The sequence below is a fragment of the Myodes glareolus genome, chromosome 8, assembly GCF_982192425.1.
Source record: "Myodes glareolus chromosome 8, mMyoGla1.1, whole genome shotgun sequence".
Lineage (NCBI taxonomy): Eukaryota > Metazoa > Chordata > Mammalia > Rodentia > Cricetidae > Myodes > Myodes glareolus.
The window spans coordinates 107,073,052-107,217,230 of record NC_142033.1 but is presented as its reverse complement, the minus strand read 5'-3'; the positions used below and the strand labels follow the sequence as shown (position 1 = coordinate 107,217,230).

At 40.7% G+C, this 144,179-nt stretch overlaps 5 protein-coding genes across 6 annotated transcripts; 3 read left to right on the top strand and 2 right to left on the bottom strand.

Annotated features, from left to right (window-relative positions):
• The first annotated feature begins 1,041 nt into the window (after window positions 1-1,041).
• On the top strand, window positions 1,042-3,502 carry LOC148121247 (MLV-related proviral Env polyprotein-like). Its single transcript, XM_087909501.1, has 3 exons — window positions 1,042-1,798; window positions 2,795-3,118; window positions 3,372-3,502. The coding sequence occupies exons 1-3, from the start codon at window positions 1,042-1,044 to the stop codon at window positions 3,500-3,502; spliced, it is 1,212 nt and encodes a 403-aa protein (XP_087765627.1).
• Window positions 3,503-6,487: 2,985 nt separating this feature from the next.
• LOC148121246 (ankyrin repeat domain-containing protein 33B-like) lies at window positions 6,488-17,605 on the bottom strand. Its single transcript, XM_087909500.1, has 5 exons — window positions 17,588-17,605; window positions 15,057-15,125; window positions 9,806-9,942; window positions 8,894-9,011; window positions 6,488-8,188 (listed from the first exon to the last, which is right to left on the bottom strand). Exons 1-5 carry the CDS (start codon window positions 17,603-17,605, stop codon window positions 7,925-7,927), a joined length of 606 nt encoding a protein of 201 aa, XP_087765626.1. The 3' UTR covers window positions 6,488-7,924.
• Window positions 17,606-41,188: 23,583 nt separating this feature from the next.
• Window positions 41,189-42,386, bottom strand: LOC125396637 (uncharacterized). Its single transcript, XM_085692413.2, has one exon. The coding sequence runs from the start codon at window positions 42,248-42,250 to the stop codon at window positions 41,312-41,314; it is 939 nt and encodes a 312-aa protein (XP_085548539.2). The 5' UTR covers window positions 42,251-42,386; the 3' UTR covers window positions 41,189-41,311.
• A 40,244-nt stretch (window positions 42,387-82,630) lies between these two features.
• On the top strand, window positions 82,631-109,586 carry LOC125396608 (zinc finger protein 431-like). The gene is made up of 5 exons (XM_087909302.1): window positions 82,631-82,767; window positions 103,993-104,119; window positions 104,302-104,362; window positions 106,870-106,931; window positions 109,335-109,586. The coding sequence occupies exons 1-5, from the start codon at window positions 82,765-82,767 to the stop codon at window positions 109,433-109,435; spliced, it is 354 nt and encodes a 117-aa protein (XP_087765428.1). The 5' UTR covers window positions 82,631-82,764; the 3' UTR covers window positions 109,436-109,586.
• An 11,041-nt stretch (window positions 109,587-120,627) lies between these two features.
• On the top strand, window positions 120,628-128,885 carry LOC148121245 (uncharacterized). 2 transcript variants are annotated; one of them, XM_087909301.1, is made up of 5 exons: window positions 120,628-121,078; window positions 121,832-121,958; window positions 122,141-122,201; window positions 124,709-124,770; window positions 127,174-127,312. In XM_087909301.1, exons 2-5 carry the CDS (start codon window positions 121,925-121,927, stop codon window positions 127,272-127,274), a joined length of 258 nt encoding a protein of 85 aa, XP_087765427.1. In that variant the 5' UTR covers window positions 120,628-121,078; window positions 121,832-121,924; the 3' UTR covers window positions 127,275-127,312. The 2 variants fall into 2 exon arrangements, with proteins under 2 accessions (XP_087765427.1, XP_087765426.1); XM_087909300.1 differs by lacking the exon at window positions 124,709-124,770 and having other exon boundaries at window positions 120,741-121,078; window positions 127,174-128,885.
• Window positions 128,886-144,179: the final 15,294 nt, after the last annotated feature.

Sequence of the window (144,179 nt, the reverse complement as noted above, 5' to 3'; positions counted from 1 at the left end):
CCACATCTCGGGGTAAACCCACGAGGTCTCGTACCTGGACAGCTCTGGCAGATGGACATGACCCATCTCCCTATTTTTGGAAAGCTCAAATATGTTCATGTCACTATAGACACCTTCAGTGGATTTATTGTCACCTCTGCACATACCGGGGAGGCCACCAGAGATGTTATTAGCCCTGGCTACATTGGGACAGCTGGCATCTGTTAAAACAGATAACGGCCCCGGATATACTAGTTCAAAATTTAAACAATTCTGTGCAGCATTGGGAATTAAGCACAGCACAGGGATTCCTTATAACCCTCAGGGACAGGGTATTGTTGAGAGAGCCCATCAAACCTTAAAAAATACCATTAACAAGTTAAGAGCACAGGAAACCTTGTTTTCCCAGAAGGACAATCAAAAGCTGGTACTTGCACAGGCTCTCTTTGTCCTAAACTTCTTGACGCTTGATGAGCAAGGGAAATTGGCGGCTGATAGACATTGGCATCCCAAGACTCATCAAGGATATGCCAGAGTCCTTTGGAAAGATCCTATAACTGGCCTATGGAATGGGCCTGACCCAGTTTTAATCTGGGGTAAAGGTTCCGCTGCCATATATGATTCTAAAGAAAAAGGAGCACGATGGCTCCCAGTCAGACTGGTTAAACCCTTCTCTGACGCCAACTTAGCCCAGGGACATACCCCCTGAGGAAGAATCTCTCTGTCTAAATTGCAGAGACACCTGCCCCCGGACCTGCTGCTGAACCCTCAGACAAATTGAATGCGGAGGGAGCTGTCAAAAACATCAGGATTACAGCAGATATAAAACCCCCGGTGTGGTTCTGATGTTTTTACCGGTTCTTTCTGCCGCTGAACCTTTGGACAAACTGAGTACTTGTACTTGAGATGCGTGAGATTTTCCTCGGAGGCATAAATCCCTCTATATGGAGCCCTCTTTGTGGGTCTGCTGTTTCTGATACTTCTTTTTTGTTGCTTTTGCCTTCGCTGCCATAAGCCAGGTCAGGAGTGCACTTGGCAAATTTGAGCTTGATAAGCTTTAGGATGCTGCTTATTGAGGCGATTTGGCTTGGTTGCCTTTTGCTTTCCCACCCCAGAGCCGGCAAGAGTCCCTCAAACCATGCTCCGGCTCCCCCAAAATGGGTTGTTATTAACCTTCATACTGGAGGCATCGCTGCCTCCAACACCTCCGCAGATTATCCATTTGGACAATGGTTCCCAGATTTGTTTGTGGATTTATGTGACATAGTGGACAGATGGACTAATCCGTCTGAATGGGGATGTAATTCCGCCCAAGGGAAAGCAGAAACCAGATACACCCCGTTTTATGTCTGCCCCGGACACATTCATTCCCGGTTCCTAGCGGACCAATGTGGTGGGCCTTGGGATGCCTACTGTGCAGCCTGGAGCTGCGTCAGTACCGGGTCCATCCCCTGGAAGCCCCCTATGTCCTCTGATTATATCACTGTCCTGCCTTATAATCGTACTGACCCGGGAATAGCAAAGTGCTCCTCACCAAGTGGCCGCAAGGGCGCCTACCAACCCTGTGGCGCCTGCTACAGCTCCCATTTCTATCCCTGGAGACCATATGCCACACCCAGGGGAACATGCAATATGCTAAAAATCTCCTTTACCGAAGAGGGCAAAAGGCAGGACTGGACGGGAGGAAAGACTTGGGGCATCCACCTTTATGTGGATGGCACAGATCCCGCTGCCACTTTTATGATTCAGTTATTAAGAGAGGCGCTTCCCTCTACACCCATGGGCCCTAATCCCGTCCTTCCAGACCAAGGGACAAATGGTGTGCGACGTCCTAAGCCTGTTCTAATTCTTCCAACCAATTCTAAATTGTCTAATTGTCCAACCAATTCTAAATCTATTCAGATTTCACGTTCAACCACCCCCTTACCTCAGTCCCTCTCCTTGCCCATCCCCTTAGTTACAAGACCTCCTTATTATAAAGGGGTGGCTATGATGGGCAGTTACTCTGTATACACCTCAATGCCCCTTGACTGCACCTCTCCCCCCCAACACAGAGTGACCTTGTCAGAGGTCTCTGGAAAGGGACTCTGTATAGGAAATGTTCCTATAACCCACCAAGCCTTATGCAGTATTACTAAAAAGCTACCTGGTGAACCTTATTATCTAGCTGCTCCCCCTGGAGCCTATTGGGCATGTGGTACCGGTTTAATCCCCTGTGTCTCGACTGCTGTGCTGAATTTTGATTACTGTGTCCTAATAAAATTATGGCCCCCCGCACAGGCAATTTCCCCGCCTGATTCAGCCCCCAAAACGATTGATAGATTGTTCAACCTTATTCAAGGAGCCTATTTAGCGTTTAATATATTTAACCCTAATCTTACAAAAAATTGTTGGTTGTGCCTGTCAGCAGAACCCCCCTATTATGAAGGGATTGCTATTACTGCCAATGTATCCAACCAGGTTTTGCTCCCGTCAAGATGTAGGGCAACCCCACTTCAGCTTACTTTGTCCAAAGGCACAGGATCAGGATATTGTTTAGGAAAGGCTCCCCAACATCTTTCCCCGTATTGCAGCAAGACCGTTTTTCCCTGTAAAGGACAATATTATCTTGTACTGCCTAACGGGACCTATTGGGCCTGCAACACTGGCCTGACACCATGTATATTTGCTAATAGCTTTAATACCTTGGGGGAATTTTGTATCCTGATACAACTTTGGCCCAATGTCAAATATTATTCAGAAGGCATTTTTCTGGCACAAATGTCACATAGAGTAAAAAGAGAACCCCTGACCATGACTATTGCCACTTTAATAGGAATCGGCGGCGTAGCTGCTAGAATAGGGATTGAAACAGCTGCCCTGTTGCAAACTAACCAGTTACAGGAACTTCAAAGAGCAATGACAACAGACCTTAGAGCCATTCAAAAATCTATTGCGGCTCTAGAAAAGTCCGTTACCTCACTCTCCGAGGTTGTCTTGCAAAACAGACGTGAACTAGATCTCCTATTCCTAAAGGAAGGAGGCCTCTGCGCAGCCCTGCGAGAGGAATGTTGCTTCTATGCTGACCACACTGGCATTGTCAGGGAGTCCATGGAAATATTAGAGAGATTGGATAAACGTGAAAAGGAATTTGAACGACGTGATAGCCAACAGTCATGGTTTTCCTCCTGGTTGCAAGGATCCCCTTGGTTGTTGACCTTGCTCCCCACTATTATAGCCCCCCTGATTGTTTTTTCTGTCCTTCTCTCTTTTGGGCCTTGGGCCTTCAATCGTTTAACCCATTTTGTTAAGTCTTTAATAGATTCTGCCTTAAAGTCTGCTGAGGTTCATTATCACCGATTGATGGTTAAAGAAGAGACCACCCTGTGCTGAGATGCCGCCTGCATCTGCAGATCACCCGACGGATAGTTTTCTGCCCCTCAAGCGGCGGTTTCTTCATTACTTGTCAAGCGATCCTTGTTGCTGCTTGGCGGATGATGAGGGAGTTGCTGCGACTGAATTGCTGCCCATGACTGCTGACTGACTGCCAGAGAATTCCCTTCCCTCTCCTCAATCCTTTTCCCATTCCCCTCTTAGATTTACAACACCCCCTAACCCAGGTCCAGGATGGAAATTTTGAAAAAAACTTTAAATTTGACCATGTCAGATCTATCCCCATGGTGCCTTAAAATTGCATACCCCGTGAGTAGAAGGCTGGAAAGTCAGTGACGGAAGAATCGTCTAAGCCTAGGCCCACCTAAGACAGGGGGTCCCAATGGGGAGGATGACCCAAAGACGGGTAAAGGTCTAGCATCACTCTTCTAACAGGCTCAGTCTCTCTCATGCTGGGACTTTGACGACAGCCACCAGGCTATAGAACCCCTAACGTCGAGGCCTTGCACGCTGAGGGCTTGTTCCTATTGCACCAGCTTAGGCTCGAATCAATTTTGGGTCTGCTCTGGCTCTAAAAATCGTCAGTCCCGGGTTATAAGTTCTAGCACCTAGATCCTAAATCCCGATTGGCTCATTTATATAAAAGAAAGGGGGAGATGTGAGGGACCAAGAGACCCTCAGGTCAAAAGAACTGGTTAATCTTTCACACCTTTTTCATAGAATAGTTTGCTGCAGAGAGCACAGCCAGCTGAGGTGCAAGTTTTTGGAACGGTTTAAACCACAAGATGTTCTATATAGATAATAAAAGCAAAAACAACTACTTCCTCTTTGACCTGGGACACCTGGGGCTCGGTAGTTTTCCATTCCCCTCTACCCTTACCCCACCCTGCAAAAACTGCCTTATAAAAATAAAACCTTGCCTACAATAAACGGAGCCTTGACGCATCTCAGGCTGACTTTGTCTTTTTTTACGCGCTTGGTTCCCTTTCCCTTTCGCCCCATTATTCCTAGGTGATGCCTCCTCGAGACCCATAAATTACCTGGCCTGCTGGACGGGTCAGAGAAACTCTGTTGAAAGATTTGTTACCTGTATACTAAGTCATTTTTGCATTTATGTAATTCAACATTGATCCCTGTCTTAAAGGTTTTTGTTGCTTTTGTAGTTTCAACTTATTATAATCTATGTAATATTCAGTGAAGACTCAGTCATAGTTCTATTTAAAAATAAAATTTAAAAAGACAGTGGTTTTGGAGATGGCTCCGTCAATAAGATGTTTGCTGCCCATACAAAACAACCTGAGTTTAAATCCTCAGCATCCACATAAAATACTGGGCATGGACACATGCACATGTAACCCCAGTACTGTGGGTGGAAGAGACAGGTTACCATTTGGGCTTACTGGCTGCCAGACCAGCTTCAGGGTCAGTCAGAAATTTTATTTCAAGGGGAAAAGTTAGAGAATGATACAAGACACCAACAAGACACCAATCCTCCACTTTTCTTCTTGTCTGCACAGAGAAATATGCAAAGCACAGAAAAACATGTAAAGTACAAACACACACACACACACACACACACACACACGCACACACATGCACACACATCCAAACACATAAGGGGGTGAATGGTGGTTTTTTCCACACACTTTGTTCTGATGGTTGCAGTAACTGATTGCTCTGTGCTCTAAGCACTTAATGCTCCTATTTCATTTTTTCCCCAACCCTAAAGCATGTTGGCCTGTTTTCTGTCAATAAATTTTTTAGGCATTTTATTTAGTCTCACACTCTCTCCCAAGGAGTTGCTTTGGTAAAACACAAAATAGACTCTATGTCTAAGCATTAAGCCGCCAAGAATCTCAGAAGTCACCATATTTCGGTGCCTTGAAGCGGCCTTTTGATAGTCTGTCTACAAGTATATGATGAAACTCTTTATGCTCAAGGGTATTTCTGAGCCATTTTAAAGGACACCTGGAGTAAGTGGCCAAATGACAAATAAAAATAGAAGACTTGCCTCAAATAAGATGGAAGGCAAAGACATCACACATGTTGTTCTGTATCTTGGGTGGGAATATCAGGGAATGTGTGTCCCCTGACACAAAAACAAGTACATGAAGATGAGGGATTCTAGACTATTTAGAATATATAGTATGTACAAAAGTGTATTTACAATAAAAATAAAGCACACACACACAGTCTTTACTTTTTAATTCATCTGACATTAAACTTACATGTGTGAACAAAAAAAGGAATCATTTGAGTTTTAAACCTGAACTCATCTTGAATACCTAGTGTCCTATTTAGAGCTGTTATTTCTGTGATAAAACACCATGAGCAATATGAGCTTGGGGACAAAAGGATTCATTTGCTTATATGTCCACATCATAGTCCATAATTAAAGAAAGTCAGGGCAGGAACTCAAACAGGGAAGGAAGCTGGAGGCAGTAGCTGATACACAGTCCATGGAGGGAAGCTGCTTACTGGCTTCCTCATCCTGCTTTCTTATAGAACTCAGGACCACGAGCCCTGGGACAGCACCACTTACGATGTGCTAGGTCCTCATCCATCAATCACTAATTAAAAATAATGCTTTACAACTAGATCTTATGGAGGTATTTTCTCAATGGAGTCTTAGTTCTTTGTACTCATTGTGGACAAGTGTCCCTAAGCAGATTAGCTAGTTCAGGAGTTTTGGTATACAGATTCATATCTGACCAACACAGTGTCAGGACATTTCAAACAGGACAGAAGAAAACAATAACAGCATCTGGCAATATCATTTAATTGATGGATAACCTAATGTATTTGCTTGTTCAAAATTCATTTAAAGTAGAGTGAGTGATCAAAGAGACAACATGATTTTAAAAAACTATGTTGAACGTAGTATATTGAAAAATATATAAGGAACAGAATAAAAATACTTAAATTATTAATTTCAGTGTTGAAAATAAAGTTGACACTTTTCAATGTGAACAACATTAATGTGAAGTTGCCTTAACTAGTAGAAAATTGCCAATCAAATCAGATTAGAAATGACAAACTTGTTTTTAAATGGGAAGCTGAGCCCTCGTACACACTGTTCCTTTGTTTATGTTGGAAGAGTCTCATTCACTCTTTGAATGAGCTAGGCTTTCTCAGTATGTGCTTTTGAGTTGAAGCCATATTCCTTCTACCACTTTAGTGTTCATTACTTAAGCAATGTCACCCTCAAGAACAGCGCTAAGATTGTAAAAGGAGAAACAGTACCTATTTGGCTTAAGCACCAAATGTGCCTCTGCACCTTGTTTTATTAAAAAATCCGCCATTTCTTGCTGTCTTTTATATAACGCAAAGTTGATATGGGGTCAACCCATACTGTAAAGAAAAAAATCATTTTATAAATTGACATGCTTCTCAACTGAAAAAGTATCACAGATTTTGTAAGCAAAAAGAGTCACAAAAGGATAGAGTTCCCTTCAGCCCTTGCTGCAGATTCATACACACAGAGGCTTCCTTCCCTTTGACACACCTTCCCCTGTCCAACACTGCCCGTGAACACCACTTATCTCCAGAACTTCCCACAAATGCCCGCTGGTTCCAAGCTTCTTATCTCCATGGAGATGTGCCTCCATTTCCCAACCCTAAAACATCGAGTTGGATTTGGTGTGCCTCTGTTGAATGAGTGGACTCAAGAGGCATCTCTGAAGCAGTTCTCAATCTGTTTTTCAGAACTATTTTTTTCCCTAAACTGAAAATTATCTCACCAACCAAACATCATTTCCTATTGTAGTGGTTCAAAAAATGCTGGAGGAGGACCTCAGACTCAAATGGTATGTAAACACAAAGAGTGCTTATTCTTCAGAAATAGCCAGCATGCAGTCCATCACCCATATAAAATGTTAATGAGGACCAGGGACAAAGACATGGATGCCCTTTTAAAGGGGACATGGGGAATTCTAAGTATCGTTTTTATAATTGGGCAGTCAGGAAGCAGTTACATGAGGTGCATGTTGATTGTACAGGACTAGTAACAGTTTCATCCATTGTTGGATTTTTCTGTCACATATTGACCATTTTTCTGTCACATATTGCAGCCAGATCCTGCAACTCTGGGTATCCCAGTCTTATAAGGCCAGGTTTGGAACTGTTTAGCCGATTGGCTAAACTTGACTGGGGAACTTCCTGGATTCAGGCCTAGGAAATTAATTAAAATGGAGTCACTACTTGTCTAGGATGGAGTCACATAGAAAATTTGAAAAGGTTAAATAAAGACGTCTTCTCAGTATGTTTTCTTCAATGATCAAATTTCCACATTTGCCTGTGTGCCTGTGACCTTTCCACTCTAGCCTCATCTCTGGAAGACAAAGCACGTCAGTAGCTTCTTAACTGTAAACAGATTTCTTGGGTTTTCTACAGACATTTACCTTAACATTATTTTTTATTGTTTGTGTGTATATGAAGTATGTGTGGGCCCAAGTACTTTATTTGTTCAATTTTAAAGTAAAGCCCAAGTCTGAAACAAAATATACTGTGCCGAGTTTCTTTAAGTTACCTGCAAAACTATGAAAAACAGATTGGGAAAAATGTTTGAACAGATTCAGAGAGACTGCTTGAGCTTCAGAATGTGGAAAGTGATCTGAGTGTCAATGCTGGAAGTACATTGCGAATGAAGTTGAATGAATTTTACCTTTGTTTTGGCGTTAATATTAGCCCGGTATTTAAGCAGTTTTCCAGCAATAATGATGTTCCCTCTGAGTACTGCATGGTGGAGGGCTGCATCCCCAACAAAATCTGTGATGTGGAGATCAGCACCCTGCATGAGTAGTATATTCACGCATTCCACGTTGTCCCACTGGGTTGCCTGTGGGTACTGTATAAAGAAAGAGATTCTGAATTCAAGAAAGTCAGGATAAGCATTCCAACAAGTGCATTGACTAGTTACCCTTGGATCAGACCAATTGTTTAGGTTATACATATTATCTCTTTTTGAGACTGGGCTCTCTTAAGCACCCCAGGCTTGCCTAAATTCATAACCTCCCCACCAAAGTTTTCCTAGTGGTAGAATTTCAGGGGTGTGCCACCACACCTCAATATTAAAGCATTACACCAGCACTGTTTGGCCATTGTTGTAGTGGGGGAGGTTGCTTGTTCATTTGCTTGCTTTGATAACTTGACACAGGCTGAAGACACCGGGAAAGAAGGAACCTCACTAGAAGAATCACCTCCACCAGACTGGACTCTGGGAAGTCTGTAGAGCATTTTCTTGATTGAGGTTGGTATGGGAGGACACAGCTTCCTAGGGGAGGTGGTATGACTGGGCAGGTGGTCCTGAGTAGTATAAGAAATCTGGGCATGGAAAAACAGCATACCCCCATGACCTCTACCTCTGGTCCTGATTGAGCTTCTGCTCTGGTTTCCCTTCATGACTGACTGTGATGTGGAACTGTAGGCTGAATAAATATTTCTTTTCTCAAGCTGGTTTTAGTCAGTGTTTCATCACAGCAACAAAACCAAACAAGGGTAATATCTAATCCATTTCATACCAAAACTCTTGCCCGATAGCTACCTTAATTAAGGGCGTGCGGCCTTCGTCATCTTGTACATTTATATTCGTACAGTCATTAGATAATAATAATTTTACCGTGTCTGGGTGGTTGTGTGCACAGGCATAGTGGAGCGCTGTCCTACAAATTGAGAGGACATTTTAGGAAATTAAAGATTACTATGTAAAGTCACATTCAAGTGTAAATACTATATGGAAAAGTGCATTTCCTTTTGATGGAAGAGAAAAAACTAAAATGTTCTTATTTACTTATTTCTCTACTTAGGTGTTCATTTGCTGTGCTAGGCATATAGAGCATGGCTGCCCCATTCAAGGAAAGTGCTCTATCACAAGCTTCATCCTTCCTCAGAGAAGCCTCTCTGGATTACAGGAGAACACCTATTAGAATGATCTCAGATTGGATTTGAATCCTACCCCAATCACTGTTAGTTATTAGTTACCACTTAGACTACCTAGGAGCTCCATGACTCAATCTCTCCAGGAGATCCAACACCCTCTTCCTATGTGTGTGTGGTACGTTGAAAATACATGCAGGCAAAACCCTCAAACCTATAAAATTTTAAGTGCACAGGTAAAAAAAATGTACTTGGTTTCCTTAGCTAAATCCCTTTAAAGCGCCCAATAAAGTGCTCTAAAAGAGACAATGTAAAAGGATTTGTAAACTAACTGAAGTTTTTTGTTTCGCTTTCTTAAAGAAGGCCTTGGAGCTGCCCTTCCAAGGTGCGCAGGTTTCAGGTGCCTAGGAGCCTAAAGCAGGCACAAAACCCAGTGGTTTCCATGAAAGAAGAGCCTTAAGCAGCATGACCTCTGCCCTCCCTCAGGCTGCAGGGAAAGTATGTTTCTCCCTGGTAGACCCTGACTGTCCCCAACAGTTTCCACCCCTCCTGCCCCTTGACCCTTCCCAGACCCCATTACCTGCCCCTTCTGTCGCATTCATTTATGTAGTATTCGCTGCCATTAATGAATCTTTCGACTAAAGTCACATCACCCACACCGGCCGCCCTGTGGAACTGCCCCTTAGGATCGTATCCGATTAGGGACAGGTGAAATCGCTGCCGATTCCGACCAAAGCACCCATGACCCAGGCATGTGGGTCACAGGCGGGTGTACTAGCGAGTCCGCTGAGGGGCTCTAAAAGTTAGGGCATCGTATTTGAAATCTTCCTGCTTGTTGAGCTTCAAGGCTCCGCAGGCCCTCCCGGCTCCCTGGCCCTCCCGGCCCCCTGGCCCTCCCGGCCCCCCGGCCCTCCCAGCCCTCCCTTCCTTCCCCTTTAGCCACCCACACCCTCCCAAACCCAACAATAAATGTTCAAAAGAGTGGTTAAGTCTCCCCACTGAACCAAATAAGCGTCCTGCTAGGGCAGATCCTTGGTTCAGTGTGAGTGGAACTCTGCTTCCTCCTTAGAAACAGAGTTCCATGGGCATAGTGATGTGCTGTGAGCACACAATGGTGCTCAGCAGCTGTGCACCATGTGTGTTCTGCGCATGCCCATGTCAGACTCCAGAGACGAAAGCCCACAGTGCTCAGCACATGTAGACAAATGTTGTATGTTTTCTCTTTTAAGGAAGTTCCCTTTTAAGGTTCTGATATGGCAACTACAATCACAATACACAGAGGTTTGGAACCTACAAAGGTACCAAGAGGGAGGAGAGTATCTCTCAGGAAAAGTAAATAGTCTATAGTGTTTGGAAGCTAAAAAGAAAACTAGAATTGGATGGATTAATAAAAGGGGGATGGGACAGAAAGATAAAGAAGGGAAAATAGAGAGGGACAACCAATACTAAAGGTTCTTTGTAAAACTATATGGAAACCGACTACCCTAGAAGCTTCCTATACATATGTGAAAGGAACCCACAGGGAGACAAAAAACAACAGGGGAGAGAAGGCTTCAACTAGACATCTTGTGCCACCAAATGAAACCTCCAGTGCCAGGAACAGGTTACAGCCTGTTGAGTCATTGAGCAAAGGGACCCATGGAAACCAGCAAATAGCACAGCTATTGTCAAGACTCTTGGTTGCTCACACAACCTGATGTTAAGGTCTTGTTTCTGAAGGTGACACTTCTATCACTGAATATGGAGAAGCTGAGCTGCTGTCTAACTAGGTTATTCACCTACTAACCAGAGTTCACAGTACTGGAAGGTACTCTGCGTGCTCCTGGAGGAGAAAGGGAGTCCTCAATACCTCTCAGTACAAACCCTTCAACCAACAACCACACCCACATAGAAGGAAGCTCACAGACATCTGTAAATTTATTTCTAGGGGATCCAGCACCCTCTTGTGTCTTTGAAGGCACCAGTCATGCACACAGTGAACATAGATACATGCAGACAAAACATACATAGACATGAAATAAGTGTGATCTATAAATAGTGAGAAGTGATCTATGTAGTAAGTTCACTCTTTTAAAGTATACAACCTAGTAGATTTTTATATGTTCTTTAAATTATGCAACCATCACCCTATTTATTTTTAAAATATTTTCGTCATTTGAGACAAAAACCCTTTGTTCATGAGTAGTTACTCTTCATTCGTCCAGACCCCACGCCCTATCAGTTACCAATATAACTTTTTGCTTCAAGTGTCTCATTCTGGGTATTTAATAGAAATCAAATCATCTAATAAAAAGTGTCCCATTCTTCAGTCTTTTGGCTACTTTCAACCGAGCTTAATGTTTGTGATATTTATTCATGTTATAGGATGTATCAGTTCTTTACCCTTTTCCATGGCTAGAAACTAGACCATTGTATTAACACACCACCCTTTGTTTACTCACTCATCAAGAAGTAGGTAATTAGGGTTTCACCCTTTTTCCTTTTATAAATGATCAGGTACTAGTGGCTGCACTATCTTCATCTACAATTTCAGCAGTAATGTAGCAGGTTCCTGTTCTCCGGTATCTTTACACTTTCAAATGTCTCCCAGCACCTGTGCATGCTAGACAAGTGCTCTACCTGTGACCTATATCCTCAGCATGCAACATGTACTTTTCAATTTTTATACCAGATTTTGTTGTCCAGCTTCAACCTCATATATGTCATATATGTGACACACACACACACACACACACACACACACACGCATGTATGCATGCACACATTCCTCTACCAAGTGCTGGGATTGCAGAGCTGTGCCACCATGACTGACTTATCTTTTGTGTTTTCACCATCTTAATGATATCAAGTATCATCTCATTGAGCTTTGATTTGCAGTACTTGAGGGCTGATGGTGTAGAACATCTTCCAGTGTGCCAGTGGGACATTTGGAAATCTTTCTAGGTCTTATAACACATGGCTGAGGTTCAAACTGCGGCTGGTAAGGGACAGACAAATATGCCATGCAGATGGAGATTGAGTGTGAAGTTTTATTAAAAGGAGGAGTGTAGAGGGAGGAAATGACAGGAGGAAGGAAGGGAGAGGAAGAGAGAGAGGGAGGGAGGGAGGAAAGGAGGGAGGAAAGGAGAGCACTAGAGAGACTGACAGGGGACAGAGCATCTCTTAAAGGGACAGGGTACCATTTGCTATACAGCCAGGCATAGGGCATGAGGTGCTGTGATGCGGCTGAATACTAATGAAACGTCTCTTGAGATCCATTGCCCTCTGTGTCACTGGGCTCTCATTCTAGTGCTGAGTCATAAGAAATTTATACGTTCTGAAGAAAAATTCCTATAGGCCTATATATGGTTATATACAATACATGGGAAGAAATCCAACAGCAGGGGATATATAATGATTTCTTCTGGGTCTAAAGGAATAAGGAAAGCAGGGACTTGATCATCAGGTCCTTGTGTGTTATACAATTACTGGTTGTACTGAAAAAATTTAGTTACCTTAAAATGTTGTTGCTATTTTTTAGTGTTAGAGAGGGGACCTGGAGCCTTCCATGTATAAGGCAAGCTCACACTATGCCCAAGCTGCATGCTCAGCCCGATGTTTTCCTTAATAGCTAGCATTTTACAGGCATTTACTTATTTAGGAAGGGAGAGGAATATAAGAAACACTTCTCTGTTTTATTTTTTAATGAAAAGAATGTTAACAGGAAGAAGCCCTGAGAATAGGGCCACTGAAATGTCTCAGCACCTAAGATCATTTTTCATACAAGCCTGATAACCTGAATTTCATCTCGGAATCCATGATAGGAGAATTAAACCAATTCCCAGATGGTGTCCTCTGACTTCTACACATATACCTTGTCTTTCAACACACACACACACACACACACACACACACACACACACACACACAGAGAGAGAGAGAGAGAGAGAGAGAGAGAGAGAGAGAGAGAGAGAGAGAGAAGCCAAGGAGGATCACTACTTATTGGCCTGTTCCCTATGGATTTCTCAGCCTGATTTCTTATGGGAATGAGGACCCTTTGTACAGACTGCCACTACACACACTAAGCTGGGCCTTTCTACATCAAAAAATTTCAAGAAAAGGTTCCTACCGCCTTGCCTACTCTACCAAAGTATTTGGTGATATGGATAATATTTAAAGAGGTAGCACTTGGGCAGAAGGGCTGGTCCTGAGGGAGGAGCTTCAAATGAACAAGGATGCACTTGAGCAGAAACTAGACAGAAAAGCTCAACCTCAGCATGATATCACAAAATGAGAAGAATGTAGTATACCTATGGTTGCACCTAGACTTTGTTATCATCTAGCTAAATGCCAGATAGCTTTTTAATTGTTATTTATTCAACAACCATGTACCAGGACAAGCAGTAGACTCATGACAAGATCCACTATTCAGCAACCATATGATATAAACTGAGCCCGTGGATTCAAGAAACTGCAACACCCACTGGCAGGCAATGGTTATTGCACCTATTCCAGCTGATTAAGCCACAGGAGAGATTTATTATTCTAACTCTAATCCATAAGTTACTGATTTAAAATGGGCAATATGTCAGACAATCTAATCGTCCAAGCTTTCAATAGCCTTTTCACTTACAACATGTGTGAGGTCTTACAAGACTCATATGATGTCCCTCCTACACTGTTATTCCTATTTCTAGGGTTTAGTTTTGCACTCAATTTTTTCTGAAAAATATGGTTTGACAATAGGAAAAAGGTGCAGTCTTTACAGACTGAATCCAGTCTTCTTATGAAAGAAGTTGGAAATCTGAAAAGAGACACGATCAACTTAACTAACAATTGTCAGTCAGCTGAGGTACTTTTAAACATTGTACAGACTGGTACCAAGCTTTTTAAAGAGGAGGTCATACTTCCACAAGAGAAAACAAACACTTTGAATACCAAAACCCAGTCGAATGAGGTGCTTTTAGAAGTGGTACAGACTAATAACAAACTTTTCAAAAAAGAGATTGCACACTGAAGGAAGATACTAGGACTTTGCTTAACAAGACTTGCTCAACTGAGATATATTTGGAAAAGGTACAGTCTGGTAGAAATTTATTTAAAGAGAGATTCAACACTCTGGAGAAAGAAAAAGCTGATTTGGCATATAATAGTAATTTATTTAAAGAGAGATTCAGCACTCTGTAGGAGGAAAACAGCTGACTTGACACATAAAAGTAGTTCATTTAAAGAGAGATTCAGCACTCTGGAGAAGGAAACAGCTGATATGGCAATAAAACCTAGCCCATGACAGTAGGTGCTGAAACATTATTTGAGAGAATTTTGCACTGTTGAATGTATTAATCGGAATCTGTCAAAGCGGTATGACAGGTTGACTGATAGACTGTCTCCCCAAGAAGGTAAAATGCATGCCATGGAGATTATATCCAAGGATGAGACATTATCTCTACTGGACAGACTTCATACCTTGGAATCCTCAATGAGGGCATTAGAGTAGACTACTGGACAGGAGGTCCAGACTTTACAAAAGGCAGCGGTAAACAGATTTGAAAAGATTGATGGAATTATTATCTTTGATGACCAGGAGCAAAAGGTATAAAGGCAAAATTTAACTTCATCAATATGTAAAACTCTCTGGGATAGCTTTCCCAGGGTTCTACTTGACTTTCCAGTAATAATGTCAGAAAAGGCATCCAGCTCTAAATGCCCTAAGGTTGTCAAGGAATATACATGGGAGCCTATATGTATGACTGATTTAAAAGAAATTAAACAAACAATTGTAGTTTACGGACTACATTCATCTTATGTTGGGGAAATGGTTAAAACGTGGGCTTTCAGTAGCAAGGCCATACCTCACGACTGGGCTCAGTTAATCTCAGCTGTCCTAGAATGTGGACCACAATTGCATTGGAGATGCTTTCCTAAAAAGGAAGCAAGAATTTTAGAGCAACAAGAAAAAGTGAAAGGAACTGAGATCTCCCTAGATCAAATTCTAGGTAAAGGACTTTACTCTGATCCTCAGGATCAAGCTCTCTATAATGACCACACCCTGTCCCTATGTACCGCAGCAGCTTTAGAGGCTTGGGATAGAATTTAGGAACTAGGAAAGGGAGTTGAATCATATCCTATGGTTAAAAAGGGTCAGAGAGACCCTTTTAGTGACTTTTTGCAAAGATTAACTAGGGATGTACAAGTAGGGATAACTGACACAGTCTCTGGCTTATAAGAATGCCAATATAGAGTGCAAAGAGATCATGGGACCTTCAAAGATCAGATCAGCACCCATGAATGAATGGGTTTTACAAATATTGAATGTTGAGACACTTGACTATGGTACTGAACCTTGGGTAGGAGAAGCAATTTCCAATGGTAAGAGAAGACATCAAAATACCATATGTTTTAATTGTGGTAGAATGGGACATATAAGAAGGGATTGTAGGCAATGGATTTCCAGGAATAATGCCTCTTCTGGAAATGACAGAATTAGGAGGACTCAGCCTTCAGGCATATGTAGGAGGTGTGACAAAGGCTGACTTTGGACCAATGAAGGTAATCAACAAAAGATAGACAAGGCAACCCAATACCATCGGGAAACTGTGTGTGTGTGTGGCTCTTGCAGGCCCCCATGACAAATACGGTCCAGTCATTCCCAGTTACTGTGGAGAATGTGTCTCATCAGGAAAGTTAAATAGTCCCATGCTTGCTGTCAAAAGCAATACTGGTCTGAATGATGAGATAAATGTGGAGAATGAGTCAAGAGCTCTAGTGAGACAGAGGAAAGGTATATTCTGACAGGTTTCTATAAATTAGCAAAGACCAATGCTAAAAGTGTGTATAAATGACATTTTTATTGAAGGCTTATTAGACACGGGTGTGAATGTAAGTATCATTAATCTATAACTTGGCATCTGAATTGGCCTCTTCAGGAGGTAGATGTTTAGTTCATGGGAATTGGAACTTTCTCTTGAGTAAGACAAAGTACAAGATGGGTTGAATGCATTGAACCAGAAGGGCAAATAGGAAAACTAAGGCCATATATAGCCAATATTGCAGTGAATTTGTGGGGTCATGACCATTTACAGCAATGGAATACCCAGAATAATATTCCTGAAGCCCCTAAAGCTTATGTTAGAAGATATTACAGATGACGACCACCGGCCATTTGGGCTGTACAAGAACACAAAGCAATTGATAGCCCTTCAGATGTACGAACAGCCCTGCAAGGTAATGAAGAAATTGATCAATTATTGATTAGAATCCTGTTGCAGGCCTCTGAAATTTATTAAAAAATCACGTCAATAGCAAAGGTTTAAAAAAAGAGTTTTCTATTACATGGCAACAAGCTAAGGAGATTATAAAGAAGTGTCCCACTTGCTCTTTCTATAATCTTCTGACAGAAGGAAAAATGACTATCCACTCAGGGGAATCTAGAAAACAAAATATGGTTTATGAATCCAGGTACTGTTTACACTTACAATTTATATACATGCACACACACATATGTGTGTATATCTGGTTTTGAAGGGGCTTTGTACTTCTCTAAATCCAAGCTTGTTGTTAAAATGAACATTCAGAGTTTCTATCTCATATCAGGAGCCATCTGGTATGAGACAGAAGGAAGACTTTAGAAAAAAATTTACTTTCTCCATTCCTATTTTGTCTATATCATATTCTTCATTGTATGTATGTTTATATGAATGATATTTAAGTTTTCCATGATGAACAAAAGATTTTCCTACAGATCCTTTTCCTGCTATAAACTTTGAAGTTTCCAGGAAGAAGATGAGGCCCCACAGCAACCACTATACCTAATTGAGATGACATTGTGATATAGACAGTGATAATATAAGACCACTTTTTTGGGTACCAGCTGCTGAAATGGTGCACCTTCTCATATTCTGGCCAGAACTCTAAATGAGTACTTTGAAAACAAAAACAAAAAGAAAGAAACAAAAACCCATTGACTGCTCAGAAATTGTTTGCAACTATGCTAGACAGTAATTTTGGAACTTAACCACCACTTAATTTTTGTAGGATTCCATTCAGAGAATATTGCCCCCAAGACAGCGGGAAACAATTCTAGAAGATGATGCCCCTTATCCCCAAAAAGTTTGTCCTTAGGGTTGGGAACACTGTTTAGGGGTTGTTATTATTACTTGTACTAGATAGAGGGTTGGGGTAAAATCTGTGTTTGTCCAAAGGAAAGGGGTGACAGAAATAGTGGGTAATAAAGTGAATGCTTGTGAGCTATTATTTATAGATAATTTACATTGGTATAGTTTTTGTATATTGATACAAGTTCAAATTATATTTGTTACTTTTGTTTACTTCATTTGTACAACTACATAAAGTCCTTTTGTCAGATTGTATGTATGTGTGTTACTGTCTCGGTGTAGGACATTTTGTATACTGATACAACTTTTAGGGTATATTTTCATATTGCATTATATATTACTGCTACCTCTGATCAAGATACTTATAGATTGTTTATATTTTGAGGTCATTATTCTCATTTGTTACACATTTGCTTACAGATGATTTAATATTCTGACATGAAGTTTTAGTCTTTAAGTTATACAGGTATTAATTATTATAGGTCAATAGTTGTTCATGTTTGTTGTACAGTCAGATAAATTAGGTTCTTTAGATGCATAGAGATTGTATTCTGTCTAGTTAGGTCATCTTCAACCACTTCAAGGATCTGTGGAACATGGCATTTAAATAATTTAGGGTTCTGTTGACATGAGACATGATTGCTTCTGACAGCACTGATCTATTCCCTAAAGGATGTTGAGCACCGAAGACACTCCACTTGGAGTTTGTGTTCTTCTTGGCAAAACTGGCCTTTGGGCAAAGAATTGACATTTCCTCCACCACCGACAAGTTACATAGTATCCGGAAATGGATAAGCAGGACTGTCAAATCTTACTAAGACAGGGTGAGACGGTTTTGAAAAATTTCCTGCCTCTGAAATAGTCTGTCAGTTAAGCTAGGCCTTAGCCAAATTTGGTTGTTTCAACGTTGCAAAATGAGACTTCGGGTGATTGCTCAGATGGCTAATTGTCTCCATCATATATCGCTTGCTTTGGAAGCTACTTGATTGTACTTCCTGCCTGCTCAAGTAATATTATCTCCCTTCTCAGGCCTTCGGTGAGGTTGAAGATTAGATAGTTGCAGTTACTGTATACTTATGATTTAGCCAAGCCACTTCCTTAGACTCCATAGGATAGAATGTTTATTAAAACATTTAGCATATGTTCCTTGCTTAATATTGATTATGCTGGGTGTAATTCTATTTATACTTGATATCTGATTTCAGCAGGGGGCTGAAATGGGGTGAGCAGATGAGGCAGAGGAGGTGACAAGGGGTTGAGAGGGAATACAGGGAGAGACAGCTAAAATTAATGGGTCTTTGAGGGATAGTGTGGAAAGCTAATACAGGAAAAATAAAATAAAATACTGTCAAACCGAATCCAAGAACACATCAAAAAAATTATACATTATGATCAAGTAGGCTTTATCCTGGAGAGGCAGGGCTGGTTCAACATACAAAAATCTATCAATGTAATCCATCATATAAATATAATAATATAAATAAACTGAAGGAAAAAAACCATATGATCATTTCATTAGATGCTGAAAAAGCATTTGACAAAATTCAGCACCCCTTTATGATTCTCTCCAAGATTAGGGATGCAAGGTTCATTCCTAAATATAATAAAAGCAATATATAACAAGCCAACAGCTAACATTAAATTAAATGGAGAGAAAGAAAAGGAACTCTAGACACAGAAAAACAAAGTTTAGTTTCATTTTTTTTTGGCTGGTGGTGTCCTGCATTTCTCTTAAGGGAGGTTTTTCTGATTCCCTGGTAGCATAAAAAATACTACACCTTTAAAAACAGACAGCTTCCTGGGCCATGCTGCCAGTGCAAACTCTGGCTATGGAGCTTTTTAATGGCATTTGTAGGCTCAGGTGTTTGTGTGCCCACTCAGGGTCTGGAGGAAAGAAACTGTGACCATGCCCATGGCTCAGTGCTCTCCTCCTGGGCAGTTGGTAGGATCAGGTCTACTAGGTATGCACAGGCAGGAGAACATGGCAGATTCTTGCCTCCATACACAGAGATATTTCCACGCCAAGCAGTGTGCTGCATGACTGATTTAACTATTACTCAGATAAAAAGGGTTCATTTGCTGCACACTCATTCTCAGAGTTAAAGTGCTGAGCGTAGCTCCTCCGAGACCTGGCAGTAATGGTATGTCTACCATTTTGAAAGTGGAGAGAGGCAGTGCCAGTATCCAGAGCAGCTGCAACCAATCTGCTTACCATTTTAAAAGCTCTTCCAGACAGTAAAGAATTACAGATAATGCAATAAGGACAGATTCAGACATAAAAGAATTCTAACTGGGTTACAGTGTTGGATAAGTGTACATAGGCTTGAAAGAGAGAAAAAAGAGCATAGAGAGTTGAAAAAGAAGTAAAAAAGTCTTTAAAGAGCCAGTATAGACTGTCATAAATTAAAAGGAGTAAAGAAAAATAAGCCACGTAAAGATGGAAAATTCACAGAGAGCTTAGATTATATATTATATTATATTATATTATATTATATTATATTATATATATTATTGTGTTTTCTTTGAGTTTTTTGACTGTGAAAGAGCTAAGTACAGAGAGACATTTCATTGTATTGACTGCTAAGTTAAACCAGCATAAAGGTATCCTGATTCCAAAATTTGAGTCTGAGGATATGTTGCTTTGGAAAGGAGATTCTTCTTTAGTTTTCACAGAAGATGAGAACCTGTGGATTGCTTCCAGACCAATATGGTTTGAAGGCTCAAGACCTCCTGAAAGGTTGCTGTAAACAGCCCCACAAAGAAAATTCTTTGCCCAATAAAAAGCAGAAAGGAGTTTGGACAGTACTGTACCCATATTCTCAAATATTGTTTGTAAATGTTTCTTTACATTTAGAGGTGGATAAGCTATAGAAGGGGTGTATTTTGCATTGGTATGGATCTTGCTAATTGATACAAATTTAAGGTAAATTTTGTTATATATATTGCTGATCTTGATTCAGGTATTGTGTTTGTATAGCTCATTTAAAAATTTAATATATAATTAAGAAATATATGTTAATAGATACTTATCTATAACAGTCAAGCTTGTAGTCATATTAGATTTTCTAAATGTACAGAGATGTATTTCTGTTAGATGGATATTCTTCAGATCTTTCAAAGACCTTTAAAATGTAAGCGAACTTAAGACTTTTCATGACAGTGAGACATATCTGCTCCTGGCAGCACCAGCTACTTCGAGAGGATGATGGGCATTGAAAAGGCTCCTTATGGAGTTTGTTAGTTGAACTGGACTTGCAGAACCCGCAGAGAAATGACTTTAGAACTTTCCTAAATGTAAGATGATCCGTTGGGTTTCCTGCTTCATAAAAGAATCTGCAAGACATTCTGCAGAATACAGAAGAAGGTGACTGGCAAACTACCAATATAGGCAGAATTGTCTTTGAAATTTCATGCTTCATGTAAAAGTCTGCTGGATACTATCAGCCTGTAGGCTGAAGATGAATGCCCCAATGGTACAGAAGAACTTTGGTAAGTGTCCAGACAGTGAGATGTCTGTCATTTCTAGAGTTTTAGAAGTTGCTTACAGTGTACCTCCTGTTTTCTTAGGTAATATTATATCTTTCTGGAGTCTTTGATAGAGTTGAAGAAAAAATAGATAGTTATAGTTTTCCTTAGTTATGATAAAAGTTAGAGTAAATAGAAATATTGGAACTGTAATTCTTCCTTGATACCTGTTTAATTATATGTAATTTTACTATTTTAAAGTTAAAAGCTACTTTTATATTTAAACAGATGTGGGAGTTTCCTCTGTGTGCTGTGACTACCATTAATGAATAAAAAAAAACTGTCTTGGCCTGTTGATGGGGAAGAACTTAGGTAGGCAGGGGGGTTGGGCTGAATGCTGGAGAAAGAAAGGTAGAGTCAGGGAGACACCATGGATCTGCTGCCAGAGAGAGATGTGCTGAAACTTTGTTGGTAGGTCATGGCCTAATGATGATACACAGATTAATGGAAATGGGTTAAGTTAATATGTAAAAGTTAGCCAATAAGAAAATAAGAAGTTACAGTTAATGGGCCAAGCAATGATTTAATTAATATAGTTTCTTTGTTATTGCTTTATAAATAATACCATTCAAAATTTCCACCTCCTCCCATTTCCCTCCTCCTCTCCCACTCATGCTCCCCCTCCCCCTCCAGTCCTCAGAGAGGGCAGAGAGGGCAGAGAGGGCAGGGATCCCTGCCCTGTGGGAAATCCAAGGCCCTCTCCACTACATCCAGGCCTAGAAAGGTGTGTATCCAAATAGACTAGGACCCCAAGAAGCCAGTATATACAGTAGAATCAAATCTCAGTGCTGTTATCATTGACTTCTCAATCAGCCCCCATTGTCATCCACATTCAGAGAGTCCAGTTTGACCACATGCTCCTTCAGCCCCAGTCCAGATGGCCTTGGTGAGGTCCCATTATGCTACGGACCGGCTCAGGGGAGCCACTCAGACCGTGGGGGAACAGGACGAAGGACAGGAGATTTCAGGATACGGCGGAGGAAATTGACAGACAGTCACTCTCAATGTGATTGAGGAATGCTGCTGCAATTTTATTTTTTCAGTGCGAGGCTTTTATATTTTTTACAAACAAAGAACTTGGCAAAGGCATACATCATCAGATCATAAAAAAAGCATAAAACAGTTTACAAAAAGAATCTTTGAAAATGCTTTGACTTGGGCACAAGGACTTTCACCCAGTCTGTACCAGGCGGCTGGCTGGGCTAAGTGACCCTGTGCTCAGAATATCTTGGAGTATGAGAGGAGAAGGCCACTATCTTCCTGGGAAAACTTTCTGCTAGGAAATTTTAAAGATATGATCTCAAACTTGTCTGAAACTGGTCTCATACCATAAATCTCAACTTTCTTCCCTCCCCGACTCTCAGGGTCAGATGCTGTAATTAGCCTAGGTTTATTCTGGCCATAATGAAGGCTGCATAGGCCTCCTACACGTAATTCTCAGGCAAACATCTAGTGTTGCTGCAGCTGTTTTCCTACAGAAGCTTCTAAGGTTTCTCCTGATAAGAACAACTCCTTTTGCTCCACATCATTAAAGAATTATTTTAACGATGACTTCCCTATTTCCAGAACTGGCTATTTCCTTAAAGGCTTTAATGAATAGTGGGGCAGAACTCAAAAATGTCCTCAGCAGTCTTGTTTGTATCTGCAACTGCCTGGAATAGTCTGATCTGTTAGCAATATGTAAGGATCACAAAGAACACAAAGACAAAGAAAAGGACACACATATGGCTTCCAAGGACAGCCAGGTCAAGTCAGTACAAATGGCGACTCAGGTGGCATTACACCACAACTGATTGCCAAGGGACAGCCTGGAACTCAGCTCCGAGAAGCACAGATTCCAATCCTCCGGCAACACCTGCCCGTTCAGTCAGCATTTCTGCTACACTGGTGAGACAGCTGTGAATGTAGCACTGTTAGATCAGGCACACTGTCTCAGTAGGTGGACCAAACTCTTGCGGTCCTGACTTCCTTGCTCATCTTCTCCCTCCTTCTGCTCTTCAACTGGATCTTGGAAGCTTAGTCCAGTGCTCTGATGAGGGTCTCTGTCTGTATCTCCATCCATTGCCGTACGAAGTTTCTATGGTGATATTCAAGATATTCTTCAGTTTGGCTATGGGAAAAGGCCAGATCAGACACCCTCTCCTCTACCGCCCAAGGACCTAGCCGGGAACATCCCCGTGGACACCTGGGAACCCCTCTAGAGCCAAGTCTCTTGACAACACAAAAATGGTTTTCTTAATTAAGATCTATTCTTCCCTGCTTCCATATCTGTCCTTCCTCAATTTCGACCATCCCAATCCCCCAAGCTCTCTCCAATCCTACCCTTCTCCCTTCTCTCTTCCCTTCTCCCCTTCCCCACACCCCACCCCATCCCCAAGCTCCCAACTTTTGCCCTGCAATCTTCAGGAGGATATATATATATATATGTTCACCTTATATATATATAAGGATATATATATATATGTTCACCTTATTATTTAGCTTCTCTAGAATCATGAATTATAGGCTCAATGTTCTTTGTTTATGGCTAGAATCCACTAATTAGTGAGTACATACCAAATTCACCTTTTTGGCTCTGGATTATCTGACTCAGGATAGTGTTTTCTATTTCCATCCATTTGCATGCAAAATTCAAGATGTCATTGTTTTTTACTGATGAGTAGTACTCTATTGTGTATATGTTCCACACTTTGTCTATTCTTCTATTGAGGGGCACCTAGGTTGTTTTCAGGTTCTGGCTATTACTAACAGTGCTGCTATGAACATAGTTGAACATTTTTTTTTTTACTATGATTAGGCATCTCTCGGGTATAACCCAAGAGTGGAATTGCTGGGTCCTGAGGTAGGCTGACTCCTAGTTTCCTGAGAAACCTCCAAACTGATTTAAAAAGTGGTTGCACCAATTTGCAATCCTACCAGCAATGAATGAGTGTTCCCCTTACTCCACATCTTCTCCAGCATAGGCTATCATTGGTGTTTTTGATTTTAGCCATACTGACAGGTGTAAGCAGGTATCTCAAAGTTGTGTTGATTTGCATTTCCCTGATTGCTACAGAAGTTGAACATGACCTTAAGTGTCTCTTTGCCATTTAAAATTCTTCTGTTGAGAATTTTTGTTCAGTTCAGTACCCCACTTTTAATTGGGTTATTTAGAATTTTAAAGTCTAGTTTCTTGAGTTCTTTATATATTTCGAAGATCAGACCTTTTTCTGATGCAAGGTTGGTGAAGATATTCTCCTAGTCAGTAGGTTGCCTTTTTGTCTTAATGACCATGTCCTTTGCTTTACAGAAGCTTCTCAGTTTTAGGAGGTCCCTTTTATTCATTGCTGCCCTTCTTGTCTGTGCTACTGGGGTTATATGTAGGAAGTGGTCTCCTGTACCCATGTGTTGCAGTCTACTTCCCACTTTCTCTTCTATCAGGTTCAGTGAGGTCAGATTTATATTGAGGTTTTTAATCCATTTGGACTTGAGTTTTGTGCATGGTGATAGATATGGATCTATTTTCATTCTTCTACAGGTTAACATCCAGTTATGCCAGCAGCATTTGTTGAAGATGCTTTCTTTCTTCCATTGTATAGTTTTAGCTCCTTTGTCAAAAATCAGGTGTTCATAGGTTTGTGGATTAATATCCGGGTCTTCTTTTAGATTCCATTGGTCAACATCTCTGTTTTTATGCCAATACCAAGCTGTTTTCATTACTGTAACTCTATAATAGAGTTTGAAGTCAGGGATGGCAATGCCTCCAGAAGTTCCTTTATTGCATTGGATTATGTTGGCTATCCTGGGTTTTTGTTTTTCCATATAAAGTTGGTTATTGTTCTCTCAAGGTCTGTGAAGAATTTTGTTGGGATTTTGATGGAGATTGCATCGAATGTATAGATTGCCTTTGGTAGAATTGTCATTTTTATTATTTTGATCCTATCCATTCAAGAGCATGGGAGATCCTTCCATTTTCTGGTGTCCTCTTGAATTTCTTTCTTCAAAGACTTAAAGTTCTTGTCTAAAAGATCTTTCACTTCCTTGGTTAGAGTTACCGCAACATACTTTATGCTATTTGTGGCTATCATAAAAGGTGAAGTTTCTCTGATTTTTGTCTCTGCTTCTTTATGCTTTGTGTATAGGAGAGCTACTGATTTTTTTTTTGAGTTGATCTTGTAACCTGCCACATCACTGAAGGTATTTATCAGCTGTAGGAGTTCTTTGGTAGAGTTTTTGGAATCACTAATGTACACTATCATATCAACTGCAAATAACAAAAGTTTGACTTCTTCCTTTCCAATTCAAATCCCCTTGATCTCCTTATGCTGTATTATTGCTATTGCTAGAACTTCAAGCACTATGTTGAAGACATGGTGAGAGTGGAAAGTCTTGTCTTGTTCCTGATTTTAGTGGAATGGCTTTGAGTTTCTCTCCATTTAATTTCATATTAGCTGTTGGCTTGCTGTATATTTCTTTTATTATATCCTTGTATCCCTATTCTCTCCAATACCTTTATCATTAAGGGGTGTTGAATTTTGTCAAATGCTTTTTCAGCATCTAATGAAATGATCATATGTTTTTTCTTTCAGTTTATTTATATGATGGATTACATTGATAGATTTTTGTATGTTGAACCAGCCCTGCCTCTCTGGGATGAAGCCTACTTGATCATAATGGATAATTTTTGATGTGTTATTGGATTCTGTTTGCCAGAATTTTATTGAGAATTTTTATATCGATGTTCATGAGTGAGATTGGTCTGTAATTCTCTTTCTTGGTTGGGTCTTTGTGTGGTTTTGGAATCAGGGTGACTGTAGCTTCATAAAATGAGTTTGGCTATGACTCTTCTGTTTCTATTATGTGAAACACATTAAGGAGTTTAGGTATCAGCTTGTCTTGGAAGCTCTGATAAAATTCTGTATTCAAACCATCTGGTCCTGGGTTTTTTTTTGATTGGGAAGTTTTTTTTTATGACAGCTTCTATTTCCTCACGACTTATAGGTCTATTTCAATTGTTCACCTGGTCTTGATTTCATTTGTGTAAATGGTATTTATCTAACAACAAGTCCATTTCTTTTACATTTTCCAAATTTATGGCATATAAACTTTTGTAGTAAGACCTAATGATTCTCTGAATTTCCTCAGTGTCTATTGTTATGTCTTTTTTTCTCATTTTTGATCTTGTTAATTTGTGTGTTGTCTCTCTGCCTTTTGATTAGTTTGGATAAAGGTTTGACAATCTTGTTGACTTTCTCAAAGAACCAGCTCTTTGTTTCATTGATTCTTTGGATTGTTTTCTGTGTTTCTATTTTGTTGATTTCTGCCCTCAGTTTGATTATTTCCAGTCTTCTACTCCTCCTGGGTGAGTCTGCTTCTTTTTTGTTCTAGAGCTTTCAGGTGTGCTGTTAAGTCTCTAATGTGAGCTTTCTCCGTTTTCTTTATGTGGGCACTTAGTCCTATGAACTTTCCTCTTAGCACTGCTTTCTTAGCGTCCCATAAGTTTCTGTATACTGTGTCTTTATTTTCATTGAATTCAAGGAAGACCTTAATTTCTTTCTTTATTTCTTCCTTGACCCAGGGGTGGTTCAGTAATTGACTGTTCAGTTTCCATGAGTTTGTAGGCTTTCTGGGGGTAGAACTGTTGTTGAATTCTAACTTTATTCCATGGTGATCTGATAGTACACAGGTGATTTACTACAATTTTTTTGTATCTGTGGATGTTTGTTTTGTTACCGAGTATATAATCAATTTTTGAGAAGGTTCCATGAGATGCTGAGAAGAAGGTATATTCTTTTCTATTTGGGTGAAATGTTCTATATAAGTCTGTTTGATTCATTACCTGTGTTAGTTCTCTTATTTCTCTGTTTCTGCTTTTTTTTTTGAAAGTAAATTTTATTAAATTATAAAAGTTTCCATTTCCGCCCCTCTTCCCAACACCCTCCCACTCCCCCCACTCCCTCTCCTCCTCCCTCTTCGTCCCTTAGGGCAGTCAGGGTTTCCTGCCCTGTGGGAAGTTCAAGTTCCTCCCCCTTCCCTCCAGGTCCAGGAAGGTGAGTATCCAAACAGACTGGATCCCCAAAATCCAGAATATGCAGAGGAAACAGGTCCCAGTATCATAGTCAATGGCTTTTCAGAAAGACTTCGGGCCAGCCACATTCAGAGAATCCAGCCAAATTCCGAGAATCTGGTTAGATCACATCCTCGTTCAGTCCCAGTCCAACTGGCCTTGGTAAACTCTCATTAGATCCGTTTCCTTGTATCAGTGGGTGATAGCATCCCTCGCAGTACTGATTTCGTTTTTCATGTTCTTCCTCCTTCTGCTCCTCATTTGGACCTCGGGGGGCTCAGTCCGGTGCTCCAATGTGGGTCTCCGACTTTATCGCCGTCCTTCGCCAGATGAAGGATCTATGGTGATAAGCAAAATATACATCAGTATGGTTATGGGCCACGGCCGATTCAGGCACCCTCTCCTCTGTCCAGAGAACAATCTGGGGGATCTCTCCTTGGACCTGGGATCCCATATATAATCAAGTCTCCTGTAAACCCTAAAATGACTCCCTTAGTTGAAATATATTCTTCCCTGATCCCATATTCATCCTTCCTCCCTCCCCCCATCCCAGGCCACCGAGCTTTCCCCATTCCTCCCCTACTCCCTTCTCTCTAACCCTCTCCTCTTCCATCAACCCTCCCACCCCCCCCCATGCACCCGAGGTTACCTGGGACACTTGTCTATTTCCTACCTCCTGGTGGATAGCTAAATAATCTTCATCAGGTTCATCTTCTTATTTAGCTTCTCTAGGATCACGAATAATAGGCTCAAAGACCTTTAATTATGGTTAGAATCCACTTATGAGTGAATACATACCGTGTTCCTCTTTTTGGGTCTGGCTTACCTCACTCAGTAAAGCGTTTTCTATTTCCATCCATTTGCATGCAAAATTCAAGATGTCATTGTTTTTTACCGCTGAGTAAAACTCTAATGTGTATATGTTCCACACCTTTTTTAACCATTCTTCTATTGAGGGGCACCTAGGCTGTTTCCAGGTTCTGGCTATTACAAATAGTGCTGCTATGAACATAGTAGAACAAATGCTTTTGTAGTATGTTAGGGAATCTTTAGGGTATATTCCCAAGAGTGGAATTGCTGGGTCCTGAGGGAGGTTGACTCCCAGTTTCCTGAGAAACCGCCACACTGATTTCCACAGTGGCTGCACGAGTTTGCATTCCCACCAACAATGGATGAGTGTTCCCCTCACCCCACATCCTCTCCAGCATAGGCTATCATTGGTGTTTTTGACTTTAGCTATTCTGACAGGTGTAAGATGGTATCTCAAAGTGGTTTTGATTTGCATTTCCCTGATCGCTAAGGAGGTTGAGCATGACCTTAAGTGTCTTCTGGCCATTCGAAGTTCATCTGTTGTGAATTCTCTGTTAAGTTCAGTACCCCATTTTTTAATTGGGTTAATTAGAGTTTTAGTGCCTAGTTTCTTGAGTTCTTTGTATATTTTGGAGATCAGACCTTTGTCTGATGAGGGGTTGGTGAAGATCTTCTCCCAGTCAGAAGGCAGCCTTTTTGTCCTACTGACAGTGTCCTTTGCTTTACAGAAGCTTCTCAGTTTCAGTAGATCCCATTTATTCATTGTTTCTCTTATTGTCTGTGCTGCTGGGGTCCTAATTAGGAAGAGGCCTCCTGTGCCTATATCTTGTAGACTACTTCCCACTTTCTCTTCTATCAGGTTCAAAGTGGACGGATTAATGTTGATGTCTTTAATCCATTTGGACTTGATTTTTGTGCATGGTGATAGATATGGATCTACTTTCATTTTTTTACAGGTTGACATCCAGTTATGCCAGCACCATTTGTTAAAGATGCTTTCCTTCTTCCATTGTATACCTTTAGCTCCCTTGTCGAAAATTAGGTGTTCATAAGTTTGTGGGTTAATATCTGGGTCTTCTATTCGATTCCATAGGTCGACTTCTCTGTTCTTATGCCAATACCAAGCTGTTTTCAATACTGTAGCTCTATAATAGAGTTTGAAGTCAGGGATGGTAATGCCTCCAGAAGTTCTTTTATTGTATAAGATTGTTTTGGCTATCCTGGGTTTTTTGTTTTGCCATATAAACTTGATTATTGTTCTCTCAAGGTCTGTGAAGAAGTTTGATGGGATTTTGATGGGGATTGCATTGAATCTATAGATTGCTTTTGGTAGAATTGCCATTTTTACTATGTTGATTCTCCCAATCCAAGAGCAGGGGAGGTCTTTCCATTTTCTGGTATCCTCCTCAATTTCTTTCTTCAAAGACTTAAAGTTTTTGTCAAATAGGTCTTTCACTTCCTTGGTTAGAGTAACCCCAAGATATTTTATGCTATTTGTGGCTATCATAAAAGGTGATGTTTCTCTGATTTCCCTCTCTGCTTCTTTATCCTTTGTGTATAGGAGGGCCACTGATTTTTTGGAGTTGATCTTGTATCCTGCCACATTACTAAAGGTGTTTATCAGCTGAAGGAGTTCTTTGGTAGAGTTTTTGGGGTCACTTATGTAAACTATCATATCGTCAGCAAATAACGAAAGTTTAACTTCATCCTTTCCAATACAAATCCCCTTGATCTCCTTATGTTGTCTTATTGCTATTGCTAGAACTTCAAGCACTATATTGAAGAGGTATGGAGAGAGTGGACAGCCTTGTCGCGTTCCTGATTTTAGTGGAAAGGTTTTGAGTTTCTCTCCATTCAGTTTGATGTTAGCTGTCGGCTTGCTGTATATTGCTTTTATTATATTTAGGTATGATCCTTGTATCCCCAGTCTCTCCAACACCTTTATCATAAATTGGTGTTGAATTTTGTCAAATGCTTTTTCAGCATCTAGTGAGATGATCATATGGTTTTTTTCTTTCAGTTTATTTATATGATGGATTACATTGATAGATTTGCGTATGTTGAACCAGCCCTGCATCTCTGGAATGAAGCCGACTTGATCATAATGGATAATTTTTCTAATGTGCTCTTGGATTCGGTTTGCCAGGATTTTATTGAGAATTTTCGCGTCGATGTTCATGAGTGAGATTGGCCTGTAATTCTCTTTCTTGGTTGTGTCTTTGTGTGGTTTTGGTATTAGGGTAACTGTAGCTTCATAAAAGGAGTTAGGCAATGACTCTTCTGTTTCTATATTGCGGAATACGTTAAGGAGTATAGGTATTAGCTCTTCCTGGAAGTTCTGGTAAAATTCTGCATTGAAACCATCTGGTCCTGGGCTTTTTTTGGTAGGGAGATTTTTGATAACAGCTTCTAATTCTTCGCGACTAACAGGTCTATTTAGATTGTTCACCTGTTCTTGGTTAAACTTTGGTATATGGTACTTATCTAAAAAAATGTCCATTTCTTTTACATTTTCCAACTTTGTGGCATATAAACTTTCATAGTAAGATCTAATGATTCTCTGAATTTCCTCTGTGTCTGTGGTTATGTCCCCCTTTTCATTTCTGATCTTATTAATTTGCATGTTCTCTCTCTGCCGTTTGATTAATTTGGATAAGGGTTTGTCAATCTTGTTGATTTTCTCCAAGAACCAGCTTTTTGATTCATTGATTCTTTGGATTGTTTTCTCTGTTTCTATTTTGTTGATTTCAGCCCTCAGTTTGATTATTTCCAGTCTTCTAGACCTCCTGGGTGAATCAGCTTCTTTTTTTTCTAGATCTTTAAGTGTGCTGTTAAGTCTCCAATGTGTGCTTTCTCCGCTTTCTTCAATTGGGCACTTAGTGCTATGAACTTTCCTCTTAGCACTGCTTTCATAGTGTCCCATAGGTTTGAGTATGTTGTGTCTTTGTTTTCATTAAATTCAAGGAAGAGATTAATTTCTTTCTTTATTTCTTCCTTGACCCAGGGGTGATTTAGTAGTTGACTGTTCAGTTTCCATGAGTTTTTTGGCTTCCTGGGGGAAGCATTGTTGTTGAATTCTAATTTTAGTCCATGGTGATCTGACAAGACACAGGTAGTTACTAATATTTTTTTGTATCTGTGGAAGTTTGCTTTGTTACCGAGTATGTGGTCAATTTTCGAGAAGGTTCCATGAGCTGCAGAGAAAAAGGTATATTCTTTCCTATTTGGGTGGAGTGTTCTATAGATGTCTGTTAAGTCCATTTGATTCAATACCTCCAATAAATCTCTCAATTCTCTGTTTGGTTTCTGTCTGATTGACCTGTCCATTGGTGAGAGAGGAGTGTTGAAGTCTCCTACTATTAGTGTGTGTGATTTGATGACTGCCTTGAGTTCTAGAAGAGTTTCTTTTACATATGTGGGTGCCTTTATATTAGGAGCATAGATATTCAGGATTGAGACTTCCTCCTGGTGAATTGTTCCAGTTATGAGTATGAAATGTCCATCTCCATTTCTTCTGATTGATTTTAGTTTGAAGTCGATTTTGTTAGATATTAGAATGGCCACGCCCGCTTGTTTCTTAGGTCCATTTTCTTGGAAAACCTTTTCCCAACCCTTTACTCTGAGTAGGTGTCTGTCTTTGTGGTTGAGGTGTGTTTCTTGTAAACAGCAGAATGTTGGATCCTGTTTTCGTATCCAATCTCTAAGTCTGTGCCTGTAAGGTGAATTGAGTCCATTGATATTAAGTGATATTAATGACCAGTGGTTGTTGACTCCGGTCATTTTTTTTTTTTTTTAGGTAGTAGAGTGTATGTGTTTTTCTTCTTTGATTTGTGCTTGTGAATGGTCGCTAGATGTTCGAGTTATTGTAGGCCGTGTTGGGAATGTTGGATTCCTTCGGTAGTGATTTTCCTTCTAATATTCTCTGTAAGGCTGGATTAGTAGCTACGTATTGTTTAAATTTGTTTTTATCCTGGAATATTTTGTTTTCTCCATTGATAGTGAACAATAGCTTGGCTGGGTATAGTAGTCTGGGTTTGCATCCATGGTCTCTTAGTTTCTGCAGTACCTCTATCCAGGATCTTCTGGCTTTCATGGTTTCCATAGAGAAATCCGGTGTAAGCCTGATAGGTTTACCTTTATAAGTTACTTGACCTTTTTCCTTTGCAGCTCTTAAAATTTTTTCTTTAATATTTATGTTTTGTGTTTTGATTATTATATGGCGAGGGGATGTTTTTTTCTGATCCAGTCTATTCGGTGTTCTGTATGCTTCTTGAACCTTCATAGGAATATCATTCTTTAGGATGGGAAAGTTTTCTTCTATAATTTTGTTGAGTATATTTTCTGGACCTTTGAAATGCAATTCTTCTCCTTCTTCTACTCCTATTATTCTTAGATTTGGTTTTTTTTATTGTGTCCCACAGTTCCTGAATGTTTTGTGATGAGAATTTGTTGGATTTGCTGTTTTCTTTGGTCAGAGTGTTTAATTTCTCTATGGTGTCCTCAGAGTCCGAGATTCTTTCTTCTATCTCTTGTATTCTATTGGTTAAGCTTGTTTCTGAAGTCTCTGTTCGTTTACCCAGATTTTCCATAGCCAGCCGGCCCTCAGTTTGTGATTTCTTCATTGACTCCATTTCAGTTTTCAAATCTTGAACAGTTTCTATTACCTGTTTGATTGTTTTTTCTTGGTTTCCCAGAATTTCATTTACGGATTTACTCATTTCTTCAAACTTTTTGGTATATTTCTCTTCCATTTCTTTACTCATTTCCTCAATTTTTTTGTTATATTTATCTTCCATTTCTTTACGGCAGATTTTCACCTCCTGTTTAAGTTCCTCTATTATTTTCATAAAGAAGCGCTTAGAGTCGATTTCTTCTATTTCTTCTGGAGTAGGGTGTTCAATTCTTCTAGTTTCGAGCTCACTGGATTCTGGCGATGTCATGTTGCCTTTCAGGTTGTTGGAGGAATTCTTGCATTGGCGCCTGCCCATCTCCCCCACTCTGGATGAAACTCCTCAGCACTTTCTGGATAGAACTCCTCAGCACTCTCTGGGTAGGACTTCACAGCACTCTCTGGATAGAGCTCCTCAGCCCTCTCTCGGAAGAACTCCTCAGCAGGGCAACAGGGCTAGCTGGTCTTCCCAGGACCCAGGAAACAAAGGGCCCGCAGCAGTGGGGGGAGGGGAGGGGTCCCTTGGAACAGCGAAGACCCTGCCGCAGAAGCTGAGGGGGGAAGGGCTGTGCTCCCTTCCTGGACAGGCAGGCAGGCTGCCCAGGCTAGCACCCACTCAGCTCTCTGGGAAGAACTCCTCAGCAGGGCAACAGGGCTAGCTCTGTTTCTGCTTTTTTATTAGGAGCATAGATAGTCAGGATGGACACTTCATCCTGATGACTTGTTCCTGTTATGAGTATAAAGTGTTCTTCTCCATTTCTTTTGATTGATTTTAGTTTGAAATCAATTCTGTTAGATATTAGAATAGCCACACTCACTTGTTTCTTAGGTCCATTTGATTGGAAAACATTTTCCCAACCCTTTACTCTGAGGTAGTGTCTGTCTTTGAGGTTGAGAAGAATTTCTTGTAAACAGCAGAATGTTGGATCCTGTTTTTGTATCCATTCTCTTATCCTGTGCCTTTTTAAAGGTGAATTGAATCCACTGATATTAAGTGATATTAATGACTCATGGTTGTTAACTCCAGTTATTTTTTTGGTGATAGTGTTTGTGTGTTTTCCTTCTTTGAATTGTACTGGTGTAGGGTTGTCAGATATCTGTGTTGTTATGGGTGTGTTGGCTTCCTTCAATTGTGGTTTTCTTCAAGTACTTTCTGTAAGGCTGGGTTTGTGGCTGCATATTGTTTAAATCTGTTTTTGTCCTGGAATATCCTGTTTTCTCCATTGATGGTGAAAGAAAGCTTAGCTGGGTATAGTACTCTGGGCTTGCATCCAGGGTCTCTTAATGTCTTCAGCACATATATCCAAGTCCTTCTGGCTTTCCTGGTTTCCATAGAGAAATCAGGTATAATTCTGATGGGATTACTATTCTATGTTACTTGACCCTTTTTTTGCAGCTCTTAATATACTTTCTTTATTCTGTATGTTTTTTGTTTTGATTATTATATGGTGAGGGGATGCTTTTTTTTTTGATCTAGTCTATCTGATGTTGTACATTTCTTGTACCTTCATAGGAATATCCTTCTTTATGTTGGGAAGGTTTTCTTCTATAGCAGTGTTGAGAATATTTTCTGGGCCTTTGAGGTGTAATTCTTCTCCTTCTTCTTTCTATCCCTATTATTCTTAGGTTTGGTCTTTTCATTGTGTTCAAGATTTCCTGGATGTTTTGTGTTAAGAATTTGTTGAATTTGCTGTTTTCTTTGATCAATGATTTTATTTCCTTTATACTATCTTCAGTGCCTGAGATTCTTTTATATATCTCTTAGATTCTGTTGGTTATACTTGTTTCTGTAGTTCCTGTTCATTTACCCAGATTTTCTATATCCAGCCATCCCTCAGTTTGTGTTTTCTTTATTGCCTCCATTTCGGTCTTCACATCTTGAACTCTTTCCTTTACCTTTTTGATGCTTTTTCTTGACTTTCTTGGGTATCTTCGATGGATTTATTAATTTCTTCTAACTTTTTGTTTGTCTTCTCTTCCACTTCTTTGAAGGAGTTTGTCACATCTTGTTTAAAGGCCTCTATTCTTTTCATAATGTTACATTTAAAGTCAATCTCTTCTACTTCTTCTGGATTGTGGTGTTCAAGTCTTCCTGTTGCATGTTCACTGGATTCTGGTGTTGTCATGTTGCTTTTCAGTTTGTTGGAGGAATTCTTGCATTGGCACCTGCCCATCTTTTCCTTCAAATGTGGCCAGGAGAGTCTTGTTGTCTTGGTCGAATTTTTGCTGTGACTGACTATGTACTTGGGGGATTTTCCTGGTCTGCCCTCTCTTAGGATCCCTCAGCACTGGAGTGGTCTCTCAGATCCCCTCTGCCCTGCAGCAGGCTGTGCTGGTGGATCTATGGACCCTGCAGATGGAAAGAAAAATTGCGGGCAAGATGGGTTGGGGTAACTAGAGAAAGCTAATAACTGGGGAGACACCCTGCTGAATGGCCAGAAACGTTAGGGAATCGAGGGGGCCTGTACTCCATTCTTTGAAATGGTCAGGAGGGCACACACTTACCCCTCTGGATAGATGTCCTCAGTACAGGACTCTATTCCTTCATTGGGCAGGTGCCAATGCAAGAATTCCTCCAACAAACTGAAAAGCAACATGACAACACCAGAATCCAGTGAACACACAACAGGAAGACTTGAACGCCACAATCCAGAAGAAGTAGAAGAGATTGACTTTAAATATAACATTATGAAAAGAATAGAGGCCTTTACTGAAGGGACTCTTGCTGGGCCAAGGACCTCACAGACAAAAGGGCAGGCTTGGGGGAGGCAGGGTTGTGTGGAACCTTAATATAGTTTCTATGTGTTTATTTTGGTTCTGGGCAGCTGAGATGAAAAACTGACTGCCCCCTACAACAAGAAGGGTGTTAGAAAACACAATTTCATGAGGGTCAAATGTAGGTGATCACAGTTGTTCTAATTCAAGATGGTAAATTTCACATCAACACCGAAGAGAATATACAAGAATAAATTCCACCATTCAAGTCCAAAAGAAAGAATCCCATGATAATGTCACTAATGTTTTTTCTTCAGCCCTAAACTGTGTTTTACACCCCTTCACCCTTCCTTTGTTTTATAAGAAGATACCCAACATCTTGGGCAAGACAAAGATATAGGCATCAGCCTGATGTTGTGAGCACCAAAGCCTGCCAAAGGGTAAATTGGTATTCACATATGGGAAGCCAGACTGTTGATGGTTGGGGTCCATCTTTACAGAAAATATGGCAATATTGGTGATGATAGATCTGTTATGAAAAATAGCTTGAACAATCAAATGATTATTATCAGAGCAGTAGGAGCCACATTTATGTCGAAAAATGGGCTATACAAAAGAGAGGACTAGCATGAGCTCTACAGTGCCTGGCCGGATTGATACATATTTACTTGAACTTATAGTTTTGAATACTATCAGTCATTTGTACATATGACTTAGTAAAAACTGTGCTGTCATGGAAAAAACACAAAAAACTTTTAAATAAAAGGAAAAATTGCTGTATGATACAAAGGACTGACAATTATTTATTACTCCTACAACCTGCAAAAGATCCAAGACACTAGGACACAATATTTTTATTAAGACACACATAATTCATCTTCATGTTCAAGAACTCACTTTTTTTGGTATTTTATAGGGTCTTTTGCAGTCCTGAGAGTTGAAGCCAGAGTTGCAAATATGCCAAGCAATGCTCAGCTACTGATGAGCCCAAGCCCTACTGCCCCTCTCTCCATTTGGGGATAGGTTTCCATATGTAATCCAAGCCTCAAACCCTCCATTTGGAGATAGGTTTCCATATGTAATCCAAGCCTCAAACCCTCTGTCTTACCTACTGTGATCGGGCAAGGCAGTGCTGACATTCCTCATTCTTGTATTCTTGCTGAGGCTGTTTTAGGATTAACTGGAATTTGATTCTCCTTTTCAAAACAAGAACTCTGAATCCACTTTCCTTTATTTAACTTTTTTCTTGTTCAGTATCTATTACAACTTGTAACCAACACTCAAAACAAAGACAAACAATAGCAACATATATTTGTAATCTCAACGTGTGAAAAGCTGAGGCAGGGAGAGCAAGAGTTTAAGGCCTGCCTGGTCTATATAGAAAGATCCTCTCTACCAGAAAATGTAACAATCACCCATGCTCTTGTATTGGGAGGATCAACATAGTAAAAATGGCAATTCTACCAAAAACAAGCTATAGATTCAATGCAATCCCCATCAAAATCCCAACAAAATTCTTCACAAACCTTGAGAGAACAATAGCCAACTTTATATGGCAAAACAAAAAACCCAGGATAGCCAACACAATCCTATACAATAAAAGTACTTCCAGAGGCATTACCATCCCTGACTTCAAACTCTATTACAGAGCTACAGTAATGAAAACTGCTTGATATTGGCACAAAAACAGAGATGTTGACCAATGGAATCAAATCAAAGAACCCAGATATTACTCCACAAACCCATGAACACCTGATTTTCAACAAAGGAGCTAAAACTATACAATGGAAGAAAGAAAGCATCTTTAACAAATGCTGCTGGCATAACTGGATGTCAACCTGTAGAAGAATGAAAATAGATCCATATCTATCACCATGCACAAAACTCAAGTCCAAATGGATTAAAGACCTCAATATAAATCTGACCACATTGAACCTGATAGAAGAGAAAGTGGGAAGTAGACTGCAACACATGGGTACAGGAGACCACTTCCTATGTATAACCCCAGTAGCACAGACAATAAGAGCAACAATGAATAAATGGAACCTTCTGAAACTGAGAAGTTTCTGTAAAGCAAAGGACATGGTCATTAAGACAAAAAGGCAACCTAGTGAATGGAAGAATATCTTCACCAACCCGGCATCAGACAAAGGCCTGATCTCCAAAATATATAAAGAACTCAAGAAACTAGACATTAAAATTCTGAATAACCCAATTAAAAATGGGGTACTGAACTGAACAGAGAATTCTCAACAGATGTTCAAATGGCCAAAAGATACTTAAGGTCATGTTCAACTTCCTTAGTGATCAGGGAAATGCGAATCAAAACAACTTTGAGATATCATCTTATACCTGTCAGAATAGCTAAAATCAAAATCACCAATGATAACATATGCTGGAGAGGATGTGGAGTAATGGGAACACTCATCCATTGCTGGTGGGAATGCCAACTTGTGCAACCACTTTGGAAATCAGTGTGGTGGTTTCTCAGGAAACTGGGAGTCATCCTCCCTCAGGACCCAGCAATTCCACTCTTGGGAATATACCCAAGAGATGCCCAATCATATTATAAAAGCATTTGTTCAACTATGTTCATACAGCACTCTTTTTAATAGCCAGAACCTGGAAACAACCTAGGTGCCCCTCAATAGAAGAATGGTTAAAGAAGGTGTGGAACATATACACAATAGAGTTCTACTCAGCGGTAAAAAAACAATGACATCTTGAATTTTGAATGCGAATGGATGGAAGTGAAAACACTTTACTGAGTGAGATAACCCAGACCCAAAAAGATGAATATGGTACGTACTCACTCATAAGTGGTCTCTAGCCATAAACAAAGGTCATTGAGCCTGTAGCTCGTGATCCTAGAGAAGCTAAATATTAAGGTGAACCCAAAGAAAAACATATATTTATCCTCTTGGATATTGGAAGCAGACAAGATCACTGGGAAAAAATTGAGTGCACAGGAGTAGGGGTGAGATGGGGGAAGGGGTGAGGGGGAAAGAAAAGGGAGATGGGGAGGATTTGGGAGAGTTTTGGGGAATGGGATGGTTGAGGTGCAGAAAGGGTGGATATGGGATCAGGGAAGAAGCTATCTCAATTAAGGGAGCCATTTTAGGGTTGGCAAGAGACTAGGCTCTAGAGAGCTTCCCAGGTGTCCAAGGGGAATATTGGAAGCTAGGTCCTTGTGCAATAGAGGAGAGGTGCCTGAACTGACTTTATCCCATAGCCACACTGATGAATATCTTGAATATCATCATAGAACCTTCATCTATGATGGATGAAGATAGAGACCCACATTGGAGCACTGGACGGAGCTCCCAAGGTCCAGATGAAGAGCAGAAGGAGGGAGAAGATGAGCAAGGAAGTCAGGACCGTGACGGGTGCGTCCACCCACTGAGACGGTGGGACTGATCTAATGGGAACTCACCAAGGCCAGCTGGACTGGGACTGAACGAGCCTGTGATCAAACCGGACTCTCTGAACGTGGCTGACAATGGGCGCTGACTGAGAAGCCAATGATAATGGCACTGGGTTTTGATTCTACTGCATGTACTGGCTTTTTAGGAGCCTAATCTGTTTGGTTGCATACCTTCCTAAACCTGAACAGAGAGGGAGGCCTTGGACTTCCCACAGGGCAGGGTACCCTGTCTTCTCTTAGAACTGGAGAGGGAGGGGGAGACAGAGTGGGTGTTGGGAGGAAAATGGGAGGAGGTGGAAATTTTTAATTAAAAAAAAGAACCACATTAAGATTTGGTAAACAAAAATATGGAGTCATACACACACACACAGACACACACACACAAGCATGTGTGTGTTGGAACTCCTTTAGTCAATAGCCTTTAAGATACCGGCCCACTTTTGGCATGGTCTCATGTACTATAAATGCAGATGAAAAGCAGGTGCTGGCCTCTTGGCTGCTGGATTTGGTTCCAGTTCCAAGCGCATGTCGAGAACTGCAGATCACTACTGTTTCTGTGATTTTATCCCCAGATAAATAAGGCTTTGTTATACCCCATTCTGGGTTATTGTGGAACTCTTTTGTATGCCAACACATGGGAGGAATACAAATGCATATTCCAAGAATAATTCTATGGTTTGACAAAACTGAGGTCACGAGACTCTTGTCTTGTTTGCTTGGAGTGTGAACTTAAGCATTTACAATTCTCAAATGACTCATTTCCAGGACTGTATTCTCACCATATATCTAAATTAAACTCACTTTAATTTTAGGAAAAAAAATATACATTTAGAGAGCTCTTTTAAAAATATGGAGTCATACACACATGTGCATGCACATGCATACACACACATATATATCTGTCTTCACTCCACTTGTATACCTGGTGCCCAAGGAAGCCTGAGTAGTGTTTTAGATCTCCAGAACAAGGCTTTATAAGAAGTTCCAAGTCATTTGATATAGGTATTAGGAACCAAACCTAGGTACACAACAGCAGTCAACTCCCAAATATGTCATTACAGTGTAGAAGATGAAGATGCGACACTAATATTTCTGTTTTCTGTCATTTGGAGGTAGGGAAATTACCTGCTATTTGGTCATTGAAGGATTGAATGGGTTTCTATCCCTCTGTGAATGGATTCTGCACACTGCTTCTTACTGTAACTGCCAATACAGTTCTCTCCATTTAAATGAAGACAACAAAAGATTTAGTTAAATAGAGATAAGTCCAGATTATGTTAGGGAAATTTCCATAATGTGATAATTTGATTTTTAATAAATCAATAATAATTTAATAATAATTATTTAATAATAATTTAATAATAATGTGATAATGTGATTTTTAAATAATATATTTTTACTTTACATGCACAAGTGTTTTCTTTGTATGTATGTTTATGTGATGGTATTGGATACCCTGGAACAGGACTTACAGATAGTTGTAAATTTTCATTTAGGTGCTAGGAACTGAAACTGTGACCTCTGGAAAAACAGCCAGTGTGCATAGCTGTTGAGCCATTTGTCTGTATCCCTCTTTGTTTGGAATTTTTTGAGATCATATGTATTAGTTAGAATTTCAGCAACGAAACATCATGATTAAAAAGCAAGCTAGGGAGGTAAGGGATTATTTGCCTTACACATCCATATTGCTATTCATCATTTAAGGAAGTCAGGACAGAAAACCAAAATGGGGCAAGAACCTCGAGGAAAGAGCGAATGCAGAGGCCAAACTTAGGCTTGCTTGGAGGGTGCTGCTTACTGACCTGCTACCAATGGCTTGCTCTACCTGTTCTTATAGATCCTAGGACCCTTCTCCATCAATCACTAAGAAAATATCTTTGACATGGATCTTACAGAGGCATTTTCTCAGTTGAGTTTCCTTCTTTTCTGATAACTCTAGTTTGTGTCTGAAGTTGACAGAAGACTACTCAGTGCAATTGATCACTTGTCAACTTGATACCCAAACACATCACTGTAAAGCCAAAACTTTTCCTTTTTTATTCATTTGCAAGATATTACATTATAAGCAGAAATAGTTTATTTAAAATTATTTATTTTATTTAAATATTTAAATTTTTAAATTAATTTTAAATTAAATTTTAAATTTTAATTAAATTTAATATTTAAATATTTAAATTTAAATATTTTAAATTATTTATTTAAAATTATTTAAACAATTAAAAATATTAAAGTTTCTTTCGAAAAGCATCCAATCTCACTAAAAATCCAAAATTTCTTTTAAAAGTTAAAAGTCATTCAACTATAGCACAAGTAAAAATCAAAATTAAATGCCTTCTCCCTTCAAAAGGGAAGAAGCAGAGGGGTTACAATCTGAAAAAAGCAAAACTAAACTTCTACAATATGAATAACACCACATCAACACTACTGGGATCCACTAAAAATCTTCAGAGCTTCTCCAAAGGGTTTGGGTCATTTTTGGGTTCAGTCCTCTGCAAGCATATACAACTTCTGTTCTAAGCTCTGACTGGTTCCACTTCACCACTGCTGATGGTCTTGTTAGAAACCCCATGGTTCTGGGATCTTCAAAATGATGGAATCTTTGCCTGGTGTACAAAGCTTTATCTCATTTATTGGATTCATGGGATTTTTCTCCAGTATGTATTCTTTCATGATTTTGAAGATGACTGTTATGTGCAAAAGGTTTGCCACATTGATAGCACCTACAGAGTTTCTCTCTAGTATGATTTATTTCATGCATTTGAAGACTTTTGAGATCTGCAAAGGTTTTATCACAGTGATTACATTTATAGGATTTCTTTCCAGTGTGACTTTTTTTCATGGTTTTTACGATTACTGGAGTGTGCAAAAGCTTTACCACACTGATGACATTCATAGGGTTTCTCTCCAGTATGCCTTCTTTCATGACTGTGAGGATGATATTTATGTGCAAATGCTTTACCACATTGATTACATACATATGGTTTCTCACCAGTATGACTTTTATGCTGTTGAAGATTACTAAGATATGCAAAGGCTTTATCACATCGATTACATACATAGGGTTTCTCTCCAGTATGACTTCTTTCATGACTGTGAAGATGATATTTATGTGCAAATGCTTTACCACATTGATTACATACATAGGGTTTCTCGCCAGTATGACTTCTTTTATGCTGTTGAAGATTACTGCGGGATGCAAAGGCTTTATCACATTGATTACATACATAGGGTTTCTCTCCAGTATTACTTCTTTCATGCCTTTGGAGAGCACAACTATTTGCAAAAGCTTTATTGCATTGATCACATTTGTAGGGTTTCTCTCCAGTATGACTTCTTTCATGATGCTTAAGATTACTGAGATCTCCAAAGGCTTTACTGCATTGATGACATCCATACAGTTTCTCTCCTATATGACTTCTTTCATGACTATGAAGATTACTTTTATGTGCAAAGGCTTTACCACATTGATTACATTCATAAGGTTTCTCTCCAGTGTGAGTTCTTTCATGTATTTGAAGATGACTGGGACTTGCCAAGACTTTCCCACATTGATGACATTCATACTGTTTCTTTTTAGTATGATTTCTGGGTACTTGAAGATGACTGTGGCATATAACATGTTTCTCATCTTGATTATATTCATAGGGTTTTATTTTCAAATGAGTTCTTTTTTTGTAATTATAAAGTAGGATGAAGTCTAAATGTTTTATCATATTGTTTACAATCATAAGGTACCTCGCCATTATGTGTTCTTTTGCATGTCTGAAGATATGTATGATGATTAAAGCCTTTAGTACATGGCTCGTGTTTATAGCACCCTTTTCCCATAGGAATTTTTAAATGTCTTTGAAGAGACCGAGAAGAACTGATAGCTTTACCACATTGACTGCATTCATAACATTTTCCTGTTGTGCAAGTCACACTACTTACACAACGTGAACCAGGACAGACAGAAGAATTTCCAGATTCCTTGTACTTATAAGGATTTTTTCTAGTGTACGTATGTAGATGCTTTCCCAAAGAAGTTGGAAATCCAATTAACTGTACACTTGTATCAGGATTACTATGTCTTTCCACTGGAGAAAGAGAGGTATATTTCTTCTTTCCATATCCCTTAGGGTCATTTGTCTTGTAGCCAGAGTGATAGATGATATACCTATTAAAGGAACAAATCAAAAGGTTTTCCCATTGCATTCACATTCTTTAACTTTTTGTTTCTCATAGAAATGTGGTGTAGGGGTTATGTTCTCTCCACAGTGATAACATTGTTGACTCTATAACTGTCTTTCTCACTAACCTATGATAAGTCTCTTCAAGCATATGAGTAATACTAGCTTAACTAAGGGACAATTGGGTTATAAAAGTTCTTGGACATAATCTAATCCCCTAATCAATCTGAATGCCTTTATAACACTTAAGGGAAAGAAACTAAATGAAAGTATATTTGTACAAGATGGATCTCAGGAGGATATGATTAATATGGTAACATTTTTTAGGGAGTTGTTTCCTTCTCTTGTTTCATAGAGGAATGCCTTGCAAAGACAGATCAGGTACCTAAAATTGAGGTGTTAGATGTTATAATAATATAATAATAATCATAAAGCTATAATTATTTAACTGTTGCTTTTCATTAAATATCAGAGCACCAAAAATTTCTTTAGAGGCACAAATATATCAGATTACACAGAAAATTACCTTCCATGTCTTTTATAACTTTGACAATGATCTTCAGTATTCTGGTCTTCCTATTTGTAACCTAAAATAACCAGAAATGTATGGTATATTATTGGAATTTATGCAACACTTCATTTATCTTCAGTCATCCTTAGAACCATGCCTAATTTATTTACCATGTTTTTCATCGTTTAAAGTTGAAATCATAGGGAACACCAATCTTGAGGAAAAGCTTGGACCCTTAAGTTAAAAAGTGAAGAAAAACTCATATTCTTACCTATAGCAGTAAGGTTCTTACAGGTTTCTAGCATCATATCTTTGTAGAGACTCTTCTGGGAAGGATTTAGCAAAGCCCACTCTTCATAGTTAAAGTTCACATGCACATCCTCATAGGTTATTGTATCCTAAAGTGTCCCATATACATGTAATAGAAATGATGAGACTGAATGCATTGCAAATGTACACTTCACTGGGAATTTTTACATAACTCTGTGCTCATTAAATATATTTCATAATACAGAATTTCAAGTGCAATCACAAAGTCACTTTAGAATGAGACAGAAAAGAAGGGTTATTAGTCTCATTTCTGGGCCTTCTAAATGTATATGGCATTGTAAGAGAAATGCTGACTTGCATATATAGAAAAACACGCAAACAGAGCAATAATACTGAGTGAACATCAGCAAAATTGTATCAAATTTACAATTTCTGGGATTTGTCTTTTACTTTTTTTAAAAAAAATAGTGTGCTGGATGTCTCTACAATTTTGTTCAAATGACTGCAGAACCTGGAAAAGCTGTTGATGCTATTGATGTATAACATACTGCCATTATTGATGTGTGTGTGTGTGAGTGTACATACACAAATATATAATTTAAATTTTTGCAAACTTTAACTATGCTGCCAACTTTGGTAAAAAAGTATCCCAGTTTATTGTGTTGAGTTGGCATCATACAGAAATTCACAGGCATATTGGTCTAGAAACGTTGAAGTTAATTTTTTCCCCATTTGTACAGGGGTAACACACTGTATTAAATATGTAAGGTTTTATCTATGTGGGTTTGATTGCAAAAACTAATGAAGTATTCTCTAAACAATGAAAGTAAAGTGGCACATAGAGAACTTCTAGAGGATATTAGAGAAAACTAGGGCTCTACAAATTAGCAAATCTGCCTTCCATGGCAGTAAAAGCAGCTGAGATGTGTTCACTGCATGGTGAGTTGAACAGTAAGCTTCCACACAAGGGCTTGGGCTCTTCATGCTGAGGAGGGAAGTCAGGACAGGAAATCAAATGGCAGGGTCCTGGAGGCAGGATCTGATCTGATACACAGGCCACAGATGTACTGCTAACTGGCTCACTCCCATTGCTTTCTCAGCCTGCTTTCTTACACAACCCAAATCCTCCATCCAAATCCTCCATCCTGGAGATGGCACCATCCACAATGGGTTGGGCACTCCCCATCAACCACTAATTTAGAAAATGTCCTACAGGCTTGCCTACAGTTAGATGTTATGGAAACAGAGTCTCAGTTGAGGCTCCCTCTTCTTAGATGAATCTAGCTTGTGTCAAGTTGACATAAAACTCCAGCACACTGATGATTCACCTCAAATGGATTAAATGGGAACTGGATGAGTTCTGAAGTGGGGAGAACAGAAAGCAGCTGCCAGAGGCTATGTCCCGCTGGATTTAATTCCTGGGGCAAGAGGAGTGTAAATGCATTTTGCTGTTAGTAATTCTCTCTGATTAGGAAATTTTCCCCAGACTCTTCAGGAGATTTTTTAAAAACAGCATATCAAACTGACTACGCAACACATCTCTAATTCCAGCATCCAGGCTTGCCTGAGCAACACAGGGAGGTAAGGAGACAGAAAAGAAGGATTCTCTCTCAAACAAGATATCTCTTTAAGTGCTATGAAGGTGCCCAGAGCTTTGAATATGCTAGGCCAAGTGTTCTACCTCTGACCTACATCCCCTACCCCCTTTTCCATGCATGGTGACTTAAGTGTTGCACACATGTGGAAGTCAGAGAACTTCTCAGAGTCAGTTTTTCCATCATGTGGATCCTAGGGATTGAACTCAAGTCATCACACTTAGAAGAAAGCACCTTATCCACTTGTAGGTATTCTCTTTTCTTTCCGTTGGTTATGACATCATTTGTTGTTTTGGTGTCAGGGATAAGGTTTCCTCATTTAGACCTGACTTGTCTGGAACACTATGAAAACACTAGGTTAAACTTGCTTCCATCCTTCTGCCTCTGTGACCTGAGTCCTGCTATTATACTGTGCAGAACTGCATACAGCTGCTTTTGTTTTGGGAGGACATTGTATAAACTAGCTCAGGTTGGTCTCAATTTCAGTAAATAGCTAAAGTTAGTCTTGTATTTTTTCCCCATCTGTTGACAAAGATTTCTGTCCCACCTGGTTCTGCAGCCGTTCAGTCCTAAAGAAACACGCAGAGGTCTATATTAATCATAAACTGGTTGGCCTATTAGCTCAGGCTATTTATTAACTAATTCTTAAATCTTCAATTAGCCCATAATTCTTGTCTGTGTTTGCCATGTGGCTTGATACTTTTTATCAGCAAAGCATTCTCATCTTGCATCCTCTGTGTCTGGGTGAGGGTTGCAGACTGACTCTTTCCTCTTCCCAGAATTCTCCTGTTCTTGTCACCCTGCCTATACTTCCTGCCTGGCTACTGGCCAATCAGGGTTTTATTAAAATAATACAATATAAGTGACAGGCTACAAACCATTGTCCCACAGCACCTGTCAAGCTATATCTTCCAGGTTTTAACTAGTAAACACTGAGCCTGTGCACAGTGACATACATTTTTAATATTAGCACTGGGGAGGCAGAAGCAAACTTGCACTATATAGTAAGTCCCAGTCAAACAAGTAAGAGGTAATAAGACCAGAACTGAAAAAAAAGAAAAAAAACACTGATGATATTTTTAGGCTTATTTCTCAAATATGTAATTGCATTTATTTATCATGTATGTGTATGTGTCCCCTTGTGCACAAGGATCATAATGTGGGTGAATGTGTCGCTCATACTGTTATAGTTACCAGAGTGTCCCCAACAAGCCTGCACTGCCTGTGGGTCATTTAAGGGCATGGAGAACCAACCACTCCAGGGATAGCTGCAGGAAATAGCATCTGGTTTACTGCACAGGGGCAGTTACTTACATAATGGAAGCCTATTGACTATGATGGGTTAGCAAATTATCTTGGATTGAAGAGTGAGTGCTCATACAACCCACCAGGAAATAGCTCAGAAAAGGAGATGTGAAAAGTTCAAACACCTCAGCAGGGCAGTTACTGGTTACCCATACTACTTTATAATTCAATGTTCTGACTTCTGGGAATGTTCTTGTTGCTTAGAGGCACATTGTACAGGCAGGCTGACTGCCAGTACCTGCCTGAATTTCTCCTACAGCCCCCCCTCTATATTTTACCTTCCTGAGTACAGAACCTCATGATCAATGAATACAATATGACAATATTATTATTTAAAAGACAATAGCATAGGTCAAGTAAAAAGAGCGCCACTGACAAGCTGATGATAGGTCCCTCGGCTCCCTTACTGGAACCTCCTTTAATCACATAGCCTTCATTGCCTGAAAATGTCCCAGAAGCATAGAATGAGGATTTAAATTCCCTCCTTTGCCTGATGAGGACTTATGAGAAACTGTGAACAGGCTAAGGCTACAACCTAGGCAAGTTAGGGCATGGCAGATGTCAGTTTCTGCCGGAGCAGTAGCCTTCCTCTGCCACCAAGCAGCTGTGTCACTAGGTGCCTTTCAGCTATGCCATATGTGTACCCTTTAAAAATGCCTGCCAGAGCAGTTTGCTTACTTGTCTCTTCTTTCCTCTGCCTCTCTGATGTCCTCACTCTGAGAGGACCTTTCACTCCTTTGCTTGCCCCTCCTCCAACAAACCTCTTGCACTAATGCTATTGCAAGTGGTATGTTTGCTTAGTGGTATACCTTGGCAGGGCCCACCAAAAGGTACCCACATCACCTTTCATTTTTTATCCTTACATTGGTGCCAAGACTCAATAGGCTCTCCTGGCATTTGGTCTGGCCATGCTGGGATCCTACCTGCCCGCTCCACCTGCAACAGATCTGCTTTCTCAATCACCAACAGTTTGGCTTTCCATTCAATACTGGCAACTGGGTCTGTGGCAGGACTGCCTCCTCTAGATCATTCTCCTGGACATGATTCTCTTACTCAGCACAATCCTTACTTACAGGACAGTGCCTCACTCAGGCTCTTAGCTCCTGACCCCTGTTCTTGCATGATGACACACTGAACAGCCTATGGCTGCTATACTATGCATTCCTCTGAGTCTCAGACATACCTGAGACTCTCAGGTTCTGGATTTCTCCCTGCCTCATCCTTGGGAACTGTATCATAAACCTCCTCACTTCCACTGGGATGTCTTTTAGAGACATCCTGACAACTCCTTTTAAGTCCAATCTGGCTCAGTATACCATGGACCAGGTTCTCTGAGAACAAAGAAAGAATTTTCCACTCTGTTTCTTTCTCTTTGCTCCAAGACTTGCTTATTTTCATTTGCTCTCCCTCTCTAAACTTTGTAAATGTTTTGTCTGTATGTTTGCTGCAATATGGGAGTTAGAGATGGAGAGGCCAGCTTCACCTTGCCCAGCATTCACTGATTCTTCCCTAGAGTATCTGCTGATCTAACTCCCCAATAAGGTATGTATGGACCATTTCTCCGAGTTGATCCTCGTGTTCAACTCCAATTTTAGAGTGCAATTCTTCTCGTGTTTCTTTCCATGTGGACACATGTGTGCTTATCTGGCTCCTGTAGCCTGCTACACCCACATGGACATCTCCCAAGAGTTTAAACTCTAGACTGCTGTATTCTCCACGTGGCTCTGGCTCTTGTGGCCTCCTGATCCACATGCTCCCTTCCCTTCTGCTCCTTCCTGGCTTTCCCCCATCTTGAAGCCAGACTGCAGACCCACTGCTATCTCCCATCTTCAGTCTGCAGTCCAGCAGCTGCTTTCACTCTCAGCTCCACTCGGGACTCACAGGATCACACTCGCACACTGTTTTACTCTACCACCCTTTCTCTTTTTTCCCAGACACTCAGATCTCATTACAACAGTGTGTAAATTTTATTACAACATCTTACAGCCTCAGTACAAATCACTGGCCCTGTATATGCTTTCAAAGTTAAGCTTAAAACAAGAAACTAGAAACAAGCAAAGTTTGCCTATTCAGATACACCTAGTAGATAGATGGTCCCCAAATGCTTCAGAGATCTGCAGAATATGGCATTTAACGTGTTTAATAAAAAATATTTTTGTGTGATAGACATGTCAGTTCCCGGCAGCACCCTATTTCCTTCAAAGAAGATGAATGGGCACAGAAGAACACACCCACACAGTGTTTTACTCTGCCACCCTTTCTCTTTTCTTCCAGAGACTCTAGATTCCACCTAGAGCCTGCTTTAAATATGGCAACACCAATCACTGGGCAAAACAACAACAACAACAACAACAACAACAACAACAAAAAACCTGCCTTTTTTCACATCAACTGCTGCCAAGATTCTGAGCAGACTGTAAAAAAATCAAGACACTGGGGAATTACTTGACTGCCAAGCTTTGCCTAGACAAGGTAGGCTAGTCCTCCTAACCCCAAGTTCCATAGGAAAGTCTGTCGGATCTTCTGGGTCTGACAGTAAAAAACTGATGCTGCTCTGAGATCTCTGCCCCCAACAACCATGGAGGACCCAGGAATAGCCACCGAGTAAACCTGACAGTTTTAATAGATTTGGAAACTGCTTGATTTGCACTTCTACTCACTCAAGTGAAATTTATCCTTCTCAGAACTCGGGTGTTTGATGACTAGGCTAATGATATCTTTGTCACTTTAACAGCAGCAACCAAGGCTTCAGCTGCCTTCTCAGTTCTCTTTGTAAGTAAAATTCAGGCCACAGGTCTCTCCCTCCTATTGCTAGGTCTAGACACAGTAGTACCTTGTTAACAGACTCGGAAAAGAGATAAACACACAAAACAGATTTCAATGTAACTTTTTACTATTCCTATATTTAAAGGAAATCACTCTACCACGACTGTCCTCAGTAATCAACCACCTGTGTCTTCTGATGAATTAGACAGAAAGGTGTGTTAATGTGTAAAGTTTATATGAGGATATGAAAGCTTAAGATGTGAGGATCTAAGAAAATTGTTTAGGGTATAAGGTGTTTTAAGGTATGTAAATTTAAGTTATAAAGTGTGAGGATGAAAAAAATTTAGGTGGTTATAAAAAGAAAGTGATTTAAGTGTATAAAAAATGGAACACATTTCTGATTTCTTTCTCTCACTATTCTACTGCTGTATTAAGACTCCAAAAGTTCTTAGTCTTAATATTAATCAATGGAATTCTGATAAGCTACTAATTTAGCTCTGGCAAAGTGCCACCACTATTATAGTCACAAGCTTAAGATTTTAAATTTCCTTTTGTTGTTTTAAAGTATACACTTAAAAGTGCATCTCCCTGTGCTAAAAACATTTGTCTAATTTATATACACTTAGTCCTCTGGATAGAGGAAAGTGTGTTAACGCTTTTAACCAGAATCATTTTTGTGTCCCCTATGACTCAAAGATGTGAATATGCTACCTTTTCTACAATGTGGACTTCAGTACATATTATGAACAGTAAGAATGCTAATGTGTGTAAAAACTTACCTCTTTTGTAAACACAAAAACAACTCTTGTAAGCTCCATGGAGTCAACTTGGATCTACCTTGAGGAGGTTAAATGAACTCCAGATAGGTACTTGCAACCAACAGCCTAAGTTTTCCCACCTACTGTCTGTTCCTAAGAGTGGGCTCTCCCTGCTGAGATCTTTCCCTGGTCTTGGGACTCCCATCCCTCTAGTACCAGGACCTAAGAAAAAAAAATCCCCCTTAAAACTTCTTAAACTTTATTTTCTGCAAGCATCCTGTCAGATCTCCTCAAAATCTGTATCCTGGGCAGCTTCAAAGAGGCTAGCCCCAAGCTGTTCTACCTCACAGATGGCTTCAACCAGGCCTAAACATTCCTAGGACCAGACAGTCATACAGAGCCTGGACAGCCAGTAAAACGGCCAGCTATCTCAGCTTTCTCAGGTTCTCCATAGAAGCCGATGCCCCCATACAACAAGAGGCAGTCTTGAGAACACGATGTCCTCCTTCCCAACTCACCAGCTAAGTCTTCCTATTTCCTCACCTTTGTAGAATAAACAAAAGGGAGGAATGTTAGTTTCTGTCACAGCAGCAGCCTGTCTCTGACACAAAAGCAGTTATGTCATCACCTTTCTACTGTCAGCTGGGTGACGTGTGCACCCTTTCAAAGTACCCACAAGAGCACAGCTCACTCTTGTCTCTGGCTCTCTTGCCTCCGCCTTCACTTGTCTCTCTTGTCTGTTCTTTGCCATATTTAAAGGAATTCCTTTAGCCAGTAGCCTTTAAGGTACCAGCCCACTTGGGTGTGGCCTCTTAAACTATAAATGACAATGTAAAGAATGCATGCACTCTCTCTCTCTCAGCTTCTGGATTCAGTTCCCGTTCCTTGTTTGTGCAAAGGACTGTGATCTGTGAGTCTACCCCTAAATAAATAACCTTTTGTTATACACAATTCTGAGCCAGTGTGGGGTTATTTTGTAACTTCCATCTTCATCTGGTGCTCATGTGAATCCCAACTCCACGCCTATGGGGAAAGGCCAAAGAAGGTCCCTAAGGTCTGAGACCCAGAAGGTCTCCCACCCCCCACCCGCCGGGATTGATTTCACCTACTAAGTGGCTTTTTTTTTGCCAAACCCCGCCACAGCCATAGCAGAGCTACTTTGCATCAACCTGAAAATTTTCCAGGCTCATGCACATTTTCCCCTGCCTGCCACTTTCCCTGTTGTGCAGCAACTTCCGCAGCTTCCAGTTTGTGTTCCCTGCTTGTGAGCTCTGGGCTCCCTGCTCCATATATAAATTTATTTAATTGCTCTAAATTTGTCAAGCAAAGCATATTTGTTAGTATTTAAACAGGCACCATTGTATGGAACCAAAGTGACACTAACAGTCTTGCACTGCCAGTGGCTCCATCTCCTGAACCATATGGCTGCAACCATGACACCTGCTTGTCAATAAAGATTATTATGCCTACAACAATTTACTGGACTCTAACAGCAGTAAGTAAATCTGAAAGTTATGCAATTCCAGACAGTATGAACGCAAAAATTTAATAACCTTTCTGCTTATACTATGGAGGGTATTCTATAAGGCTTATGTGATTTTCCTTATACATCCATTTATTTGATTTTTGGAATTAGTTTTGTTTTCATATTATATCATTAAAAATTGTTTAATAACAGAGCCAAGAATGAGGCACTTTTAAAAATGATAGTCTTTACAGACTAATAATGAACAGCTAGTTGAAAAAAATAATACTATTCAAAAGGTTAACATTAATTTGACAGACACAATCCAATCAATGTTGAAGGGTATTGAGACATTATCCAAAAGAATTTGTGCTGTTGAATTTAACAGTCAGAATCTGTTGAAAAGTTATGATAGGTTAATGGATGAAGTGTCTCTCCAGGAAGGCAATAAGCATGCCATCAAAATTATGTCCAAGGATGAGACGTTATTGTTACTAGACAAATTTCATACCTTGGAATCATCAATAAGGGCATTATAATGGAGCACTGGATGGGAGATTCAGGCTTAGAAACGGCAGTGGTAAAGAGATTTGAAAAGATTGAGGAAATTATCGAAACTGATGAGCAGGGAGAAGAGGTACAAGAACAGGATTTAGCCTTGTCAGTATGTGCCAGAGTCAGGGATGAGTTACCCAGAGTTTTAGTTTACTATCTGGTAATATCATCTGAGAAGCCATTTGGCACAAAATACCCTAAGGTAGTCAAAGAATACACATGGAAACCTATAGGTATTAGCAATCTAAAAGAAATTAAGGAAGCAATAGTATCTGGTGGCCTGCATTCACCATTTGTTAGGGAAATGGTGAAAACATGGGCTTCAAGCAATAAGGCTACCCTACACAATTAGCTTCAATTAATCTCAGCAAAACTAGAAAATGGACCCCACCTGGTATAGAAAATAATATTAGCAAGATGAGGCAAAAATTTTAGAACAACAGGGAAAAGCAAAAGGATTTGAGGCTTCCCATGATCAAATTCTTGGTGAGGGCCATTCTGATCCTCAGGACCAGGCTCTCTACAATACACCCTGTCTCTACGTAGCACAGCAGCTTTAAATGCTTGGGACAGGATTCAGGAACCAGAGTGGAGAACTGAATGATATATCAGGGTTAAACAGGGCCAGAGGGAACCCTTTGGTGACTTTTTTTTATACAAAGATTAACTAAGGCTGTACAAATAGGAGTAACAGACCCAGAAGCTAGACGTGTACTTACTGAGTCTCTGGCTTTTGAAAATGCCAACTTAGAATGCAAAAAGATACTTGGGCCTTTTAAGGTTAGATCAGCACCAATGGATGAATGGATCCTGAATACAATTAACATTGAGATATTTAACTATAACACTGAGGCTTGGATAGCAGAAGCAATTTCCAAAAGGTATGAGAAGACATCAAAATGCCAAATGTTTTAATTGTGCTAGAATGGGACATCTTAAAAGAGATTGTAGAGAAGGAATTTCTAGGAATAATGTCTCCTCTGGGAATGGCAAGAATAGGAGGACTCAGCCTTCTAAAATATGTAGAAGGTGCGTCAAAGGCTGATACTGGATCAATGAATGTAGGTCAACAAAAGATAGAGAAGGCAACCAAACCCAATACCATCAGGAAACTCCTTGTGGGTAGCCTTTCATAGACACCCATGTGAAATGTGGTCCAGTCATTCCCAGTCACTGTGGAGAATATGTCTCACCAGGAAAATTAAAAAAAAAATCCAGTGCTTACTGTAAAAACCATACCATTCTAGATGATGGAATAGACATGGAAGATGAATCAAAAACTCCAGTAGGAAACAGGAAACATATTTTGTCGGACTTCTATAAATGATCAAAGACCAAAGCCAAGAGTGCGTATAAATGGCATTGTAATTGAGGGATTAATAGACACAGGTGCGGACGTATCATTACTCTGGAATCTTGGCATTCGGATTGGCCTCTTCAAAAGGCAGATATTCAATTCCTAAGAATTGGAACCCTATCTGAAGTGAAACAAAGCACAAGATGGGTTGAATGCATAGGACCAGAAGGATAGAAAAGGAGGCTTAGGCCACATGTAGGTAATATTGCAGTGAATTTATGGGGTCATGACCTGGCAAAACAATAGAATACACAGATTAACATTCCTGTAGCCCCCAAAACTCATGTTCCTGGGAAGGGTATTATAAGGGACTAAACACAAAGGTCACCATCCATTCAGGCTGTAGAAGAACACAAAGCAACTAGCAAACCTTTAAGGGTACTAACAGCCCTGCCTTTAAAATTTTTAACTGAGAAACCAATATGGGTTAAACAATGACTTTTAACAACAGACAAACTGCAGACTTTGGAACAGCTGGTATAGGAGCAACTAGATGCTTACCATATTGAGAATCAACCAGCCCTTTGAATTCTCCTGTATTTGTTGTTAAAATCTGGTAAATGGAGAATAGCGACAGATCTAAGAGCTGCCAACCAGGTAATTCAGCCTATGGGCCCTCTACAATATGGAATTCCTCTGCCTTCTCTATTAACAAAAGGATGGCCTCTTATAGTTAATGGTTTTGAAAGATTATTCTTCACTATACCTTTATAAGAAAAGGACAGAGAAAAATTTGCCTTCACAATGCCTACTTATATTAATTCTCAGTCTACTAGGAGATACCAGTGGACCATCCTCCCACAGGGAATGCTCAATAGCTCCATCCTGTGACAACTTTGTAAGTTTGCCAGTGGAAATAATATGCAAGCAATTTGTGAAGTCTATAATTTACCATTACATGGATGATACTTTGCCTGATTCAAACGCAGATACTTTAGAAAGAATGTTTTAAGAAGTAAAGTTTTGCCAAAGTGGGGATTACAAATTGCTCCTAAAAAGTACAGAGATGAGATTCAGTCAATTACTTAGGTTATAAAATAGGTTTACAGAAAATTAGAATACAAAAGGCATGTACTAGGAGACATCAATTGTGGACTCTTAATGATTTTCAAAGATTGTTAGGAGACATTTCCAGTCTACAAACAGCTGTTGGGATAACACATGATCTAATAATTCATTTAAATAAAACTTTAGATAGTGACACATGGAATTAACAGCTGAAGCTGAGAAATAATTATCTATGGTTGAAGAGAAATTACAGAAGGCATATGTGGATAAAGTGAATCCAAATCTAAATAACATTCTAGTCATATTGCCTTGCAGAATTTCCCCGACAAGAATTTAAATGCTGAAGGAAAATATTACCTTAGAATGGATTTTTTAACCACATAAACCAAATAAAAAATTATGTGGAAAAGGTCTCTGAAATAATTATAAAAGCAAAATTGAGACTTTGTCAACTAGCAGAGATTAAAGTGTCTTTCACTACTGATGAAATTTAAAAAATTATGGGAAGGCAATGAACCGTGGCAAAGAGCTTGTGTTAATTTTTTAAAAAGAGAAATTTAAAAAAAGTGATTTGTCAGTTACTCTAAGCCTTAGCCAAAGTTGTCTGCTTCAATGTTGCAAATGAGACTTTGGGTGATTGTTCAGGTAGCCAGTTGTCTCTGTCTTTTGTTGCACATTTTGGAAGCTTCTTAATTGCACTTCCTACCAATTCAAGTAATATTATCTCCCTTCTGAGGCCTTAGATATGGTTGAGGATTAGATAGTCATAGTTACTCTCCTCTTACAATTTAGCCCAGCCATTTCTAATACAAGACTTGGACTCCTTAGGACAGAATGATTATTGAAACATTTAGCATGTGTTCTTTGCTTAATATTGTTTATGCTGATTGTAATCCTAATTTTTATATCTGATATTTGTTCTTATTATATATGGTTTTGTATTAGGCTTGGAACTCTTTTATTTAAATAAAAAGGGGAAATGCTGTAAAAATTCCTTCAGCCAGTAGCCTTTAAGATGCCATCCCACTTGGGCATGGTCTCATGCTGTAAATACCAACATAAAGTGTGCATTCTCTCTCTCTCTCTCTCTCTCTCTCTCTCTCTCTCTCTCTCTCTCTGCTTCTAGATTTGGTTCCTGTTCCCTGTTCATGCAGAGTACTGTGATTTATGACTCTACCCCTAAATAAATGACCCTTTATTATATGCAGTTCTGAGGTAGTGTGGGATTATTCTGTAATCAGTTCTTTGCTCTTTTGCTTCTTACTTTTTTCCTGTCTCTCGCTCCTTTCTTGCCTTTCTTCCTCTTCATGTCTCCACACTGACAGGCCTTTCACTCTTGCTCTCTTTTCCCTTAACAAACCTCTTGCACTAGCTCTGTTGCGAGTGATGTGTTTGCATAGTGCCATACCTTGGAAGGGCCTGCCAAAAGGTACTCACTTTGCCTTTAAAAAAAATTGTATTACAGCGTGAAAATGTAATTTACCAATTCTTTCCCACTCGAATGAGTTGTGAAAATATTTCAGTCCTATTTTAGCAAAACCAAAATGTCGAATACCCAATTATGCACTAATCACTCTAATTAAAACTATAGAAAGTAGCCAGATGGTAGCAGCGCATGCCTTGAGTCCCAGTACTTGGAAGGTGAATCTCTGTGAATTCAAATTCAGCCTGGTCTACAGAGCGAGTTCCAGGACAGGCTCCAAAGCTACAGAGAAACCCTGTTTTCAAAAATCAAAGGGGGAAAAAAACTCTACAAATTTGAGATGCACTGAACAGTTCTTTCACATTACCTTGAGAAGAATATTTGTATTCAGACTAAAAACAGATTTTTCTACCTGAACTTGGAAAAAAGAAGGTGGAGTCACATGCTAACAGTGATTATCTAATGGCTGGGTAGCTATCGATAGCACCTGGATGGGCCAGAGTTGCATGTGGTACTATCATCACAACTTGTAAACAATTGGTAAAAAGAGCAGAAAGCAGAAGGTGGATAAAGATGGCTTTCCCTTCCAAGGTGACATTGCTGGAGTCAAGTCTCTTCACATTCCACCACACAGAGCATCTCACAATTTCAAAGTATAAACTGATGATTATTTACACCAGCTTAATTGTGAACATAAAGATCACCATGACAACTACAAGCAAGAATTCTATAGTGATTCTTGTTCTTTTTTGAGGGTGCATGGAGTGGGTTCTATTTGACTGATAACTTTACATCATTAGAAAGAAAAGTTGAGTAAAGCCATTTTCCCATGGTACTGGCTCACCAGCTTCAGAATCCTGCAGTGCCTATAGAGAAGGCTCAGCTATCAAGACTGTGTGCTTTCTCTTGCACAGGACCTGAGTTGTGTTCCCAACCCACAGGATGATTGGCTCACATGCTTCTAACTCAGCATGTACACAACATAAAATAAACAAATAAGCTTTAACAGAAATTTAAATAAATTCAAAGGGGAAATGTCCACACAAGTTAAAAAGCAACATACTATTACCATGGTACATTTACTTGAGATCAAGAAGGCAATATTTTTCTTATTAACTTATCATCTTATAATGTTTTATTTAAATGTTACATAAAGGTTATAAATATGGCCAGGTGTGATAGTTTATGCTTTTAATCCTAGACCTCAGGAGGCAGTGGCAGACTGATCTGTGACTTGAGGCCAGCTGGGACTACACAGTGAGACTTAGTCTCAAAAATTAAAAAAAAATACATATAAGGAATGGAAGTGAGAAACAGAAAGCCTTTGTTCTAGGGAGACTACTCTCTTGACTGTAATTTCTGAAGACTACCTGTGTAGCATGCTAATCTATTTTTCTCATATAGATGATCCTCATAATTATTTGAATGCTTTCATATTGATAAAAGAATCAACATTTAAATGTTTGAAAAAGTAATCCTATTGTTTTAAAAGTACAGATATTTAATAATTAGATTTTGGGCTCAGCTGCTAAGAGCACATACTGTTTTTGCAGGGAACTTTAAGTTTAATTCCATAACCCATGTCATGCAGAGCAACTTGTCACAAAAAAGTAAACAGATATATTTTTCTAAAATTCTTTTATATCGGCTATCACTATGCAGCACGAGATGGCCTAGAACTCATTATGTACTGTTTGGGAAAAAAAAAACAAAAATATCAACAAAATATAAGAGAAAGCATAGAAATTAAAACACAATCAATACAGAGTCATATGAGGCCAGGAAAACCAATAGGTCTGTCCTTACTGACACTCGTGACTGGACCTCCCTGGCATCTCCAAGCAGATGTGCTAATGGCACAGACTTTACATCCTGCACAGAATTAACTGCAGACGGATCCTACACCTGAATATTCAGGGCAAACCGCAGAACTTATTCACTAGAGAAACCAAGACTCTGCGAGTTAGCAAACCTCGCTTCCTAGGCGACAGTAAAAAACAACGCATGCGCACGCCCTGCACAGTGACGTCACAAAAGACGTCACACACAACCCACCCAGCTTCTGTTCTATGCAGGTGCAACCCGCACACGGAAGCGACTCGGAGGCCGCGAGACCCGGGAGTTGCAGGGACCTCACGTGACCTCACCGCGTCCGCCGCCGGTTTCCACAGCCCCGGGAGGACCCCACACTGGATCTCGCGGTTCCTCTCCGCGTGTGGACGGCAGCCCTTGCTCACCATGGCGGATTGCCTGCTCGCCCCGCTCTCCTCACGGCTCCCAGCAGCCTTTTGCTCAGCAAAAGGCACTGCTAGAGCTACCTTTATCCGTGGAAGCCTGCAGTTAAGCGGACCGGAAGTACCCTACCCATTCTCAATGACCGTCTGTCTGGAGCCCCCAATTGGCTAGTGCAGAATGAGTGACAGAGTGTTATGAAGGGACCTAGCATAGTGATTCCCAGCCAGACCTGCCCCAGACCTGCAGAGATTGGCATTGCAATAGAACTTCAAAGATCTCTGTATTATATAACAGTCCTAACACTGTTCCAGTATCCAGAGTTTCTTATCAAAATCAAGGCAATGTCTTGAATGTGGCATCTTGTAGAATGAAAACAAATTATATATGCCCAACACACAAAGGCACAGAATACACTTTTCCCTTTCAAAGAAAGAAAGATTGAACCAAGGCAATACTGAAACCCTGCAGGGCAAACACCAAATCCTCTAGTTCTTTTAGGCCTCCTGGGGCTGTAGTCATGAATGTCTTCTTGTCTCTTTCTCTCTGAACTTTTCACCCAAATTTGTCTTTGACTAGTTATTTATGACAGTGTCTCAAAGCTTGGGCATTTCAGCATGTTATGGTCTTAAAATGTAACCCAGGCTTCATCATCAAGGATTCATACAATGGACTCCCACAATCTCCTCACTGGAGCAACGACTCTGTCAAAGGTAACTGAAACACTCCTGAGCTGAAGCACGGAGGAAGGAATCATGAAATTTAAATGTTTCATCATTCTTCTTTCCATAAAAAAAAGCAATACATAGAAGGTCCTACCACACAGGGTTCTAGTTTTGAATGAACCTGGTCTTGTATGGTGTATGAAGTTGTTCACTGGGACAGGCATCATTTTCCTTTTCCTTCCACAGCACAATGCTTAGCTGGGTGGGCAGTTCCCTTTCAACACCTTTTCTATGTTTCTATATTTCCATGGAAGAGCAGACACGTTCTCTTTGATAGTCCCAACCTCCCTGATAATGACGGCCCCTGTGTCAGCACATGACTGCCCTCTGAAACTACCTAGTGCTGCTTTCCTTCCAAACCATGCAGGTTCATTCATTTCTGCAACAATTTTTGACATTTTACTTTATGGACCTACATGAGTCATCAATAACATGTGTGCTGTAGACTCCATGTTTTGTCAGGACAGTCAATTGTTCCTTAATACAGCCTTACTCAATATCACAGGGCATGGGCACAACACAGAGAGATAACACACCAAAATGTTACACAGACAACCTGTCTTAGTGACTGTCCTATTGCCGTGGAGAAACATTATGACCAAGGTGACTCTTATAAGGGAAGAATTTTAATTTGGGTCTTGATTAAACTTACAGAGGATTAGTCAACTATCATATTAAATGGCAGCCTCACAATGGGCAGACACAGCATTGAGACTTACATCCTGATACACCGGCGGGTAGAAAGAAACATTTCCCTTCACACTGGTCTTTTGAAACTTCCAATCTCACCTACAGTGACAAACAAAGACACACCTACTCCCAAAAGCACATACCTCCCAATGTTACACCAAGCGTTTAAATATGAGAGACTGAGGGTGCTGAGCACAACAGAAACCATGAAAAGAACATAGCCTAAGTAGAAAGAGCACTAGCGAAGAAAGAGAGGTGAAAAAATTGAGAAAAACAGAGAGAGAGAGAGAGAGAGAGAGAGAGAGAGAGAGAGAGAGAGAGAGAGAGCAAACATTTTCCAGAAATAGAGGGCAGCAGTTCCTCTTGCTGGGTTACAAGCTTCTTTAACATAACCTCCCCTAACCCATCTAAGAAGAAATTAAACAATATGGAGCCTCCAAATTAGGTTTAAGTCTCTATTATTTCTCTAAGTGCATGGCATTATCCCTTGTTTCCCTCCCTACCCAGTTTCCTCAGAAACCCTGGGAAACCTTGGACCAAGCCTGGTGGAAGCAATGAAGGCAGTCTCTTGGTGTGTTTGTTTGTGATAGTTGCAGATGATGCCATCCAGAAGCTAAATTTTGAACTTTGTAGAAGTACCTTACAAGGCTACTAAGGTCTTCGGGTTGATTTAACTATTTTGACAAGTTGGGGTACAAAGATCTTAAATTCTAGCCAACAGGAAGAGGTACAAATTTGTCTGTTGTCAGCTCAGACCATATCTACTGGGATAAAATTGGGACAAGCAACATCTTGTGCCAGTGAACTGAGAAGGAAAAACACCTGTATGGCGATGCTTGGCTTCCACAGTACAATATATGTGTAAAACATATGGATACCCTCAACAGTCTGTGGTTGGAGCCATGGAATTCTTTCTGCTGCAGATTGGTCCTCAAGACCCACATGGTAGAAGAAGACGTCTGGGTCCTACGGGCTGCCATTTGATTTTCCTCTTGTGCCATATGTGTGCACACACAAAGAGAAGGGTGATGGTAAATTAAATCTTAATAGAAAAATTAATGGCTAGAGGGATGACTCAGCACTGGCTGCTCTTACAGAGGACTCAGGTTCAGTTCCCAGCATCCACATGGCAGTTCATGTCTGTAGCACCAAATTGCAGGGGATATGATGCCTACTCCTGGCCTTCCTGCCCAATACTTGAGTATTACTTCTCTCTTTTCATCATGTGGGTTTAGCAGCAAGCCATATTATCAGATGATCCATTTTGTTGACTCTAATTATACATTTTGAGAAATACGTGGGTGTATGTTCACAGGGTATGGCCTGTGTGTGACTGGTAGATTTACATGGGAGGAACAAGTGTGATGTGTGTCTCTTCCTGGCTCCCGTATTTGCATGCGGGTGTGTTTGGAGAAGTCTGCATGGGTATGTGTGTTTGTAAAGTTGGGTGTGTACATGTGCTGTGGATGCACTATGGTGCATGTGTGAAGCTCTTGCATGTCAAGGTCCCCCGGCACTGATGGAGAGTCATGCCTCATGGATACTGGCTCTTGCCCACGCTGCCTCCACCACTGTGCCAGCACTGACACCACTGACTTTGAAGATGACTATTCCCTAGTCCTGTCCCTGACCTGGAGTAGGTGGGCCTTCTGTCTATGTGTTGCTTTCATTGGTTAATAAAGAAACTGCCTTGGCTATTTGATAGGGCAGAATTCAGATAGATGGAGTAAACTGAACAGAATGCTGGGAGAAAGAAGCAGAGTCAGGCAGATGTCATGATTCCCCTTTCTGAGACAGATGCTGGCTAGACTTATGCCAGTAAGCTACGACCTCGTGGTGGCATACAGATTATTATAAATGGGTTAGTCAAGATGTGAGAGTTAGCCAATAAGAGGCTAGAACTCATGGACCAGGTAGTGTTTAAATCAATACAGTTTCCGTGTATGTATTTAGGGTGTAAACTAGCTGGGGAGCTGGGATCCCAGTGGGAACGCAGCCCGCCACTCCTTTTGCAACACTGACCTACTCTGACTTTCCCCACACTTCTATCCCCATCCAAAGCTCCAACCACACTCAGCCTTTGTCCCTACCTCTATAGCAGCACCTTTACCCACTAGGTTCTCCTCCTGTGTTTTCGACCCTGAGTCTTGCCACCACCAGGAGGTTATAGGGGCAAAAGGTAGTATTGTAGCAGGCTTAGAAATCATAAGCATCTGGACAAACGTTTCATGTAACTTATGCCTTCAGGACTTGCTCTGCCTTGCTGAAGTATTTGATAATAGATTGCTTCAGTCTCATGATGGACAGCTCGGGTTGCATGGTAACTTTCCAACCCATTTTCAAAGGTTCAGTTTCTACTAAGGCACAAGAGCAGACCAACAGTTGCCTCTCAAAAGGAGAATAGCTTTCTGCATATGTTGGTAGAGCATTGCACTGAAATACCAAAAGTCTCTTCTTTGCCTCACCTATGGTGAACACCCAAGGGCTCCAAACGGCATCCCAATATGCCATTGACACCTCAAGGGCCATCATGTCTTCTGGATCATATGATTCAAGTGGTAGAGCAGTCAGCACAACAGCCTGAACCTGTTGAAGACCTTCTCCTGTTCCAGGCCACACACAACGATAGCAACTTTCCATGTCACTTGGTATATGGACTGGAGTAACAAACCCAAGGGAGGAATGTTCTGTCTCCCAAATACAAACAGTCCCACAAAATGTTATGTATGTTTCTTTCTATGTGGTGGGAGGAGCCAGGTACAATAATTCATCCTTCATCTTAGAAGGAATATGTCTACATGTCCCACACCACTGAACTTCTAAGAATTTCAATGAGGTAGAAGGCCCTTGAATTCTGATTGGATTTATGTCTCATCCTTTAATGTGCATATGTGTTACCAATGAGTTCAATGTGGTTGCTGCCTCCTACTCATTTGGTCCATTCAATATAACATCATCCATGTAGTTCACCAATGTGATATTTTGTGGAATAGACACAGGATCAAGATCCCTTCTAACTAAGTTGTGACACGGGGCTGGAGAGGTAACTTATTGTTGAAGTAAAACTGTAAAGCTATCCTGACTGCTTGTGGTCCTTATGTACAGACACTGATAAAAAGGCATTTGATAGATCAATAGCTCCATACCATGTACCAGGAGATGTGTTCATGTTACCAAGTAAGATACAGAAGCTGAATTTGGAGTCAGAGACTGAATGAGTTTTTGATAGTCAACTGTCATTCTTCATGATCCATCTGTCTTCTGCACTTGCCAGATATGAGAATTACAGGAAGATGTGGTGGGCACCATCACCCTGAATCTTTCTAGCCCTTCATGGTGGATTCATAATTTCCACAATTCCTCCAGAGATGCATTATGAATTTCGATTAACTATTTTCCTCAGAAACAAGAGTTAAGGCTTTCATTTAGCCTTTCCAACTATAATAGCACTCCCCCCCACAGGTCAGTGAACCAATGCGAGAATTCTGTCAACTTCTAAGTGTATCTATTTAAATTATATGTCCCAGGACTGGGGAAAAATCACAGGATGAATTCAGGGATGCACTGGACCAACTGTAAGTTGAACGTCAGCCAAAACTCCATTAATTACCTGACCTCCCTAAGTTCTACTTTAACTGGAGAGCAACAGGTTTCTTGGAATCTTCCAGAAACAGTATCAATTCATAATCTGTATCCAATATACACCACAAAGTCTGATTGTTTCCTTTCCCCCAGTGTACAGCTACCCTTGTAAAAGGCCACAGTTCCCTCTGGAGAAAGACTGGATAAAGGCTAGCGTGAAACTTTTAGATATTTTATCAACGAGCTTCCTCAGTGAAACCTCCAGGTCCCTTCATTAAAGGGATTCCAGATATAAAAATACTGTCTCAGATGTGAATCTGTTTCCCATGTCGAGATTCACTTTTGAATGATCCAATTCAGCTTTTCCTTCATTTGTTTGAGAATTTTTCTGCTTACCCAACAAATTCATTAGGTGTCTTATCTCTTTCACACCTGGGAACACCATAACTGATTAGCCAATAATAAAGATTATATGAGTCATGTCACACACACACACACACACACACACACACACACACACACAGAGTCCAATTTGCCTGTTCTGACTATCAAAGTCCATTCTGGTAGAATTCAGCTGGGGGTTCCCTTGGAAGGGGTGCTGAGGCTGAGGAAAAGTTAGATTAAGAGAAATGAAGGCAGAAACATAGGATAGATCGGGAGGCTTGAAGGTCAGTACCAAACAGCCCTGAGTTTACTTCTCAGACAGCGTATGTACTGATTACAATCAAAAGGCAGAACAAAGGGCAGTACAATCAGCTAACCACCTCCCTGCACTGTCCTTGGGAGGAAGCTCAAACAGGTGCATTGTGTTATTCAGTTAAGTAGCTTCTAGTATCTAATGAGGAGTACCTCCGGCTGTCCTATCTTAATAGAAAAGAAAAATGTGTCCTTTCATCTGGGCAAAAATGCTCTATGGACCAACACAAATGTTACTAATAGCCTTCAAGGTTACTGGAAGAAGCAGAGCAGGCAAGCTAGAACTCAAATGACCTCTTTAATTCAGCAATGACTTCATATGGAAACTGAGTCACATGTGGGCTCCCACAGCTGACCATTATATATTGGCCATTATGGACATGACTTTGTCTCTGCTGACCATTATGGTAACTGTGATCATCTTGTCTATGGTAATTTAGTGCTGCCTCCTGGCCTCTGCTATCCAGGATCCAATTAAACCTACTGCATTTACTTTATCCAGCTGATCAGCAGCGTTTCCAACCCTAAGGTCTGACACAAGGAAAAGGGCAAAAACAAACCTCTTAAATGTGCTGGTGCCTCTCTGGTCATTTTACATCTTATAACATTAGTGAATGGGGGCATCTTCTGGGGCTTCCTACTGCAGAGAATTAGGTTTTACATAGTAAACTCTAGCATTGCAATTTCCCTGATTCTGAAAACCCCTCCATCAACACTAAGCCAAACACAGCGGGCATCTTCAACTCCTTTTGAGAATACCATCCCCTGACAAGTGTTTCCACCAACCACTCAAACAAACTTTTTTTTTTGGGGGGGGGGTCGTTGAGACACGGTTTCTCTGTAAAACAGCCTTGGCTGTCCTGGAACTCACGCTGTAGACCAGGCTGGGCTCAAACTCACAGAGATCCACCTGCCTTTGCCTCCTGAGTACTGGGATCAAAAGCATGCACCATCATCACCCAACTTGACTACCTTTTTAACTGTGTGAGTTTCCATATTAAATGTAGACCCTCTTCTCAGAGGGCCCATATATATAAACAGTCTGATCCAATTTAATGTTCCTGCCTCCATTATCCAGCACCCTTAAAATCCATTCCCATACATATTCCCCAGACATCTATTTGAAGTAATTGCAAAATTACTAAACTCTTCAGTGGTGTGGGGCTCCTCCTCATGGACTAAAATATTTCTACCTCTTTTCTATCAGTCTCATTTGCCTTAAGTCTGGTTACAGGCTAGAAGCAACTATTTGTGGACTGTGAGGGACACGAGTATTGACTTGCCTTGTATTTATTTCAGAGAAAGTCACTGGTGTTTTAACAGACAATGAAACATTAATGCCCTTAGTTAAAAATGAAAAAGGCAGCATTCAAGGGGTGATCCCAAGGGTACTACTTCCTCACTTGATGTCTAGTTTCTTGAGTTCTTTATATATTTTGGAGATTAGTCCTATGTCAGATATGGGGTTGGTGAAGATTTTTTTCCCATTCTGTAGGCTGCCTTTTTGTCTTATTGACTGTGTCTTTTGTGTTAGGGAAGTTTTTCAGTTTCAGAAGGTCCCATTTTTGATTGTTATTCTCAGTGTCTGTGCTAGCAGTGTTATATTTAGCAGTGGTCTCCTGTGCCTGTGCATTGAAGGCTACTTCCCATTTTCTTTTCTATGAGGTTAAGTGTAGCTGGATTTATATTGAGGTCTTTGATCCATTTGGACTTGAGTTTTGTGTATGGCGATAAATATGGAAAGACTTGCATTCTCCTACGTGCTGACATCCAGTTTTGCCAACACCATTTGCTGAAGATGGTTTCTTTTTCTGTTGTATAATTTCAGTTTCTTTGTCAAAATTCAGGTGTTAATATGTCTGTGGATGAATATTCAGGTCTTTGATTTGATTCCATTGGTCCACTTGTCTGTTTTTATGCCAATTCCAAGCTGTTTTCATTACTATAGCTTTATAGTAGAGCTTTATGTCAGGGATGGTGATGCCTCCAGAAGTTCCTTTATTGTACAGGATTGTTTTGACTATCCTGGGTTTTTTGTTTTTCTATACAAGGCTGAATATTGCTCTTTTGAAATCTGTGAAGAACTGAATAATTGTGTTGGGATATGGATGGGGATTGCATTGAACCTGTAGATTGCTTTTTGTAGAATTGCTATTTTTATTATGTTAATCCTACCTATCCAGGAGCATGGAAGATCTTTCCATTTTCCCTGATCTCTCCTTCTATTTCTTTCTTCAAAGACTTAAAGTTCTTGTCATATAAGTCTTTCTTTGGTTAGCATTACCCCAAGATATTTTATGTTATTTGTGGCTATTGTGAATATGGTGATGTTTCTCTGATCTCTTTCTCAGCCCCATTATCATTTGTATATAGGAGTGCTACTGAATTTTTGAGTTGATCTTGTATCCTGCCACATTAGTGAGGGTGTTTATCAGCTGTAGGAGTTCCCTGGTAGAAGTTTGAGATCACACACACACACACACACACACACACACACACACACACACATATAATCACATCATCTGCAAATAGTGAAAGTTTGACTTCTTCCTTTCCAATTTGTATCCCCTTGATCTTTTTTTGTTGTCTTATTGCTCTAGGTAGAAGTTCAAGTACTATGTTGAATAGATATGGAGAGAGTGGACATCCTTGTCTTGTTCCTGATTTTAGGGTAATCACTTTGAGTTTCTGTCCATTTAATTTGATGTTGGTTGTTGGCTTTCTATATATTGCTTTTATTATGTTTAGATACATTCCTTGTATCCCTGATCTCTCTAAGATCTTTATCACGAAGAAGTGTTGGATTTTGTCGAATGTTTTTTTCAGTATCTAATGATGTGAACTTAGGGCTTTTTCTTTCAGTTTATGTGTATGGAGGATTACATTGATAGTTTATCATATGTTGAACCATCCCTGCATCTCTGGAATAAAGCCAACTTGATCATGGTGGATGATTTTTTTGGGGGTGTGTTCTTGGATCCGGTTGGCCAGTATTTTATTGAGTATTTTTGCGTCAATGTTCATGAGGGATATTTATCTGTAATTCTCTTTATTGGTTGGTCTTTGTGTGGTTTTGGTATCAGGGTTACTGGAGCCTTATGGAAAGAATTTGACAATGTCCCTTCTGTTTCTATTTTGTATAACAGTTTGAGGAGTATTAGTATTAACTCTTCTTTGAAGTTCTGGTAGAATTCTGTACTGAAACCATCAGGCCCTGTACTTTTTTTGGTTGGGAGTCTTTTGACGACTGCTTCTATCTCCTCAAAGGTTATAGGTCTATTTAAATTATTCATCTTGTCTTGATTTAATTTTGGTATGTAGCACCTACCTAGAAAATTCTCCATTTCTTTTATATTTTCAAATTTTGTGGAGTACAGGTTTTTGAAATATGACCAATGATTCTCTGGATTTCCTCAGTGTTGTGGTTATGTCCCCATTTTCATTTCTGATTTTGTTAATTTGGGTATTCTCTCTCTGCCTTTGATTAGTTTGGATAAGGATTTGTCTATCTTGTTGATTTTCTCAAAGAGCAAGCTCTTTGTTTCATTGATTCTTTTTTTTTCTATTTTGTTGATTTCAGCCCTCAATTTGAGTATTTCCTGCCAGCTAGTCCTTCTGGGTGAGTCTGTTTCTTTTTGTTCTAGAGCTTTCAAGTGTGCTGTTAAGTCTATAATGTGAGCTTTCTTCACTTTCTCTATGTAGGCACTTATTGGTCTGATCTTTCCTCTTAGCATTGCTTTCATAGTATCCCATAGGTTTGGGTATGATGTGTATTCATTTTCATTAATTTTGGGAAATCTTTAATTTCTATTTCTTCCTTGACCCAGCGATAACACAATTGAGCACTGGTCAATTTCTATGAGTTTGTAGGTTTTCTGCAATTAGTGTTGTTGTTGAATTCTAACTTTAAGCAATGGCGATCCTATAAGATACAAGGGGTAATTCCAATCTTTTTGTATCTGTTGAGGTTTGTTTGGTTAATGAGTATGTTGTCAATTTGGGAGAAGTTCCACGAGGTGCTGAGAAGAAGATATATTCTTTTGTGTTTGGGTGGAATGTTCTATAGATGTTGGTTAAGTCTATTTGAGTCATAACATCTGTTAGTTCCATTGTTTCTCTGTTAATTTTCAGTCTGACAGACCTGTTTAGTGGTGAGAGTAAGATATTGAAGTTTCCCACTATTACTGTGTGAGGTTTAATGTGTGATTTAAGCTTTAGCAGTGTTTCTTTTACATATGAGGGTGCCCTTGTATTTGGGTCATAGATGTTCAGTATTGAGATTTCCTCTTGATTGATCTTTCCTGTGACTAATATAAAATGCCCTTCTTTGTCTCTTTGGTTGATTTTTCTTTGAAGTTGTTTTGTTAGATATTAGGATAGCTACACCAACTTGTTTCTTAAACCCATTTGATTGGAAAATCTTTTCCCATCCCTTTATTTTGAGGCGATACCTGTCTTTGTGGCTGAGGTGTGTTTATATATGCAGCAGAAGGATTGATTCTGTTTTCATATCCAATTTATTAGCCTGTGTCTTTTTATAGGTTAGTTAAGTCCATTTATATCAAGAGATATTAGTGACCAGTGATTGCTAGTTCCTGTTATTTTAGTTTACATTGTTGTTGATGTTATCGTGTGTGTTTTTGCTTCTTTGGGATCTTCTTCTGTGAGATTATCTATTGACTGTGTTTGGGTGGTTGTAGCTAATTTCCTTGGGTTGGAGTTTTCCTTCTAGTACTTTGTGTAGAGCTGGGTTTGTGTCTAGGTATTGATTAAATTTGGTTCTGTCAGGGAATATTTTCTTTTTTCCGTCTACGGTGACTAAAAGATTTGTTGGGTATGGTAGCCTGGGCTGGCATTTATGGTCTCTTAATGTCTGCATAATGCTTGACCAGAGCCTTCTGGCTTTCATTGTTTCCATTGGAAAGTCATGCTGTAAAAAGTCTTACAACTAGTGGTTACCCGCCCCTCTGGGGTGTTGGTCTCGTAGACTATATAAACTAATGTAGAGCCTGCATCCAGTCTCTTTTTCAGCCTCTCTGTTCTGGTTGTGGATTTCGGTTCCTGATCTTTGTTCATGCAGAGGATTCTTATTTGTGAGTCTACCCCTAAATAAATCATCATTTATTTCTCAATTCTGAGCTAGTGTGGGATTTCTTTTAAGTATCCTTTTCATTTGGTGCCCACGTGAATTTTGACTCCATGCCTATCGGGAGACGGCCTAATGGCCTAGTCAGTTCATGGCTCAGACAGTCTCCCAGCCCTGCCCACTTGGCTTGCTTTTACCTAAGTGGTTTTTTGTAGAATCCCCACCACAGTGGAGTTTACTGCATGTGGCAACTTAGAAATTTCCCAAGCACATGCATGACTGCCGCATTCCCTGATACAATTCCTTGCCGAGCAGTGGCTTCTGCAGCTTCCGGTTTCTCCTCCCTGTCCATGAGTTCTGGTTCTCTTGCTCCACGTAATTGCTTCAAATTTGTCAAGCAAAGCATATTTCTCAGTATTTAACCAGTACCAAGGTGGAAAACTAAAGTAGGTGGGAAACAAAAGCAGTCCAGGACCATTCTGTTGTTACCGGTTGCAGTGCTTCTAGTCGCAACTCTGCAACCACGACATCTGCTAAACAATAAAGATTGCAGTTTACCAGATCATATAACAGGTAATTAATAAATCAATATGGTAGACTTCATTAATATTGCAACTTTTAGTAACTTTTTTGCTAATATTATGGATTGTATTATGTGAGGTTTATATGGGTGTGGTGATACTTCAGTTTGGGGGGTATTGGGATTCAGTTTTCTTCTCCATATTCTATCATTAAGAAAGAATATGTCACTTTTAGGAATGATACAGTCTCTACAGACTAATAATGAACAGCTAGTTGACAGGATTAATACCATAGAAAATCAAAAGTTGCCTGAAAAAATTAATACTATTAAAAAGGACAGCATTAATTTGATAGACAAAATTGAATCTAGGTCTAAGGGTACTAAGAATTTATCTGAAACAATTCATACTGTTGAATATGACAATAAAAATTTGTTTAAAAGTTATGATAAGTTAGCAGAAAGACTGTCTCTCCAGGATGGCAATCTGTACATTATTCAAGTAATGTCCAAAGATGAGATGTTATCTTTAAAGGAGAAACTTCAGACCTTGGAATCACATGTGAAGAATGAAGACCAGAGACTACGTGCCTCAATGAAATCACTAGAAATACATACAGGCTTTACAAAAGACAATAATAAAAAGATTTGAAATATCTGAGGAAATTATCACAGCTGATGAACAGGGAAGAAAGAACAAGGACAGAATGTGACGTCACCAGCAGCTGTCAGAGATGACTTACCCCAGGTTTTAGCTTCCTGCATGTAATCCACTCTGACAAAGCATCAAGTTCTAAAGGCCCAAAAGGATCCAAAGAAGGTATATGGATACCTATAGAGATGAATGATCTAAAAGAAATTAAACAAGCTGTTGTAACTTATGGCTTGCATTTGTGATTTAAATATTTTAAAATATTCTGTATTTGTTAAGGAGATGATAAAGATGTGATCTTCTAGCATAAAGCCATCTCACATGACTGGATTCAATTAGTTTCAGCAGTCCTGGATGATGGCTCTCATTTAATGTTTAAAATTTATTTCAGAGAATAAGCCAAAATTTTGGAAAAACAGGGAAAAGCAAAAGGCCTTGAGACTTCCCAAGATGAAATTCTTGGTGAAGGCCCTTATGCTAACTCATAGGTTCAAGCTCTTTACGATGAACAAATCTTGTCCCTATGTCACCAAGCAGCCTTAAATGCTTAAGACAGGATTCAAGAACCGTGAAAAAGAATTTAATCATATACCAGAGTTAAACAACGCCAGAGAGACCATTTAGTAAATGTTAAAAAGATTAACTAAGGCTGTACAAATAGGAGTCACAGGCACAGATGCTATACAAGTACTTATTGAACCTCTGGCTTTTGAAAATGGGGTCATGATCTGCTGCATCAATGGAATACCCAGATAAATATTCCTGCAGTCATAATTCTGGAACTATACACAAAGGTCACCATCCATTCAGGCTGTACAAGAACATAAAGGAGTTAGCAAGCATTTAAAGGCACCAACAGCCCTACCTTAAAATACTTACCTGAGAAACCAATATGGGTTAAGCAGTGGCCTCTAGCTGAAGATAAGTTTCAGGCTTTAGAACAGCTGGTACAAGAGCAACTAGATGCTCACCATATTGAAGAATCAACCAGCCTTTGGAATTCTCCTATATTGGTTGTAAAAAAGAAATCTGGTAAATGGAGATTGGTGACAGATCTAAAGGCTGTCAATAAGGTAATTCAACGTATGGGTGCTCTACAATCTGGAATTCCTCTGCCTTTTCTATTGCCAAAAGAATGGCCTCTTATATTTATTGTTTTGAAAGACTGTTTCTTCACTATACCTTTACAAGAAAAGGATAGAGAAAAATTTGCCTTCACAATGCCTACTTATAATTATCAGCCTACTAGGAGATATCAATGGACTATTCTCCCACAGGGAATGCTCAGTAGCCTCGATCTGTGCCAATACTTTGTAAGTCAGCCATTGGAAATAATATATAAGCAATTTTTAAGTCTATAATTTACCATTGCATGGATGACATTTTGCTATCTGATTCAACATGGATACTTTAGAAAGAATGTTTGAAGAAGTAAAGAAAGTTTTGCCAAAATAGGGATTACAAATTGCTCCTGAAAAAATACGAAGAGGAGATTCTGTTAATTACCTAGGTTATAAAATAGGTTTGCATAAAATTAGAATACAAAAGGCCCCAATTAGGAGAGACTGGTTGCAGACTCTTAATGACTTTCAAAGATTTTTAGGAGACATTTCCAGTCTATGAGCAGCTGCTGGGATAACACTCGATACAATAATTCATTTAAACAAAACCTTAGATGGTGATAAAGACTTGAATAGTCCAAGAGAATTAGCAGGTGAAGCAGAAAAGGAATTGACAATTGTTAAGGAAAAATTACAGGAGGCACATGTGGATAGGGTGAATCCAAATCTTAGCTGTATTCTAGTTATATGGCCTTCCAGAATTTTTCCTACAGGAATTTTAATGCAGATGGATGATATTATCTTAGAATGGGTCTTTTAATCACATAAACCAAGTAAAAAATAAAAACTTATGTGGAAAAAGTCTAGTCTCTGAATTAATTATAAAAGGTAAATTGAGACTCTGTCAATTAGCAGGTATATACCCAGCAGAGATTATAGCGCCTTTCACTACTGATTAAATAAAAAGTTATGGGAATATAATGAACCATTGCAAAGCACTTGTGTTAATTTTTGGGAGAAATTAATAACAATTATCCCCAAAGTGACAGACTTAACCTTATAAAGAGAACTTCTTGGATTATTCCCTGAATTGTATGTGATGCTCCAATAACTGGAGCCCATACATTTTATAGTGATGCTAACAAATCATGGAAGGTAGGTTACAAATCAGATGAATTAAGGTGGAAAAAAGCCTTTATAATTCTGTCCAGAAGGCAGAATTATATGCTATTCTCATAGTGCTAAGGGATTTTAAAGAACCTCTTAATATAGTTACTGATTCACAATATGCAGAAAGAGTTGCCTTGCATGTTGAAACCACTGAATTTATACCTGTTAATACAGAATTGACTTCATTATTTATTCAAGTGAAAGACATAATCAGGATTAGACTTTGTCCTATATACATAACACACATCCTATCCCATTGAGGTCTGACAGGTCCTCTAGCACAAGGTAATACAGAAATTGATCAATTATTGATAGGAAGTGTTGCAGGCCTCTGAATTTCATAAAAAACATCATGTCAATAGCAAAGGTTTAAAGAAACAGCTTTCTATTACATGGAAACAAGCTGAGGAGATTATAAAGAGATGCCTTACTGTAGCATTAGGGGCTGCTCATTGGGGTTTATGTCCTGCCCAGTTCCCACAGCTGGCAAGCCCCAAGGAAAATCACATAGAGATCTCCATAAGTTATAAAACTGATTGGCCCATTAGCTCAGGCTACTTATTAGCTCTTGTAGCTTATATTAACCCATTATTCTTATCTATGTTAGCCACATGGCTTGGTACCTTTTTCAGCTTGTCAGTTCACATCTTGCTTCTTCGGTGGTCTGGACAGAACTGCAAAGGGAGCTTCCTGCTTCCCAGAATACTCCTGTTCTCATCACCCCACCTCTACTAACTGTCTGGTTGACCCATCTATACTTCCTGCCCAGCCAATCAGCGTTTATTTAAAACATGATTGACAGAATACAGACAATTCTCCTGCACCACCCTATTTGCTCTTTCTATAACCAAGCGCTGCTTCCTTCAGGGAGTAACCCAAAGGGTATTCAAAGGAATGAAATCTGGCAGATGGATGTGTTCCATTTTGCAGAATTTGGAAAATTAAAATATGTACACCACACAATTGACACTTATTCAGGTTTTCAGTGGGCAACTGCTTTAAGCTTAGAAAAGGATGATTCAGTAATTATACATTTATTAGAAGTTATGGCCATCATGCATTTACTGGCACAAATAAAGAGAGATAATGGTCCAGCATATATCTCTAGGAAAATGAAACAGTTTTTTTGCTTATTATGATATTAAGCATATTACAGGTATACTACACAATCGTACAGGTCAAGCAGTTATAGAAAGATCAAATTGAACTATAAAGGATATGTTAAACAAACAGAAAGGTGTGGAAAAGGCCCCCAGAAATAGATTACATAATGATTTGTTAACCTTGAATTTTCTTAACACTAATAAGAAAGGGACAGCAGCAGCAGAGAGACATTGGATAAGAGAAAAGTCTTCTGAATTAAATCAACCAGTTTATTTCAAGGATGTGCTAACCTCACAATGGAAGCCAGGAGATGTGCTGAGTTTGGGAAAGGGTTTTGCTCTTGTTTCCACAAGAGAAGAAAAATTATGGATACCATCAAAACTAATAAAGATTTGTTTTGAAAAGGGGAAACCTCTTGAAAAAGAGAAACGAAAGCTCATCCGCAATGGTGACAACTATACAGGTGGTAAGGAAACCTCATAAAGGTTGGGGGCAGGTTTCTGTTCTTGTCTTTACAGGAAAATAGTCATCTTCGAAAATTCAAGAGACCCTGAATGTTTGGATGCTGATAGAGGAAAATTAACTATCTAATAAGGATCAACAAGAAAAATGAATACAACTCGTAAGTATAGGTGTTAAAACACACACACACACACACTCTCTCTCTCTCTCTTTTACACACACACACACACACACACACACACACATATATATACACACACACACACACAATATATATAGGGCTGGCTTTGGAGTTGGACACTGGCTCTGTCTCTCTCTAAATCCAAGCATGTTGTCAAAATAAAAATTCAGAGTTTCTGTCTTATGTCAGGAGCCATGATATGGGACAGAAAGAAAAAAGAATTTAGAAAATATTTTACTTTTCTTTATATCTATTTTTGTCTCTATCATTGAATATATATGTCTGGATATGTCTAGATAAATAATGTTTAAGTTTTCACAAAGAACAATGAATTTTTCTGCAGTAATCTTTGAAATTTCCAGGAAGAAGATGGGGCCCCACAACAACAACTACACCTGTTTGATATGATATCATGATGCAGATAGCACTGCTAGAAGACCTGTTTTGGGTACCAGCTGCTCAAGATGGTTCCAACTTGGTTAGTTGATATGGTGCACTTTTCACAATGTTCTGGCCAGACCTCCAAATAGGAACCTCAGAAAAACCCTACCAAATTACTCAGAGACTATTTGTAATTATACCAGACAGTAATCTTGGAACTTAACCATCATTTTACTTTCACAGGATCCCATAGAAAGAACATCACCCCCATGACAGCTGGAAGTAATTCTAGAAGACAACATCTCTCCCAACAAAGTTTGTCCTCAGGGTTAGGGACATGATTTATGGGTTGATTATAATTGGTATAGGGTTGATGGCTGGGGGGAATTTTATAGGTTCAGGGATCTTTTTGGAAAAAAAGTGAAAATTGGATGGGATAGGAGCTAGAGAGATGGCTCAGAGGTTAAGAGCACTGATTTCTCTTCCAGGGGTCCTGAGTTCAATTCCCAGCAATAAAAATCATCTGTAATGAAATCTGGTGCCCTCTTCTGTCTGCAGGAATACATGTAGATAGAACATTGTCAACAAAATAAATAAATAAATAGGATGGGATAATAGATTAGTGTGGGCTTACTCACACTAATAATAACAGAGAGTGAATACTTGTGAGTTATTATTTATAGGCAGTTACATTGGTATAGATTCTTGTATAATGATACAAAGTTAAATTGCATTGAGTATTGTATGCATGCATGCTTCTACCTCTGCTTAAAACATTTTATATATTAGTATATATTTATCATATTGCAATGCACATTTCTACCTTAAATATTGCTTACATTTTAAGGTCATTGTCCTCATTTGTTGCACAATTGTTTATTGTATAATATTCTAATATGAAGTATTTGCCTTTAAGTTATCTAGGTATTAAAGATTATTAATCAATAGTCATCTATGTTTGTTATACTTATAGTTAGACTAATCAGGTTCTTTAGATACATAAAGATTATATTCTGCATAGACAGGTACTCTTCAACTACTTCAAAGAGCTGTAAAATATGGCATTTAAATAACTTAGGGTTTTGTTGAAGTGAGACACAATTGCTCCTGGCAGCACTGGCCTTCTCCTGAGAGAATGTTGAGCACTGAAGACGCTCCACTTGGAAGTTGTTTTCTTCTTGACAAAACTGGTCTTTGGGCAAAGAAATGCCCATGCCTCAATCATTGACAAGATACATGTTATCCAGAAATGGATAAGTAGGACTGTCAAATCTTGCCAAGACAGGATAAGATGGTTTTGAAAAAGTCTCTGCCTCTGAAAATGGTACATCAGTTATTCTAGGACTTAGCCAAAGTTGGTTGCTTCAACGTTGCAAATGAGACTTTGGGTGATTGCCCAGGTAACCAGTTGTCTCTGTCATTTGTTGCACATTTTTTGAAATTGCTTGATTGTACTTCCTGCTTACTCAAGTGATATTATTTCCTTTCTCAAATCTTCAATGGGGTTGAAGACTAGATAGTTGTAGTTACTTTCCTCTCATGACTTAGCCAAGTTATCTACTATACAAGAATTAAACTAGTTAGGATAGGATAATTATTGAATATATTTGTTCTTATTGTATATAATTTTGTATTAGGCCTAGAACTCTCTTATTTAAACATAATGGGGAGGTGCTGTAGTGTAAGGACCCACCTTTTCTGTGGATACCCACACCCGATCCAGGCGCGCGCTTTCCCGAACTCGGGCCCACGAGAATGGACGATTGTCCTGAGGGTTAAAACAGACACACACAAAAGAGACATTGCTCACTTACCAAAGAGTAAATGGCCACTTTATTAAACTCAAGTCGGGTATTTATACCAGTGGGCAAGGGGGATCAAAAGGGCAAGGCCTCCTCCCATCAGGAGCAGGAGAAGGAGATTAAAGGCCCTGGCACCTCAGGCAGAATCAGCTGGGAGGGGCAGGCTATGGGCCCACTGCTAGAACTTTGATTACAGGTGGAATCACCATAACAAAGAGAGCCAAATTCTTCCTAAGCTATCCCCTCAAGCCAGTGCTAGTGCAGAATCTCCAGGGAGCCGGAGGTCACACGGCCCTGTGAATTGCCAAGGAAGAAAAGGGAAAAGACCTTGGTACCTACACTGTAGGAAGTCTTACAGCTAGTGGTTACCCGCTCACTGGGGCATGGCCTCTTATAATATAAACCAATGCAGAGCATGCATCTGGTCTCTTTTCCAGCCTCTCTGTTCCAGTTGCGAATTTCGGTTTCTGGTCTTCATTCAAGCAGAGGATTCGGGTTTGTGAAACTAACCCTAAACAAATAACCATCTATTTCTCAGTTTTGAACTAGTGTGGGATTTCTTTTAAGTGTCCTTCTTCAAAGTTAGATGAAATTCTGATGGGTTTGCCTTTCGATGTTATATGGCCTTTTTTCTTTGTAACTCTTAATATTTTTCCTTTATTCTGTATGTTTAGTGTTTTGATTATTATTTGGCAAGGGGACTTTTTTTTTGATCTGGTCTATTTGGTGTTCTGTAAGCTTCTTGTACCTTCATATGTATCTTACTTTAGTTTGGGAAAGTTTTCTTCTATGATTTTGTTGAGTATATTTTCTGTGCTTTTGAGTTGAACTTCTTCTATTCCTATTAGTTTTAAGTTTGATCTTTTCATAGTGTCCCATATTTCCTGGATATTTTGTGTTACACATTTTGTTAGTTTTAATGGTTTTTTTTTTGACCAATGAGTCTATTTCCACTATTATATCTTCAGTGCTTGAAATTCTTTCTTCCATCTCTTTTATTCCTCTGTTTATGTTTGCATTTGTGGTTCCTGATCATTTTTCCATATTTTTCGTCTCCAGAATTTTCTCAGTTTATGTTTTTTTTTGGTCTCTATTTTGGTGTTTAAATCTTGATTCATTTCTTTCGTCTGTTTTATTGCCCTTTCTTGGTTTTATTTAAGGGATTTGTTGATTTATTCCATTTTTTTGTTTGTCTTTTTCTCCATTTTTTGAGGGATTTTTTTATTTCCTCTTTAAGGGCCTCAAACATTCTCCAAAAGTTTTATTTTTTAGGTCATTTTCTTCTGCTTCATGTATATTTGGGTTTTCACACCTTGTTGTTGTAGAACCACTAGTTTCTTTTGGGGGGGTTGGTGTCATGTTGCCCTTTTTGATGTTGACTGTGTTCTCGCCTTGTTGACTCATCTTTTCCTCTGGTGTAATTGGGTCTGTGTCTCTAGTGATCAATCTTCCAGGAGCCAGTGGATCCAAGACTCGTATGGTTGCTTCTTGTGGTGCAGTCGGGGTCACAGTCGGAGTCACCCTGGAGATCACTAGGCTCTGCAATCCTGGTGGTCATTTGGGTCTGCTCCCATGGAGATCGCTGACTAGGGCCTGCTCCACCGAGGTAAAGGGTTAGGGCCTGTTCCTGCAGAGCTCACTGACTTAGGCCTGCTCCCACAGAAGTCACTGATTTGGGACTGCTTCTAAAGAGGTCGCTGGTTTGGGCCTGCTCCTGCAGAGTTTGCTGGCTTGGGTCTATTTCCACAGATGTCCCTGACTCGGGACTGCCCCCGAAGAGGTCTCTGGCTCTGGACTGGTTCTGCAGAAGTCTCTGGCTGAAGCTTGCTCCCTTGGCGGTCACTCCCTCATACCTGACAGCCCGTGTCTTTTTATAGGTGAACTGAGTTCATTGATATTAAGAGATATTAATGACCAGTGATTGTTAATTCCTTCTATTTTTTAGTGGCAGTGTTTGTTTCCCTTCTTTGGGGATTGTTGGTGTGAGGTAATCTGTTGCCTGTATTTTTATGGGTACAGATAGCTTTTTTGGGTTGGAGTTTTCCTTCTAGTACTTTCTGTAAGGCTGGGTTTGTGGAGAGGTCTGGCTTTGTCATGGAATATCTTGTTTTCTCCATCAATACTGCTTGAAAGTTTTGCTGGATATAGTTGTATGGTCTTGCATCCCTGGTCTCTTAGTGTCTTTTGCACATCTGTCCAGGAGCTTCTGACTTTTGGGGTTTCCACTGAAAATTCAGCTGTACTTCTGAAGCGTCTGCCTCTACATGTTACATGGTCTTTTTCCTTTTCAGCTCTTAATATTCTTTATTTCTGTATGTTTAATGTTTTGATTACTGTATGGTGAGGGGACTTTTTTTATCCAGTCTATTTGGTGTTTTGTAAGCTTCTTATACCTTCATAGGGATATCTTTCTTTAGGTTGATGTAGCTTTCTATGATTTTGTTGACTACATTTTCTGTGGCTTTGAGCTGGAATTCTTCTCCTTATTCTAACCCTATTATTTTTATATTTCATCTTTTCATGGTGTCCCAAATTTCCTGAATGTTTTGAGTTAAGAATTTGTTGAGTTTAACATTTTCTTTGACTGATGTATCTATTTCTTCTATTATATCTTCAGTGCCTGAGATTCTCTCTTCCATCTCTTTATTCTGTTGGTTATGCTTGCATCTGTAGTTCCTGTTTGTTTACCCTGATTTTCCATCTCCAGAATTTCCTTGGTTTATTTTTTTCTTTATTGCCTCTATTTCAGTTTTTAAGTCTTGAAGTTTTTGAACTGTTTGCTTTACCTGTTTGGTTGTTTTTTCCCTTGCTTTTCTTTAAGAGGTTTATTGATTTATTCCAATTTTTATCTGTTTTTCCTCCTTTTCTTTAAGTGAATTTTTCATTTTTTCTTTTAGGGTTTCTTTCATTCTCATAAAGTTATATTTAAAGTCATTTTCTTTTGCTTTTTTCGGGTTAGGATGATCAAGTCTTCCTGTTGTATGACTACAGGGTTCTGGTATTACCATGTTGCTTTTTAGGTTGTTGAATTAATTCTTGCATTGGTGCCTACACATCTCTTCCTCCAATTGGTACTGTCAGTGTCTTTGCCCCTTGGTCCAATTCTTGCAGTTGATGTCTGTGTCTCAGAGATCCTCTCTTGGATTGGTTGTTAGAGTTGCTGTCTGTGTCTCAGTTCAGAGGTCTCCATGGATAAGGGGGTGTTTGTGTGCAGTGGAATTGGTAGGTTACAGGGTCTGATAGATGGGGGGAATGTTGGAGTAACCTTCCTGCTTGTAGTTTGTCTTTTGACTGGCTAGTGAAGCTGAGGCAGGTGGGGGAGAGGCCCAGGGTTTTATCCCTGTACCAAGGGCCTAAAGACTGGGCTGTTCAGTTGGGAGCTGGTCACTCACCTCTTGGTCCACTATGTGCAGTCACAATCTGTGCATCAGAGGTCCTCTGAGTTTGTGGGGAGATGGGTGGCTCTGGGAGAGGAGTGGTACTTGCAGTGTACAGGTTTTGATAGATGGGGGTTGTTGGAGTAGCCCCCCTGTAGGAGGCTTGCCTGGTGGCTGGATAGAGAACCTGATTCAGGTGGGAGAGGGACCTGAAGTTTTGCCCTGTACCTAGGGTCTAGAGATTGGGGTGTCCCGCTGAGTGGCTGATCATTCACCTCTTGGTCCACTCTGGACAGTTGCAGTCTGTTCCTGAGGCCCTATCTTTAAAAAACAAAAGTTTGTAGGTCTTGTGTGAAAAGTTTCTGCATCCTGATAAGCCTCTTCGTTTATGCAATAATCCAAATCAGACCAAATGAAACTGCATTAGAAAAAGCCCAGGTTTAATGGATACAAGTACTCCCACATGGCTTTCTAGCCCACAGAGAGAAGAAGGAAGACTGGAAAACCACATGTTTGTTCTCTGGGGAAGGGGGCAGTTTAAATACAGTGGGAGTTGTCTTGAGCCTCTCTGTGGAGAAGTCCTTTGTGGGGCTTTCTAGGGGTGGAGTCTGGACTGAGGCAACTTCAAGGGAAGGGGGCTTGGAATGGAATCCACCCGAACATACAGCTGGGTATAGTAGCCTTGTCAGTAATCCCAGTTCTTGGAAGATCAATGCAGGTATGTGAGTTTAAAAAGCCACTCCCCCCAAACCCCAAATGCAGAAAACAGATTATTCTGCTTCTGTCTTTTGAGTGTAGAGATGTAGCTATAAACCACCAAGCTTGGATATTTAAGAAGTAAGTGAAAAGCTAAAATAACAATAGTGATAACTCCTGGTCCTGAGGAACATTTGTTTTACATACAAAGAAGAGTCAGTTTTTTTAATCAAAGTTAAATTTAACTAATACATTAATGGGAACCTTGTCACACTTCAGCATGTGAGCATACACAGTCTTTACATCGGGTCACAACCAAGTCCTCAGCATTTGTCTCTTCCTGTTGGCAACTTCCCAGTGCTTTCCTGCAGGTGCTGGAAATATGAACTACATCACCATTTTCTATAATCATCTGATTTGCAGTAGCATAGGGCACGTTTTATTTGCTCTAACAGTAACTTAGCAGTCATTCATGGCCTCTCCTTTTCCCTCGTTTCACTCCCGTTAGCTCCCACCAGTCTGCCTTGGTGATGGCAGCAGCAATGGCTACTTCACTGCCAGCTGAGGCAAACTTCATACTTCCCTATATGACACGCGCACCCCTTAAAAGTTTGTCAGCCAGAGTTACTTGCTTGCTCCTCTTGCTACCCTCTTACTCCTCTCTTGCTTTTTCTCTCTGTCTGCCTCTCTCACGTCGCTGCTACAAGACAGCTATTCACTCTGTTGCTCTCTCCTCTTCCCCTCCCCAGGAAACCTCTTACACTAGATCTGTTGCACAGGCAATGTTCTCTTAGCTACATTCCTTAGCAGAGCCTACCAAAGGCACCTACTTCACTCAGTTTAATCCTTTCACTTCCCAAGTGAACCAATTTAAAGACCTTATTTGGCTCACAGGTAAAAGAGCTTGCCCTGCAAACCTATTTACCTAAAGGCAACCGTGGGACACATGATAGGCGAGAAATAGCTCCTGAAAGTTACTTCCTGACTCCACTCCCTCAACCACAGTCTCTCTCTCCTCTGTCTCGGCCTCTCTATTTCTGTCTCTAATTTTTCCTCCTCCCCTAAACACCTAAACACTATATCTTTTTAAATTGGGGGAAAACCCACAAAACTTATCTCAGCATAAAGGCATTTGCCTACAAACCTAGGTATTTAGGAGGCTGAAGGGTGAGAATAACAAATTCAAGGTTAGCCTGGACAACTTATCAAGGCTATAGCCAAATCAAACAGGGCTGAAGCTGTCAGCTCAGTGCTGAGCACGTTCATAGCATGCTCCAGGACCTGAAAGCAATTCCAGCACTGGAAATTTAAAAGAGGGGGGAGGGGAAGGGAGGGGAGGAGAAGAGGGGGGAGGGGAAGGGAGGGGAGGAGAAGAGGAAAGAATTGAAGAGAAGAGAAGAGAAGAGAAGAGAAGAGAAGAGAAGAGAAGAGAAGAGAAGGGGGGGTTCCCACACAGCAGGGGCTGCCTGCCTTCCAGACCCCAGATTAGGCACAAACCACACCCAAACACCTGTTTTCACGGAGATCTCCTTTATTAAGCGGGAAAGTAAAGGTAAAGTGACTGCTTACTGAGTCAGGCAGAGAAACATCAGCAAAGAGAAAAAGGGGAGGTCCGTGTTAGAATGGGTTAGGGTGCAGTGGTAGAGGAGAGAGAGGATAAGAGAAAGGGAACCAGACAAGGGAGGGGGCAGTGGTATTTGTCCCAGAGGACAAAGGACTGCCTCTGGATAGAGGGGAGATAGATGTGGCCAACAGGAAAATGGCGGTTTATAAAAGTAAAGGGGAAAGCCTTTGTTAGATCAGTTTTAATTGGGCATGTTAATTAGGTGAGCCAAAAGGGGGTTTCTGATTGCTGGACCTTGGTAGTCAGCTTCAGGAAGGGAAAAGAGACAAGTAAGGAATCAGACCTTGGTGGCTAGCTTTAGGAATTTTATTCTAATGGCTTTTAGAAAGGCAGAGACAATGGGGGAGAAGGGCAAGGCCTTCCAGGGCTGCACGCTAATGTTTCAGAGAGAGGGAGGAAGGGAGAGAAAGACAGACAGACAGACAGACAGAGACAGAAAAACAATCAGGTAACCAAAATGGTTGGATTTATAGGGAAGGGCAACCCAACCCCTGCGCTGGACTACTTCAGGGTATGTTAGGAGTATGCAAGCCATACCCTGTCACAGGTAGGAACTGAGGGATGCAGGGAGAACTTGGTAGCCAGGGTCTGCCTTGATACCTTAAGTATGCACCTCAGCTTTTTGTAGTGAGTTTGAGCTTTAACAACCTGTACCCAGAGGAAGAAGGGAAGTGCCTGCTTCGTGCAGGTAGTGCAGGAACGACTTTTCCAGTCCAGGCGCAAGTTCTACAAAGCCCATCTCTGCAGGTCTGGGACAGGTCTGTGCCTGGAGATGCACTCAGGGCTGGGAACCGCAGTGCTGCGAGCTTTCAAAACACTCTGTCCGTAAGGTGCTTGCGACTGTCAATCAAGACACAGTAGCCAATCAGGGCTTCCAGTTAGGCCGCCAGTCAGAAGAAGGGAAGATACTTCCTGTCCTCCATGCTGCAGGGTCGGCGACTCCGGGATTGGGGGAGGCTTTGTGGTTCCGTTTGCTGCGCTGTGACCCGCGGTCGGGAGCTGTGGGGGAGAGCGGGGCGAGCTCGGAATCCGCCATGGTGAGCGAGGGCCGCCGTCCCCAGACGGGAGGAACCGCGGGAGCCGGTGTGGGGTCCTCCCGGGGCTGTGGAAACCGCCGGACGCGGCGCCCCGTGAGGTCCCTGCTGTCCCTGCAGCTCTCGGGTCCTGCGGCTTCTGAATAACTTCCATCTGTGGGCTGAACCTGCACAGAACACCGGTACCTGGGTGCTGTGCCTGCATAGTGCCATAGTGTGATGTCACAATACAGAGCGCGCGCATGCGCTGTTTTTACTGTCACCTAGGAAGGCAGCTTTGCTAACTCTTGGAGCCCTAGTCACTCTAGTGTCTACCAGAAGTTCTGCGTTTGGTCCTGAACATTCACCTGCAGGATCCGCCTGCAGTTAATTCTTTGCAGGACATAAACTCTATATCAGTAACACATTTGCCTGCAGATACCAGGGTAGTCCAGTCACTTGCCTCAGTAATGCCAGACTCACTGAGTTTCCCGGCCTAATGTGTTACAGTTGACTCTGTAGAAATAGTGTTTTTTTTTTTTAATTTTTAACTTTGCTCTTATGTTCTGTTGATACCTTTATTCTTTCCCAGACAGTACAATATTTATTGCAGTCATACGAGAAGTTTTGAAATCAGATGATGTCAGTGTGTGTGCTATGTACTCAATCTTGTGTAGACCAGTTTTTATTTATGATGAACTTTTCACGTCAGGTTTCTATTGACAGCAAAAATTGTTAGAAATATTATTGGACTGTTGCTGATTTATAGCTCAATTGTGTACTGAAATAATAATGAGGCTTCCTGTCTTCAATCAAGTAATTTCTCTCCTTTGATCAAGAGTTCTTTAATTCTTTTAATTACAAAGTTATAGTGTTGGTTACAGATATTTGTCACATCTCTGTATTTCTGGCATATTTATCTTTGATGACATAAGATGTGAGGGTATATGTTTTTAATTTTTCAATATTATTTTATTTCATGTGTATGAGTGATTTGCTTGCATGTATGTATGTATGTTGACCACATGTGTGTTTTGTGCTCACAGAAGACAGAAGGAGGCATCAGATCCCCATGCAAACAGCATCTAGGGATGATTGTGTGTACCATGTTAGTGCTGGGAACCAAACCCGGGACATCTACAAGGAAAAAAAAAGTGGTGGTAACTGCTGAGCCATTACTCCAGTCCTAAACTTTGCAATTTTGTGTGTGTGTGTGTGTGTGTGTGTGTGTGTGCAAGTATATGCTGAAAAACAAGTGTTAAGAGAGTTGAGGTTTGCTTAACACTCTGTCATTGGGACTTGGGAGATGATGCAGCAGGTATACTGGTTAGGATTGGCCAACTTGCCACATGCTAGAGTCAGTCTGGCCTGTAGGCAAAGCTATAAGAGTGTTTTCTTGATTGAGGCAATAGGGGCCTTCCTACCCTGGGCAGGTGAGCCCGAGTTTTAGAAGGAAGCCAGCTGAGCAGGCCATGGTGGCAGGGGGCACTCGCAGTATTTCTCCAGGTCGACAGCACATGTGGCATGCACAAAGCCTATAGTGTATATAAGTTGTCAAATCTGTTCCTGGCCTGCCCTTGTTGGAGTGTCATCCATAGTGGAAGACTTGTAATTGTTGAAGAGATTTTTCTCAGTTAATCTCATTGGGAAGGTGCACTAATTCTGGAACAGTTGCACCTTCAAGCTTTCAAACACCGTTTTGAGACAAGATTTGTTATGTTTACTCTCTTTGAGTTGATCCCGGTGTTTAGGCCCACAGGACATCCACCCTGCTGTCCTCCTGACTCCACCTCCTCAATTCTTGATTAAAGGTTTGTAGGAACACAGACTTATAAAACTCTCCATTTGAGTCACACAGTGGGCTATCTATTGTATTTTCCTGTTAGTGTGTGGAACTAAGGAGGTGTGTGTGCAGCATATCTATCATATCTGGTCTCCATTGAGACCAGAATAGAAAGAATGGTTTACTGTGTACATTGCAGGGGAAACAGGCTAGGCCATAGTGAGGGTAAAGGTTCTTGAAGTCATTGTCCTGCAGGTGTCTCTCTTATAATGAAGATCCTGATTGGGCAGGGTGAGTGCCTTTCTGTGTACTTTCCCAGCATGCATAAACTCATACCATATGAATGAAAGAAAACAAATCCTGTGGGAGGTTACCTTGAGCCACTGAAATTTCCGATTGGGCAACTCTGTCATGTTGGTTCCTACAGACCTGGTTGTCTCAGTTTAGTCAGGTGAGAGGATTGAGATGCCAAGTGTTCGGCTGTGGCTTGTGTGTGAGCCTGCAGTACTCCGCAGCTAACATTTTACACAGGGCTGGGTCATAGAGTCTCTTACACACGTGGACGTGAGTTCTGTGCAGGATGATGAGTATAGATCTGTTTGCATTCTTCTACATGCAGACATCCATTTTGACCAGCATGGCTTGTTGGTGCAGCTGTCTTTTCTGTGTGTATTTCTGGCATCTTTATCAAAACCCAGGTATCTATAGGTATCTATAGGCATGTAGGTTCATTCCTGGGTCTCAATTCGATTCTATTGATCAGTGTGTCTATTTTTATGTGAATACCATGTGTTTTTTATTACTATACCTTTGTAGTACAGCTTGCATTCTGAAATGGTGAGACCTTCAACAATTCTTTTTCTGTTCAGAAGTGCTTTAGCTGTCTTGGGTGTTCTGTTTCTCCATTTTAGGTTGAGAATTATCTTTCAAGGTCTGTAAAAAAATTGTGTTTGGATTTTGATGGAGATTGCATTGAATGAATCTTTTAGGTTGCTTTTGGTGGGATTGCCATTTTTACTACGTTAATCCCACCAATTCATGACCATGGGATGTCTTTCTATCTTCCCATATGTTCCTCGGCTTCTTTCTTCAAAGACTTGAAGTTTTTATCATATAAGTCTTTCACTTGCTTGGTTAGAGTTATCCCAAGCTATTTTATATAATTTGAGACTGTTTTGCAAGGTGTTATTTCCCTGCTTTCCTTTTCAGCCCCTTTGTCATTTGGAGAGCTACTGATTTTTGTGAGTTAATTGTGCATCTAGCCACTTTGCTGAAAGTGTTTATCGGCTATAGGAGTTTCCTTGTGGAATTTTTAGAGTCACTTACATATACTATTGCATCATCTGCATAAAAATACTTTGATGTCTTCCTTTCCAATTTATATTCCCTTAATCTCCTTCGGTTGTCTTATTGATCTAGCTAAGACTTCCAGTTCCATGTTGAATAGATATGGTGTGAGTGGGCAATCTTGTTTAGTTCGTGATTATAGAATTTTGATTTACTCATTTAGTTTGATGATGGCTATAGATGATTCCTACTTGAGCATGGTGAATGATCTTTTGATGTGTTCTTGGATTTCGTTTTTAGATCTCTTATTGACAAGTTTTACATCTATGTTCATAAGGGAAATTGGTCTGTAATTCTCTTTCTTTGTTGGTTCTTTATGTAGTTTAGATTTCAGGGTAACATGGCCTCATAAAATGAATTTGGAGCTCTACTGGCTGGTTTTGTGTTTCAGCTTGACTCAAGTAGAATCATCATAGAGGAAGGAGGTTCAGTTGAGGAAATTCCTCCATGCGATCCAGTTGTAAGATTTTTTTCTCTATCAGTGATAAATAGGGAAGGCCTCAGCTCACTGTGGGTGGTGCCATTCTTAGGCTGGTGGTTCTGGGTTCTATGAGAAAGTAGGCTGAGGAAGCCAGGGAGAGCAGGCCAGTAAGCAGTACCCCTCTTTGGACTCTGCATCAGCTTTGACCTCCAGGAACCTGCTCTGTTTGAGTTTCTGTTCTGATTTCTTGGTGATGATCAGCCATGTGGGAAGTATAAGCTAAATAAGCCCTTTCCTCCCCAGCTTTCTTTTTGGTCGTGATGTTTTGTTGCAGCAATAGAAGTCCTGAGACAGCCAGTGTTCTTTCTGTTTCTGTTTTGTGGAATAACTTTTATTGTACTGATAATAACCTTTCTTTGAAAGTTTGATGGAATTTCGTGGTAAAATGATCTGGGCCCTGGGTTGGTTTGTTTGTTGTACAGAAATGTTGTGTTTAAGACAGAATTCCCTTTTGTTGCCACTTATCTCCTGACCTCCCGGTGCAGCCCTGGTTAGTAGGATGCCTGAATCCAGGCATGTGCACCTGGTCAGCTTGGCGTACTGTTTAAAAGGCTCTGGAAGAGTTGGGGTAAAGACTTCCTAAGCAAACTGAAGCAGTAACAGTAGAACCCATTTGCATTTCTTTAACCCCAGGAGTTAAATCCAGCAGGATGTAGACTCTGGCAGCTGCTTTCTGTTCTCCCCCACTTCAGAGATCACACATCCAGGTTCACATGTAATCCTCTTAAGGCAAATCATTAGTGTCAACTTTTATGTCAACTTGATGCAAGCTACAGTCATCACAGAGGAGGGAGCCTCAAGTGAGGACATGACTCCATAAGATCATGCTGTATACAAGCCTGTGGGGTATTTTCTTACTTTTTGATTGATGGGAAAGGACCAGCCATTATAGGCGGTACCATCCCTGGGCTGAGAAAGCAGCTGAGAAAAAAAGAAAGCAGGCTGAGAAAACCATGCAGAGCCAGCCAGTCAACAGCACCCTCCATTGCTTCAGTGTCAGCTTCTGCCTCCAGGTTCCTGACCTGCTTGAGTTCCTGTCCTGACTTCTTTCAGTGATGGACTAATGATGTGGAAATGTAAGCCAAATAAACCTTTTCTTGCCCATGTTGCTTTTGGTATTTATTGTAGCCATAGAAACCCTAAGACAACCTCCCTGACAATTTTGTAAAAAAACAAACAGACAAAAAAAAAAAAAAACAGCCAAACAAACGCCCACCTGTGCTGTCCAGATCTGTTTCTTCATTAACTATCCAAATGGTAGGTGTACATCCTATCTCACAGTAAGATTCCTAAGGAATCAGTTCAAGACTTGATTACTGGTAGGTTCTCGTTCAACATTTCTTATACTGGCATAGCTACAGAGACCAGAAAATGCTTGGTAGGTTGAGGCAAGGAGGATGTGCTTGAACATAGCTTGGCTATCTGGCCAAGCTCCAAAATAAATTGACAAATACATATTTGTTGAATTTGCCTTTTTTTGAGAATTAAGTTTTTGGCACTCTATGGGTTGTGTGACTTTGTCCAGCTCCTTGCCTCTGCAGGCCTTAAGTCTGCCCTTTGTAGACGATCAGAACAGTTAATTTATAGAAATGAAGAATCGAGGATGTTCAGATTCACCACATGAGGACTCTTTTTTTTTTTTTTTCCAGAAACTATTCCTCCATGTAAATTCCTGGAAGAGGGCTCCAGCCTCACTTTACACCTCTGCCAAGTGCTGGTGCCAAACACAGTCATTAGTCCCCTTTGCCTCCTGAGAATGTTTTAAGCAAGCATTGAGGTATCAAATCTACAACAAACAGTGAAGATTTAAACAGCCCAATCTCTTCAAATTCCCTGGAGTGGCAGATCTCTCCCTTGACAAGAGAAGCCTCGGGAAACCCCAGCTCTTGTTTCCCCCAGGCTCCCATTCCCATTTTACCCCAGCTCCCTGCTTACTTTGAGCAGTTGGCGCTGGGCCCTGGACTTTCAACACATATTAAAAGACACACAAGCAGTGGGGATTCTACCCAGACCACAGCTTCCTGAGAATGGAAAGGCATGAGAGGCAGGAGAAGAGATGCTTGGAGTGACTTTTCTTCTATGTGTTCTTGTTGCCCAGGCTGACTTGGATGTTGTGTTCTCCACATCTCACCTCCTAGACGAGCCCTTTACCAACCAAGCTACAGCCCTACTCCCTTTTAAGGAATGTAAGTTGTATATACCTTTAATCCAAGCACTCAGGAGGCAAAGGCAGATCTTTGAGTTTGAGGCCTGCCTTTTCTGTAGAGTGAGTTTCAGGAAATACAGGGCTGCACAGAGAAACCCTGTTGTGAAAAATGAAAAAGGAAGGAAGGGAAAAAGGAAGGAAGGAAAATGTAAGTGCTAAAACTAGGGAGGGCTCAATCCTAGTCCTTGGGAGGCAGACACAGGGGGATGTCTGTGGCTTCGAGACTTTAGGCAGTCCAGAGCTACAGAGTGAGACCCTTTCCCCCAGACAAACAAGAAATGTGAGACTAGTAAAAACCCGTATTTGAATGTTTCATGGGATTGTCCCTTCAGGCCCTGGGTATATAAATGGAGGAAAAAGGGCTCCCTACTCAGTCTGCATCTATCTGTCTCAGCTTCCTAATTCAGGGCATAGATATAAGTCATTGTCCTAACCTGGAGTCACCTTGGTTGCTGGAAGAGCAAAACCTCCCAGGACAGAAATCCCTTCCCCACCCCTGTATACAGCATATGAGAATAGCTACCTTCCCGATGGTGAGGCTGCACCCTGAACCTTGACCGACTGTCTTCCATGAGACAGATTGATCCCCCTGAGGAGTGATAGTGATGAGGGCTTGTGACCATCCTCATCTAGCACACAGAAGACTGAGGCTGACCAACCAGACACACCTCTAGCAGGACCTATTAATTACGCATGCCCGTGACCCACCAGAAGCTCACACCAGTAGTCCCGGGCTCCCTGCAGGATGAACCAGCATTTTTGCCAACTCAGTTACATACCCAGATCTATGTAATTAAATTAGTTTATCACATCTCTGTAGCACAGGGATGACTTTGCAGTCCAGATTCTTCTTTCTTTCTGGTGTCTGGAATTAAAGCCTTGAGAACCACACCTGGGTTCAATCTCCAATTCTATTCTTCACCTTTCCTGTTCTGTTTCATTTGTGTATGGTGGACCCTTAGTAGAGTCTAACCTGCTGGGCCTTTCTAGGTCAGATTTTTCTTCTGAAAGCTTTGGTAAGCACAACTGAACATTTCTTTGTACCTTGGTAATTTCCTAGCGGTGAGACTGTTTGCCACGGTGTGCTGGAGGTGTCTTGTGTGCACCTGTGACTGACTTGCTCACACTCACACTTTCACGGTGCTCAAGGCTGCACTTGTGCCCCACAACCCCCTCCACCTGCTCCTTCCCACCTCTCTTCAAGTGGTTTTCATTTCAGTCAGTGACGCTGCATTGGCTTTGCCCTAGCAGCTCTCCTCAGCTGTTTGGCTTCTCTCCATTATCTCATTCCTTTGCTTGAAAGTCCAGTGGGTCCCTTTACCCCGTGTCCTTCAACAAGGCCACCTGGGGTGCCCCTCCTCACAGTCACTACTGTCATGCCACATGTAACTGTGCAAAGTGTGTTTGGCTTCATTAAGTTTGTATTGACGCACAAGCAGGGCCCTGAGGTCCCTTGCCCAGTACAGACCTTATGAAGGAAGAGGACTTTAAGGAGTAGAGATTGGAAGAGTCGTCTTCTAAAGAGACTGAGTGGCCGCTGGCAGAAATGGGTCAGCATTGAAATTCTACAGAAATCCTGAAACTTTCCGAGGAACTGGTAGATTGGGCAGTTTCCATTCTGCGGCGGAGAGTTCTCGGTGGTGAGTGACTGTTTTCCAGTCTCTGGCGCATAATTCTGAACCAGAAGTCTCTCAGTGCATGCATCTCATCTCAGGAGCTGGAGAGGCTGAGGCAGGAGGGCTGCTAGAGCTTTGAACTTTTCCCCCTAGCTCTAGCACCATCAGAGGTATGAGGGCACGCGTGTAGGGACAGTCAGAGCACGAATTTCTGAAGCCGTTCTCTCCTTTCATTTTCACCTGCATACTGGCTTCAAAATTCGTGTCCTCTGGCTCGGAATGGCATGCTAAGCATTTGTACCCACCAAGCTAAATCACTGGCACACTATTATCTTTTTAAAAGACCCTTTATCTTTCAGAAATACACTTTGAAATATCTTCATAGCCCAAGCTGCCCGAAAGCTGTTGCATCCGTGTAGCCTAGATTTATTTGAAGTTAGTCTTCCTGTCTCAGCCTCCAAGTACTGGGATTGCAGATCAATTCTGAGGCAAAAGGCAACAAACACAAATTTCTCTCTCATGTTACTGCAAATTCAAAACTAATAATGAAATACTTCATCATGCAGTATTCTGTCATACTACTTTGGTTTGACTTACTAAAAATTTAAATATATCTAAAGAGTATTTTACCAGGAAAAATAATATATTTATACTACCTATGGTGATATAAACACAATGGTCTCTGATAGGAGTGTTCCACCAAAATAGCTACATGTTGCTGATGAACTGGATTTCTGTTTTCTTGAGTGTCTGTGTCAGGAATTGGGTGCCTCAAATGACACCGATGACTGTCAAGCTAAATTGTGAGGTAGAGGTGGGGGTGTGTGGAGCACACAAGCTGAAGTGTAAGATGGGGTAGTGTAGGGAAGGAAACTGAGACAGGAAACTTGCCAAATTAGAGGGAATCAGTGGCTTTCTTTATGAGAATCTAGATACATTTTAATTTTTAAATGACAATTATTTATTTGCTAACTTGTATGGAGAGTGACTAACTTGTATGGAAAATGCCCATGTCATTGTCCCTTGTGGATCTCAGATAAGAACCTATAGGAGTCAGCTCTACCTTTCTACTATGTAGTTCCTGGAACACAAACAAAGGGAGAGTTCCCAGCCCTCAGGAACCGGGTAGGACAATCCAGTTTCAGGACAGCAAGCCCATCTTCTGTTGACCACCCTTTCACAGATTTTCTGCTCACTTCTTTACTTGGCCCCCATGCCCGCATTAATTCCCCTAGTCAGTCACCTCTGCAGTTTCAGGCCAAGATTAGTCCTAGTGGATGCCTTTCCCCCATGTCAATAGCATACTAAGACCTGTCTTAATCGTTTTAACCAGAATCTGGATTTAATTTTGACAATGTCCAACTCCAATTCTTAGGGTTATAGTTTTGCAAACATGCATCTAATTCTGGCATCTTCAAGAATTCAACCTTGAAAAAGCTTTCATGACTCTAAGATTTTAAGACAGTGGGTACCAGCATCATGATGCTACCCTTTCAGGTCAGGCTTTGCTTGTGACCACCTTTGAATCAGAGCACCACAGTGTCAGGTTAATCATGTAATTTCTTTTCTTTATATATAGCCAGTGGTTTGATTTGGTTTTGATTAACACAGTTATTTGTGCCACAGCACCTAGAGCCTGTTGCCTCCTCCTACACAATTACCACATCTAAGGCCATGTACAGTTGGGTACATGGAAATGTTGAGTCTCGAAGGGCCAGCAATTTTAACAGCATCCCTTTAATTCCAGCCCACTGAAGGTAGAGACAGATTCCTCTGAGTTCTGAGCCACCCTGGTCTAATGCTGAGTTTTAGGCTAGCAGGACTACATAGTGTGGTACGGTCTCAACAACAAAAACAAACAACAGACAAAACAGGGCACCTTAAATTGGATAGGATTAGCCCAAAGAGATGGTTCCATAGCAAAGGTAAGGAGAGAATCCACAACATTGTCTTTTAACCCCCACAAGCACCGGAGTAGGCACATGCCCCCTCGCTCATTTCACACGAACATGGTAACGAAGTATTTAAAATGTGGGGCAGGTAGGCCTAGCATTCTTTCTGTAGCTTAGGCAGGCTTTCTGATGAGCTGGGATGTGTGTTCCTGCACCACAGATACTGAAGTGATACTACATTTCTCTTTTTATGATCTGAAATTTTATTTATGTGAATGGGGATTTTTTTCCTATGTATAAGTTTGTGCACCATGTGCATGCAATGCCCTAAAGAGCATAGAAGAGGATTCCATGTCCTCTGGGACTATAATTAGAGACAGTTTTGACTTGGCATGTGGATGGAAGGAACTGAAATTTGGTCACCTGTATGAACAGTCAGAGCTCTGAACACAGTGAAGAGCCTTTTATTCAGAAACTTAATACTGGATTTTTATTCCCAGGAACTTGGGAGGCATGGTTAGGCCTAAACATTTCACACAGGCTGTTTTGAAAACTTACTTCTACCAGGACTTTAGAGATGGCTCTGCAGTTAAAAGCACTGGTTCTTCCAGAGTGTTGGGGTTCAGTTCCCAGCATTCACATGGCAGCCATCAATTGTCTGTAAGTCCCATTACAGGGACTCCAATAAGCTTCTTCTGAATTCAAGACCCTTTACAGACATGGAGGACAGACATGCATACAGGCAAAGTACCAATACTTGTATAATGAAGTTTTTAAAAGACGTCTTTCCGGAACTTGCTGCAGGAAATCCTTCAGCCAGGAGCCTTTAAGTTACCTGTCCACTTGGGTGTGGCCTCTTATACTATAAATGCCAATGTAAAATGCACATTCCTTCTCTCTTTTGGCTGCTGGATTTGGTTGCTGCTCTCTGTTCAAGCAGTGGACTGTGATCTGTGAGTCTACCCCTAAATAAATAATGCTTTATTATACTAAAAAAGGGGAAATAGATTAGTGTGAGCTTACTAACTATTATTATTATTACTAATAATAATAGTGAGTAATAGAGTGAATACTTGTGTGTTGTAGGAGGCAACTTGTTTGTTCCCGGCTGCTCATCCCTGAAATAATCACACAGAAACCATATTATTGCAATACTGTTTGGCCAATAACTTAAGTGTATTTCTGGCTAACTCATCTTAATTAACCCATCTCCATTAATCTGTATATCCCCATGTGACTGTGGCTTAACCAGTAAAGTTCCAGCGTCTATCTCTGGCGGGGCTACATGACTTCTCTCTGACTCTGCCTTCTTTCTCTCAGCATTCAATTTAGTTTTCCCCACCTAGCTCTGTTCTGCCCTATCAGGCCAAGTCAGTTCCTTTATTCATTAACCAATAAAAGCAACATATAGACAGAAGGACTTCCCACATCCTTTCCTCTTTTCTGTTTAAATAAAAAGGAAGATTTTAAGTTTAACAGTAAAATTACATATAACAAAACAGATATCAAGTAAGAATTATAGTTACAATATTTATATATATTTTATCTTTTATCATAACTGAGGAAAACTCTAACTATCCATTCATCAACTCCATCAAAGACTCCAGAAGGATATAATATTATATTACTTAAGTAAACAGGAAGTACATTGTAAACAACTTCCAAAACTCTAGAATTGACAGAGACATCTTGCTGCCTGGACAGTCACCCAAAGTTCTTCTGTAATGTTGGAGCATTCATATTCATCCTACAGACCCATAGTATTTGGCATACTTTCCTATGAAGCAGGAAATTTGAAGATCTGTTTTGCCTTGTAATAGCAAGTTCATCAGATGTTTTCTTCTGTGTCCTTCAAAATGTCTGGCAGTTCTCTTATGAAGCAGGACCCCCAGAGGACTGTCTCACCTTTAGGCAACTTCAGCAGTCATTTCTCTGTGGGTCCTGCATGTCCAGTTCATACAGCAAACCATCAAACAGTCCCAGCAAGAGCAACTTCTTGCCCAAATGGCTAACAAACTCCATATATATTTGGTTTCTTTTATTTTTTCATTTTTTATGTCCAGTTCATTTGTTTTAACTGGTCAGAACTCTGAGGCCCATGTGTAAAATGAAAATTTCAATCTTTCTCTAAAGCTTTAGATACTCCTTGAGAAGTTTTAGCTATGTAATCCAGCCATTGTTGAAGATCTGAAGTACATTTTTATATCAAACATGGAGGTGTAGAGTTTGGAGTTTGTCCCACCAATTTTGTGTCTTGCTTTGGTCTAGTATTTCCTCTCTGCTCCTTTCCCTATGTTTTGGAAGGATAAAGTTTATTATGTTTCATTGTATGCTAGAAGTATGTGATTTGGCTTTTTATTTTGATTTTACAGGAGATTTCAGAAGAAATTTTTTTGAGCTTTGGCCTTTTAAACAAGTTTGAGATTATTATGCACTGTGGGGATGTCTGAAATTTGACTGAATGCTTTTTTGCATTATGGTATAGCTACCAACCTGTGGGGTTCAGAAAATTGAATATGGTGACTTGAAAAGGAAGGCCCCCATAGACTCATGGTTTTGAATGCTTAGCCCAAAGGGAGTAGCAATGTTAGGAGGTGTAGCCATGTGAAGTGATGTTACCTTGTTGAAGAAAGTGCAACACCGTGAAGGTGGGCTTTGACATCTGTGTGTTCCCCTGCTAATGCTTGAGGATCAAGATCTAGAACTGCAGCTTCTTTTCTGGCACCGTGTCTGAGTGGATGCCATCCTGCTTCTTGCCATTGTGTTAATGGATTAATCTTCTGAGTTATAGGCAGGCCTCAATTAAATGTTTTCCTTTATAAAAGTTGCTGTGCTCATGGTACTTCTTCACAGCAAGAAAATCCTAACAAAGACAACTTAGGACCTGGAATATCTCAGGTTTTCCTTCCACTAGGATTCCCCCGATCATTGCACTCCCTCTTCCAAGGGACTCTGAGACCCTAGTGTTCCAAGGTCTGGTCTTTGGGAACTCAGTAGGATCTCCAGAAATGTGCATATTTACCAGAGAAGACTGCTAGGACATGGCTTTAAGCCAGTGGGATGTTTTTCGTAGCTGGCCTGCCACCACAGGATCACAGTGTAGCCCCATACTTCTTTCAAAATGACCCTTTAAGCATAGAAATCATGTTCTGGGTTGACATAGTTCAGTTAACAAGAACGGTTAGTCAGAAGCAGAACTGCAGAAGGTCAAAAGCAAGTTTAGTACATTTAGAGATTTTCCCCATAACTGGGGGCATTGATGGATTGGAACTTCCTGTTTTTGGAAAGTGGTGCTGTCTATGTGGTGAGTTTTACAGTCTGAGTGGCATTTTCATCATGGAGTCAGTTGTACTAAGGTCTCGGGGCTCTGTTAACACTGTTCAGATGAAGGTGTATTCTTCTGTGTTTTGGTGAAATATTCTGTGAATATCACTTTAGGTCCATGTGGTTTATAATGTCTGTTAGCTCCAATGTTTCTCTGTCTAGTTTTTGTTTAGATGACCTGCAGATGGATGAGTGTGGGGTATTGAAGTCTCCCACTACCACTGTGTGAAGGTCAATATTAGATTTAAGCTGTAGTAGTGTTTCTTTTTACAAATGTGGGTGCCCTTGTGGTTGGAGAATAGATGTTAGAAATTGAAACATCATCGCAGCAGATTTCACTTTGGTGGATATGTAGTGTCCTACCCCATCTCTTTTAGTTAATTTTTGTTTGAGGAGCATCTCCTACATTTTATATGCTTATGGGCACATTGGATGAACAGTAAGTCCACATTAGTTATTTTGGTTTTTCTTCCTGTGCTAGGGCTCATGCCCATGCACTTCACACATGATAGGAAAAGTTGTGTGCCTGTAGTGAGTGCTGAGAACTGACCTAGGATCTCTTCAAAATCAGCAGGTGAGCTTGTCTGTAGACCCATCATTATATACTTCATCCCTTTAGTTGCTGGTTTTTTTTATTGTTTTAGGATCAACATTTATTTTACTAATGTTTTTGAGAAGTCTTTGATCTGTCAGTCAGTGTCCCGCGCTACCTTCTCGCCAGCAAGAACGACGCGGAGCACTTAGGATACTTCTGCAGTAAAGCTTTAATGCGTCTTGAGAGGGAGAGCATCAGCTTTCAGAGCGGAGACCCAGAATGAGGGGAACCCAGCCCTTATAAAGGAAACAGTCCTCGCTTCTGACGTGTCACTCTTGGATTGGTCCACTGCCCATTATCCCAGGTGATGCCTCGGAAGTAGGCAGGGACGCAGCGGTAGAGAGTTACCAAGCACGTGGGCTGGGATTAAAGGCATGTGCTACATCACCTTGAACTCACAGAGGTCTGCCTGTCTCTGCCTCCCAGGCATTGGGACCAAAGGCGTGTACTACCACGCCTTGAGGTTGCAGAGGTCAATCTGCCTCTGCCACCCAGGCATCAGGACTAAAGGCGTGTACTGCCACACCTTGAGGTCACAGAGGTCAATCTCTACCTTTGTTCCTAGAAGCAATGGAGAATGTGGTCCGGCCCTCCACATATCCCCCTTTTTTTACTTCTTTGCAGAAAGGCAACTCCCTCAGAAGGCAAAGATAGAGGTCGCACTTCCCAGAGCGAAAAACATTACAATGGGCTTGCACGGAATCTGCCCCTAGGTTCATGACACCTGGAACCTATCCGGCCTGCCCTCTGCCATTTTTCTGGGAAAGGGAATATACGACAGGAAACCCTTATGCAGGACAACATATCTCTCAGAGAGGGCCATTCTCTGTGTGATGCTCTTCAGCTCGACAACCTTCAGGGCTAGCTAAGCCAAGCACTCCACCCTGTGCAATGGACCATTGTCCTAGGGGTGCAGGAGCTGGTTGGCATAAACCTTACTGCTTCAGCATAGATAACCACACATCGGTAGAGGCCCCTGTTTCAGGGCAGCCAACGCTTGTGCCATAACCACTTTGTCCCTACGATTTTGGGATTTGAGTCAGCAGACCATCCAGAGGAGAAACACTAATCCATAGCATAGGACTGTTCCAAAACATTTCCACCCCCACCCATTCTTTGAAGTAGGGGAATGAGAGACACAGACCAGGACTGGAGTCCTACGGCCAAGCTTATAAATCATCTCTAGGACAGTAGGGAGGGGGCCCAGAGTCTTATTGGTTGTAAAAAATCGAGGAAACACCGCCATCCTATGGCTGACTGGTAACAGCTTCGGGTAAGCTGAGAGTATCCTCCATCGGTACTCTGTCATCCATCCGCAAAATGGCAGGAGGAGCAGCAGCCAGGTCCTCAGGCGAATCCGTGTGTTGTGGATCACTCTTCACTGTTCGGGTCAATCGCTCTGGCAGCCAGAATGGGCTTTCTTGATCCTGTGGGAAGACACAAACAGCTCCCCTGGATCTCAATAAAATGGGATCCGGGCCTTTCCATTCATTAGAAAGCACATCTTTCCACTTAACCAAATCTTTGGGCCGCTGCGGATCCGAACAATGTCGTGTTGCAGCATTTTGGCCATTATCATCCAAATTTAAAAAATTTATGGTGAACAGAGCCATGGCGATGGCCACCCTTGGCGTCGTGGGCAGCTCTGTCAATATTCCCCCTTTCTGTTTAAGTAGATAAGATTTGAGTGTGCGATGCGCCCGCTCTATGATACCTTGTCCCTGGGGGTTATAAGGCAGGCCTGTAATGTGGGTGACCTGCATCTGCGCACAGAATTGCTTAAACTTTTGAGAAGTATAGGCAGGCCCATTATCCGTTTTTAAAGATGTGGGCTTGCCCCAAGCACTCCATGCCTCAAGGCAATGTTGAATGACATAAGAGGTTTTTTCTCCTGTAAGCGGTGTGGCATGAATAATGCCAGAGCATGTGTCAATCGACACATGCACGTACTGAAGTTTTACAAAGGCAGTGATATGAGTTACGTCCATCTGCCATATTTGCAAGGGCGTAATCCCTCTGGGGTTCACACCAGTGTGTCTGATAGGAAGAAACTGGCAACAGCTGTGACATTGGGTTACAATATCGCGAGCCTCTTTTCTGGTAAGAGAAAAACAATTGCGCAGGGTTTCAGCTGTAACATGAAACTTATCATGAAAGGTTTTAGCGGTCTGCAACGGGGAGGCAAGAGCTACTGCAGCAAGCCGCGTAGCACGATCAGCCAGGTCATTGCCCAAACTCATTGGGCCTGGAAGCCCCGAATGTACCCTTATGTGTGTGATAAAAAATGGAGCTCTCCTACTTAGTAAGCACTCCTGTATCCTCTGGAAGAGAGCTGCCACTGTACTAGTAGGTTTTATAATTCCAGCGGCTTCTAATAATTTAACAGCGTTAACCACATAGGCAGAATCAGAAACAATATTAAGGGGACAAGGAAATCTTTGAAGAACCTCTAAAACCACCATACATTCCACCACCTGGGGCGAGGTGGCAGAAAAGTTCTTTATATATATTTTAGAACCGACAACATAGGCTCCCACACCATTCTTGGAGCCGTCTGTATAAACCGTCATCCCGTCTTTTAATGGGGCAGAAGATGTAACTCGGGGAAACACAATGGGATGACATGCAGTGAACTGCAGCAGAGGGTGTTTGGGATAATGATTATCAATTTTCCCCGAAAAGGTTGTAACCAAAATGGCCCAATCGTCAGAGGCAGCGGCCAAAGTTTGTACCTGAGAGGAGGTATAGGGAATTATCATAACCTCTGGATGCTTGCCAAAATGACTAACAGACATTTTAAGGCCTTTAAGGGCAATTTGAGCTATAGCGGCGGGGTACCAATCAATACTTTTGTTAGGAGAAGCATGCGGATGGATCCACAATAACGGTCCGTCCTGCCATAGCACAGCGGTGGGTAGCTTTCTTGTTTTAAACACGCATAGAGCAAATGGTTGAGTCTCATCAATACGGCACTGCTGTGCCTCCTTAATGGATTCCTCCACTAGCAACAAGGCTGCCTCTGCTGCCGGCGTCAAGGCCCGAGGGGAGGTAATATGAGTATCTCCTTCCAGGACATCAAACAATGGCTTTAAATCAGCAGAGGGGATTTTTAAAAACGGTCGCAGCCAATTAATATCTCCTAACAACTTTTGGAAATCATTTAACGTTCGCAAATCATCCCTATAAATTTTTATTTTTTGAGGCAGAATCTTTTCAGGAAGAATAACAGAACCTAAAAATTGGCCAGTGTCTGCAATCTGGACCTTCTCAGCGGCTATTTGAAGACCCCATAGCTGTAAACTTTTAACAAGCAGTGGGTAGGCTTCCTTTAGGACCTGTAAGTCCTCATGACACATAAGTACATCATCCATATAATGAACCACGAGCAAACATGGAAACCGTTCACGAAGCGGTTTAAGAGCCTCCTGCACAAACATCTGACAAATGGTCGGACTGAGGCACATACCCTGAGGTAGGGTTTTCCATTGAAAACATTTACTAGGCTCTATATGATTAATTGAAGGAACCGTAAAAGCAAAGCGAGGCCTATCAGCAGGATGCAATGGAATAGAAAAGAAACAATCCTTAATATCTATTATTACCAGACTCCAATTTTTGGGCAAAGCTGAAAGCACCGGGAGTCCCCGCTGTACAGGCCCAAAGAGGTGCATTTGTTCATTAACGGCTCTCAAATCATGCAGCAAGCGCCACCTTCCAGATTTCTTTCTAATGACAAAAATGGGTGTATTCCACGGAGAGGTGGATGGTTCTATGTGTCCCAGAGCCAACTGCTCATTAATTAGCTGATTCACTGCTTCCAGTTTTTCAGAAGTAAGTGGCCACTGGGGAACCCATACGGGGGTCTCTGTTTTCCACGGTATGGGCCGTGCTGCCCCAGTGGCGCCTAGGAAAAACCCAGGCCCTGTTTGTCTACATTAGGTTTAGGATTTATTGGCTCCCGTATTCCCTGCTGGGAGCGACCCAAGCCCCTTCCTGGCCTATGACCCATTCTGATCATAATATCTTGGGCCTGAGATGAATATGTATTAGATAAGGTCAATCCCATGCCCTGCATCACGTCTCTTCCCCACAAGTTGAATGGCAGGGGGAGGACATATGGTGTAAAATATCCCGACTGCCCTTCGTCTGTTTTCCAGGTTAATCTGGTGGAGCTAATGGTGGGGTTTGCACTGTAGCCCAAGCCCTGTAGGGCATGAGACGACTGGGTAACGGGCCAGGACCGTGGCCACCAGTGCGATGAGATAATACTTTTGTCCGCACCGGTGTCCAAAATGCCTTCGAAGCATTTACCATTGACCCAAAGGGGCAGTTTGGGTCGATCGTGAAGGCTAACAACCAAGTAGGCTGAATCCTGTCCTGTTGACCCCATTAATCTATTCTCCGACCTCTGGTGGATGTCTGCCGGGAGAAGCAGTAACTGAGCTATCCTGTCTCCTTTACTGATGGAAAAAACTCCACTAGGGCAGGAGCATAGGGCTTGTATCTCAGCAGTGTGCTGACTATCAACGAGACCTGGGTGGACGATTAATCCCTGTAGGGTAAGCGAGCCACGTCCAAAAAGCAGGCCCACACTTCCAGGGGGTAGGGGCTCAGGCAGCTGCACAGGGACGGGCTGTACCCCCATTTGAGGCATCAATAAGAATGCACAAGTCCATCCTTGTTCTGCCTCTAAGGGTCCCTCGGTTGTTGCCCTGACGAACTTGTTCCCATATTTTTGGGGGCCCTGGGACCGAGGGCCCGCCATCCCGTTTTTTTGGATCATCAATCTGTGGGTTTCCTAATGGTGGGAGGATCTTACCATGGGCGTCCCTAACGGAGCGGCAGAGCTCTGCCCTATGATAACCTTTACCACAGTGTGAGCAAAGCATAGGGGGCACTCTCTCCTTTTCTGATGACCTACAGTCCCTTTTTAAGTGTCCTGGCTTCCTGCATTTAAAGCAAACTCTTGTGTCTGGCCCTTTAAAAGGGCATCTTTGTGACCACATGATGGCTGCAGCCAAACCTGCATTTGTCAGGGGTCCTCCTAGTTCTCTACAGACCCTGAGCCAGTCCTGTAGCCCTTTATTTTTCCTAGGGGCTATGGCGGCACGGCACTCCTGCATGGCTTGCTCAAAGACAAGCTGCTCAATTAGGGGCGTGGCCATATCAGTATTGCCAAAAATGCGTCCTGCTGCCTCAGTCATTCTTGCCACAAAATCTGAAAAAGGCTCCTGCGTCCCTTGTATAATCTTGGTGAGCGGAGTGCTCCCTTCTCCCTTTTTTGTCAAGGCTTTCCATGCTCTTACAGCTGTATCGGCTATCTGGCAGTAGGCGCCGTAAGGGTAGTTTGTCTGGGCCATGGCGTAGTGCCCTCGCCCAGTCAGGAGGTCAAATGTCCATTGCTGTTGTTCTGGAGTTAAGGCCTGAGCGTTAGCTCTGGCCTGTTCCTGGGCTGCCTCGTGCCACAGAGCTTTCCATTCTAAATATTGACCCATGCTGATGAGCGACGCTTTTGCAACTGCTGCCCAATCTGCCGGAGTCATGGCAGACGAGGCCAATCTGTCCAACTGGGCTAAGGTAAAATTAGCCGTTACTCCATACTTTCTGACTGACTCTGCTAACTCCTTGATTTGGTTGTACTCCACAGGCGCATGTACTCGCCCATTTTCCCCTTCATAAACAGGGAAGGCCAGGTGTAACTTTCTTTTGACCTTGTCAGGCATAAATGAAAAGGTCTTTGGCTCAAGGCGTTCCTCATAAGGAGGCGCCAAAGGGGAAGTTGGGGGAGGGCGCGGCTCGCAAGGAGGTGGATGGGCTGTTTGGGATGTCCTCATGGCCCTACCGCTGGCTAATTCTGCCTCCTCCTCTGTATCTAGTTCTTCTACCTCCTCTCCTGAGCCAGAACTCTCGTGCTCATTTTCATGGTCACTTTCAATTTGCAGAGCTTCAAGCCCCTGCAGAGGATATAAACTACTGGTTTTTTCTTTTTTCTTATTATTGATATCAGAAAGCTTTTGACCTTGTAGGTCAATCTTCTCCCCCATTTTTATTTTCTCAGAACCACCGGGGGGTCCAATTTCCTTATTTCTTTTTCTTGTAGGCGCGCCTAACCTCTCACTGCACTCAGTTTCTGATATGCTATCCTGGACTTCCTCCAATACATTTTGTCCGTCCGCAACAACAGCCTGGCAGGATTTATCTTCTAAGCAATTTTTGGCAAAATATAAGAGGACTACTAAAAGAGGTAGCAAGGCCCCTACGAGACCTTCCCAATGCGGAAACAAGTCAAGCCCCAAACCGAAAAGTCCAAGAATAGTCATACCTCTCTGAGTAAACACCCTGCAGTTCTGAATCCTCCTTGTGTCCAAGGGGTCTCCGGCGGTGCGAGCAGTTGTCAGGGTCCCTCGGCGTCCCGGGGTTTCGAGCACCAGTTGTCCCGCGCTACCTTCTCGCCAGCAAGAACGACGCGGGGCACTTAGGATACTTCTGCAGTAAAGCTTTAATGCGTCTTGAGAGGGAGAGCATCAGCTTCCAGAGCGGAGACCCAGAATGAGGGGAACCCAGCCCTTATAAAGGAAACAGTCCTCGCTTCTGACATGTCACTCTTGGATTGGTCCGCTGCCCATTATCCCAGGTGATGCCTCGGAAGTAGGCAGGGACGCAGCGGTAGAGAGTTACCAAGCACGTGGGCTGGGATTAAAGGCGTGTGCTACATCACCTTGAACTCACAGAGGTCTGCCTGTCTCTGCCTCCCAGGCATCGGGATCAAAGGCGTGTACTACCACGCCTTGAGGTTGCAGAGGTCAATCTGCCTCTGCCGCCCAGGCATCAGGACTAAAGGTGTGTACTGTCACACCTTGAGGTCACAGAGGTCAATCTCTACCTTTGTTCCTAGAAGCAATGGAGAATGTGGTCCGGCCCTCCACAAGTCAGTAACTTATTAAAATGCTTGCCTTTCTAGAAAGTATTAGCTTTACAGTTTAAGAGGAGTCACTCCAATTTATTATAGACAAGTACAGAATTGGAATGAATGTTTAAGTCTATGGAGGAATTTCAAGGGAGCCCTTAAGTGCTTTCTAATTTTTGTTTCTCTGTTTATTTTGTCAGGCACTATCACACTGTGTACCTTTGGCTGTCCTAGAAATCTTAACATACACCAAGCTTACTTGGAAATCAGAGTTCCTCCTGTTGCTGCCCCTTGAGTGATGTGGGATTCCCCTCTGTATGCTGTGATTATGTTTTGTTACCATTGGTTAGTAAAGAAGCTGCTTTGCCTTATGCCAAGGCAGAATAAGGCCAAGTGGGAAATCCTAACAGAGATGTAGAGAGATGCCATGTAGCTACCAAAGGAGAAAGATTTCCCTGGAACCTTAGCAGTAAGCCACAGCCTCAAGATAATACACAGATCAATAGAAATGGGTTAATTTAAGATGGAAGAGCTAGCTAGGAATACACCTATCAACCAAACAGTGTTGTAAATAATACAGTGTCTGTGTGATTATGCAGGTCTAGGTTGCCATAAAACAAACAAGCATTCTCCAGCTACAAATTGGCACCCACTATCGGCGTCATGGATCTACATAAGACCTAAAAATAGCTTAAGAAAAAGGGAGGGCTTCTAGACTCACAAAAATGGGAGCCAAGTGCAGCTTCTTGCTAGTCACATATTTTTTTTTCTGATAGGCTTTGTTTGCTGGCTGCAAGTAGAGGTGTGACTTCTTTTTTTTTTTAAAAAAATTACTCATTTATTTATTTAAAATTTCCACTTCCTCCCATCCTCCCATTTCCCTCCCACTCCACCCATTCCCCCTCCCCCTCGCTCTCCAGTCCTAAGAGAAGTCAGGGTGCCCTGCCTTGTGGGAAGTCCAAGCCCCCCCACCTCCATCCTAGGAAGGTATGCATCCAAACAGACTAGGCTCCCAAATAGCCAGTTCATGCAGTAGAATTTAAACTTTTACAATGCAGTCTCATCATTTCTATTATGTATATATTTGGGATACTTTAGGATACTCTGACCTATGAGGATGTACACGTGAACTTCACTCATGAAGAGTGGGCTTTGTTGGATCCTTCCCAGAAGAGTCTGTACAGAGATGTGATGCTGGAAACCTACTGGAACCTCTCTTCTATAGGTAGGAATATAAACTTTCTGTCACTTTTTAAACTAAAAAGACAAACCTTGGAGATTGGTAGTCTTCTGTGATTCTGAATGTGAAAGAGGAAGAATCAGACATTGTTCTAATGTTCACCAAAGATAGTGATTTTCATTATGCCTAATTTCCAGTAATATATTGTATTATGTACTGTATTTTAGGCTACAAATGGGAAGACCACAATATTGAAGAACGTTGTCAAAGTTATAGAAGACATGGAAGGTAATTTTTATATGCAAGCTGATACATTTGTACCGCTGAAGAAATGTTAATGTACCCTGAAGTTTTAATGAAAAACAGCAGTGTAAATAAGCACAGCTTTGTGGTGATTATTAAATTCTCACAATACCATGCAGTTATCAGATCATTGTTTACAAAGCATTTCTTTAAGAAACAAGATGTCACATTATTTTTACTTTTTAAAAGATTTTTATTTTTATTCATTTTGCACACCAACCACAGCTCCCCTCCCCTCCTCATGCGTCCTCCTCACTTCCTCCCACCCACCCCCATCCGCTTCTCTAAAAGGGTAAGGCCTTCCATGGGAAGTCAGCAGGACCAAGCCCCTCCCCTCTGCATCAAAGCTGAGGAAAGCATCCCAAAATAGGGAATGAGCTCCAAAAAGCCAGCTCATGCACCAGGGATAGATGCTGGTCCCACTGCTAGAGGCCCCACAAACAGACCAAGGCATACAAATATCACCCACATGAAAAGGGCCTAGCTCGGTCCCACGTAGGCTCCACAGTTGTTGGTCCAGAGTCTGTGAGCACCTATGAGCTCGAGTCAGCTGTCTCTGTGGGTTTTTCCATCATGATCTTGACACATCTTGCTCATATAATCCCTCCTCCCCCTCTCTGACTCGACTTTTAGAGCTTGGGGCAGTGTTTAGCTGTGGATCACTGCCTCTGCTCTCAGCAGTAGCTGGATGAATGTTCTATGATGACAATTAGGGCAGTCATTAATCTGATTACAGGAAAAGACCAGTTCAGGCACCCTCTCCATCATTGGTAGGAGGCTTAGCTGGGGCCATTCTCATGGATTCCTGGGAATTTCCCTGGCACCAGGTTTCTCACTAACCCCATAACGGCTATCTCTATCTAGATATCTCATTCATTGCTCTCCCTCTCTGTTGCTCCCCCAACTCGACCATTCTGTTCCCTTATGTTCCCATCCTCCATTCCTTCCCCTCTACCACCACACCTCCAGTTTACCCAGGAGATCTTATCTACTTCCCCTTCTGAGAGCAATCAATGTGTCCCTCTTAGGGTACTCCTTGTTACCTAGCTTTTCTGGGGCTCTGGATTGTAGTCTGCTGATCCTTTGCTTTATATGCAGTATCCACTTATGAGTGAGTGCACACCATGTTTGTCTTTCTGGGTCTGGTTATGTCACTCAGGATGATTCCCCCCCCCCCTCCTGCCCCGGGCCGTCCATTTGCCTGCAAATTTCATGATGTCATTGTTTTTTATGCCTGAAGAATATTCCATTGTATAAATGTACTTCATTTTTCTTTATTCATTCTTCAGTTGAAGGACATCTAGGTTGTTTCCAGTTTCTGGCCATAACAAATAAGGCTGCTGTGAGCATGGTTGAGCAGGTGTCCTTGTGGTATGACCGAGCAACCTTTGGGTATATACCCAAAAGATTATTTTTAGCTAGGTCTTGAGGTAGATTGATTCCCAATTTTCTGAAAAACCACAATACTGATTTCCAAAATGTCTGTACAAGTTTTCATCCCCACCAGCAATGGATGAGCATTCCCCTTATTCCACATTGTCTCCAGCATAAGCTGTCATCGGTATTTTTGATCTTGGCCATTTTGACAAATGTAAGATGGAATCTTAAAGTTATTTTGATTTGCATTTCTCTTATGGCTAAGGATGTTCAGTAACTCCTTAAATGTCTTTCAGCCCTTTGAGATTCATCTGCTGAGGGTTCTTTTTTTAGGTCTGAACCTCATTTTTTATTGGATTATTTGCTTTTTTTGATATCAAGTTTCTTGAATTCTTTATATATTTTGGAGTTCAGTCCTCTGTCTCATGTGGGGTTGATGAAGATCTTTTCCCAATCTGTAGGCTGCTGTTTTCTTGTGTTGACAGTGTCCTTTGCTTTATAGATGTTTCTCAGATTCAGGACATCCCACTTATTACTTGTTTCTCTCAGTGTCCTACTGGTGTTATATTTAGGATGTGGTCTCTTGTGCCAATGAGTTCAAATGTACATCACACTTTCTCTTCTATGAGGTTCAGTGTGGTTGGTTTTATGTTGAAGTCTTTGATCCATTTGGACTTGAGTTTTGTTCATGGTCATAGGTACGGATCTGTTTTCATTTTTCTACATGTTGATATCCAGTTATGCCTGCCCTGTTTGTTGAATATGCTTTAATTTTATTTTTAAAATTAATATACTTAATTATTAAAGTATATATACATAAAATTAAGATATATATAAAAGATATATATATATACTATATATCTTTTTATTATATTTTTAGCTTTTTGTCGAAAATCAGGTGTGGTGTGAAATGATAACTGGGTCTTCAATTGGATTCCGTTGGTCTTCTTGTCTGTTTTTATGCCAGTAAGAGGCTCTTTTCATTACTATAGCTTTATAGTAGAGTTTGAAGTTCGCGACTGTGACACCTCCAGAACTTCTTTTGTTGTACAGGATTGTTTTGTCTATCCTGGGTTTTTATTTTTCCATATGAAGTTGAGTATTGTTCTTTCAAGGTCTGTGAAGAATTTTGCGGTGATTTTGATGGGCATTACATCGAATCTGTGGATTGCTTTTGGTAAGATTGCCATTTTTTACTGTGTTTAATCCTACCTACCCAAGAGCATGGGAGATCTTTCCATATTTTGGTGTCTTCTTCAGTTTCTTTCTTCAAAGAGTTAAAATTCTGTCATACAGATCTTTCTCTTGTTTGGTTAGCATTACCCCAAGGTATTTTATCTTATTTGTGCCTATTTTGAAGGGTGATGTTTCTCTGATTTCTTTTTTGGCCCATTTATCATCTATATAAAGGAGGGTTACTGATTTTTTGAGTTAATCTTGTATCCTGCTACATTACTAAAGGTGTTTATGACTTGTAGGATTTCCCTAGTGGAATTTTTGGCATCACTTAAGTATACTATCATATCATCTGCACATAGAGTCTGACTTCTTTTCTGATTTATATCCCCTTGATCTCCTTTTGTTGTCTTATTGCTCTAGCTAGAACTTCAAGTACTGTTTTGTGTTAATTGGAGAGAGTGGACAACTTTGTTTTGTTTCTGATTTCAGTGGGATCTCTTTGAGTTTCTCTCCATTTAGTTTGATGTTAACTGTTGACTTACTGTATATTGCTTTTATTATGTTTAGGTATGTTCCTTGTATCCCTGCTCCCTCCAAGACTTTTTATCATGAAGGGTGTTGAATTGTGTTGAAGACTTTTTCAGCATCTAATGAGATGATCATGTGGTTCTTTTCTTTCAGGTTATTTATATGGTGGATTACATTGACAGATTTCCATACAATGAACCATCCCTGTATCTCTAGGATGAAGGTTACTTGGTTGTGGTAGATGATTTTTCTGATGTTTTTTTTTTTTGAATTTGGTTCACTAGCATTTTATTGAGTATTTTAGCATCAATGTTCATGAGTGAGATTAGTGTGTAATTCTCTTTCTTAATAGTGTCTTTATATGGTTTGGGTATCAGGATAACTGTAGCCTATAAAAAGAGTTTGGTAATGTTCCTTCTGTTTCTATTGTGTGGAACAATTTGAGGAGTATTGGTATTAGTTCTTCTCTGAAAATATTGCAGAATTCTGTGCTAAAACCATCCAATCCTGGTCTTTTTTCAGTTGGGAGTCTTTTGATATCTGTTTCTATTCCCTTAGCAGTTATTTGTCTACTTACTTTGTTTATCTGGACTTGATTTAACTTTGGTAAGAGATATTTGTCCAGAAAATTGCCCATTTCTTCTAAGTTTTCCAATTTTGTGGAGTATAGGTTTTTGAAGTATGACCTGATGATTCTCTATATTTCCTCCATGTCTGTTGTTATGTCCCCTTTTCATTTCTGGTATTGTTAATTTGTATATCCTTTCTCTGCCTTTTTGTTAGTTTGGATAAAGGTTTGTCTATTTTGCTGATTTTTCTCAAAGAATCAATTCTTTGTCTCTTTTAATATTTGTGTTGTTTTCTTTGTTTTGATTGTAATCAATTTTAATCAATTTGATTATTTCCTGTCATTTAGTCCCCCTGGGTGAGTTTGCTTCTTTTTACTCTAAAGTTTTCAGATGTTATCTTTACTCACTGGTGTTGGATTTTCCCTGCTTTTTCATGTAGACATTCAGTGCTATGAACTTTCCTATTAACACTGCTTTCATTGTGTCCCATAAGTTTAGGTATGTTGTATACTCTTTTATGTTTGGTTGGAATATTCTCTAGATGTCTGTTAAGTCCATTTGAGTAATAACATCTGTTAGTTCCCTTGTTTCTCTATTAAGTTTCTGTCTGTCAGACCTGCCCAGTGGTGAGAGTGGGGTGTTGGGATCTCTCACTATTAGTGTGTGGGGCTTAATGTGTTATTTAAGCTTTAGTAATATTTCTGTTACATAGGAGGTTGCCCTTGTGTTTGAGGCATAGATATTCAGTATTAGGATTTCCTCTTGATAAATTTTTCCTGTAACTAATATGAAATGTTCTTCTTTTTCTCTTTAGCTTGATCTTAGTTTGAAGTCTAATTTTTTAGATATTAGAATAGCTACACCAGCTTATTTCTTAGGTCCCTTTGATTGGAAAATTTTTCCCAACCCTTTCGTATGAGGTGATGTCTGTCTTTAAGGTTGAAGTGTGTTTGCTGTATGCAACAGAATGATGAATTCTGTTTTTGTATCCAATCTGTTAGCCTGTGTCTTTTTATAGGTGAGTTGAGTCCATTTATATTAAGGAATATTAATGACCAGTGATTGTTAGTTCTTGTCATCTTAGTTTTTGTTGTGATATTATTGTGTGTGATTTTCCCTTCTTTGGGGTTCCTTAACTAGTTATAGTGTGCGACTTACCATAGTTTAGTAGAGGAGCAATTTATGAGAGATATGAAGTCATAGTGAAGAAACCTGAATCCCTATACCACATCTCTATGAGTCTTAACAATTTTCATGTGAACACAATGTGGAAACCTTTTATTTTGTTATTCTTCCTTTAATAGTTGTATCATCTGTCACCCTGAACACAAGCCATGTGAACATAAGGAATATGGAAAGAAGCAATGTACCTCTGTTTCTCCCAGGACATTTAAAAGCTGTATAGTAGTCCCTACTATGAGAAGACATGATGGCTGTGATACGAGTTCACAATTAATTGGTTTTCCACCTTCAGTGACAATACATCGACACTCTCACATTAGAGACACACCTTATGAGTACAAGGAATATGGAAATTCGTGTGCCTTTACCAGATTACTTTGTACATGTAGTGTTACTAGCACTACAGGAAAATGTTATGTATGCAATCAGTGTGGTAAAACTCTGAATTCTTCCAGTTGTCTTCAAAGACGTGAAAAAAATCACATACAAAAAAGAAGTGATAAATGTGGGCCTTGTACAAAAGACTCAAACCATCACGGGTATTTTCAGAGACACAATACAACCAATGAGGTAGAGGATATTTATGAATGTAAGCAACATGATAAAACATTTATATCTGACTACTCCTTAAAAGTACACAAAAAACCTCACTTGGTAGTAAGACCCTATGAATATAATCAAAGTGATAAAGCCTTTCCATGTCACAGTCTTCATCAAGTACATAGAACTAATATTAGAGAAAAAAGGCATGAATGTCATCAATGTGATAAAGCCATTGCACATTGCAGTTATCTTCTAAAACATGAAAGAACTCATACTGAAGAACAACATTATGAATGTAATCAATGTGGAAAAGCCTTTTCAGATAAGAGTACTCTTCATAGGCATGAAGGAAGTCATATTGGAGAGAAATGTTCTGGATTTAATCAAAGTGTTAAAGCCTTTGTATATAAAACTCCTCATGGGCACAAAAGAAGTCACACTGGAGAGAAACTTCATGAATGTGATCAATGTGGTAAAGCCTTTGCACGTAAAAGTCATCTTCATATACATGAAAGAAGTCATACTGGGGAGAGACCCTATGGATGTAAGCAATGTGGTAAAGCCTTTGCATATAAAAGTGTTCTTCACCGGCATGAAAGAAGTCATACTGGAGAAAAACCCTATGTATGTAATCAATGTGGTAAAGCCTTTCCATGTATAAGTGATCTTCGTAATCATGAAAGAAGTCACACTGGTGAGAAACCCAATGAATGTAATCAATGTGGTAAAGCTTTTTCACGTAAAAGTCATCTTCACAGGCATAAAAGAAGTCATACTGGAGAGAAACCATATGGATGTAATCAATGTGGTAAAGCCTTCGCATGTAAAAGTGATCTTCATAGGCATGAAAGAAGCCATAGTGGAGAGAAACCCTATGGCTGTAATCAGTGTGGTAAAGTGTTTGCATATAAAAGTCATCTTCACAGGCATGAAAGATGTCATACCAGAGAAACCCTCTGGATGTAATGCATGTGGTAAAGCCTTTGCACATTTCATTCATGAAAGAAAGCATACTGGAGAGAAACCCTCTCAATGTAATCAATGATGTGAAACCTTTGCATGGAAAAGTCATCTTCAAATAAATGAAAGAAGTCATATGAGAGCAATTCTGTGCATGGCAACAATGTGGTAAGCCCTTTCCACATAAAAATCATCTTTAATACATGGAAGAAGTCATTCTGGAGAGAAACCCTATGCATATAGTCAATGTGGTAAATTCTTTCAACATACTGTATTTCAACAATATGGAAACAGAATAATTTGAAGAATAAAATCAATTTGCAAATTAAAATGGTACTTGTGGTATTATCCATTAGTTTTAGATTATGCTACTTTATTCAGAAGACTAAATACTTGTTCTTTACATTTTCTCTAAAACAAATGCCAGGAAATGGTGCAGGAGAATTGTCTGTGTTCTGTCAATCATATTTTAAATAAATGCTGATTGGCCAGGCAGGAAGTATAGGCAGGAAACCAGACAGGAAGTAGAAGTGACAGGAGAATTCTGGGAAGAAGGAAGCTCTTCCCCCAGTCCTGCCCAGACCACGGAAGAAGCAAGATGTAATCTGTCCTGCTGAGAAAGGTACTGAGCCATGTGGCTAACATAGATAAGAACAATGGGTTAATATAAGCTACAAGAGTTAACAAGAAGCCTGAGCTAATGGGCCAATTAGTTTTATAACTTATGGAGATCTCTGTGTGATTTTCTTTGGGGATAAACAGCTGTGGAAACCAGGCAGGACAGAAAACCCCAACAAGCAGGCCCTCTCATGTTACAAGGAAATTTTATTAGTGGGTAAACATGGTTACTGCTAAGATTGATGACCTGAGTTCATTCTCTGAGAGATCCATATTACTCGTACAAAATTTTCTCCGATTACTATACTTAGGTTTTATGCACACCCACACATTAGCATATACATAGTTTTGAAACTGAAATAAGGGCCAACGAGCTCACTCACCACTTTAGGACACTTACTGCCAAACTCGACTGACTCAGTTAGTTCTCACATAGAGGAAGTAGGCAATAGACACCTATAAGTTGTCCTCTGATTGGCACATTCACACCATGCCACTGCTGTTTGCATGCCTTTTTTTTCGTTTTTGAGACTGGGTTTCACTGTGTAGCTCTGGCTTTCCTTGAACTCATTCTGTAGGCTATGCTGACCTCGAACTCACAGAGCTCTGCCTGCATCTGCCTCTCATGTTTGGGAACTAAGGACATGTGACATTACCACCCAGTCACAGTTAATTTTTTTAAAAGAGGAAACTTACAAAGCTAAGTAGATAATCAAAATATTAAGAAAATGAAATGTGATGTACCTATTAAAATTAATTTATTGAAAAATTCCTAGAAGTATTAATGTTTTAAAAAGATGCTTTCTGTTTAAATCTTATTTTCTCATTGTCTGGTTCAGAAATAAGTTATTTAAAAAAACATTTCATCTTGGTGTAGTGCTACATGCTTATAAACCCAGCCCTTGGGAGAGATTGGCAGGTGAATCTCTCTGGATGACACATCCTGCTCCCCCTTGGCCAAGTTGGAGGGAGTTTGAAAGTAGTCTGGCCCAGATATTGAGTTTTTGGATGGCCATGGGTATATATATAATCCTGTGTCCAAAAATGCAAAAAAGAAATCTGAAAAGATGACTGCTTTTCCAGGGGACCCAGGTACAATTCTCAGCACCCACCCTCTTGATGATTACATAAGAGAGCCTGTGGAAAGTTAACTTACTTTACCAATTCCTTCCTGGCCTCACGAACTGAGATTGCTATTTCCAGTGCAATATCAGTAAAATCAAAATGTTTAACATCTAATTGTGCAATGGCCAATCTACCTAAAGCTACAGAAGGAGAGATGTCATTAGCCTGTCATCACATATTATCCTGAGAGTCAAAAATAACTACAGGTATCTGAACTCTGACCAAAAACAGTCATTTTTGTGTCATTTTGATTGTTAATTGCCTTTAAACTTATTTTTCCCACTAAATTGTTTCCTATAGGCTTTATATCACAAGAGCTTAAATCTTTGGAATGGATTTATTTACAAGATAATAGCCAGAAATTACCAGATAGCCAATGGAATCTCTATAGCCTGTTGTATCTTTGGCAAAATATCACATTACTGCACTTTATTGATTACATTATGCAGCAGATAGTAATCACAAACTCATTGGTAACATATATTGAGTCAGAGGATGGGACATTAACCAAAATTCAACATCCTCTCTCATCGAAATTCTTAGGAATCCAGTGCTATGTGGCTTAGAGAGATGTTCCTTCTAATGTGAAGGACAAGTTACAGCACCCATCCCCTTCCACCACCAAGAAAGAATCACACCATTTAGTTGGCCTGTTTGGATTCTGGAGACAGCACATTTCTTTCTTGGGTGTGTTGTTTCAGCCCATACAACAAGTGACTTAGAAAGTTGCTAGCTTTGTGGGGTGGGCTGGGAACAGGCCTTCAATTGGTCCCAGCTGCTGTATAGGCTTCTCTACAACAACTAATGGTATTCAAAGTGTCAGTGGTAGATAGCAATTCTCTTAGGAGCCTTTGCTGGTCCAAAAAAGAGACCTCTGTGATCTTGGAGCAAGGTTCTACCACCATCTGTACACAACTATTTTCCATTTTCGAGACAGCTGTTGGCCTGTTCTTCAATCTGAGTGGAAACCTGAACATTTGACAGTGCACTGCCATCATATTATCATGCAACCTGAGCTGCCTGCCCATCATAATCTGGGTGTTCTCTGACCCACCAAGTCATAAATTAGAGCATAAGCAGCAGTGATCTATTATCAAATGGAAGTGATGTATTTGTGATTTGACTGAGCATGTAAAAAGAAACAAGCAAGTCACACTGCACTCAGTTTCTGATATGCTATCCTGGACTTCCTCCAATACATTTTGTCCGTCCGCAACAACAGCCTGGCAGGATTTATCTTCTAAGCAATTTTTGGCAAAATATAAGAGGACTACTAAAAGAGGTAGCAAGGCCCCTACGAGACCTTCCCAATGCGGAAACAAGTCAAGCCCCAAACCGAAAAGTCCAAGAATAGTCATACCTCTCTGAGTAAACACCCTGCAGTTCTGAATCCTCCTTGTGTCCAAGGGGTCTCCGGCGGTGCGAGCAGTTGTCAGGGTCCCTCGGCGTCCCGGGGTTTCGAGCACCAGTTGTCCCGCGCTACCTTCTCGCCAGCAAGAACGACGCGGGGCACTTAGGATACTTCTGCAGTAAAGCTTTAATGCGTCTTGAGAGGGAGAGCATCAGCTTTCAGAGCGGAGACCCAGAATGAGGGGAACCCAGCCCTTATAAAGGAAACAGTCCTCGCTTCTGACGTGTCACTCTTGGATTGGTCCACTGCCCATTATCCCAGGTGATGCCTCGGAAGTAGGCAGGGACGCAGCGGTAGAGAGTTACCAAGCACGTGGGCTGGGATTAAAGGCATGTGCTACATCACCTTGAACTCACAGAGGTCTGCCTGTCTCTGCCTCCCAGGCATTGGGACCAAAGGCGTGTACTACCACGCCTTGAGGTTGCAGAGGTCAATCTGCCTCTGCCACCCAGGCATCAGGACTAAAGGCGTGTACTGCCACACCTTGAGGTCACAGAGGTCAATCTCTACCTTTGTTCCTAGAAGCAATGGAGAATGTGGTCCGGCCCTCCACATATCCCCCTTTTTTTACTTCTTTGCAGAAAGGCAACTCCCTCAGAAGGCAAAGATAGAGGTCGCACTTCCCAGAGCGAAAAACATTACAATGGGCTTGCACGGAATCTGCCCCTAGGTTCATGACACCTGGAACCTATCCGGCCTGCCCTCTGCCATTTTTCTGGGAAAGGGAATATACGACAGGAAACCCTTATGCAGGACAACATATCTCTCAGAGAGGGCCATTCTCTGTGTGATGCTCTTCAGCTCGACAACCTTCAGGGCTAGCTAAGCCAAGCACTCCACCCTGTGCAATGGACCATTGTCCTAGGGGTGCAGGAGCTGGTTGGCATAAACCTTACTGCTTCAGCATAGATAACCACACATCGGTAGAGGCCCCTGTTTCAGGGCAGCCAACGCTTGTGCCATAACCACTTTGTCCCTACGATTTTGGGATTTGAGTCAGCAGACCATCCAGAGGAGAAACACTAATCCATAGCATAGGACTGTTCCAAAACATTTCCACCCCCACCCATTCTTTGAAGTAGGGGAATGAGAGACACAGACCAGGACTGGAGTCCTACGGCCAAGCTTATAAATCATCTCTAGGACAGTAGGGAGGGGGCCCAGAGTCTTATTGGTTGTAAAAAATCGAGGAAACACCGCCATCCTATGGCTGACTGGTAACAGCTTCGGGTAAGCTGAGAGTATCCTCCATCGGTACTCTGTCATCCATCCGCAAAATGGCAGGAGGAGCAGCAGCCAGGTCCTCAGGCGAATCCGTGTGTTGTGGATCACTCTTCACTGTTCGGGTCAATCGCTCTGGCAGCCAGAATGGGCTTTCTTGATCCTGTGGGAAGACACAAACAGCTCCCCTGGATCTCAATAAAATGGGATCCGGGCCTTTCCATTCATTAGAAAGCACATCTTTCCACTTAACCAAATCTTTGGGCCGCTGCGGATCCGAACAATGTCGTGTTGCAGCATTTTGGCCATTATCATCCAAATTTAAAAAATTTATGGTGAACAGAGCCATGGCGATGGCCACCCTTGGCGTCGTGGGCAGCTCTGTCAATATTCCCCCTTTCTGTTTAAGTAGATAAGATTTGAGTGTGCGATGCGCCCGCTCTATGATACCTTGTCCCTGGGGGTTATAAGGCAGGCCTGTAATGTGGGTGACCTGCATCTGCGCACAGAATTGCTTAAACTTTTGAGAAGTATAGGCAGGCCCATTATCCGTTTTTAAAGATGTGGGCTTGCCCCAAGCACTCCATGCCTCAAGGCAATGTTGAATGACATAAGAGGTTTTTTCTCCTGTAAGCGGTGTGGCATGAATAATGCCAGAGCATGTGTCAATCGACACATGCACGTACTGAAGTTTTACAAAGGCAGTGATATGAGTTACGTCCATCTGCCATATTTGCAAGGGCGTAATCCCTCTGGGGTTCACACCAGTGTGTCTGATAGGAAGAAACTGGCAACAGCTGTGACATTGGGTTACAATATCGCGAGCCTCTTTTCTGGTAAGAGAAAAACAATTGCGCAGGGTTTCAGCTGTAACATGAAACTTATCATGAAAGGTTTTAGCGGTCTGCAACGGGGAGGCAAGAGCTACTGCAGCAAGCCGCGTAGCACGATCAGCCAGGTCATTGCCCAAACTCATTGGGCCTGGAAGCCCCGAATGTACCCTTATGTGTGTGATAAAAAATGGAGCTCTCCTACTTAGTAAGCACTCCTGTATCCTCTGGAAGAGAGCTGCCACTGTACTAGTAGGTTTTATAATTCCAGCGGCTTCTAATAATTTAACAGCGTTAACCACATAGGCAGAATCAGAAACAATATTAAGGGGACAAGGAAATCTTTGAAGAACCTCTAAAACCACCATACATTCCACCACCTGGGGCGAGGTGGCAGAAAAGTTCTTTATATATATTTTAGAACCGACAACATAGGCTCCCACACCATTCTTGGAGCCGTCTGTATAAACCGTCATCCCGTCTTTTAATGGGGCAGAAGATGTAACTCGGGGAAACACAATGGGATGACATGCAGTGAACTGCAGCAGAGGGTGTTTGGGATAATGATTATCAATTTTCCCCGAAAAGGTTGTAACCAAAATGGCCCAATCGTCAGAGGCAGCGGCCAAAGTTTGTACCTGAGAGGAGGTATAGGGAATTATCATAACCTCTGGATGCTTGCCAAAATGACTAACAGACATTTTAAGGCCTTTAAGGGCAATTTGAGCTATAGCGGCGGGGTACCAATCAATACTTTTGTTAGGAGAAGCATGCGGATGGATCCACAATAACGGTCCGTCCTGCCATAGCACAGCGGTGGGTAGCTTTCTTGTTTTAAACACGCATAGAGCAAATGGTTGAGTCTCATCAATACGGCACTGCTGTGCCTCCTTAATGGATTCCTCCACTAGCAACAAGGCTGCCTCTGCTGCCGGCGTCAAGGCCCGAGGGGAGGTAATATGAGTATCTCCTTCCAGGACATCAAACAATGGCTTTAAATCAGCAGAGGGGATTTTTAAAAACGGTCGCAGCCAATTAATATCTCCTAACAACTTTTGGAAATCATTTAACGTTCGCAAATCATCCCTATAAATTTTTATTTTTTGAGGCAGAATCTTTTCAGGAAGAATAACAGAACCTAAAAATTGGCCAGTGTCTGCAATCTGGACCTTCTCAGCGGCTATTTGAAGACCCCATAGCTGTAAACTTTTAACAAGCAGTGGGTAGGCTTCCTTTAGGACCTGTAAGTCCTCATGACACATAAGTACATCATCCATATAATGAACCACGAGCAAACATGGAAACCGTTCACGAAGCGGTTTAAGAGCCTCCTGCACAAACATCTGACAAATGGTCGGACTGAGGCACATACCCTGAGGTAGGGTTTTCCATTGAAAACATTTACTAGGCTCTATATGATTAATTGAAGGAACCGTAAAAGCAAAGCGAGGCCTATCAGCAGGATGCAATGGAATAGAAAAGAAACAATCCTTAATATCTATTATTACCAGACTCCAATTTTTGGGCAAAGCTGAAAGCACCGGGAGTCCCCGCTGTACAGGCCCAAAGAGGTGCATTTGTTCATTAACGGCTCTCAAATCATGCAGCAAGCGCCACCTTCCAGATTTCTTTCTAATGACAAAAATGGGTGTATTCCACGGAGAGGTGGATGGTTCTATGTGTCCCAGAGCCAACTGCTCATTAATTAGCTGATTCACTGCTTCCAGTTTTTCAGAAGTAAGTGGCCACTGGGGAACCCATACGGGGGTCTCTGTTTTCCACGGTATGGGCCGTGCTGCCCCAGTGGCGCCTAGGAAAAACCCAGGCCCTGTTTGTCTACATTAGGTTTAGGATTTATTGGCTCCCGTATTCCCTGCTGGGAGCGACCCAAGCCCCTTCCTGGCCTATGACCCATTCTGATCATAATATCTTGGGCCTGAGATGAATATGTATTAGATAAGGTCAATCCCATGCCCTGCATCACGTCTCTTCCCCACAAGTTGAATGGCAGGGGGAGGACATATGGTGTAAAATATCCCGACTGCCCTTCGTCTGTTTTCCAGGTTAATCTGGTGGAGCTAATGGTGGGGTTTGCACTGTAGCCCAAGCCCTGTAGGGCATGAGACGACTGGGTAACGGGCCAGGACCGTGGCCACCAGTGCGATGAGATAATACTTTTGTCCGCACCGGTGTCCAAAATGCCTTCGAAGCATTTACCATTGACCCAAAGGGGCAGTTTGGGTCGATCGTGAAGGCTAACAACCAAGTAGGCTGAATCCTGTCCTGTTGACCCCATTAATCTATTCTCCGACCTCTGGTGGATGTCTGCCGGGAGAAGCAGTAACTGAGCTATCCTGTCTCCTTTACTGATGGAAAAAACTCCACTAGGGCAGGAGCATAGGGCTTGTATCTCAGCAGTGTGCTGACTATCAACGAGACCTGGGTGGACGATTAATCCCTGTAGGGTAAGCGAGCCACGTCCAAAAAGCAGGCCCACACTTCCAGGGGGTAGGGGCTCAGGCAGCTGCACAGGGACGGGCTGTACCCCCATTTGAGGCATCAATAAGAATGCACAAGTCCATCCTTGTTCTGCCTCTAAGGGTCCCTCGGTTGTTGCCCTGACGAACTTGTTCCCATATTTTTGGGGGCCCTGGGACCGAGGGCCCGCCATCCCGTTTTTTTGGATCATCAATCTGTGGGTTTCCTAATGGTGGGAGGATCTTACCATGGGCGTCCCTAACGGAGCGGCAGAGCTCTGCCCTATGATAACCTTTACCACAGTGTGAGCAAAGCATAGGGGGCACTCTCTCCTTTTCTGATGACCTACAGTCCCTTTTTAAGTGTCCTGGCTTCCTGCATTTAAAGCAAACTCTTGTGTCTGGCCCTTTAAAAGGGCATCTTTGTGACCACATGATGGCTGCAGCCAAACCTGCATTTGTCAGGGGTCCTCCTAGTTCTCTACAGACCCTGAGCCAGTCCTGTAGCCCTTTATTTTTCCTAGGGGCTATGGCGGCACGGCACTCCTGCATGGCTTGCTCAAAGACAAGCTGCTCAATTAGGGGCGTGGCCATATCAGTATTGCCAAAAATGCGTCCTGCTGCCTCAGTCATTCTTGCCACAAAATCTGAAAAAGGCTCCTGCGTCCCTTGTATAATCTTGGTGAGCGGAGTGCTCCCTTCTCCCTTTTTTGTCAAGGCTTTCCATGCTCTTACAGCTGTATCGGCTATCTGGCAGTAGGCGCCGTAAGGGTAGTTTGTCTGGGCCATGGCGTAGTGCCCTCGCCCAGTCAGGAGGTCAAATGTCCATTGCTGTTGTTCTGGAGTTAAGGCCTGAGCGTTAGCTCTGGCCTGTTCCTGGGCTGCCTCGTGCCACAGAGCTTTCCATTCTAAATATTGACCCATGCTGATGAGCGACGCTTTTGCAACTGCTGCCCAATCTGCCGGAGTCATGGCAGACGAGGCCAATCTGTCCAACTGGGCTAAGGTAAAATTAGCCGTTACTCCATACTTTCTGACTGACTCTGCTAACTCCTTGATTTGGTTGTACTCCACAGGCGCATGTACTCGCCCATTTTCCCCTTCATAAACAGGGAAGGCCAGGTGTAACTTTCTTTTGACCTTGTCAGGCATAAATGAAAAGGTCTTTGGCTCAAGGCGTTCCTCATAAGGAGGCGCCAAAGGGGAAGTTGGGGGAGGGCGCGGCTCGCAAGGAGGTGGATGGGCTGTTTGGGATGTCCTCATGGCCCTACCGCTGGCTAATTCTGCCTCCTCCTCTGTATCTAGTTCTTCTACCTCCTCTCCTGAGCCAGAACTCTCGTGCTCATTTTCATGGTCACTTTCAATTTGCAGAGCTTCAAGCCCCTGCAGAGGATATAAACTACTGGTTTTTTCTTTTTTCTTATTATTGATATCAGAAAGCTTTTGACCTTGTAGGTCAATCTTCTCCCCCATTTTTATTTTCTCAGAACCACCGGGGGGTCCAATTTCCTTATTTCTTTTTCTTGTAGGCGCGCCTAACCTCTCACTGCACTCAGTTTCTGATATGCTATCCTGGACTTCCTCCAATACATTTTGTCCGTCCGCAACAACAGCCTGGCAGGATTTATCTTCTAAGCAATTTTTGGCAAAATATAAGAGGACTACTAAAAGAGGTAGCAAGGCCCCTACGAGACCTTCCCAATGCGGAAACAAGTCAAGCCCCAAACCGAAAAGTCCAAGAATAGTCATACCTCTCTGAGTAAACACCCTGCAGTTCTGAATCCTCCTTGTGTCCAAGGGGTCTCCGGCGGTGCGAGCAGTTGTCAGGGTCCCTCGGCGTCCCGGGGTTTCGAGCACCAGTTGTCCCGCGCTACCTTCTCGCCAGCAAGAACGACGCGGGGCACTTAGGATACTTCTGCAGTAAAGCTTTAATGCGTCTTGAGAGGGAGAGCATCAGCTTCCAGAGCGGAGACCCAGAATGAGGGGAACCCAGCCCTTATAAAGGAAACAGTCCTCGCTTCTGACATGTCACTCTTGGATTGGTCCGCTGCCCATTATCCCAGGTGATGCCTCGGAAGTAGGCAGGGACGCAGCGGTAGAGAGTTACCAAGCACGTGGGCTGGGATTAAAGGCGTGTGCTACATCACCTTGAACTCACAGAGGTCTGCCTGTCTCTGCCTCCCAGGCATCGGGATCAAAGGCGTGTACTACCACGCCTTGAGGTTGCAGAGGTCAATCTGCCTCTGCCGCCCAGGCATCAGGACTAAAGGTGTGTACTGTCACACCTTGAGGTCACAGAGGTCAATCTCTACCTTTGTTCCTAGAAGCAATGGAGAATGTGGTCCGGCCCTCCACAAGTCAGTAACTTATTAAAATGCTTGCCTTTCTAGAAAGTATTAGCTTTACAGTTTAAGAGGAGTCACTCCAATTTATTATAGACAAGTACAGAATTGGAATGAATGTTTAAGTCTATGGAGGAATTTCAAGGGAGCCCTTAAGTGCTTTCTAATTTTTGTTTCTCTGTTTATTTTGTCAGGCACTATCACACTGTGTACCTTTGGCTGTCCTAGAAATCTTAACATACACCAAGCTTACTTGGAAATCAGAGTTCCTCCTGTTGCTGCCCCTTGAGTGATGTGGGATTCCCCTCTGTATGCTGTGATTATGTTTTGTTACCATTGGTTAGTAAAGAAGCTGCTTTGCCTTATGCCAAGGCAGAATAAGGCCAAGTGGGAAATCCTAACAGAGATGTAGAGAGATGCCATGTAGCTACCAAAGGAGAAAGATTTCCCTGGAACCTTAGCAGTAAGCCACAGCCTCAAGATAATACACAGATCAATAGAAATGGGTTAATTTAAGATGGAAGAGCTAGCTAGGAATACACCTATCAACCAAACAGTGTTGTAAATAATACAGTGTCTGTGTGATTATGCAGGTCTAGGTTGCCATAAAACAAACAAGCATTCTCCAGCTACAAATTGGCACCCACTATCGGCGTCATGGATCTACATAAGACCTAAAAATAGCTTAAGAAAAAGGGAGGGCTTCTAGACTCACAAAAATGGGAGCCAAGTGCAGCTTCTTGCTAGTCACATATTTTTTTTTCTGATAGGCTTTGTTTGCTGGCTGCAAGTAGAGGTGTGACTTCTTTTTTTTTTTAAAAAAATTACTCATTTATTTATTTAAAATTTCCACTTCCTCCCATCCTCCCATTTCCCTCCCACTCCACCCATTCCCCCTCCCCCTCGCTCTCCAGTCCTAAGAGAAGTCAGGGTGCCCTGCCTTGTGGGAAGTCCAAGCCCCCCCACCTCCATCCTAGGAAGGTATGCATCCAAACAGACTAGGCTCCCAAATAGCCAGTTCATGCAGTAGAATTTAAACTTTTACAATGCAGTCTCATCATTTCTATTATGTATATATTTGGGATACTTTAGGATACTCTGACCTATGAGGATGTACACGTGAACTTCACTCATGAAGAGTGGGCTTTGTTGGATCCTTCCCAGAAGAGTCTGTACAGAGATGTGATGCTGGAAACCTACTGGAACCTCTCTTCTATAGGTAGGAATATAAACTTTCTGTCACTTTTTAAACTAAAAAGACAAACCTTGGAGATTGGTAGTCTTCTGTGATTCTGAATGTGAAAGAGGAAGAATCAGACATTGTTCTAATGTTCACCAAAGATAGTGATTTTCATTATGCCTAATTTCCAGTAATATATTGTATTATGTACTGTATTTTAGGCTACAAATGGGAAGACCACAATATTGAAGAACGTTGTCAAAGTTATAGAAGACATGGAAGGTAATTTTTATATGCAAGCTGATACATTTGTACCGCTGAAGAAATGTTAATGTACCCTGAAGTTTTAATGAAAAACAGCAGTGTAAATAAGCACAGCTTTGTGGTGATTATTAAATTCTCACAATACCATGCAGTTATCAGATCATTGTTTACAAAGCATTTCTTTAAGAAACAAGATGTCACATTATTTTTACTTTTTAAAAGATTTTTATTTTTATTCATTTTGCACACCAACCACAGCTCCCCTCCCCTCCTCATGCGTCCTCCTCACTTCCTCCCACCCACCCCCATCCGCTTCTCTAAAAGGGTAAGGCCTTCCATGGGAAGTCAGCAGGACCAAGCCCCTCCCCTCTGCATCAAAGCTGAGGAAAGCATCCCAAAATAGGGAATGAGCTCCAAAAAGCCAGCTCATGCACCAGGGATAGATGCTGGTCCCACTGCTAGAGGCCCCACAAACAGACCAAGGCATACAAATATCACCCACATGAAAAGGGCCTAGCTCGGTCCCACGTAGGCTCCACAGTTGTTGGTCCAGAGTCTGTGAGCACCTATGAGCTCGAGTCAGCTGTCTCTGTGGGTTTTTCCATCATGATCTTGACACATCTTGCTCATATAATCCCTCCTCCCCCTCTCTGACTCGACTTTTAGAGCTTGGGGCAGTGTTTAGCTGTGGATCACTGCCTCTGCTCTCAGCAGTAGCTGGATGAATGTTCTATGATGACAATTAGGGCAGTCATTAATCTGATTACAGGAAAAGACCAGTTCAGGCACCCTCTCCATCATTGGTAGGAGGCTTAGCTGGGGCCATTCTCATGGATTCCTGGGAATTTCCCTGGCACCAGGTTTCTCACTAACCCCATAACGGCTATCTCTATCTAGATATCTCATTCATTGCTCTCCCTCTCTGTTGCTCCCCCAACTCGACCATTCTGTTCCCTTATGTTCCCATCCTCCATTCCTTCCCCTCTACCACCACACCTCCAGTTTACCCAGGAGATCTTATCTACTTCCCCTTCTGAGAGCAATCAATGTGTCCCTCTTAGGGTACTCCTTGTTACCTAGCTTTTCTGGGGCTCTGGATTGTAGTCTGCTGATCCTTTGCTTTATATGCAGTATCCACTTATGAGTGAGTGCACACCATGTTTGTCTTTCTGGGTCTGGTTATGTCACTCAGGATGATTCCCCCCCCCCCTCCTGCCCCGGGCCGTCCATTTGCCTGCAAATTTCATGATGTCATTGTTTTTTATGCCTGAAGAATATTCCATTGTATAAATGTACTTCATTTTTCTTTATTCATTCTTCAGTTGAAGGACATCTAGGTTGTTTCCAGTTTCTGGCCATAACAAATAAGGCTGCTGTGAGCATGGTTGAGCAGGTGTCCTTGTGGTATGACCGAGCAACCTTTGGGTATATACCCAAAAGATTATTTTTAGCTAGGTCTTGAGGTAGATTGATTCCCAATTTTCTGAAAAACCACAATACTGATTTCCAAAATGTCTGTACAAGTTTTCATCCCCACCAGCAATGGATGAGCATTCCCCTTATTCCACATTGTCTCCAGCATAAGCTGTCATCGGTATTTTTGATCTTGGCCATTTTGACAAATGTAAGATGGAATCTTAAAGTTATTTTGATTTGCATTTCTCTTATGGCTAAGGATGTTCAGTAACTCCTTAAATGTCTTTCAGCCCTTTGAGATTCATCTGCTGAGGGTTCTTTTTTTAGGTCTGAACCTCATTTTTTATTGGATTATTTGCTTTTTTTGATATCAAGTTTCTTGAATTCTTTATATATTTTGGAGTTCAGTCCTCTGTCTCATGTGGGGTTGATGAAGATCTTTTCCCAATCTGTAGGCTGCTGTTTTCTTGTGTTGACAGTGTCCTTTGCTTTATAGATGTTTCTCAGATTCAGGACATCCCACTTATTACTTGTTTCTCTCAGTGTCCTACTGGTGTTATATTTAGGATGTGGTCTCTTGTGCCAATGAGTTCAAATGTACATCACACTTTCTCTTCTATGAGGTTCAGTGTGGTTGGTTTTATGTTGAAGTCTTTGATCCATTTGGACTTGAGTTTTGTTCATGGTCATAGGTACGGATCTGTTTTCATTTTTCTACATGTTGATATCCAGTTATGCCTGCCCTGTTTGTTGAATATGCTTTAATTTTATTTTTAAAATTAATATACTTAATTATTAAAGTATATATACATAAAATTAAGATATATATAAAAGATATATATATATACTATATATCTTTTTATTATATTTTTAGCTTTTTGTCGAAAATCAGGTGTGGTGTGAAATGATAACTGGGTCTTCAATTGGATTCCGTTGGTCTTCTTGTCTGTTTTTATGCCAGTAAGAGGCTCTTTTCATTACTATAGCTTTATAGTAGAGTTTGAAGTTCGCGACTGTGACACCTCCAGAACTTCTTTTGTTGTACAGGATTGTTTTGTCTATCCTGGGTTTTTATTTTTCCATATGAAGTTGAGTATTGTTCTTTCAAGGTCTGTGAAGAATTTTGCGGTGATTTTGATGGGCATTACATCGAATCTGTGGATTGCTTTTGGTAAGATTGCCATTTTTTACTGTGTTTAATCCTACCTACCCAAGAGCATGGGAGATCTTTCCATATTTTGGTGTCTTCTTCAGTTTCTTTCTTCAAAGAGTTAAAATTCTGTCATACAGATCTTTCTCTTGTTTGGTTAGCATTACCCCAAGGTATTTTATCTTATTTGTGCCTATTTTGAAGGGTGATGTTTCTCTGATTTCTTTTTTGGCCCATTTATCATCTATATAAAGGAGGGTTACTGATTTTTTGAGTTAATCTTGTATCCTGCTACATTACTAAAGGTGTTTATGACTTGTAGGATTTCCCTAGTGGAATTTTTGGCATCACTTAAGTATACTATCATATCATCTGCACATAGAGTCTGACTTCTTTTCTGATTTATATCCCCTTGATCTCCTTTTGTTGTCTTATTGCTCTAGCTAGAACTTCAAGTACTGTTTTGTGTTAATTGGAGAGAGTGGACAACTTTGTTTTGTTTCTGATTTCAGTGGGATCTCTTTGAGTTTCTCTCCATTTAGTTTGATGTTAACTGTTGACTTACTGTATATTGCTTTTATTATGTTTAGGTATGTTCCTTGTATCCCTGCTCCCTCCAAGACTTTTTATCATGAAGGGTGTTGAATTGTGTTGAAGACTTTTTCAGCATCTAATGAGATGATCATGTGGTTCTTTTCTTTCAGGTTATTTATATGGTGGATTACATTGACAGATTTCCATACAATGAACCATCCCTGTATCTCTAGGATGAAGGTTACTTGGTTGTGGTAGATGATTTTTCTGATGTTTTTTTTTTTTGAATTTGGTTCACTAGCATTTTATTGAGTATTTTAGCATCAATGTTCATGAGTGAGATTAGTGTGTAATTCTCTTTCTTAATAGTGTCTTTATATGGTTTGGGTATCAGGATAACTGTAGCCTATAAAAAGAGTTTGGTAATGTTCCTTCTGTTTCTATTGTGTGGAACAATTTGAGGAGTATTGGTATTAGTTCTTCTCTGAAAATATTGCAGAATTCTGTGCTAAAACCATCCAATCCTGGTCTTTTTTCAGTTGGGAGTCTTTTGATATCTGTTTCTATTCCCTTAGCAGTTATTTGTCTACTTACTTTGTTTATCTGGACTTGATTTAACTTTGGTAAGAGATATTTGTCCAGAAAATTGCCCATTTCTTCTAAGTTTTCCAATTTTGTGGAGTATAGGTTTTTGAAGTATGACCTGATGATTCTCTATATTTCCTCCATGTCTGTTGTTATGTCCCCTTTTCATTTCTGGTATTGTTAATTTGTATATCCTTTCTCTGCCTTTTTGTTAGTTTGGATAAAGGTTTGTCTATTTTGCTGATTTTTCTCAAAGAATCAATTCTTTGTCTCTTTTAATATTTGTGTTGTTTTCTTTGTTTTGATTGTAATCAATTTTAATCAATTTGATTATTTCCTGTCATTTAGTCCCCCTGGGTGAGTTTGCTTCTTTTTACTCTAAAGTTTTCAGATGTTATCTTTACTCACTGGTGTTGGATTTTCCCTGCTTTTTCATGTAGACATTCAGTGCTATGAACTTTCCTATTAACACTGCTTTCATTGTGTCCCATAAGTTTAGGTATGTTGTATACTCTTTTATGTTTGGTTGGAATATTCTCTAGATGTCTGTTAAGTCCATTTGAGTAATAACATCTGTTAGTTCCCTTGTTTCTCTATTAAGTTTCTGTCTGTCAGACCTGCCCAGTGGTGAGAGTGGGGTGTTGGGATCTCTCACTATTAGTGTGTGGGGCTTAATGTGTTATTTAAGCTTTAGTAATATTTCTGTTACATAGGAGGTTGCCCTTGTGTTTGAGGCATAGATATTCAGTATTAGGATTTCCTCTTGATAAATTTTTCCTGTAACTAATATGAAATGTTCTTCTTTTTCTCTTTAGCTTGATCTTAGTTTGAAGTCTAATTTTTTAGATATTAGAATAGCTACACCAGCTTATTTCTTAGGTCCCTTTGATTGGAAAATTTTTCCCAACCCTTTCGTATGAGGTGATGTCTGTCTTTAAGGTTGAAGTGTGTTTGCTGTATGCAACAGAATGATGAATTCTGTTTTTGTATCCAATCTGTTAGCCTGTGTCTTTTTATAGGTGAGTTGAGTCCATTTATATTAAGGAATATTAATGACCAGTGATTGTTAGTTCTTGTCATCTTAGTTTTTGTTGTGATATTATTGTGTGTGATTTTCCCTTCTTTGGGGTTCCTTAACTAGTTATAGTGTGCGACTTACCATAGTTTAGTAGAGGAGCAATTTATGAGAGATATGAAGTCATAGTGAAGAAACCTGAATCCCTATACCACATCTCTATGAGTCTTAACAATTTTCATGTGAACACAATGTGGAAACCTTTTATTTTGTTATTCTTCCTTTAATAGTTGTATCATCTGTCACCCTGAACACAAGCCATGTGAACATAAGGAATATGGAAAGAAGCAATGTACCTCTGTTTCTCCCAGGACATTTAAAAGCTGTATAGTAGTCCCTACTATGAGAAGACATGATGGCTGTGATACGAGTTCACAATTAATTGGTTTTCCACCTTCAGTGACAATACATCGACACTCTCACATTAGAGACACACCTTATGAGTACAAGGAATATGGAAATTCGTGTGCCTTTACCAGATTACTTTGTACATGTAGTGTTACTAGCACTACAGGAAAATGTTATGTATGCAATCAGTGTGGTAAAACTCTGAATTCTTCCAGTTGTCTTCAAAGACGTGAAAAAAATCACATACAAAAAAGAAGTGATAAATGTGGGCCTTGTACAAAAGACTCAAACCATCACGGGTATTTTCAGAGACACAATACAACCAATGAGGTAGAGGATATTTATGAATGTAAGCAACATGATAAAACATTTATATCTGACTACTCCTTAAAAGTACACAAAAAACCTCACTTGGTAGTAAGACCCTATGAATATAATCAAAGTGATAAAGCCTTTCCATGTCACAGTCTTCATCAAGTACATAGAACTAATATTAGAGAAAAAAGGCATGAATGTCATCAATGTGATAAAGCCATTGCACATTGCAGTTATCTTCTAAAACATGAAAGAACTCATACTGAAGAACAACATTATGAATGTAATCAATGTGGAAAAGCCTTTTCAGATAAGAGTACTCTTCATAGGCATGAAGGAAGTCATATTGGAGAGAAATGTTCTGGATTTAATCAAAGTGTTAAAGCCTTTGTATATAAAACTCCTCATGGGCACAAAAGAAGTCACACTGGAGAGAAACTTCATGAATGTGATCAATGTGGTAAAGCCTTTGCACGTAAAAGTCATCTTCATATACATGAAAGAAGTCATACTGGGGAGAGACCCTATGGATGTAAGCAATGTGGTAAAGCCTTTGCATATAAAAGTGTTCTTCACCGGCATGAAAGAAGTCATACTGGAGAAAAACCCTATGTATGTAATCAATGTGGTAAAGCCTTTCCATGTATAAGTGATCTTCGTAATCATGAAAGAAGTCACACTGGTGAGAAACCCAATGAATGTAATCAATGTGGTAAAGCTTTTTCACGTAAAAGTCATCTTCACAGGCATAAAAGAAGTCATACTGGAGAGAAACCATATGGATGTAATCAATGTGGTAAAGCCTTCGCATGTAAAAGTGATCTTCATAGGCATGAAAGAAGCCATAGTGGAGAGAAACCCTATGGCTGTAATCAGTGTGGTAAAGTGTTTGCATATAAAAGTCATCTTCACAGGCATGAAAGATGTCATACCAGAGAAACCCTCTGGATGTAATGCATGTGGTAAAGCCTTTGCACATTTCATTCATGAAAGAAAGCATACTGGAGAGAAACCCTCTCAATGTAATCAATGATGTGAAACCTTTGCATGGAAAAGTCATCTTCAAATAAATGAAAGAAGTCATATGAGAGCAATTCTGTGCATGGCAACAATGTGGTAAGCCCTTTCCACATAAAAATCATCTTTAATACATGGAAGAAGTCATTCTGGAGAGAAACCCTATGCATATAGTCAATGTGGTAAATTCTTTCAACATACTGTATTTCAACAATATGGAAACAGAATAATTTGAAGAATAAAATCAATTTGCAAATTAAAATGGTACTTGTGGTATTATCCATTAGTTTTAGATTATGCTACTTTATTCAGAAGACTAAATACTTGTTCTTTACATTTTCTCTAAAACAAATGCCAGGAAATGGTGCAGGAGAATTGTCTGTGTTCTGTCAATCATATTTTAAATAAATGCTGATTGGCCAGGCAGGAAGTATAGGCAGGAAACCAGACAGGAAGTAGAAGTGACAGGAGAATTCTGGGAAGAAGGAAGCTCTTCCCCCAGTCCTGCCCAGACCACGGAAGAAGCAAGATGTAATCTGTCCTGCTGAGAAAGGTACTGAGCCATGTGGCTAACATAGATAAGAACAATGGGTTAATATAAGCTACAAGAGTTAACAAGAAGCCTGAGCTAATGGGCCAATTAGTTTTATAACTTATGGAGATCTCTGTGTGATTTTCTTTGGGGATAAACAGCTGTGGAAACCAGGCAGGACAGAAAACCCCAACAAGCAGGCCCTCTCATGTTACAAGGAAATTTTATTAGTGGGTAAACATGGTTACTGCTAAGATTGATGACCTGAGTTCATTCTCTGAGAGATCCATATTACTCGTACAAAATTTTCTCCGATTACTATACTTAGGTTTTATGCACACCCACACATTAGCATATACATAGTTTTGAAACTGAAATAAGGGCCAACGAGCTCACTCACCACTTTAGGACACTTACTGCCAAACTCGACTGACTCAGTTAGTTCTCACATAGAGGAAGTAGGCAATAGACACCTATAAGTTGTCCTCTGATTGGCACATTCACACCATGCCACTGCTGTTTGCATGCCTTTTTTTTCGTTTTTGAGACTGGGTTTCACTGTGTAGCTCTGGCTTTCCTTGAACTCATTCTGTAGGCTATGCTGACCTCGAACTCACAGAGCTCTGCCTGCATCTGCCTCTCATGTTTGGGAACTAAGGACATGTGACATTACCACCCAGTCACAGTTAATTTTTTTAAAAGAGGAAACTTACAAAGCTAAGTAGATAATCAAAATATTAAGAAAATGAAATGTGATGTACCTATTAAAATTAATTTATTGAAAAATTCCTAGAAGTATTAATGTTTTAAAAAGATGCTTTCTGTTTAAATCTTATTTTCTCATTGTCTGGTTCAGAAATAAGTTATTTAAAAAAACATTTCATCTTGGTGTAGTGCTACATGCTTATAAACCCAGCCCTTGGGAGAGATTGGCAGGTGAATCTCTCTGGATGACACATCCTGCTCCCCCTTGGCCAAGTTGGAGGGAGTTTGAAAGTAGTCTGGCCCAGATATTGAGTTTTTGGATGGCCATGGGTATATATATAATCCTGTGTCCAAAAATGCAAAAAAGAAATCTGAAAAGATGACTGCTTTTCCAGGGGACCCAGGTACAATTCTCAGCACCCACCCTCTTGATGATTACATAAGAGAGCCTGTGGAAAGTTAACTTACTTTACCAATTCCTTCCTGGCCTCACGAACTGAGATTGCTATTTCCAGTGCAATATCAGTAAAATCAAAATGTTTAACATCTAATTGTGCAATGGCCAATCTACCTAAAGCTACAGAAGGAGAGATGTCATTAGCCTGTCATCACATATTATCCTGAGAGTCAAAAATAACTACAGGTATCTGAACTCTGACCAAAAACAGTCATTTTTGTGTCATTTTGATTGTTAATTGCCTTTAAACTTATTTTTCCCACTAAATTGTTTCCTATAGGCTTTATATCACAAGAGCTTAAATCTTTGGAATGGATTTATTTACAAGATAATAGCCAGAAATTACCAGATAGCCAATGGAATCTCTATAGCCTGTTGTATCTTTGGCAAAATATCACATTACTGCACTTTATTGATTACATTATGCAGCAGATAGTAATCACAAACTCATTGGTAACATATATTGCGTCAGAGGATGGGACATTAACCAAAATTCAACATCCTCTCTCATCGAAATTCTTAGGAATCCAGTGCTATGTGGCTTAGAGAGATGTTCCTTCTAATGTGAAGGACAAGTTACAGCACCCATCCCCTTCCACCACCAAGAAAGAATCACACCATTTAGTTGGCCTGTTTGGATTCTGGAGACAGCACATTTCTTTCTTGGGTGTGTTGTTTCAGCCCATACAACAAGTGACTTAGAAAGTTGCTAGCTTTGTGGGGTGGGCTGGGAACAGGCCTTCAATTGGTCCCAGCTGCTGTATAGGCTTCTCTACAACAACTAATGGTATTCAAAGTGTCAGTGGTAGATAGCAATTCTCTTAGGAGCCTTTGCTGGTCCAAAAAAGAGACCTCTGTGATCTTGGAGCAAGGTTCTACCACCATCTGTACACAACTATTTTCCATTTTCGAGACAGCTGTTGGCCTGTTCTTCAATCTGAGTGGAAACCTGAACATTTGACAGTGCACTGCCATCATATTATCATGCAACCTGAGCTGCCTGCCCATCATAATCTGGGTGTTCTCTGACCCACCAAGTCATAAATTAGAGCATAAGCAGCAGTGATCTATTATCAAATGGAAGTGATGTATTTGTGATTTGACTGAGCATGTAAAAAGAAACAAGCAAGTCACACGGGAAGTTGCCCAAATGCCTATTAGAATTCCCTTTGCTGACAAGTATTTACTATAGAATCAGGGAGGTTGGTGGGCCTGGTAGGGTTGGAATCAGAGCGGGGCCACAGTGTTGGGGTGCTACTGTGGGTGCAGGTGGTGCTAGAGACTTGGATGAGGGTTAAAGTTTGGGGAAACTTAAAGGAAAATAAGAACAGGATCCAGTGGGGCATTCATTAAAGTGGGTGGGGCCAGGGCAGGCAGGGGCATTTTGAGCTGAGCCACATCAAAGGAGGGACCAGCAGCGGGCAGAGCAGAGGCTGGGACAGACAGGAATGAGAACTACAAATGCAGCAGTGAGTGAAACCAAGGTGGGTGGGCTGGACTTGATTAGTTTGGCCAAGTCTGTCAATGTCAGGCCAACCTTGACATAGAAGAGATACACACAGGTAACATGATGCATTCACAACACCTTTGCCACAGCCAACTCCCACAAACAAGCACCCATGAAGACTTCGCCAAACACACACATTCAAAAAGGGCAGCAATACTGACACATCTCACGTGCTCTACACATAAACTATATACCATAAACATATAGTCCTGTGTACAGTTAGTGTTAGCAAGATGGACTAGCCAATAATGTGGCCTGCTGCCAACACCCAGTGACCTAACTTTGCACCTCACATGACAGGAGAGAACCAATTCTCAAGTTGTCCTTTGACTGCCACCTATGCACTGTGGCATTATGTGCACCTGCCTGCAGATACACAGAAAAGAAATAAAATGTGATTTAAAAAATCCTTTCAGTACATAATTACACAAACATTCACAAAGGTGATCATCTTTACAAAGGTGCTGGGATTCAAGCTCAGAGCCTTGCTCCACCTGAGATGCAGCCAGTGGGCACACTGCCAGACCACATGACCTGGCTTCAGAGACAACTGGTGGAAGTAGAATCCAGGAGTGAGGAGAAGAATGAAGACTTTCACATGAGTGTCTCCTGCCACCAGGCTCTCCTTTAGGCATATTTCTACATAAACATTATCATCTTTCTGTTTTTGTCTGCAAATAAGGTCACTGATCATTAGGCAAGATGAGAAAATTATCTCCAGTACTTTGGAGTTACATATGTGAGCCACCATGTGGGTCTTGGAACCTACACAGTATTTTCTGCAAGAAGCACTAAACTGCTGAACAGTCTCTCTTCCCTTTTTATTTTAGATTTAATTTATGGATTAAATTATTATTTTATTCTTGTCTTTGTGCATGAATATGCATATTACAGCTCAAAAGTTATGACGGGCTATGAGACCCACTCCTCTCTTTCTACCATGTAGGCCCTAAGGACCAAACAATATCCATCTGTCTTGGCTGTAAGCCACTTTACCTGCTGTGCCATTCTATAACTTCCACTGAGCCCTTTCTCTTTGTGGTTAATCATTGTTTTGGGGGCTTGGTTTTTAAAATAGGCTCAAGAAATTCAGTTCAGAATCCAGAGCCTTCCCTGAGGTAGAATGCCATCAGTTCAGCATGGAATGACTGAATCCACCCAGGATCCAATCCCCTTTGGGGTCTAAATGTCCTTAGAGTTTTATGTGGGCTAGGGCCACAAATGTAGTGTGAGGCTGTCTGTATGAAGAGAGATATGGACACGATTGAAGCCCACATGACTGAAAGGGTCCAGGAATAGGAATATAAAAATAAATATAAAGTTGTAAGCCTAGAAGAATGAGAAGAGACTGTCAACAGTTTTCTCAGCAACTTAAGGATTAACTATTAAGAGTGGGTTACTCTGCTTTACAACCCAGAGCTCTATATACAAGACCAAAGCATCTCTGAAAACTGAGCTAGCCTATGGATATGAGCCGAGTCAAGTTTTTAGGAAATAGATATATGGCCTCTAGGTTATGCATTATCCCTGCTATGTGAAACTGGCAGCATCAAAGAGAAGGGACAGGGCTTCAGTAAACATTTTTAGAAGTACCAAAAAAGGCAATAGGTTAAGCACAAACATTAGTTTAACTGAAACATGAAGATTGTAAAGTAAGGCAATCTGTATCTGAGTTTTACCTTGAGATTGTGTGAGAAGATTTTTGCTATCTTCTAAGTTCCCAGCCTAAGAACCAATTATTCTCATTTAGTAACCTGATATTACTAGCAGTCCCTTTTCTAAATAACTGTTAAAAGCATCTGTTTCCTTGCAATTAGTGGCTGTAATCTCCTCTGGAACATATTTCATGATAACTGCCTAGTTACCCATGATATTAGAACCCACTCCCTCCTTCCCATTACCCGATATCTACCCCATTTCCTTCCCTAATAAACAAGACTTGATCAGAAGACTGTCTTGTCTCCATCCCTTTCAACTCTTACTCCCCTGCTTAGGGTCTCCATTGACTGACCTGCAGGTTAGGGGCAAGATTGTAAAAATTTCTTTTTTCAGACCTAATTCTTGGTGCCTGTGCTATAAAAAGGTGAGTTCAGAAACTGGCCTTTTGCCACCGTGTTGGAAGTCTGAATTCTGGTCTGTAGTTTCAGCGAGCTGATAAGCTCTGTGTCCCACGGTGTTTTTCTTTTTCTTTTTTCTTTTTAAGTTTGCGTCTGTTTTTTCTGGAATCTGGCTTCTTGAATAATTTGCTTCTGGTTTATTAGACTTTGTGGTCTGTCTCCATCTTTGTGTGACCCTGTCCCCCCGACCCCCAAGACCCAACATGGCCAAACTGTAGCTCTAGTAGCTTCATATAGAGTTAGAGCATGCTAGGATTATGCCCAAGAAATTAGGGACAAACACAAGGAGAATGACAAAAAGGAGGGTTCGCTCCTGTTCACTGTCAAGGCATACTAAGCAAAACACAAAACTGAAGAACCTCCTAGGTGACAAGGTATGCAAAATCTTTCCACTTCTCACATGGAAAAGAGAGGCACAGAGAAGGAAGAGAGTCTCAGCTGGAGTAATTCTGGGTGTTGATGCTTCAAGTGGTTATTGTAACCACAGTAACAAGTATAGAGCACTTCCCTCTCATAACAGGTACAGGAGGTGAAGCCACTCTCACATAGTCACATAGCCACTAAATGGATCATAAGTAAGGATTTGAACCCACATTTCTCATCTGTACCCTTAAAGAGTTTTTTTTTTAAATTGAATGCATTTAGTAATGTAGGGGTGAGATCATATATGTTTGGAAGTCAGAGGACAACTTACCTGAATCCATTTTCTCCTTCAACCATGTGGTTCCCAGGGATGAAACTCAAGTAGTAAGACAGGCTTGACAACAAATGTCTTTACCCCCAGAATCATTTTGCTGGCCCTAGTTGTATTGTGTGTGCTCTTTGTGTGCATATGTGGAGGTCACAGGTCAATTTGGGACATCCCATAAATTGATATTAAAATCCAAGTTGACTTTTAGAGACACTGGGCATGGCCAGGCATCTCCAGACTCTAGTGTTCCCCAAGTTGTGCCAACAAAGACTCAAAGAGAGGGGAGGCATGGTGTATTTCTATGTAGGGTCAAATAGACTAAATATTCACTGGCTTGTAGGCTACAAAGTGTCTTCTTTTTGTGTGTTGTGAATACCCAGGGCCATACATCATTAAAACTTTTACTGATAAACATCTGTGGTATAATGTCCAGCTAGCTGATCTAGTACCAGAGGGAGAGCAAGCAACCTCTACTAGCCAGGAAACACCACTGGGTTATACCTGGTCTGACTCCAGAGTTTTCACACAGCCCCTAAGATTTCCTTTGTGTTACAAATACCTTTGGTTGCTCTATGTGAATCTCAACTGGGAGTTTCCCATGGATACAAAGCCCATGCAAAACTTGATTTAGAGGAAATCCTGAAAACCATGGTACCTTATAAATTAGGTATTTGCACCTGGCATTGTATTATGGGAAGCTTCTATCAGTTTGTTTTGAGATATGGAAATCTACTAGCTAAAGCGGAAATATAGGAAAGAGTAAAGGTGCAGAGAAATGAGGGTAAGGTGTTCCAGTTCGCCGAGTCTGAGCTCCCAGCTGCTAAGTTCATTTCCATGTGTCTCTGTTCATTTCCATGTGTCTCTGAGTCTTCATCTCACAGACCCACGTCAACCCACACATCCGCGCTGAAATATTTGTGACAAACATCAAAATGTGATTTAGAATTGTCTCAAGAGTCACAAAATAGCCGGTGGATGGGGGCACACGCCTTTAATCCCAGCACTTGGGAGGCAGAGGCACGCAGATCTCTGTGAGTTCGAGGCCAGACTGGTCTACAAGAGCTAGTTCCAGGACAGGCTCCAAAGCCACAGAAAAACTCTGTCTCCAAAAACAACAATAACAACAACAAAACAAACAAACAAACAAAAAAGTCACAAAATAATTCTTTCTTTGGATTTTTTTCTTTCCAAACATTTAACAATATGAGCAAAAACTTTCAGCATATGGGGGGGGGTCTATAACTTTTGAGTTATCTCAGATCTTGTACTGATTCTGTAGCCCTGTACCAAGTTGTCCAAAGAAAAGGTCCCTGGTTCTTCCCTGGCTCAGAGTGCCTGCTTAATCAAGCCCCTCCCTTTCCAAATTAAAGAACTCTCCGAAGAAGTCTTTTTATTAAAGGAGGTTTTGAAGGTGCACTAGTCTATTCTGGCCAAGTCTGAGGATGAGGCACTGTGAAGCCAAATGACAGTCTTGCTGCAGAAGATGGAGACATTACTGGCTCTGTGGAGCAGGGCCAAGTGATGGGGTCCACAGACAGCAGTCAATCTGCATCCTGACTGGTGATAGTTGGTGGGATCCTGCCCAGGCAAGGCGCCTCAGGAAAGCATCTCTTTCTCTCTCACTTCCCTCTTGGAACTTCAAAGAACACCCTCCATGTGTAGTTTCATTTTGCAACCCTCTCTGTCCTTCTCTTTATAAACAGTCTGGCCTCAATCTCTTATATCTAACCTTTCCTTCCTTGCTCTACACTGCAAAAATCTATTAATCTAAGCTTTCCTGTATTTCCTACTCTTAAAAATCTTTATCGCTACAGTTTTTCTGTGTTCTGCTCTCAAAGAGAACATTTTGACCTGTCAGTAGCTTACTAAAATGCATTTCTTTGTATGAATATCATATTAGCCTTACAGTTCAGAGTCACTTCAGTTTTTGGAAGACAAGTGAATGCTTAACTGCTTGGAGAGACTTCACATCAGCCCCTGAGTGCTCTCTGTCCCTTGTTATTTGTTTCAAACAGGGTCTCATTGTGTATCTGTCTGTCCTGTGAATTACTACATAGACCAAGCTGACCTGGTGATCATAGACATTCATCTATCTCTTTCCCCTGAGGTCTGGGATTAAAGGTATGCACCACCATGCACATTTTGTTCATTTTTTTTGAAGTTAATAATTTTGATAAGAATTTTATGTGTATTCCATAATGTCTCCCTGTTTGCATGTTTTTCTGTATATGTTACTAGAAAATTCCCCCACAATGCAATCTTCTAGTCAATATGCCAGAAATGAGAGGTTTCATCTTCCCTTTCTATTTCCTTGTTAACTGAGTTGGAGACTGCATTTGAAATTCGGTAACATGGAATTGATATGTAGAGAACACAGAATTATGTAAACATAATCTCAATGCAGTGTACATTCACAATGAATACATTTAGTCTTGCTATTTCTATTACATATGTATATGGGATACTATAGGATGCAGTGACCTGTGAGGATGTGCAAGTGAACTTCACTTGAGGAGAGTGGGTTTTACTGGATTCTTCCCAGAAGATTCTCAACAAAGATGTGATGCTGGAAACTTGCAAGAAACTCATTGCTGTATGTACAGATGTCAGTTTAACTGCAGTGCTTTTGCATGCCTGCAATCCCAGCTCTCGGGAAGCAAAGGTAGGCAAGTCTCTGAGTTTGAGGCCAGCATGATCTACAGAGTGAGTTCCAGTACATCCAGGGCTGCATAAATAAACCCTGTCAAAAAATGAATATCAGTTTCCCTCCACTTTCTAAACAAGGTGACAAGTCTTTCTTAGAGAGTGGTGATATTCTTTGATTTTGACTGTGAAAAAGGAAGTGAATAAATCAGGGATTGATCTAAGATTCACCAAAGATAGTAATTTCCATTATACATGATCTCTAATAATATGTCATACTTTTTCTGGCACTGTTTTAGGCTACATATAAAAAGACTGCAATATTGATGAGCATTATCAAAATTGTAGAAGACACGAGAGGTTATTTTCTTGTGCAAGGCAAAAGAAGAAAATTTAATGTGCCCTGAAGTTTTAAGGCAAAACAGTGTAAATAAAAAGTTTAGCTTTGTAATGATTATTAAATTCTCAAAACACAGTGTACCTCAATATCTGGTAACTGTTTAGTGTTTGCAAGACATTTATCTAAGAAACAAAACAGTGAAACAAAGCCATGATAAATATCATTGTATTAACCATGGTTAATATAAGTAGCCCTGTGAAAGCTACTCTGTAAAACTGTTAACCCATTTAGTTTTATACTATTCAGCAATCATAATATTACACACATGGATTAGGGAATCAGTGTATGTTCAAGATCTTCCATAAGTGTGATGTTTTGAATATAATTGTACCCCATAAGCACTATTAGGAAGTATGGTTTTGTTTGAGCAGTTATGGTTTTGTTAGAGCTGGTGTATCACTGTGGGGGCTAGCTTTGAGGCCTCATATATGTTCACGACATATCCATGTTTAGCCTACTTCCTAATGTCTTTGGGTCAAGATGTATTAATTTTCAGCTCCTGCTTCAGCACTATGTCTACTGAATGCTGCCATGGCCCACCATGATAATAAAGGATTAAACCTCTGAAACTGTAAGCCATTCCAATTAAATGTTTTCTTTTATAAGAGTTGCCATGATCATGATGTCTCTTCACAGCAATAGAAACCCAAACTAAGACAGAAATTTGGGCTTGGGTATTGCTGTGATAGGCCTGAACTTGATTTTTTTGAAGGAATATGGACCTTGGGAATGTGGATTATAAAAGTAGTTGAATATTTTAAGTGCTACTTAATGGATCTGACCAGTAGGAATATGAAAGACAGTATGCTAAGTGTGATTTGAATTGTGGGAAACTGGCTCAAGAGATTTCAGAAATCTCTATTCTAATGAAGATTTACAATAACAAGAAAGTAGAAAAAATACAAAATGTACAATTTGAGGAAAAAGGAGCACAAGAAAGTAGAATGTAGCTATGTCCTATGTTCTAGGAGATAAACAGATTAAGAAATGGAATATGTAGTAAGAAGAGTGGGCTGTGTCCTGCCATCTGGCTAGCTTAGCCCCTGAAATAACCACACAGAAATTGTATTAATTAAATTACTGCTTGGCCCATAAGCTCTAGCCTCTTATTGGCTAACTCTCACATCTTTATTTAACCAATTTCTAATAATCTGTATGTCACCACAAGGTCGTGGCTTACCGGGAAAGATTCAGCATGTCTGACCTGGCAGCTGGCTCCATGGCAGCTCTCTGACCCTGCTTTCTTCCTCCCAGAATTCATTTCTGTCTATCCCACCTACCTATGTTCTGACCTATCAGGCCAAGCAGTTTTCTTTATTCTTTATTAATTAACCAATGAAAGCAACACATAGAAGTGAAGGCGTAAGTCATAAACAATCCCACACCAGTTTGGAATTATGATTAATAGAATGGTTATTTATTCAAAGGGGAAAAAACTTACAGATTATTGTCCTAGACAACAGACCCTCTGTGCGATCAGGAAAGGAGTCTAGGAGCCAGAAGCAGAGCTGGAAGCCAGAGAGAGAGTGGAGGACAGCTGCTGCTTTCTTAAAGAGAGAGAGAGACCAGGCCCCAATGGGCTGGTATCTCAGTGGCTATTGGCTGAAGGAGTAGAAGGAGCTCCCACAGCATCTCCCCCTTTTTGTTTAAGTAAGAGAGCTACTTAAGCCTACTACAAAATTATATACAATAAGCACAAACCTACAAAATTATATACAATAAATACAAATATCCTATTCGAACTAGCTTAAGTCTTGTATAACAAATAAGTTGGCCAAGTCATGAGAGGAAAGTAACTACATTTATATAATCTTCAACCCCATCGAAGATCTGAGAAGGGAAATAATGTTACCTGAGGAAGTGCAATCAAAGAACTTCCAGAACATGTAACAAATCACAGAGACAACTTGCTACCTGGGCAAACACCCAAAGTCACGTTTGCAGCGTTGAAGCAACCAACTTTGGCTAAGACCTAACATAACTGACATACCATTTTCAAAGGCAAGAAACTTTTCAAAACTATCTTACCCTGTCTTGGCAGGATATGACAGTCCTGTTTTATCCATTTACGGATATTCTGTAACTCTGTCAGTAGTTGAGATATGGGCATTTCTTTACCCAAAGGCCAGTTCTGCCAAGAAGAAAGTCTCCAGGTGGAGTGTCTTTGGTGCTCAACATTCTATCAGGAATAGATCAGTGTTGCCAGGAGCGATTGTGTCTCACTACCACAGAACTCTGAGTTAGATTAAAGGCCAGTTTCTACAGCTCTTTGAAGAGGTTGAAGATTATTTATCCATACTGAATATAATCTCTATGTATCTAAAGAACCTGATTAGTCTAATTATAAATGACAAACTTAGATGACTACTGATCTATATAATTCTCAATACCTATCTAACTTAAAGACTGAGACAATAAAAAACTGTGCAATAAATGAGGACAATATGACCTCCAAATATGAACAATGTACAAGTATACATTGCAATATGGTGAATATATATCAATACATAAACAATATATAAGTATGTTAATCAGAGGTAGAAATGTACAATGCAATATGGTAAATATACATATATCAATACAATATATATTAATACATAAAAATGTTTTAAACAGAGGTAGAAGCATGCATGCATACAATAGTCAACATGATTTAACTTTGTATCAATATACAAGAATCAATACCAATATATTTGTCTAAAAACAATAACTCACAAGCACAAATCTATTATCCCATCATCCAATTATCCCTCTTTTTTTAAAAGATTCCTGCACTTATAAAATTCCTTCCCCAATCAACCCTCAACCATATACTAATTATAACCAACCCCTAAATGGTGTCCCTAAACCCAAGGACAAACTTTACTGGGAGAGGGGATATCATTCTCTAGAATTACTTCCAGCTGTCATGAGGGTGACGTTCTTTCTGGGGGATCCTGTGAAAGTAAAATGATGGTTAAATTTCAAGATCAATGTCTTTTAAAATTGCAAATAGTCTCTGAGTATTTTGTGGAGGTCTGACCAGAATGTTGTACAAGATGTGAACCATTTCAGCTAACCAAGTTGGAACTGTCTTGTGTAGCTGGTACCCAAAACATGTCTTGTACTAGCACTATCAGTATCATGACGTCATATCAACAGGTGGAGTTGTTGTTATGGGGCCCCATCTTCTTCCTGGGAACTTCAAATGTCACTGCAAGAAAAACTCATTGTTCATTGTGGAAAACTTAAACATTAATCATATAGACATGTACAAACATACATATATTCAATGAAAGGCGTGATAGATATATTTAATGAAAGGTATGATAGACATGAAGAAAAGCAAAGATGTTTTCTAAACTCATATTTCTTTCTGTCCCATATCATGGCTCTTGACATGAGACAGAAACCCCAGAAACTCTGGGTTTTTCTTTTAACAACAGGCTTGGAATTAGAGAGGGACTGAGCCAGAGTCCAACTCCAAAACTAGCTCTGTAAATTTAGAAATATGATTTAGTATATTTTACTTACAGAACCTATTCAGTTTTCTTGATAGTCCCTATTGGGCAGTTATTTTTCCATCTGTTAGTATTTAAATATCCAGGGTCCCTTGAATTTTTCAAAGATGAGTGTTTTCCTTTGGAGATAAGAACAGAACCCTGCCCCCATTCTATATGTTTTTCTTACCACCTGTATGAATATCATCATTGTGGATGAGCTGTCATTTCTCCTTTCCAAGAGGTTTCTCCTCTTCAAATTGAACCTTTATTAATTTTGATGGTATCCACATTTTTTTCTTCTCCTGTGGAAACAAGAGCAAAACCCCTTCCCCAACGAAGCACATCTCCTGGCTTCCATTGAGAGGTCAGCACATCTTTGAAATAAACAGGTTGGTTTAATTCAGAAGTTTTTTCCATTATCCAGTGCCTCTCTGCTGCTGTTATTCCTTTCTTATTAGCATTAAGAAAATTCAAGGTTAATAAAGCATTATGTAATCTATTTCTGGGGGTATCTTTCGTCCCTTTCTGTTTGTTCAGCATATCCTTTATAGTATGATTTGATCTTTCTATAACTGCCTGACCTGTAGTATTATTTGGTATACCTGTAATGTGTTTTATATTATAATAAGCAAAAAAGCATTTCATTTTCTTAGAAACATATGCTGGACCATTGTCTGTCTTTATTTGTGCAGGTATATCCATGATGACCATAACTTCCAATAAATGTGTGATTACCAAATCAGCCTTTTCTGAGCTCAGGGCAGTTGCCCATTGAAAACCTGAATATGTGTCTATGGTGTGGTGTACATATTTTAATTTACCAAATTCCATAAAGTGGAACACATCCATCTGCCAGATTTCATTCCTTTAAGTACCCTTTGGGTTACTCCCTGCAGGCAATGGTGTTTGATTATAGAAAGAACAAGTAGGACATCTCTTTATAATCTCCTTAGCGTGTTGCCATGTAATGGAAAACTCTTTCTTTAAGCCTTTACTATTGACGTGATGTTTTTTATGAAATTCTGAGGCCTGCAACACACTTCCAATAAATAATTGGTCAATTTCAGCATTACCTTGTGCTAGAGGGCCAGGAAGACCGGTATAGGACCGGATGTGTGTTATGTACATCGGACAAAGCCTATTCCTAATTATGTCCTGTACCTGGATAAACAATGAAGTCAACTCTGTGTCATCTGGTATGAATTCAGCAGTTTCAATATGCAAGATAACTCTTTCTGCATATTGTTAATCTGTAACTATATTAAGAGGTTTTTAAAAATCCCTTAGCACCATAAGAATGGCATATAATTCTGCCTTCTGGACAGAATTATAAGGACTTTGTTCCACCTTACACAATGCTTCCGATTTATAACCTGCTTTCCCTGATTTATTTGCATCAGTATAAAATGTCTAGGCTCCAGTTATTGGAGCATAACGTACAATTCTAGGAAGAATCCAAGAAATTCTCTTTATGAGATTAGGTCTATCACTTTTGGGATAGTTGCTGTTAATTTCTCCCCCAAAAATTAGCACAAGCTCTTTGCCATGGTTCATTATCTTCCCATCACTTTCTTATTTTCTCAGAAAATTATAAGGCACTATAATTTCTGCTAGGTCTATACCTGCTAGTTGATGAAGTCTCAGTTTACCTTTTATAATTAATTCAGAGACTTTTTCCACATAAGTTTTTAATTTTTTACTTGGTTTATGAGGTATAAATATTCACTCTAAAATAATATCTTCCCTCTGCATTAAAATCCCTGTAGGAGAAATTCTGGAAGGCTGTATGACTAGGATGGAACTAAGATTTGGGTTCACCCTATCCACATGTGGCTCCTGTAATTTTTTTCTCAATCATTGTCAGTTCCTTTTCTGCTTCAGCTGTCAATTTTCTGGGACTATTCAAATCTTTATCACCATCCAAGGTTTTGTTTAAATGAACTATTAGATCATGTGTTATCCCAACAGGTGGTCGTAGACTGGAAATGTCTCCTAACAATCTTTGGAAGTCATTAAGTGTCCGTAACTGGTCTCTCCTAATTTGTGTCTTTTTTATTTGAATTTTCTCTAACCCTATTCCGTAACCTAGGTAATTAATAGAATCTCCTCTTTGAATCTTTTCAAGGGCAATTTGTAATCCCCACCTAGGCAAGACTTTCTTTACTTCTTCAAACATATTTACCAAAGTATCTTTATTTGAATCAGATAATAAAATGCCATCCATATAATGATAAATTATGGACTTGGGAAATTGCTTATGAGTTATTTCCAATGGCTTATTAACAAAATATTGGCACAATGTGGAACTACTGAGCATCCCCTGTGGGAGGACAGTTCATTGATATCTCCTAGGAGGCTGATAATTATTATAAATAGGCACTGTGAAGGCAAATTTTCTCTATCCTTTTCTTGTAAAGGTATAGTGAAAAAACAATCTTTCAAATCAATAACTATTAGAGACCATCCTCTTGGTAATAGAGAAGGCAAAGGAATTCCAGATTGTAGCGGACCCATAGGTTGAATTACCTTGTTGACAGCTCTTAGATCTGTCACCATTCTCCATTTACCAGATTTCTTTGTTACAACAAACACAGGAGAATTCCAAGGGCTGGTTGATTCTTCAATATGGTTAGCATCTAGTTGCTCTTGTACCAGCTGTTCGAAAGTCTTTAATTTATCTTCAGCTAGAGGCCACTGCTTGATCCATATTGGCTTCTCAGTTAGCCATTTTAAAGGTAGGGCTGTTGGTACCTCTAAAGGTTTGCTATTAATGGCTGGTGACTTTTTTCCATAATACCTCATTATATCCTTCCCAGAATTGTGAGTTCCTGGAACTACAGGAATGTTAATTTGGGTATTCCATTGCTGTAGCAGGTCACGGCCCCACAAATTTATTGCAATATTGGCTATATGTGGAAAACATTCCACCCGAGTCTGCATCACCACCTACCCAGTATGAACCATGGCTCCAAACCTTCCACAAGCTGGGTAAGGTCCTAGGGGTTAAACACAAGACACAGAC

Bases quoted from the DNA above. Each gene is read 5' to 3' on its own strand.
- LOC148121245 (XM_087909300.1), top strand. From the start codon at position 121,925: ATGCTGGAAACCTACTGGAACCTCTCTTCTATAG. The intron at 121,959-122,140 runs GTAGGAATATAA...ACTGTATTTTAG, and splicing joins CTGGAACCTCTCTTCTATAG to GCTACAAATGGGAAGACCAC. The intron at 122,202-127,173 runs GTAATTTTTATA...TTCCTTTAATAG, and splicing joins AGTTATAGAAGACATGGAAG to TTGTATCATCTGTCACCCTG.
- LOC125396637 (XM_085692413.2), bottom strand. From the start codon at position 42,250: ATGGCGAGGTACCTTATGATTGTAAACAATATGATAAAACATTTAGAC.
- LOC125396608 (XM_087909302.1), top strand. The intron at 104,363-106,869 runs GTAATTTTTATA...TGTTCTTTCAAG, and splicing joins AGTTATAGAAGACATGGAAG to GTCTGTGAAGAATTTTGCGG. The intron at 106,932-109,334 runs GTAAGATTGCCA...TTCCTTTAATAG, and splicing joins GAATCTGTGGATTGCTTTTG to TTGTATCATCTGTCACCCTG.
- LOC148121247 (XM_087909501.1), top strand. From the start codon at position 1,042: ATGCTGCTTATTGAGGCGATTTGGCTTGGTTGCCTTTTGCTTTCCCAC. The intron at 1,799-2,794 runs GTGTGCGACGTC...CCACTTTAATAG, and splicing joins TCCAGACCAAGGGACAAATG to GAATCGGCGGCGTAGCTGCT. The intron at 3,119-3,371 runs GTGATAGCCAAC...CTGCATCTGCAG, and splicing joins TGAAAAGGAATTTGAACGAC to ATCACCCGACGGATAGTTTT.
- LOC148121246 (XM_087909500.1), bottom strand. The intron at 9,943-15,056 runs GTATGGCCTTGC...CGGAATCGGCAG, and splicing joins TAACTGAGCCCAGTCGTGAG to CGATTTCACCTGTCCCTAAT. The intron at 9,012-9,805 runs GTAATGGGGTCT...CTCAATTTGTAG, and splicing joins GAATGCGACAGAAGGGGCAG to GACAGCGCTCCACTATGCCT.